This window comes from Megalops cyprinoides, chromosome 19 (genome assembly GCF_013368585.1).
Source record: "Megalops cyprinoides isolate fMegCyp1 chromosome 19, fMegCyp1.pri, whole genome shotgun sequence".
In the NCBI taxonomy this organism is placed as follows: domain Eukaryota; kingdom Metazoa; phylum Chordata; class Actinopteri; order Elopiformes; family Megalopidae; genus Megalops; species Megalops cyprinoides.
The window spans coordinates 9,149,220-9,293,398 of record NC_050601.1 but is presented as its reverse complement, the minus strand read 5'-3'; the positions used below and the strand labels follow the sequence as shown (position 1 = coordinate 9,293,398).

General features: G+C 41.3%; 4 protein-coding genes across 5 annotated transcripts; 2 read left to right on the top strand and 2 right to left on the bottom strand.

Annotated features, from left to right (window-relative positions):
- Positions 1 to 44,224: 44,224 nt before the first annotated feature.
- Positions 44,225 to 45,557, bottom strand: mrm2 (mitochondrial rRNA methyltransferase 2). Its single transcript, XM_036553516.1, has 2 exons — positions 45,129 to 45,557; positions 44,225 to 44,771 (listed from the first exon to the last, which is right to left on the bottom strand). Exons 1-2 carry the CDS (start codon positions 45,430 to 45,432, stop codon positions 44,350 to 44,352), a joined length of 726 nt encoding a protein of 241 aa, XP_036409409.1. The 5' UTR covers positions 45,433 to 45,557; the 3' UTR covers positions 44,225 to 44,349.
- A 75-nt stretch (positions 45,558 to 45,632) lies between these two features.
- On the top strand, positions 45,633 to 48,976 carry nudt1 (nudix (nucleoside diphosphate linked moiety X)-type motif 1). Its single transcript, XM_036553392.1, has 4 exons — positions 45,633 to 45,817; positions 46,417 to 46,576; positions 47,223 to 47,368; positions 47,747 to 48,976. Exons 2-4 carry the CDS (start codon positions 46,425 to 46,427, stop codon positions 47,917 to 47,919), a joined length of 471 nt encoding a protein of 156 aa, XP_036409285.1. The 5' UTR covers positions 45,633 to 45,817; positions 46,417 to 46,424; the 3' UTR covers positions 47,920 to 48,976.
- A 2,284-nt stretch (positions 48,977 to 51,260) lies between these two features.
- Positions 51,261 to 58,027, bottom strand: snx8a (sorting nexin 8a). Of its 2 annotated transcripts, XM_036553393.1 has the most exons (11): positions 57,843 to 58,027; positions 56,670 to 56,790; positions 56,042 to 56,178; positions 54,795 to 54,875; positions 54,596 to 54,631; positions 54,190 to 54,350; positions 53,528 to 53,657; positions 53,356 to 53,424; positions 52,689 to 52,838; positions 52,204 to 52,353; positions 51,261 to 51,458 (listed from the first exon to the last, which is right to left on the bottom strand). In XM_036553393.1, the coding sequence occupies exons 1-11, from the start codon at positions 57,981 to 57,983 to the stop codon at positions 51,366 to 51,368; spliced, it is 1,269 nt and encodes a 422-aa protein (XP_036409286.1). In that variant the 5' UTR covers positions 57,984 to 58,027; the 3' UTR covers positions 51,261 to 51,365. The 2 variants fall into 2 exon arrangements, with proteins under 2 accessions (XP_036409286.1, XP_036409287.1); XM_036553394.1 differs by lacking the exon at positions 54,596 to 54,631.
- An 8,844-nt stretch (positions 58,028 to 66,871) lies between these two features.
- Positions 66,872 to 129,779, top strand: ttyh3a (tweety family member 3a). Its single transcript, XM_036552013.1, has 14 exons — positions 66,872 to 68,150; positions 86,928 to 87,097; positions 100,996 to 101,107; positions 102,030 to 102,250; positions 104,039 to 104,134; positions 107,043 to 107,115; positions 108,934 to 109,009; positions 115,627 to 115,682; positions 117,002 to 117,094; positions 118,567 to 118,659; positions 121,419 to 121,555; positions 123,770 to 123,943; positions 124,753 to 124,828; positions 128,880 to 129,779. The coding sequence occupies exons 1-14, from the start codon at positions 68,025 to 68,027 to the stop codon at positions 128,949 to 128,951; spliced, it is 1,575 nt and encodes a 524-aa protein (XP_036407906.1). The 5' UTR covers positions 66,872 to 68,024; the 3' UTR covers positions 128,952 to 129,779.
- Positions 129,780 to 144,179: the final 14,400 nt, after the last annotated feature.

Sequence of the window (144,179 nt, the reverse complement as noted above, 5' to 3'; positions counted from 1 at the left end):
GGAATTTATGCAAGACTACAGTGAGAATGACAGCACTGCATGAATTATGGCTTTGGTCTTTTCTATTTTGCCCACTGGGATTAGACTCATGAAAAAACTAGCGCATCAGTTGTGTGCTACCCTTAATGGGTGATATGAAAACAAGGAGACACACATAAAAAATGAGGTGTGCCTATATGTATAATAACGATACAAAATCCTAATATTAAGAATTTGCTTTGGCACTACAATAATTGAATGAAGATCATGGCTCACTTATTTACATATAATACTTTAATAACTGCAAATTAATGACTTAATTTGCAATGACTTATCTGTGCAATGCCTATGCGTTGCCTATTTCAACAATGGCATTTTTGTACATTTTTCCAGCATATGGGACAAACTGTGATAAATGTCATCGCTGCTGTCTGGGGCACTTCACGGTGTAAAAATCAACTGAGAATTACTCATATGACATGGTCTTCTTCCCAGCTGAGGGTAAGGGCAGGAAGCATCACACATAACTCCCACTGTCTACTCTCAGGTAAAACTTTTTTATCCATAAAAGTGCTTTTAGCAGAACTCATACTGAGTAATTTTCAGACATGAATACAGGCCCAGAGACCTAGTCCTAACCAGCAAGAAAAAGGGCCAAGCCACATGCAACTTCCTGCTGTGATCAACCAAGGACACTGACAAAGATTAAGTAGTAAACATCAATAAGAAATATGAAAGATTGTTGATGTCTCTAACTCCCACTAAATTCTAAATGCCAACCTGTAGTTTCTGTTTATGCTGTTATTTCCTTCGACAATACATGTTTACCACATTTCCTTTTAGATTATATTTTGTAAATAGTGTGTGATAAGAAGTGCTACATGTGTTTATTAAAATGTGTTATCTGATTATTAAATAAATTGACTACAAATTCAATTCAAATTTATAAGAGGAATACTATACTTAAGTACATTAAATGGTGTCCCCCATGAGCAGATAGCCATATTCACAACACAAGAAATATTGTAGCTAATTTAAAATTAATTATTGGGCAACAGGTTCACTGTAGTAACAGTAACACGAGCAGTAGCAGTAAAATCCAAGTGATAATTTGAAATCATTTATATTCTGTGTTGTAGCAAGACAGTTTGTGTTTAGACAGGAGAGCAGAAATGAGAAGCTACCTATACATTACATTTATTCATTTGGCAGACACTTTTATCCAAAGCGACTGACAAGTGACTCAGACACAACACAAGAAAAAAGCCATATAAGGAGTTCTACTGAGCCCAGGGTTCAGTAATTCAAGCACCAATATATGCATGCAATGGATTGTCCACCATTAGATACCTCTGTTGATCACCTACACCACTTTGTTTTCAGTTCAGTGTTGTTGCCAGTATAAATGAAGTCCAGTTCTCAATTTTCTGCCTATACTTACCCTCACCCACAGGCGTGCATGACTGATAGAGTGTGGTAAGCCAATCATACGCAGCGCAACATTTTCCAGACAGAGGGTGCCTCGACACCGATGCCAGTTGAGCAAACTATATCTGATCCCCCATGCCACCTGGCATCCAGTGAGTTAGCCCGCTGAGCAAATAGCACAGGGTACCCCCACTGACACTGAGGTTGAGAGGCTGAGATAAAGTTGCATCCAGGCAAGTGGTACTTCAGACAGGAGGGGAGCTATGCCAGAGATCCCTAGCTCAGCTAGGGTTGACAGAGGGATCTGATAGTCTTCCATGTTGAAAGCAACTGAAAGGTTCAAGAGCATGACAGCAGAGAGGAATCTGACTGCTATTGCATTTAGATAGTGTTGGCTCCACAGTATGAAGTGAATTGTGTCGAAAGAGAATTTGCACATGGACATATAGGTGTGAATTTTAAAAATGATGAAAAGGGTACAGTAGCACTATAACTGAAGTGATCTGCATGGATATGGATTCTGACTTAATCTATAAAGAAGCCCAGGGAACCAAGTTCCTGAAGTGCCTTTTTATGAGGCTGAACGGAGGCAAATTTCTTGCTGCATGTCTCACTGTATAAAAGAATCATATGCTTGCACACATGGGATTATTTGTAGGTACCTGTTTTGATTGATACCACCTGCCTGAATTCTCAGAGGACGCCTAACAGAAAGACTTCTGGCATATGAAAAATCCACAGAGAGCAGGTAAATTGAAAATTTTAAATGTCCCAGCATCTGCAGTCGGCACGCATGCTGTCACGATCATTGCATACAGACCTAATAAGAGCGGCTGGCAGAGGACACCTTGCTTTCCTGCTTTGTTCGAAAGCCAAAAGCAGCAAGGCTTTTTTTTATAGATTTCTGCCTGTTTCTCCTTATGCATATGGATTCATTGATCGAGGCTATAAAGAAAATCTAGACGTGGTACCAGATATATATTTTTAAAAATCACCTTCAATGAGAAAATATAATTGATTAGCTTTTCTGTATTAATAAACAGCGATTTTATTAATATTTATTACTGTTGATGGGGATGAGCACCTTTTGTTGTTGTGAGGTCTTACTTCCTCCAGTTTGTTCTTCATTCAAAGAGAAAGAATTTGACTTCAAGGTTATTAGGACCCAAAATGGGCCCTTCTGGGTTCTTTGAGGGATTTTAGGACATTCACAGTTGATAAAGATATGTTAATGGTATTAAGGAGGGCTGATATGGAGCCGGATTAAGTCCTTTCCCAAGCTTTGATGGAAGAATTGGATTTAACAGGCATAGAGCACCAGATTTTAAGGCTATTATCAATTCAGTACATTTGGGCCGCTTCATGAGAGGAAAAAAATCCAACTGTGGAACCCAGTGAAAAATGTCCTTTAAATAAGTCAGATATCCTCCAAAAAGAAATTGTGAATGAAATGGTCAAATTGACAATAAAGCCCACATGTTTACATGCATACCAGTTTGAGAGACTGAGATCAGCAGCTGGTTGGAGCATTCAAAGTAAAAAGAAAAAATAGCCCTGTTTTATCAAACAGCAGTGTCAATACCAAGAATAATAACCTTGCAAAATGACAATTTTAAGAGTGTACTGAGATCCTGGATCCTGTATGTGTAGTTTGTTTCCTCTGCCAGTGCTGAATTTTGCAAATTGTCCTACATAAAAACTGAACAAAACCCATTTCCATTCAGACTTGATATGATAAAATAAGATGAAAAGCCATCCACACTGTTTTGATGTCGTAAAGGCTCCTATCCTAGGTATCATAATGTTCCCTCACTGGATTCTTTCATCTGTGTCACAATTTTCTTGCCTAGTTTTTTGTCTACCAGAAAAAGCATCTGATCATTTATGTCCCTCACCGATAAAAGTCCATCTAGTCCACCTTTACAGAAGTTTTGATGGGCTAAAGCAGACAAAACACATTCTGTACATGAAGACAGCTCCCTTAAAATTCTAACTATTATGCAGTCAGTTACGGAGCTCCTGGTACGACTGGTTGACATAAAAATGTATTACTGTCTATCTTGAGTTTTGTTAAGCTAAAATCTATCATTAATATAACAATCATGTCTGACACAGTATATAGCCAAATTTTAAACGTTCTCTGACTCAGTCAAGTGCAGACCTTTGAATTTGACAGGGCTGGCATTGTACCAGTGTGAAGACAGGTTCTTGTCAGAACCCTTGTTTCAAGTTTATTCTCTTCTGCTTTATATTTTGTTGATTAGTGATTTGTTGATTTGGTTGATTAGGTGATTATCATTTTAGAGTTCCACTGGGTCGACACCTGTGGTGAGACAATGTCACATTCATAATGGAGGCTGCACATTGCGCCTTGGGTGGAGTCCGTTACTCATGACCCGACATCATAAAGTGAACAGCTACAAGCTGCAAGCCAAAGCAGGGTTTCCCGAACTTTACAAGCTCACAGCCCACCACATGAGCACGTACAGTTTTGTGACCCTCCCTCATTAAAATGTAGCCCAACAGACATCATACATTTTGTATGCATGCCAAAATAAAGTGATGTACGCTAGACAGTGCATTCAGTTTAATTAGCGTTCTGACCCACAGTTTGGGAACACTGCCCTAGAATGGTGCGCATTGTTACGCTCATGTTTGCAAGCTGCCAGGATAGATTAAGATAGCACTTATCTCTTCCATAAAAACACCACCCACATACCCATGTGGCCTCGCCCTTGTTCCTGTGTGCCAAGATCCCCTGCACACTACACCCTTTTTGATAAAAGAACTTTCCCAGAATCCTCTGCGCTCCATGGAAGATAGGCACAGCTTGCTGTCACCCTGATTTTAACAAAGTCCCTCTCTTATATGCAGCCTGCAGCCAATCACTGAACTTGAAAGAAACTACTTGGGGGGAAAATGTCTTCTGATTCAATGTGGATCAGAAGGAATAAGACACATTAATCTATTCTCTCTTTCTACTGCGTTTTTTTTTCTTGAAGGCAGAAAGCTATGAAGAATATTACCAGTCCAAGAAAAGGCGAATTTCACAGGGTGTCAGATTTTGTAATGATGATATTAGGGATATGTCTGCAGGGCAGTAAGACAAAAAGATGCAAGAGGAATTCAGGTTGACAGCGTTAAACCATTTCCCACCATACTAAGATATAATATGGGTTGACACCAACTGAGAATTACCACATTGATGAATATTGCACTGATGCGTTCAATTCAGATATGCAAATACAGGACTGATTAAAGCAACTCACAAAGAAGAGTGGAGAAAGAGGTAAAAAGGATTAAATTGTTATGGACATCTTGGGAAATATGTGTAAAAAATGGTTGGTAACATCAACTTTGTTATTGTATCCAGGGCAGAATGCTGTATTGTGACAGTCAGTGGATATGGCTACTGTACATCAATGTACAGTCAGTGTACATCAATGTACATCAATGTACAATGTCTTTTTTTGTCAAAAGTGTTAACACCTTTGGGTTTTTACTTATTGTTAAGGACTTTGGACAAAAGAAAGCAACCCTTTCTACAGTTGAATAGAATGTTGTTTCAAACTGTTTGTTTCATTGAAAATTCCACAGAAGGAAGATGTTCAGGACATCTCATTCCAGTATGCACACTTTTCTCCAGTGCTGAATTCAAGAAGTGAGAAGGTAGTGTAAAACACTGATTCTCAATCCTGCTCCTGGGGCCCCCCTGCTCCGCACGTTTTCCATCTTTCCCTGCCCTACCTACCTGACTGAACTCATCAGTGGCACTTTTGATTAGCTGAGCACACCTGATTTAATCAAGAGCATGTTAGTCATTTCAATCAGGTGTGTTTGGAGCAAAGATAGATAGAAGATATGCAGGACAGGGGAGCTCCAGGAGTAGGATTGAGAAACACTGGTGTAAAAGGATGAGAGGAGTGGTGGAGAAAGGGTGCTGTATTCCCTTGAAGTGGCTCCATTCCCTGAGGATCCAAACCACATCTTCCAGTCAGCCTGGCAAAGCTAACCTGAAGGCAATTAATTCATCCATGGCTTATTTAAGCCTCCTTTGTGCTACATTGAGGGTGATATCTGTTCACTATACAACAATCAGTGGGTGTGAGTGGCACCTCATATGGAGTAGACAGACAGTCTGAGGTCTTAATTTCTAGATTTACGTTGGGGCTTTGCTGGTTGGGGGTTGTTCTGTGTTTAGTGGGCAAGTATGCTGATGGTTTATGTAGACAGGGCAGAGAAAGTTTTACCTGTACTGTTCTAGCGTGTGCTGTATAACAGGGAAAAGAGATGACTGTTCTGCTGTGTAGTTGATATTGGTGTTACCACTTACTCCTTATAGACCTTACTGGGGCTTAGATCTGACAGTCATTTAGTGTCCAGGGCAGTACTGCTACTCCTCTACACCAATTCAATTCACCAGCATTCAATATAGTGTGGTGAGACAGGAGGACTTGTGGGCAGCAGCAAAATAACAAGTGTTCTAGCCTGTTAAATCTAAAAAGAAAGCGAACAGTGAGGGGGAAGTACCAATTGGGGGAAAGCATGGAGGGTGAGCTTTGGTGAGTTGCCAGTGTTTTGGACTGTGTACCAAAACTTTTTTTTTTTGTTTTGAGGTGTTTTGGTCCTGAACTGCTATTTGACTATCCTTTTGCCTGCTGTTGCAGATTTGCTTGCTTCACTGGTAACCAGCTTAGCTAGCCAGTCACAAAGGGATCACACCCATCCAACTACTCTCCAAAACAGAGCTTTTTTTTGGTTTTTATTTTTGTTTTCCTGCTTATTTTGACAGGCAGAGCACTGCCAAGATAAAAGTATGTTTCCCCATATTTCCTTGTCATGTCTGTCATTTTATTGCACATCTGTGTGTCATCTCTGGTCCTGTCACAGTAGAAATATGGCTGTGTGTCTATCAAAATGGCAGGGCGAAGGGGTTCAGATACATGTTTCTCTGGCATGTATAGCCTTTGTGTAAGTGCTGGCGATTTACTGTGCAAAAATTTCAGTTTGACTTCATAGTAAGAAAGCCAGAGGTGGACCCCCTGGCTTCAGAAAGTAAAAGTCCTGCCACGTATTTGCTCTAGCCATTCCCTAAACAAGGTGACTTCACTAATTTAATTGCTAATTAAATTCAGTTGGTGTAATGACTGGCTAAAACAAATATGTGGCAGGAACTTTACTTTCTGAAGCTGGGGTGTCCACTTCTGAAGAAAGCAAACCAGCAATGGTTCCATACCCAAAATGGCACACTCGTGTGTGTGTGTGTGTGTGTGTGTGGGTTTTTTTTTTTTTTTTTTTTTATGTGCAAAGAAGAAAAAAACAAGCCTGGCAAAAAGCATTTCCTTAATGCCATGCCGTCAGACCCTTGCCATCCTCTTCAGTCCAATCTAACAGACACAGCTCTTTGTTGCTGTGCATATGGTTTAATGGCCCTGCCTTTTGCAACACATCACAAAAGTCAGTGCTTTTAAAAGAAATCCATATTCACATCCAGCACTCAGCCTTTTGACTCTTTTCTTTCTATATAGAGAGTGAATGGTCACATGTCTCAGATTCAGTGCTACATACTTGTTGATGCATTAGTGTCCCAATAGCAATGATATGTAAAAATATAAGTGCTACACCATGTTGAATTGTATTGTTAATGCTCTCCTCCCCTGATGCCAAAGAAAAGTGAAGTGTAAAATCTGAAGTTGTTTCCAGGTCCTCCCCCATCCATTAATTTTATCCAGGCATCATAACAAGCATACAGAGTGTATTTATTCATTTCTCATGAAGGCATCATACCACCTCCATTAGTCTACAAGGAGCAGAGATCTTCAGTAGATAGTCATAACCACTGGTACCCTCCGGAGTAAGGGTGCCAAATTCTGGTACAGGGGGATCAATTAAAGTTCAATCAAGGCAGTAATTAGCTGAATCAAACAGTTAAGTGCTCGAGTGCAAAAGAAGCCCTGCTCAAAGGAGACTGGTTAATTTGAGCAATTGGGATTAAATTGATATGGAGCTGGAGATCAAGAGCTAATGCTTTGTCATTTGCTCATTTGGAAAAAAAAGTTTGTGGGGATCAGTATTAAACAGCAGCAAACTTTGGTGTAATCACATAAGTTTCCAAAAATTGTGGCTAGGAAGCAAGATATGTTACCAAGGCATTGGTATCAGATTCAGCACTATTTACTGTCTATAGTTTGTCATCAAACAAAGCTATCTTTCTAATATCATAGTTACCTAGGCATGACCTGTAAACAAATTATGTGGTGTACTATTTCAAGATATTCTGTTTCAAATTTAAAAAACAAATTTAAAAAAAGTTATCCAGGGAAGATGTTTTCAGGGAGAATGGTGTTATGTTTTGATATTGCTGTATTGTTTTTTTTTTAGTATTGAGGCTGTATTGTAGAACATAGGTTATATTCATAGGATTTTGACAGGGATTTTCTTTTGTGTGATTCCACACTGCATGCCTTTGATGAGTTTAATGTAAATTTTGTGTGTTTCCCCAAATACATGCTGGATGCACTTTTTTTAGCAAACAGGCATGTACAAATTATTATGAAAATCCCATTATGGTTGTCTATTCAGAAGCTTGATTTTGGCTTGGCACTGCGAGTGTTTTACATTTCAAACTTTGTGTTGTTCATTTTTCTCCAAACATTTGGCATTTCTTCTCTTCGGATGATCATACTCCTATTAGCCCAAGAGCCTCCTATAAACCAAAGGCCAAAAACTGCAGCCATGTTAGCACACCTTATTCTCCACTGAATACCTTGCTCATTTTTTCTATGTAGAAACTTCCCATATATCCTGCTGCATACAGGAGGGTCAATCAGGGCATTAATTGGTGTTCAATCAGATGTCAGAAAACAACAAGACTGTATGCAATGACGTTTCACCATCTGCCTATAGGTAGCTGTAGTGTATTCAGATGCATGTCTCACTCAGCTCAGCTGATCACATAACCTAAATGGCAACAGAAATTCTGATTATTATTGAAAGCAGTTTTCCTTTTTATCAGAAGTATAATGAACTGCCTTATTATGCTTATTTGATTGTAATTACTTAAATGCATGTAGTTATTTATGTGGCTTTGTCCTGATTTTACAGCATTATTCATGTAGCCATTTATTGTTGTGATTTGTAGTTGTTTTGCATTCGTTTTATATAAGTATTTATGTAAATAGTTATTTACTGTCTGCTGTACTGTTTGGACTTGTACGTTTGAGCTGAGGAGGTCATGTGGCTTCATATAAACACTTGGTCATCTGACTGCTATGAATGGACGATCCACATGACGAGGTTTTCTCACAAACCTGCTGGAAATGAACCTCAAGCAAGGCATCTTCTTCTGCCTACCAACACTATCTGTTTGTTCAAAGGCATGAGATTAAAGCTTATAATGCATAGATCAATCAATGGCAAAACTGTACAGATGTGCCACTCCATACAGCTGATATAAGTATCAGTGGATCTCTACTGACTGCCAGTGAACCTGCAGAGCAATCACCACAGTTAGCCACAAATACATGCCTGTCACTTAGGCAGTGGTAAGAATATGCAAACCTGAATTTTTCAGACACATTATCCAGGATAGGTATACCATTATAGTGACCTGCATAAGATACGGTATAGTATTTGGTGGCTACATAGTAGCATCAGCACTGTGAAAAACCTTTTTTAGATATTTATTAACTTGATATTTAAACAAGATGAAATCATCATGGATACATATGGCCCAGGTTAACAATTAATGTTATCCACTAACAATGACCAGAAGGCAATAGTGGTGGAACAAGTTGGCTTTGCTATGCCAGGGATAGGGGTGGGTAGGTCAGCCAGGGTTTCCTCGTCTCGCTGATCTCAGGCTGCCTGTGATGTTTCAGGCACCTGTAAGTTGCTTGGATAACATCCGAGTAGCGCCTATTCGCTAATTGACACCTGCTTCACTGTGGTGCAGTGTGTGTGAAAAATAATGTGTAGTGTGAAAAATAGCCATTGACCTAGTGCAAGAGTAACAGAGGAAAGCATTCATCTTGCTCCAGCACTCCTGCACAAGTGAAGAGGGTTGCTGCAGTGAGACGAACCTGACTTACAATTGATGAGTCGAAACAAGGTTGCATGAAAGGGAAAAACAACATAAAAAGGTGCCACCTTCCTGTAGCAAATTAATCTCTATGTACTGCATGAAAGCTGGGTTGTGAAATGAAAGATCTCTGATGAGCAGCATATCGGTCTAAACAGGCCGGAGGCTCTCAGCAGTGGGATGGATGCTTTCGCAGCCGTCATGATTTCTCACATATCGCTGCATTACAAATAAGATTGCTATGTTTGCCAGAAGAAAATAAATGTTGAGGTGACCCTGAAAAAGCTAAAGGTAGAGGGAGCAGTGGTGAGGGAGTCATTTGCGTACATACTTTGAGCAACTTAATGGGAGCAACAGATGCCCAAATGCATTTTACATGAATAATACAAATTTCAAGGCATACTGGCACATTACCTTGAACCCAAATGGGCTCTAATGACAGTCACAGACTCCATAAATCTCCGTAATTAGTCAGACAGAGCTGTAGTTCTTAAAGCTCTGTTTCAAAAATACCTGTGGGTCATTCTGACAGGCCATCTAATGTGACACATTTAGGTTTTCTTGAGATTTTCACTTTACACGGGCAAAGGTCAAAGTAAAAGAACATCGTGAGGCAAACAATGAGCATTAATATGACACTCAGGTTGAGTCAGGATCGTATGCAAAACAAAAACATTACAGTATCCTCAATTAAGTCAGGTGAATAGTCCATGAAAAGATTTTGCCTTTGAGGGGACAAATGTTTCAACACTGAAAACCCATGTGTTGTAGACAAGAATATTCTTATGACTAAATTTTGAAAACACATGGCTCTACTGTTGGGAATTTTGGAACAGACGTGTGCTTGGCAGAAGTTTCTAGTCTCTACTCAAGGGAAACCCATCGTTCAGCATGAGTCAGCAGAGGTTTTGATTTAATCCTGGCCCCATTCAAAAATGAGGGACGCACAGACCAGGAGAACCCAGGAAACTTTAGTATCAAATGCAAACAAAGCTGGAGTACAGCATGTATTAAACTCTGGTGTAATCTGAGATGATGTGCCGCAGCCACTGAAACTGAAAGATATTTCAGAACAAAAGGTTTTCGAGGTTAAAACAGCCAATGTCATTTTCCATTATTCTTCAAGACAGTCTTGTGAAAAGTAAGCTGTCTGTGTTACGCTTCTCAGAAATCATTCAGTGTGCTTCATTCGCTCAGTGTCAGGAATGAACAGGAATGATGAGAGAGGGAAGTTTTATATTGCCTCAGAAATATGACCAGTCTAACTGATAGGCCATTCGGTGTCATCACACTGACATGTTTACAATAAATGATTTAATGTTCTGTTAAAAAGCTTTTGATAAGTTAAAACAGTGTAAACAAACATGTTTATACAGGAAGCGGAGGCAACAAATAATTATAAGAAGAGTGAGAAAAAGAAGTACATAGACACAGTAAATGCAAGCAAAAAATGAAGTTGCTATCCATTCAGAATAATTTTATCTTTGATAAAATGAATAGCATTTGACTAATTCAAGGTGGTCATACTGGCACGGAACACCTTCATTATTTACCTTTCCAAGTCCAAAAAGTCAAAAACATAATATAGCAACACTTATTTCCAGGCTCATTCCAACCATACAGAACTGACTTCTTGCACAAGGTTAAGTCAGCCATACATAAAGCCATTTTTGCAGCTTTAAATTAATTTAAGATTCATCCCCCTGCTCAGAGAAAATGGGCACAATAATAAAAAATAACTATGAATTTGCTCATACATGATGTCTCTCAGACAATAAATGTCATTTAACACAACAGATGGTGAATTATTTTGCTGTCCGTGCTGGATGCCAAGATGTGTGTGAAAGTTTACATTAGAGTAAACCCTTGGGTGCTCAGATTTCAGAAATAGCTGTCATGTTATTTCTCTAAATCACACCATTCAAGATACAGAACAAAGTGTTCTTGGATTGTGTTTGTCTAGGATAATACAGTATTTTGCCTCCATTATATGAATATTCTGAATGAGCTATTGTATGCTATTATAAGCTTTTCACACAAGATGCACAGTAACCTGAAAAGTTGTAACTTGAAAAAAATGTTTTTGTGCTTATGTTTTAGTGCTCAGAATGTTCCCTTTATTCGCCCTGTCTTTACAAAATCATAATTGATACTTAAATCACTATTATTATACATGATTTCAAATTCAAGAGCTGCATGATGTAACAGCATGTTTTGTTGATGCAAATATCCTGACCAGATTTAGGTAGACAGTTTGTATAATTTCACATAGATCATTATGTGAATGTATATGAATGTGCATAAACTAGGGACAACTTTAAGAAATCAATGGTCTCACCATCTGGCAAACTTGTATTTAAAAGAAATTTCAACAGTCCAGCCAATCCAATGTGGCTTTCCGAGGTTGCTGTACATCATTGTCAAATACTAAAAACTGATTCTGCACACATAACAGCAGTACTTTACTTCTTAATAACTGATTTACCCTTCTTTTCTGAAAAGGTGTATAACAGTCATTGTACGTGCATTCCTGCATGGAAAAATTTGATTCTTTTCCTGTCTGTTTCTTGTTAAGAATGACTGCATCCAAAAAAAACAAATAAACTGTAATGGTTTATGGCGTGATCCCATAATTTTAAGATCATTACTGCCCATTAAGCAAACTACAAAATGACTTGTACTTCTCTCCAGTAATTGCTAAACTATCTGCTCATTTTCTTAGGTGATGGACTAATGGTGTATAAAAAGGCATGATTACAGATTAACCCCTTGATCTGTCCTCTGGCATTATGGCATCAGTGGCAGTGGCATTCGAATTCAGTGCTTATTTTCTCCATTACTTCAAAGCCAGGAATAACCATTCATTTTTCTGTGGAGGCAGAGGAGGATTCATCGTTAAATGATACGATTCTGGGTGCAATTTTGGTAATTATTATCAGTTGTTCCCATTAAAAAAACACCATCCAGAAAGATGCTGTGCAGTGGAAAATGAGAGGTCAGAGACCAAGGATTTGCCAAAGAGAAGCTGAATATACAAAGGAAGCAGATGCCCTTTTTGCCCCTGCTTGTAACAAGTACATGTTTTCTACAAGGAAAAATATGCGTAAGCTTAATTGAACTGAAATATTTCTATCAAAATATAATATAAATATAAATATTGTGCTTTCATGCTGACATACACAAATTAGTTGACTATGAAGTGACTGATTGATGTGTCATTTTCCTTAAGCTTCCAGCCAGCTCTATAAATGGTTAGCATGTAACAAATGTAAGTCAACCTGCTAAGCAACAAGAACATCTGCTTAGCTAATATGTAAAGTAATATCACTGAGTTAATGAGCAGTTGAATTAAGAACTTGAGAGAAAATGAACCCTCTAGATTCAGAGTTTACAGGATCAGGAGTAAGAACACCTGATGTGTAACCCCTAATAGAGAAACTACCGACATTGTGGACAATGGCACCCTTTAATGTATATCATGCAAAATTTGTTTGCATTGCCTGCTGCCTCCTGTTCTCTGTACTTATTTCATCTGCTTTTTATCATTAAAGAATGCATCAAGAATGTCTGAAAAAACTATTGAAGTTCCCAGCTAAAATTCAGGAGGAGAATGAATCATTCCACTCCTTTCCGCTTCCTTTCGACATCAGCTGTTGACAGCATCCCTCCTCTACCCCATCTCCCCTCATTCTTTCCCCTGCTTATGAAGTGCATGTGGGGGTCAAAAACCTCTGCCCAGGGTCAGATGAGATCCTTTTGTCAGACTCCAAACCAAATAAAGTACCACTGTACCTACATCACACACAAACCTTCACACTTTGCATGGAAATTCATATCTACTGAATGAACCATTATTTATATTGATTATATAGATAAATGCCATATCAAATGCTGAATGGAGAGAATTTTTTTTGACATATTAGCCAACAGTGGGACACTTGAATGAAATACGATAGGCCTGTTAACAGAAATATTCAACAATGGATAATGCAGTTACAGCACAATACAATGTTCCCCTGATTTATGAGCTGTGTAAAGGAAGATACTGCAGATCGATTGGTTGCATACAGCTCATTAATTAAATGACAATGCAGTTAATATGTCTAACCTGTAAGGCTGAAATTTTCCCTATTGATGTGCGCATCTTATGTTCTGAAATCCATGAGTCGCTCAAGAATATGCCAAGGCAGCACTTACGCTTTAGCTCCATGACTTTAAACATTGTGATGAAGAAAATCTGCTTTGTGTATGAGGTCAGTGAATGTGGCTATGGAGCAGATAATGGAATGCATGTGATACTCATTATCGTATCTAAATTATTTTGTGGAATGTTACATGTTTAGTGTGATTACCATGTTGCAATGTAATCATTAAGCCACTAATTGCTGATGTGTGTATAATCATAATTTTACTTCCAAATGCACATCTAATCGGTTATTTCCCCTCAACAAAAACAGTTCTTTCCAAATAAGGAATGCTTTTACAATCCTGAACTTTGATAAACCATGTCCCATTTGTTCCCTATAATTTGGTTGTATTCCAAAAATTTGGTAATGTTGTTTTATTCTGCTGCTAAACCTACATATGCAGCATGATATGCAAGGACATGTTGTAGATACTATAATTAATATTTCTGCCAATCAACCGATAAAGGTGCAAAAGATAATGTGCAAACAGGTGTGTTACACTGAAAATTTAGTGGTAGAAAAAAATGTACATGCTAAATTGTTAACTCTTCTCCTGGCAAAAATGATCAATCTCTGACATCCCATCGATATATCAAGGTTTCATAACTATACAGAGATGCAAACAGGTAGGGTTCAGTCAGTATCAGGTTAAAACTGTATTAATTTAATGATTTAAAGTTCATTCTGCCCAACCAGTGTCATAAGTTTGGTGAAGAGACAGAAAACAGGTGTTGAATAGGTCATGTAACCTGGGATGTTGTTAACTAACACCTGTGATATCAGCCATTGGATCCGAATTGAGTTAGTGACCCTGAGACCCTAACTGTAAGAATAAGAGTAACATAGTCAGTGTGGTCCATGATATCCGGACCTCTGACATTACTATTAAAGCAACAGGGTCAAAGGGGCCACAAAAGAAGTTTCCTTTTGGGTACGTTTACTTAATTACTCCTTACTTGGTACTCTTGCCTGCTGTGGAGACCATTAAATGTTGCTGAGTATTTAATCTATGTCTTTTAAGGAATGAACTCAATGCTAGGATCATCTTCTCTATGTGTGAAAACCTCCATAAATATAGTGTGGTGTTTTCCTGATTCTAACCCTGTCAGATGTAGCTTTGTGGTCACTTAGCTTTGCTTTTTGCTATCAAACTGTGTTGCTCACACCTTTTGGTGTTGCTTGTCCCTTTTCCCCCTGCAACAGAGTAACACACCTTTTCTGTCAAGATTCTGTTCACACAGATTCCTGTCCTAGAGCTGTGCATCTGTATGTCATACCAAAGTCACACCATGCCAATCTGTTACCACTGTCATCTGTTCACACATCTCAGATGAGTCGCAATAATGCATTATTTTTCAGATGGTGTTATCGTTCTGACAGTCCCTCAGAGGAAGAGAGCACGGTTTGGAAGAGCTGCAGGGTTCCGTTCCAGTCTTCCTTATGAAGCAGAAATGAAAGACGAAGTTGGCGTTATGACAATGAGCATGTAATTATTACCAGATATTAAACAATCAACTTATTACAACAACATGGCTGGAAAATATGTAACTGTACATTTTGTGTCTCCTCTCCAGCTGGTTTTGTTATGGTCAGGTGAGGGTCAGCTGCTACAGTTATAATGTGAGCCCATGAAATGACCAGCAGGAACATGTTGACAAAACCGGAGTGTTTGGAAAAGGAAATATATGTGACGAAGGCATAGAAATTCATGAATGGATCCTATATTAGCAAGCTAGTCTTCAAATAACCAAAGATGCAGAACAGATGCAGAATCAGTACTGTTTAACTGCAGTAGAGAAGGCTTTTGTTATTGAGCCATGTAACTAAATTACAATGGTTTAGCATAACCATGGTAAAATGTTTTTGCCTTGGTTTATTTAACTGGTGTTATGATTTTATTTCATTTATGCTATATCAACTACTAAAATATTTTATAACTAAAATGACTGCTAGTTAGCTTGCTGAAATGATGTAATGAACTGTTGAATATGCAATAATTTTTTTACTGTATGAAATCTGTGTTTGTAAAGTAAATGGTATTATTTAGAGTGAAGTCCAAACCACACTAGATTGAATGTGGGTGTCAGTCCAGCCACACCTCACCTGGGCCATCTGTGTCACATTTGCTTCCACTCGTCTCAGCTACACCTGAGAATAGAAGGTATGCTTAGCTACAAAGAACTCCTTGTCTCAAAGTGTTGAGGCCATAAATAGGCCCAATACAGGGAGGTGTAAGACAATAAATATATTGTAAAACTCATTTCATTGCATTATTTATTTGCTTAGAAGGCCCCCTTATGCAGGGAGGGCTTACACAGCTCATGTTTAATGCATCATACATACACAAATTTGGTACTTGCTGAGGTGAAGTACTTTGCTCAAGGTTACAAGAGCAGCATTCTACCTGGGATTTCATCCTACAGCCTTTGGGTGACAAACTAATACTGTATAACCAAAGTTTAGCTATGCAACTAAAAATATGCTGAACAGAATTCATTCTCAGTCTCTGTATGTGTAAGCTACATCTGCTGCAATATAAAAGAGTATTTTTTTAATAATCAATTGTCAGGGGAAACTCTGTTTGGCATATCATATTGATGATGAAATAAGGATTAAAATCTATTGGTATAATGCTTAGGCACTATAAGCTTATCCACCTTCATTTTCACAGCCTTTACCTCATCACATAAATGGTGTGGATCCCAGGATCCAACAGTAGAAAACATCCTTTTTATTTTCACTAATTTACTGGAGGACTGCAATTGAATTTGTCACCACACTGCACTATATGCAGTTTCAGATCTTTCATTATAATAACTGTAGCCATTGTAACCTTTAAAATTTGCATTACAGTCATGAACTAGAAACATTTCTCAGGGAAAGTGATATGCTGACTGTACCAAGCTTTTGTGAATCGGCCTCAGAAGGGCTATTGACTTTTGCTTCATAATGTAACACAAAACAATTTCCTTGAGGAGCATTTTCAAATATGTATTGACTTTTTCCAGAAAACTTCAAATTACTTTTAGTCCCCTACAAGACATGTGTTAAATAGCAAATGTGAAGCTACTCATTTTCACCAAAGATGAAAAAGTGCCTTTTAAGAGTTTTAGAGCTTCAGTTTCAGCTTTTTGCTTTTATTTGGCTTGACAACCTGTGAATTGAACTCCTATTAGATGATATGGTGTTGTGTATACAGTGTATTGTAGTGGAACAAAAACACATTACTGTAAATGACAGTGTACATTTTTAAGTTTTTCTTTGAAAAATCTAAACTGATGCATATATTTATGCATTAAGTCGGTAATTCTCAAATACACATTCTTTTACTATAATCATTCTTATTGAATATGATCTACTCCCTTTAAAGTTTGATCTATAAAACACGTAGTGTTATTTATTTAGAACAGTTCATAAGCAGCCAGAAAAAAATCTGTTTGAAAGTGTTTTGTGTCTGTCAGTCAAAATATATAGATTTTTCCTCCAGAGTTGCAGAGCTACTTCTTGATCTCAAATCCACCAAGTGTCATTGTTTTTGCTTGTAATGCAATTCCATTCAAGGGTCAAGCAGGTCAAAACATTTTTTGTATTTCATTCCCAGAAATAGCTGGCATGAGCTATTTTGGGACATTGTGAAGATGCAATCCTCATCTTCACCAAAACAGACATGAACCTTTTTTTCTTATTTTTAACCCATCTGAGTAATGCAACAAAATGCAAAGAAAAGAACTGTGCATATTAACATGACCATTAAAATATTAAAGAGGAAAATAAATGTGTTCAATTGCATCCATTTTAACAGGGGATTTGTAGTTGTTTAATTGGTCTACACCTGATCTCCCTCTGGTTGGCCATTGCGTAAAATCAGGTGGGAAGTCCAGTGCAACAGAAAGGTAGTTCTATGTTGTCTTTTTTACCTGATGCATCTCTTTATTTGAGGACTTTTTTTACGGAGCACCATTCATTTTCAACTGAAGACCCCATTTTGGTACATGTCTCTGAAGCTTTTCAACCCTGTTTAACATTATCCACATTTGTCATAAGCATTTCTTGTCAAAGGCATTCCACTTTGAATGGTATTGGCTGGGATTTTATCCACAGACAAAAAAACATCATGGGTGTTGGGTAAGTACACAAGTGTGATTTAGCATGTACTTACTATGCATACATCCATGCTCTGTCAGAAGATATGCATCTATTGGGCCATGGTCCATTTACTGTAAGCTACAAAAAAGCACAGCTCATTTTATGAAAGAGTGCAGGATATGACTGTCTGAAACAGACATGTTATGTCTGTTATGCATTATGACAGCTAAGATGGTGCAGGGTCATAACATAAACATAAACATGTTCTGCAAAATGAGCAAAGGCAAAACAATATGTTTCGAAGGCATAATGTACAGATTTTTTTTTTTTAAGTTATTAGGATCTTACAAGTTTTTTTGTAACCTGCCTGTTCTTAAAATCTATACTGAATGTGTGTTAATGGCTAGGGGCAATCAATGACGAATGAAGAGAATTGTGTTAAACATTACACCAGACTATGTGCAAGATGCAATCAATATCATGAAGAGAAAACGGATGAGGTATAATAGTGTATCTCAGAAAAAAGAAGGATCAATTAAAATGTGTTTATTTTTCCCATTGATTCTTTATCATACCAAGCCTAACCTTGTAAATGTTGCATGGCTGCCAAAAGATATACAGTAGTCCCCCCCCATCCACAGGGGATATGTTCCAAGACCCCCAGCGGATGCCTGAAACTGCAGATAGTACCAAACTCTATATATACAGCACTACGTGTCTAATGGGCAGGTAGCGTATACAGCGTGGATATGCTGGACAAAGGGATGATACACATCCTGACCGGGACAGTGCGAGATTTCATCATGCTATTCAGAACAGCATGCAATTTAAAACTTATGAATTGTTTATTTCTGGAATTTTCCATTAAATATTTTTGGACCACGGTTGACCGCGGGTAACAGAAACCGCGGAAAGTGAAACCGCGGATAAGGGGGGGGGGGGGGGGGGGGGGCACTGTACCCTGTTATACCAGGGAAAATACAATGAGACACTTCATGTGCTACAGCTGAATCCTGCCTTCGGTTGGTTTCTTACCACAAAATAAACTCTCTTGCCTCAAAGTCTCACCTTCACCTCCTTGTGCTCAGTGAGAGACATACCATCTCTTTACCCATAAAGTGTAAACCTGTATAATTAGTCAAAAGATTTTATTCTATGGAATGTGAGACCTCTTCTCAACCAAGCTTTCCTGTCAGATTTCATTTATATGATGTTTAATTAAAGAGGGGAGGCTATAAGCCAGGAGATGAGGGCCTATATAATTGTTTCTTAATTACATCCTTTGATAACTCACCTTTGATTGCTCTTCACTGACACCAGGGTCTAAAAAGGAACATAGTAATTACAACATAGCTTTTGCAATCAGGGAAGGGATCTGCTAAGCATCATTGAGTAAGAGTTTGTACAAACGAATTGACTATATCAAATGTTCATCCAAAGAATCAATGTTTGTAAAGGTTTAAACAAAACAGAAATGATATCCATCATGTTTTTGACAGCCTGATGAGACATAATTTTAATGAAAATGGGAAGTTGTAGTATAACAATGCTCTGCGGGGTTTGGTCTCAGAACACCTTAACGGTTACAGTTGAGTGCGCTCTAATGTGTGAAATTTTCATTGTATGAAACACAATGAATAGCATTCAAAGCTCAATCCAAGATCGAGAGCACATGCATATTTAACAAGTCACTGAGTATTCCTGGTAATTATTGTAAGATGGTTATTACGAAGAAATTATCGGTAACAATTCAGTTCTTGCGTGACCTTGAGGGGGGACCCCTGTAATTATTCTCTCATTAGTGTGTACCAGTCATTGCAGCAACACATGGGCAGTCTTCTAATTGACCTAAGACCTGAGATTATAATATAATAAAATAGCATGGTATTTTTTGATTTCACCAAATGTTATGAAACGAGGGCTTGATGGAAATGAAGAGGATAACCAGCTCAGGATGTGTTTGCTCTTTCACCGCTTGCTCTTTTAATTCAAAGAGAACAGGGTGTACCTTCCCAGAGTGACAGCTAGCACAGTGCTTCCTTGCTGATTTCACACCCCTGGAAAAAACTCTGCTCAGGAAAAAAAAAAGAGCTTGCTTGATAAAACAGGGCCATTCACTCCCAGGTTTGATATTTTCACCTGGGCAATTTAAGGCCCTAGATTCAATGGTAGGGATCCCAAAATGACAGGAAATGAACATTTTGGAGAGGTAGGTGGGTGTTTTAACTGGACAGGAACACAGGAAAGGAAATAAATGATTTCCTTTTTCCTCGCTTGCAGCGCATCCTGTTTTGTAAGACAGAGTTCCTTTCAGTTCTGCTGAATGTGCTTCATTTAGCTGCAACAGGAATCCAAACAATAACTCCAGCAGGTTAAGTGAGCTCCCATGGTAATACTGCACCAGACTGAGCATTTTTAAAGACTCCTCCATGGAGAGCGTGTGGGCAACACTAGGCACACAATTCACACAAGTGTGTGTATGGTAGCTTGCAGAAATTACTTTGGTGAGAGATTTACAACCCCATCGATAAGACAAAGGTAGGCAGACCGCTATTACTCACAACTGTATGCTTATATCAAAAGACAATAATGAAGCTGACTGCAGTTTTGGAATGAAATTATTGAAGAATTATAGAGAGCTCTTGATAGGACCACAAGAGGGTTTGGGGTGAGACTGGATCAAACTGAGTGGTCTGAGGAATTGGCTTGGCTAATTTGCAATGCATCAGAGCATTTTCACCAAAATGTATCCTAATGAAATTGGACCATATGTCAAGCATTGCATCTTAGAATCAAAACCTTTTTGTTTTTGGTAGGTGCAGGATATGAAGTCCTATGTATCTTTACATGGAAAAAATAATCAGTTTAACAGAGAAAATTCACTGCTCCTGTGAAAAAGTTTAAGACAACTCATATTTAGAATAAACTGCATCAAACAATTATATTTTTATATCCACCAGTTTCACAGGCAAGGATTAAGCAAAGTCATAGATGAAGACATTTCTTTTAATGGAGATTTCAACAAAGAGAACTTTCTTAGTCTAAGACTTGGCTTAATCTCTGCCTCTGAAACCAGCCCTGTAACTCTTCAACAGTTAGCAACCATTTGTATGCATTTTTAAACAGAAACATGATTACCTTAAAGAGGAAATTAACTGTCCCTGTAAAGGAGTACTACTGTGTAATGTGAAAGTGGTAGATGTATGAGCTCCATTTAATTATACTGTGCACCTTTAAAGAGTACTGCGCTTTTAAAAAGGGGAGTAGAACCCTGGAAAGCCTTTAGCTGAGTAAAACCCTTGCAGGTGTCTCCTTTTCCCATTGCCCACATAACCTTTTCAGCCTGTCAGTGAGGTTTTTTTTCTTCCACCCAAGTTAATGAGGGCTAATGAAAAGAATTATGAGGGATCATGATCCAGTTCCTCCCAAAAATCAAGCTCCACCCTGTTCTGCAGGGTGTAGCAAGAAGTACTTGCCTTGTGTTGTACCCCTTGATCCTCAAGATGTTAGTAGAAACTTTCTAAATCCCACAAACCTGCCAAAGCTCAGAAGATGCCAGTAGTCATCATTGTAACACGTTAATTATGGGATTCTGTACAATCCTCCCATTCACTTCATTTTCATGACTCTATGCATTACTCCTTATGTGTACCAGCTATAACTATTCTGAACATGGTGAAATAACACTTTCTTAGCTATTGGTTGTAGTAATATGCAGTAGGCTTTTAATTTATTGCATGATAAAAAAGCACTAATGATGCATCATTAATGAAACTTAATACAAAATGACAAAAATGGTAATGACATTCTGTATGATTTTTATTTATTTATATTTTTTACAGAATGATGATGGCCTGAAATACAGAATTTTTTGTGTTTAAAAAGAGAAGTCTTTGTTTGGCAGAAAATCACAACTCACTTAGCCTAAACCTTTTTTTCACCAAGCAATATTGGACAGTGTCCTATTTATCTTTGCTTTTCAGTATTGCCTTTTTCCAGGACATCAAAAAAATCATTATTTGGATAATGCATTACTTTTCTAAACCTCTTTTTGATTGAGTTGTTACACATGCATCCACCTGCTTTTGATGCCTTTTGCTCTCAGTTTTTGGAAATATAATCGGTTCCTGGAAGCACAGCAGACCACAAGGCATTTTCGTTTTCCACAATATAAAGTAGGCTGACATCTTGAAAATGAAGAACAACATTTTATGAGAGAGAGAGAAGACAAAGTACGGGGTGGATGAAAGCAGAATCAGATCCAAGACTGGATATTTCATGCTAGTTTTCTCATTTGCTCAGCTTCGTTTGGGGCTGTGTTGCATTCAGTGAAGGGCTGCATAAATTGATGCAGTGTACCTTTTTTTGTATATGTAAATGCTTGTTGGAGGACCACATGAAAATTGTTCTCGATTAAATGAAGTACAATAACCAGTGAACCTCTGGAGGCTTTGCCCACAATCCATTTGGTTACAATGAGTGAAATAAATGAATGCATCATTTCATATGTGGTACATGTCTCCATTTGTCATATAATCAGCAACAGTGCAAAGTGAGGGGTTTCTGTTAAAAGCTCATGTTCAATTGATTTGTCATGTTTATAAAGAGCAGTTGCATCATATTTGTTTACTTGCATTTTCCTGTCTCATTGATTACTACTCCTACTACAATTGTCTGCAATCTGTAAATTCAGTGAAATTGGGTCATGGAAAAAAATGCAGATGAAAACAACAGTACATTATATTGTAATACTCTCTCAAATTGTATTTTTTTATACATTTAATTAATGTGAATGATGAAAATACCAATCATGGCACAGCTACCAATCGATACATTAGTTATTATGCACAGCTACACCATAAACACATTCAGTGTAGTTAAACATGCTAGAGCAGGTGTTAAAAGTGATAAGCTATAGCCAATATTTATTAAAAAATGGCTTGACGGCAGTTATTTTTCTCATCCAGCGTGAGTTTTAAGTTGTATTTGTTGCATGGAATAAAAATACATATTGAGACCAAACTTGTAATCTAGAGTGACATGGATTAGCAGTGACTTTCTGGATGTGATAACAGGCTTGGTGGTTATCATCCTAAGGAAGCTGCTCACCATTCTGTTGTGCATTTGTTTTCTTGGCTGATCTGACAGAAAATTGCCAAAACTACATGCATTGTCTCTAATTTAATCTGTATTGCAATAAATACATTGCACCAAGAAGGTTAATAACTGCCAAAACAAAAAAAAAGGAAAATGGAAAAACAATGATAATGTCACTTGTTGCATGGATGCTGCCAGAGCAGATAAGACTCCCCTCATTTCCTCCACAAACATTTCAAGTTGAATCCAATATTATGCATCATGAAATTTATGAAGAAATGTGAACTGTGGCGATATTTCATAACACGTATGGGAAGGTTTTTTTTCTTTGTCCTTGCAGTCAAAACAATACATCAAGCTGAATTCTTGAAGATCTCAGTAAAGGTTACTGCAGGCAATCAAAACAGCGGCTGGCTACTTGTTTATGCTTTCTTTGGGATGACCCTCATGTTACTCCCAAGTTGAATGTGTTACTTTCAGCCCTAAATACAGCAGAGTTCATTTTAAAACAGCTGTATGGTTCAGCCATGGGTGCAGATTCAGTACCATGCATGTAATGGACAGAGAAGAAGCTGAGATACAAAAACAGGTTGATCCTGTGTGTTTATTAGAGAGAGAAAAAAAAAAAACTTAAGAGAATTTAACACTATGATTCTAAATATTACTATCCATGTGTACCATTATGAGTGACACTGTTAAAATCGATAAATAAATTCTACTTAAAATACAATCACCTGGGAGACTACCAAACACCAGACAAAATATCAGACAACATCGGGAAACTGCCACCACAAGGAAATGTAAAATACTCTGTAAAAAGGGCAAAGAATGGTAAAATTACAATATGGTCTTTCTGCTTATGGCTCATACACAGCACCCATGCCCTTCAATATGATGAATCAATCTGGAGGTTTAAATGAGCAATTTGTATTCAGTCATGTCTGATAAAAGCATTACAATATTACTTCCAGGTGTGGATTTAAATGAGTAGACTGCTACTTACGTATAGTTTGTTATTATTATGTGTATCTTATTTTACTTGTAAAACTATAAGCAAAACAAATGAATGTCACGTGAGAATAAAAAGTTTTCATCAATGGATCAACAAAAGACCAACAGAATTATGCATTGAAGTCATCTCCATTGAATGATGCAAGGAATTTATGTGCTGGCACAAAATAATTCTACCAGTATCAAAAATCTACAACCACAGGACACATACTGAATTATACATTATGTCACGAGGCTTGTATTTATGGTGTAGCACAGTAAATGATGGTCATAATTATGGGTCCAATGTGGTGTTTTTACCATGCAAAAAAAACCTGATGCAGAGGGCTTCCAAGTGGTTAAGTCAGCTAAAGCTGTCATTCTGAGCACAGGCTGGCCCTTATGGCCTAGATTCAAGCCCAACAGTGTCATTGGCCAACACTGACAAGGAGCCCACAGCACTGGAACTAAATGGCTTCATGCCACCAGGGTAGAGGTGAATTCTTTGGCAGTGTTTCCTCTTCTCACAACTCTCAAGACATACCTGCCCTCCATGCAGGGGTGTGCATTTATTTTCAGACCGGTGATGTAGTCACTAGTCACTAGGCAAAGCTGAGTGCCAATAGTCACAATAATGTACTCCCTCTCTTGTAATATTGCTTTCATAAAACGGATCCACAAACTAATTTTAAGTGGCCAAAAATGACTTTTTTTTTATCTAGACTTTATGTTTTAATTCTGCCATTTTGTCACAATTTAATGGTCAACGTCAAGAGAGTCTGCTTGTTTCTAACCACCCACTGGGCACAGGTCCTAGTACCACCGTCTGGTGCTATCCCACCTGATCTAATGCAACTCTAATGCTGTTAAAATACACCAAAATATCCAAAACTTTGTAGCTTGACTGGTCTTTTCTGTCTCCTATTCTTTACTTTCCTCCTGTTTTTCTCACCTCCATTCACTGGCTACTAATTACAGCCTCTTCAGAACAATGGAACTGGAATACCAGGCCCGTAACCTTATCATTCAGTTTACAGTCTTTAGCCATGTTTTCACCCTGGTGACTGACTGGGAGAGCCATGCATTGGTGCATCATTTAACTATATCATGAACTTTACAAACTATCACAATTTCTGCAAAATGGCCAGCAGTCCTACTACCCCGTATGTCTATTAGAGACTCAGCCTGTGATTAATTATCCACCCTGGGTCTGTTTCTCTGTGACATGCCTCCAAGTCTGGTCTCAACCTGTGATACTTTCTGTTAAGCATTAGGCTGACCCTGAGTCATTTCTATCATGACCTTACTTTCTACCTCTCACCGAGCCATTTAATTATCCCTCATTGTGATCTGATCTGAGTACAGAGGTCTGTGTCTCTGTGTCTTCAGCTCTGCTGGGAACAGTCTGTGCCATGAAAGCACACAGCACTCTTTATTTTGCAAAGATCTCAATTTTTATTTCTATTCTCCTTAGGGACAAAAAGCCTTGTGCTTTTCAGTTAGCACAACAAAACCTATGACAATCTTAAAAACATAGACAGCTGCCTGAGAACTCCCTAATGATGACAAGTTAACAGTAATGGATAGAGTCACAATTAAATCACAGACACATTTAACTTTCTGCCACAAAACTGTAAAAAAGGCACAATAAAGTTTAAATGAATCAATCAATTGCACCCATGAACGTGCTTTACCACTTTAATGGACTCTCTCTTATTTGGTTTTATTTAGTATTTTATTTAGTATTTTGTGATGTTTTCTGAAATCCTGCAGTAACTGAGCTCAGCTGAGCCCTGTGGAATATAGGACATTGGTTTTAGAAAAAAATGTCTTTGAGCAAAAATGTCTGTTTTATGTATGTTGAGAACAGTATAAGGAAATTCTGAGCAGCTGGGAAACTGTAAAATTGAGCCTCATTGGAACTTACTTTGAAGAATTCCAATGCCTGGCTTATTCAGCAACCTAAGTGAAATCTACCACAATAACTTCATAACATATCGACTATCTTTTAAGTTGCTGTTGCTAGTCAGATGGCTTGTTGAGGAAAAAATATGAATTTTTGAAATGCAAGTTGTACAATTACTTAAGGCGAAACTTTGAGAATTCTAAAAATCTAATGAAAAAGAATAATTTATACATAGAATTTGAAGAAGAGAACCCAGTCATTCATTTTTCAGAAATTAGGATAGCACCCTATTAAAGGATGTGGCTTTAACTAAACCTTATGAAGTAATGTGATATTACATTCTCTAGCCAACAACAATCATCACAATCACCAACGGTATTCAATATACAATTTGGTTGGATAATGAAAAAGGAAAGCTTTGAATTGCCAAAATAATTTGCAATAATTTTATGCGGAGTGTTTAAAAATTCATGCAGAGGATTGCATTCTCCTAGTGTGCACCTCAAGATTTCAGCTACAATAGTTGATGCCAAAGTACAGCAAGCCGAGATCATAAAATGATCAAAAGTTAGAAGCTGCCCTCTAGTTTTAAAGAAGCATGAATCCCTGATGATGCAAGTGAGAGTCAGCAAAGACAGAACAGACACCTTCAAAATGATCTCCTTTTTACCCACATTTCCTGAAGAAAATTAAAACCTATTGATTTACTGCAGGCTGCTACGTGCTTCAAAGAATGAGCTGAGCAGAGACCAATATATGTCAATACTTTTGCAGATGTTTTGTTTTCAATAGCTCCCTCAAAGTGAGCTCCCTTCTTATTTAACTCTCAGTTCTTTTGCAACAGTGGCACTAAATATGATTTACTTTGATGCATCAATAGGGAGAAAGCCTTTGAATTACTTCCTCAACCCGTGTGCTGCAAGGCCTATCAAGACCCAACAGCGTCCGTTTTTCATTTCAACAGAACCCCCTCCCTCTGTCATGGAAACTATAGCCACTCCATAAACACCCCTGATTAGTTTTGTGATATCTAGATGCATTGCAGTGGCCAGTGCTTACAGCATATATGTCTAAAATGTCACACTTAAATCCATCTGTCCAGTTTATTTGTATCTATATGGCTTCTGGTCAGCATTATCGCCTATACTGGTGCACCTGAATGAGCAAAGAAGATTGATATGAATTAATAACACAAGTCTTTTGTAAAATTTTCATATTATATGCATCATTTGCATCTTACTTTTAAGATTTTCCACTTCTGAATATTAGAAAGCAAGGATCTTCAACCATTATTTTTTTCAACCATCCCATTTTTTAGATGACATCTCCCTAAAGAGGCATTATTTGTATATGATATATAATGGATGTGAAATGCAGCGAAGAATGTTTATGATACTTTCACACAATATTTTCAAAAAGTCTCTTTGTGAGATTTTAGTCAGTGCTCTAAACATGCCACGCTGCATGCCTCAGCTGAATTTAAGAATAAGAGTTACTGTTTGTCATTGGTTCCCATTGCCTGCTAATTAAATTTTTACAAAGTGACACATTCACTGTGAGTTCAAAGGTATGCATTCCATTTGCTGAACAGAACATTCAGCTCTCTGACTTTAACATGAAAAGCTCTTGAGTCTACCACTGTTGAAGCTGAAAGTGGTTTTCGTCCTAATTATGAATATTCATGGAGAGGCATGGCCAAAATGAAGACAAACACAAAACAGGAGTGTGGACAGTGCTGGAACTTACAGTTACAAACGAGAACCAACCCCCTAGACACTGAAGCACCAAGTGCGGAAGGCATGCAAAGCTGACAGTTTCCTCTTTAACAGGCTTTGTCATATTCATAAAAGGCATTTTCACATTGTGTCTTCTGTTCTTGTACGTACTCATAGAGACACCTACTCTTACCTATACAAAAATGAAATATATTGTAATATATTGACAATGTTGTTCAGCCCAAGAATATATTTATAAATGTATGTATAAGATGCATCTTGCAAAGCAGAAATACATTGCAATATACCAACATGCCAATAATTTACATATTTTCAAAACTGATATATATTCTCTAAAATATATTCTCATTAATTTTTTTTATTCTCATTTTTTTCATGTCAGTAGGCATCTAATCCAGCAGGGTATGAACTATGAATTAATTTCTCTCCCTGTAGAGAATATTTCAATTCTGTCATTCTTCATTTTTAGCCCTCTGAATTCCCATATTCTGGGTTTGTAGTGCAACTAGTTCTTGTTTGTTTTATCAGCTTAGTCATAGATAATTATTATGCATGGCTGGCATATTGTTTTTAAATGATGAACTGTAAATACTGCATAGCTCATGAATTATGTAATTTAAACATGATCAATATGATTATTCGAGCAGTAATGCTAATCCATCACTTCATCTAATTTAGAAAATAACTTGCATGACCCCTAAGGCCACTGCAATCAAATTGTGCTGACTTTTCTGAATGAAAATAAGAATGGTCACTAACATAAGCTTAGTTTATCATAGCTTAGCTCAGGTTTATCAGACAAATTAACTAATAATCTATTTTTTATTAATTAAGAATTAATTATTATGTAATGAACAACATATATTCCTCTCATCAGGATAAGTTGCATAGAGTGTGTATTCTGCCAGAAAATGAATTCTGCCAACAGCTTTACCCTTTAAGGTAGACAAAACTATAATCATAACACAATGAGACAGCTCAATAGCATTTTTCATCATTAGTATAATGGGAAATATTTGCGTGTGCAAATAAATAATGCAGAAGTACAAGTCAAAAAGGGCATCACCCAAGGGCAGCATGATCAGTTTTGGGGTATGAAAATTACTGTTCAACTTCAACTTCGAAAGTCTTGCTGTCAATCAGCGAGCTTTTTTACATTTCAGCATCCCAGAATAGAAGCTTTTGGAACCTAATTGCTGTTCTTCAATGGATCTCTTCTGATCATCTGCTCCTCTGAGAAATTAAATGAGGTACAGACACACTGAAAACACAAACGTGGCTTCTGAATGTTTTCAGAGAAATGGCAGCCACTGGAGCTGAGGACCATGTTTCGACAGAGGGAATCTCCCGACAGGCAACCCTCACAATGAAAAATTTACAGCAAAATCTCTTTGGCTGGAGAACACAGTCAGTAATTGTGTCCCCTGAGCTCAAGCAACTATGGAGGCTAAAAATAAATAGAAATACCCAAATGCTCACATATCAATTTTTCACATATTGTTTTGTCAGCATACTTCAAAATATATGGCACATTTAATATAGGTGAATCTTTAAATCCTTAAATAGACTTTACATTATATACAATCACTAAATCAGAAAAAACTGGAACATATGAGTTGCAACTCAAAACCCTCACACTCCTCTAAACAAATTGAACGGCCCATAGATTTAACTGGTAATGTGCTTGCATACATTGACTTTTAGATTGCATAGACTTTTGATTAGTAAGGCATGGTAAATTCACTACACTGTAATTATAAATGCATAGTAAAGTTACATTTTACATCTAGATAGCCTATGTTGTTCAATATATGGTAACATATGTTTGCCAGGAGATGAAACTTATTCAGTCCTCTTGTCAACACTGGGCTGTCCACAGCCTGTCTCATCCACATCGGACAGATGTCTTTGGTCACACCCAGTTGGACACCGTCTCCTCTGAAAACTGAAGTTCACCTGAAATCCATCTCAACCTGCTGATGATAATTTTTTAATAATCCTGATTAAAATCAGTCAGCCATGTATCCTATTCTCTTCAACCAATGTATAATAAAAACCAATTCCATATAATATATTTCTAACTGTCATAGCACTCTGTTGCATGAGGCTTATAAGTGTGGTATAAACCCATTATACAAAATGCAACATCACTCTTTTGTAATGCAAAGAATTGGTTCTTGTTACATACACACATTGATGAAATCATTATGAAATAGCACAGAATATATTGCATCACTAACGCATGAAAGGTAAATAAAGGATACAAAACCATATTATTTTCTGCAGGTCATATCATTTGGTTTGAAAAGTTATGTGGTGGCAATTTTCAACACATAACTATTAAACCAGAGTGAGCATGGCTCAAACTTTTCCACTTCAGTAGCTGTCTCAGAAGACTGTTAAATACAGCAGGCTTAATATTTCAGCATTTGATCTTGATCGAGATTGCAGTGGCAGTGTTCACTGGCACAGTCGTTCATTTATTTCAGCTATTCAGAAATAGGTCTTTCATATCCCTAGGCTTCCCAAGTATGAAAATATGAAAATTCATGGAACCAAAATAACAGCTCTGCATAACGCATCTATTGATCAAGCCTGTAACAATTCATTTTCTCGTGTTACAACACAAAATAATTAGTCGGACACACCAATTAAACACGCTGCAAATGACTGAAATTGATTTGGAACAAATACATGAATGCATTGCAAAAGAGGCCACATGTTTTATTCAAAGTTCTTGTATTCACAGACCAAGGCATTGTCTTTTGTCATTTGTTTGTTGCCTGCTGATTAATGTTCAGTGAAAAGCATCAGATGCCTATCACCAAAGTAAAATGGGGAATGACACTGAGTGTGAGTCTGTCTGTGTTCTTATAATGAGATTTGGTGCCCTATAACTGTTATCTAAAAAAAAAAAGTAATCAGTAATTTGCCACCATCACTAGTAATGAGCAGCATTTGATTAGTAGAAACAATATACATCAATAACGAACAGTGGTGTACAAATATTTAAAATGTATAGTCATCTAAGAAGAGAGAGGGAGAAGGTGGGAAAATAGGGGATAGACAGTACACTGATTAAGGCTCCCAGCTCCTTCTTCTCATTAGACTGCTCTGTATCTATAAGCAGTTATCGAATCATACACACCAGCCAGACCACTAGCCTCTGCAGTCCTAGGATGGCTGGCTGTCCACATCGTAGTCACTTGCCCTGTCTGTCCTGGCCCCAGTGTGGTGCAATATGCTTTACACAGTGGTGAGGACAGCAGACTCTCTCTGCCATTTGCCCATTGTCCACCACAGACTGAAAACCCATTTCCTCATACTGTCTTGGCTCCTCTATCCGACTGTTGTAGCACTTAAATCTTGCTTTTTGTTATAGCACTCTAGTATTTATATCACAGCACAGATTTAAATATTGACATTAGTTATATTGTGATTGTATTGATTAGCTTTATTTACTCTGTATTTTCTGTATGAAAGTAGATGTTGTAACTATACTAACTCTATACTATATTGATACCTGTTCAGGTGTAGTGTCAAGCTTTTCTTACAAAAGAGATTGTTCACTTGGCCTATATATATATATATATATATATATATATATATATATATATATATATATATATATATATTTTAATGTTCTTCGCTTCTGTCAAATGAATTCATGTAAAATTTATCATAAAACTGGTTAAACGAGTTTCTGGTAATTGGTCTTCGCTTAAAACTCTGGTTACAAATGCTCAGTACATCCAACCACATGCTTTTCCTGGGTTTCAGCTGCTCAGTTCCACCCTAGGCATGTTCAAATGAAACAATGAAGACATTGTATACTAAACCACCCACCAGCTCTTTAAATCTGATATGACAACAACCACTAGAAACAGTGGCCTACGTGACAGCCACTTCTGCTTACAAGATCCCCTGTGGAATCAGCTATGGCGATGTGTCAGATTTCGAATCCAGCACGGCAGCATCAGCATATATGGAGAGATTAATGACTGCGTGTATCCCCGAAAGACTCACCAGCTAAGGTTCAGTGTTCTAGTAAGCCGAAGGGGCATCCAATCATGTCTGCAATTCTAACTTGTTCTGTTTGTTCCCCTAAATTACATTACTCATTTGTTTGCTAGGCGACATACATAGCCGCCATTTTGGGGGCCATTTTATTCCCTTTATATATAGCCAAACATTTACAGGGACAATTTATGTTAATTACCTTGCTTGAGGTTACAAGAGCAGCAACCCACCATGGACCTGAAGCTAAATCACTGATTATAGACTCATTTTCTTAACCACAACAACACATCGTCCAATGGGAATGCATTTGAACTATAGTAATAATATACCCTGGGTGATAAACTTCAATATGCTTCAGACAAACATTGATGAAATCTTGAGCATAATGCTACCTCACCAGAACTTCTAGATACAATTATTAGAAAACAATTATGTAGCAGGGCTGAGAATACAATGATTATAAATAAATAGGCCAAGACAAGGAGAGCATTTCGTATGTGAATGTATTTGATTTTTTATGTTTTAGCCATCTTTACACAAAACATTCATTTGTAAACTGAACACTAGATCCATCATAATTTCCCTCAGGATTAATAAAGTATTTCTTATTCTTATTCTTCTTCTTATTCATGAAGGTTTTTAAAACCCAGATTTTTCTTTGTGGTTCTTTACCAGTTGAATACCTTGATTGTTATTATGACAAATGCTGTAAAACACCAACAGCATGTTACTCTTAGACCTGTCTTCCCGATTTAAACCCAGAGCCTTAATCAAACTTCATATTACATCATCTCTGCCTGTAACACAACAACTGAGAAAATGTACTTCACAGAGTGAATTCTTTTTTTCATTTTTACCTAATTTTCTTCATGGAGAGTGAACTTATACTTTACCAAAAAGTTTCATTAAAATTACAGAAAAACAATGATTCATAATTAAGGAGGAACAGAGATATTCCATGCTACATTTAGTATCGCTTTACTTGCTTTTGATGTGCATACTGCTGTACCTGATTAACTTCTGAAAGGTTTGATCTCAGACTGGAGTGATTACTATGCATGTACAATTTTTCTGAAATGGTGTGAAAGCTTTAATTGGACTCAGATAAAATGAGGGACCACTCAGTAAACAAATCCCACTCCCCCCCACAAACCCCCCCCCCCCCAACCCTGCCTTCCCGCCCAACCACTCACAAACACATACAGACACCGTTCATATTTTGTTCTGAAAGTAACACATAATTTGCCATGTCTGACAGGTAGTGAGCTTAATAAAGTGGGAAATCTTGCAGATTTCTTGCAGATTGTCTCCAGCACCGTCTGTTACGTTTTTTCCGTTCAATCGCAGCTGCGGCGTCTCTGCAATGTCTCATTCATCTGTCCAGGCTTCACTGGCCTGGCCTTATAACCTCTGCAAACCAATTACACACCTGTCCCTCCAAATGGGAATTAAAAGAGGGGAGGCAAAGTTCTGTGAAATCATCCTGAGTTCTTTTTTTTTCTCATTTTCTCTGCTCTGAAAGGATTAAGGGGATTCCAAAGGGATTTGGGCTCCAATTAAGAAATAATAATTAAAGGACATGAAAAAAACAAATATTAATAGGACAGATATAGATATAGCCACCTGAGTTTGAAAATAAATGATTTGTCAACAGCTGAAAGGGCAGTGCTGGTAGGATATCTAACCTGATTGATTTTTAACCCACAGTTGTCCCATTGCAGTCGGACATGTTTGGATGATTCAAAGTGCTGTGCCTGATCATTTCAGATAGCACTGGTACCTGAACAGCATCCCTGTCACTACTCAATTGCTTTGTTAATTTGGGGTCATTATTGGGATTATTATTATTATTATTATTATTGTGGAAAACCCTTAGTCAGCTGTACCATCAGGTTTGCCTGCTGCCCAAGGCCTGCCACTGCAGCAATGGTGTCCCCACCAAACCTGCCAGGCAGATTTCATACATGTCCCAAAAGGCCCATTACATCCATCCCTTTCAGGCTATTGGTTATTCGTTACATTATCCAGTACTGTCCCAACCACCAAGAAGGCTGCATCCAGGACTGTTTAATAGCTTGAACTGCCCCCTAAAGGTCAATATTGCTCCATGTTGCTGATGAAGACAGTTCTAAACCACTGACTCATCTCTCAACTCTGTTTGGCCTTATTGCCTCTTTATATATTGTGTGCATCAAAACTAAACTTATGTCCACATTGATCATGTCTGAAGTTGCTGCTGTTCTTTGGCCTTGTACTATTGTACATTTCTTTACAGAACTGTTGCTGTAGGTATTTCGTTTTTTTCTTTTCCACCAAATCTAAAAGGTTGGATGTCCTGTTACTAATTTTCCATCAGATATCTCATCTGGATTAATGTCAACAGCAGTAGCTATTAGTAATTTGCTGTTTGCAAATGGACAAGACTTTCAGAACGAGTCTTTTCAGTGTACTGTATGTACTGTTTCACAATTCTGAAAGATTTGTTCATATGTCTCACCAGTCAGGCAACCCCCAAATGCTTTGAGTAACAACTATCAGCCTGTAGAAAACCAGAAATCCAAAAATGGCTGTGATTGGAGAAAAAGTATTTGGGCAGGCTGCTATGCAGACAGCATATCAGAACTACAGAGAGACTAAATGTGAAGTTAAACTGAATGTAGATTAATCACTACATGACCTCTCCTTCACCATTGTAAACACGACTGTGTCATAATTCCAAAGCACCAAGAACTTGTGGGTAGTGCTGGATACTAACCTGTTCTTCACAAACAATGTGACATTGAGATGCAGAATCCTGCTCTATAGCATCTGAAACATCCACCCATTTCCAACTGACAGCTCAACACAACTCTTAGTCCAAGTCACTATGCTCCCCAGACCAGACTACTGCAATTCTTTTCTGGCAGGTCTCCTGCCAAGTGTCATCAGACCTCTCCATTTGATTCAGACATATATATACACCAAACCAAATACTCACTTGTCACATGCCAGCTCCTCTGGTTACATGTTATGGCTCATATAAAATTAAACTCTGGTTCTAGACTTCTCAGCAGTGACAAAAAACTGCAACCTCATACTAACAATCTGTCATCACACCTGACACTCCTGTCAGACCACTCTGCTCCACTTCCTCTGGGCGACTAGTAGTCCCTCCCTGGAAGGGTCCATAATCTTGTTCACGTCCCTTCACTTCCCTTTTCCCCAAGTGGTGGAATGAGCTCCCAACACCTGTCAGAACAGTGGGATTACTGTGCATTCTCTGCTATAGACTCAAAGCTTAGCTATTCAAACTACATCTTCACTCTCTGACCTTCTCTGTTTCCTTAAACTGTGATAAAGATTCTCATTGTAAAACGGTAAATGATTGTGATATAATCATAGATACAAGCCTGGTAGTATTTATCTGATAGTAGTTTTGGCAAGGGCAAATGCTCAGTGGTAAATGAACAAACTTTACCTTACAAATCTTCTGGATGTTTATTGATAGTAACAGTTTAAGGTTATGTGCCCTATGACAGAACTTACTCTCTTTGTGCCATTTATTATCATATTAATCATTACTATTGTATAACAATATCATAATATAGGATTATTAATATTGTGATAAAGATCATAGCTGAATGTATAAAGTATAACTAAACAATTGTTTTTGATTCTGATAGAGATGTACCCAATCCTCCACCTTCCCTTTGCCAATGGTACTTAGACTCAGTCAGTATGCATCTCACCATATTGTTCTTAGCAGCGCATATGCTAACAGGGAGCTGTGGGCTGGATGATGTTTATGCCGATCTGAATGAAAGTGGACAGTGAGAGTCAAGAGTGGATGGTGTGTGGACATGGGTGTGCATAATTTATGAACATCACACTGGATGATGAATAGACATGGAAGGTATGTAGCAGACTTCACACACAAATGGGAGAAGGCATTGATGGAGCTGAGGGAAGACACCACCATGGAGGAAAAAGTGGAAGAAGGCATTTTATGATGATTACGATGGAGAGTGACAGTTGATGTGGACACAGAGGGGTGCTGATCACATGGCAGAGGAAGAGAGAAGGGGACAAAATTGCGATTCAAGAGTTGATAGCCAGTGACAAAGAGATGTGAGGAGCAGCTGTTCCTTGTTGGATGGGAAATACAGAAATGAAAATACATGAAAGCATACAAAATATATAAAGAGGAAAGTGAACAGATGTTGCCAGTGATGGTTCTGTGGGCCTTGTGGGAAATGAGACTCTGCGTGTTTCCTGCACAGATCACTTCTCACTCTCTCGAGAAGGTAAATTAACAGCCTGTAAAGCAACAGGATTTGTCAGGATTTACATATCTCAGCGCGAGTAAGTGCACAGTACATTGCTTTGCCGTCAATTATCTGCTTCAAATATAGAAATGAGCACGGGGCAACTGCAACAGAAAGCAGCCTGAGGAAAGAGCCTGAGAGAGGATCTTTGGGAGCTTCGTTTTGTCAGAGCAAGGATGGACTACTAGAACTTTTGCACCAATCAATATGAACGTCAGAATTGTAATGGGACTTCATTAGTCCAGGTGTTGATGTCAGAATTCAATAATGTAGTAATTAATTGATTAATTACTTAATGTATTCACACTAGAGTGAACCCCATTACTTCTGTTTTTTTAAGAGAACTGCACAACAATTACTGGCTACTTTTAATTTCCACACTAAATCTCCCTTGATTGGGTTCACCAGAAACGTGCAACTTGTAGGTTTATCCTATTTTTCCTGGATGAGAACATATTAGTCACATCTTAGTCATTTGGCAGTATTCGGTAAGAGGTAGTATTCGGAATTATATTCAAATGCACCTTGTTGACCAGTTAACAAAACCAGCCTAGGTGTCCTGTGAAATGTACTCATCCACAAGTAAACAGATGGTAAAAGAGCAACCAAGTCCATGCCACATATAACAAGTTTAAATTTATCAACATGAAAATAGTGCCATTGGCTAAATATAACATCACTGATCTGACAACGGAGAGAAGCATACTGCTTTAGATGATTTTTATCAAATGCATCAGATAGGTTAAACTAAGAAAATCCTTCCAAAATATGTCATAGGATAACATATTATTATTGATAATATATTTGATCAAGTAATCAGTAAGGAAGGATCCACATACTTCCATACAGCAAACAACAGAATCCATCTGTTTTCACTTATTTTATCATTTCTAAAACTATACTGTTATTCATGTTAATACCTTAACCTTCTCAAGGGAGGGCACCATGCTCTTTCTGTCAGGCTGCTGAATGAAATGCATTGCCATGTAGAGAACATATTTGAACCAGGAGATTTTTTTTCTGTACTCCATATCTACCTGCCATTATGCAAAGGCCCATACAACATGGAACCCTGACCCAGCATGAGCACTGCTTATTATTTTTAAGTTATTCAGGATTGAGCATTAGTACTGCTACGATTCACTGTTCGTTAAAGAACTCCCAGCTTGCCTCTGGACAATTTCAGAGAGCTTTGCGGTGCACACACCCCTCGCACATACCCTGTTGCACCCCAGCAACTGGGTATCTCCAGAAATATGAATATTCCATGACATGCCTCGCCTATCTTTCCTGCCTCTTCAGTGGAGCACTTCAGACAAATATTTATAGTTCAGTGCCTGTGTCTCCACAGTAAACGGAATTGTTGACCATGTTAAAACAACATTCATATCTAAAAAGAATGAAAATGAAGGAAACTTAGAACTTGTGCATCAATCAAATTTATGGCAAATGCATCCATGCACTATACCCACACACACCTGTGTACACACACAGGCACGTACACAGAATAGAAGTATGCAGAGAGATGATCAGTGTGTTCTGTGTCAGTTCCCCAGTACTGCAGAGAAAAAGAAACTTATCTTGAAACAGCTCCACAGAGGCAGTTCAGGGGCACCTAGCAATAGAAACGAGATTAAAGAATTGATTTCACAGTATTTCAATCATGAAATTGAAAGCGCATTTCCCACTCCCTCCAAATGAGTCGTTTGTAAAAATTGGCAGATATGTACATACAAGCCACTGGCTGTCCCAACAAAAGAACATTAACCTGAAACAAACTCATCCCAGTGGACTCAACATGAAACATATTCATTCGATCCTCATTTCATGTATAATTTTACAGTGGCCCTTGAGCAATATAAGAGCGAACTGCAAGCGAATTTGAAGATTGAATCTAAATATTTATCAGCACGCAGCACTTTGGGAATCATATTAAAAAAAGTGATTTGAATATCAAAGAAGAGGATAATCAACAAGAATTAACTGGGTCAACTGAGCTCAACAATTTTTCGCAATTAATAAAAGGATGAGAATGGCATAAAAGGCACAGTATTTTGTGGAGCAGGGTCTTGTACTAGACAGAGATATCATTTGCTTTTTTAAAAACCTGGTTTCATCAATGAGTGGTACAGTACACACAAAGAGTATCATCTTCATTCTTAAAGTAGACCACCACCCAAAGGACACCAAAATAAGCAGATTTCATTAATACATTTTTGTGAACTTGTCAATGGTGCCATAAATATATGCAAATCTTGACATAATTAGGTTTGAAAAATCCATTTCATGAGATAATCAGACTTCAGAAAACTCAATTTTGTGTTTTAATCAGATCCTACCCAGGATATTAATGTAGTAGTAGTCTGAAGCATGTTCATTCATGTAAAGTATTTCAAGCTAAGCCAAAGCAGATAATTAATTACTGGTCTTGAAGCCAGAAAATTGCTGGTTTAAATGGCAGGTGGGGTTTGATAATCTTTGAGACCCCTTATATGCTGCACTATATAGATTGTTCATAATTAGGATATCAGAAATATTTCATCCAATCGACATACATACACATCCAACTAAAACTAAAGAATTGATGGCACAGAAATTATTTTGTTATCTTTAAGATTCAATATTAAATTACATTATTGTCATTTAGCAGATACAGTAGTCTGTAAGTCCAGGATGACTTACATACATGTAGGTTGCTGGATACATTGGGCACCAAAAACATGAGGTATGCAGCCAGGTAGTTTAACACTTTGTTGTATTATTTCAGAAATGTCACCCCTCCAAGGATCACATACTCAAAGAGGCACTGACTCACGCACACCAGGCCTTTTCCTTTTGATTACGTTAGCTAGTACTCTCAAGGCCTCCAAAGTGAATGCATACAAAGATGTCACTCCAGATGCATTTCCCTGGGTAAATGTAGGCGCTTTTGTTATTGCTTTCCATATTTAATGGAGTGTAAGCTACATGGAGTCAATTAAACAGTTTAATGATTAAAAAACCTTGTTATTTTTGAGTTGTTGTAATGACTGGCATTGTATCTGTACAGGGATATACCTGAATCTGAATGCTGTTCAGACATGCACAAATTTTACATTTTTTTTCCATTATAATTATGTTTACCAAGTATTCTTTCAATATTAATATTTATTGTATGTAGATGTATTAATATATATTTTATGCATGTATATGTATTGATATTTATTATATGTATATGTATTGTGTGATTTCAGTCTGAAGTAGCCACACCAAGCTCCAATGAATGTGACTGCTCTTATGGTCTGCCTGTCTCATATGCCAATAGCCAGTTGCAGAGGAGAGGAGAAGGCTTAGTTAACAGAGTACCACCTGTCAAGTTCAACAGGCAAGCAGCCAGTCGTCCAATAGCTAAGGCACAGGCTGTCAATAATTCCCTTCAAACCAAGATAAAGATAGGAAATAACAGCCCAAAATTTCTTGACGTTAGAAAAAACTGTATTGTCAAAACATACCAAGTGGACCAAGCGGTCCTTCTGATCGCCTTTCCTAGATCAGGGTGAGGAAAGCTATTGATGCATTCCACGCTACACTTAAGATGCCAACAGCATCTACCAACATTCCTTTTGTAAGAAGAAATGTGAGCTGCCAAGTGCTTCTGCAACAGCAAGGTACAGGAGTAAAATAAATATTACCAGATTTAATATATAGTAAGTGCAGTCTGCATGGCATATATATGACATTTTACCTCTGTTTCTATCATAGTATACATACACATGCCTGTTTTACGACGTTTACATGCAGGGATCATAGATACCTGTAGCATTTGATGAAAGGAGATAAAGAGGAATATCTGTGCTATACCGTAATGCACAGAATCTTGTTTCTCATAAAAATCTGCTAACGCTTCCAGCAGCAGCAACAGCAGTTTTTGAGCTCTCAGCTTTAATAAACACACAATATTATGGTGTAGTACACTATTACACTATACGGACAAAAGTACTCGGACACCTGATCATTACATTGTAATGACATTGTATTCAAATACATATACTTTAATATGGAGTTGGTCCCCCTTTTGCAGCTATAACAGCTTCCACTCCTCTTGGAAGGCTTTAAGCAAGATTTTGGAGTGTTTCTGTGGGAATTTGTGCCCATTCATTCTGTAGAGCATTTATGAGGTCAGGCACTGATGTTGGACGAGAAGGCCTAGCTCGCAATCTCCGTTCCAGTTCATCCCAAAGGTGCTCGATTGGGTTAAGGTCAGGGCTCTGTGCAGGCCAGTCAAGTTCTTCCACACCGAACTCATCAAACCATGTCTTCATAGTCCTTGCTTTGTGCACTGGGGCACAGTCATGTTGGAACAGAAAAGGGACTTCCCCAAACTGTTGCCACAAAGTTGGAAGCATAGCATTGTCCAAAATGTCTTGGTATGCTGAAGCATTAAGATTGCCCTTCACTGAAGATAAGGGGCCTAGCCCAAACCCTGAAAAGCAGGTGTGGCCAAATACTTTTGTCCATATAGTGTATTACCGAAGATGCACTATTATTATTTTGCACGTATTGGTCTCCAGTTTTTATTATTATTATTGAGAGACTTAGTCTACAACTACACTCATATGATGGCATGTCAATATGTAGGCAGCTATACCATTACTGTACATTGTGGCTACATCCGATAAGCGTGTTAGGTGTCAGCAGCTGGCCAGCTATCCAGATAGTTAGTTGGTTACTTGTGAATCAACGGTAGATAAGATACGTAACGGTACTAATGGTAGTGTACAACAGCGCTTATGTTAGCGAAATACCACTTCCAAAACCCACACAGATACAGTACATTTATTTTCATTATGTTTGTAGCGAGGAACATTGTGCCAGCCAGCAGCTACACGTTAGCTAGTTAACCATGTAGGTATCCTGCTTAATAAGTTAGCAAATGTTATACGTAATCAAAGAGAAAGTATATTAGCTAGGTCGCTACATTGTTAAAACACAACTGACCAGCCTGACAATGCCGAAGCAGCTTGCTTGATGATATTTGCACCCTGATGTAGTTGGGACCAGGTGAAGCCAACGCCATACGAGAACTCCTTCAGGCACTAAAGCCACGACGACCAAAGGCCTAACATTATGTTAAACATGGAAGAGTGACCGCACCGGCTGTTTCAGCGTTACGAGTCGCACTAAAGCTCAGCGAAAGCAAGGCCAATTATTTTAGTCCCTGAAGAGGTATGTGGAGGCAAAACTTAAAACGTGCTAAAACCTCTACTTGTGCTCAATAAAGCATGAAAGAAAGAAAAACAGCAGCAGAACCTCAATCCCAAAAGTAACTAAACAGTTTGCCACATTACAGATGAATTACAGCATGTACAATTGCTTATTGAACTTATTTTTACCTACAAAAAATTGACGTTATTAGCTACATAGTATTTTGCCTTAGCCTAACGTGCCTAATGCATAGAGACACCGATGGTAACTTCTAGTAGACATCGCCCAAATAATACCCCGCGTTGACAGTGATTTGCAATGAAACCCCTGATGAATCGCACAGTCCTTGGAAGGATGAGATACTCATTTTGTGTTTTAGGAGACCTTACTCGCATCGTAATCATACATTTCATCAAGACGTGAAACACATGAAAACAATTCATGAAAAGCGCATTTTCAGCAGCAAAACAAGGGAACAAACGAACTAACAATCCTGCAATTTATTATAAAGCAAAAGACTACAAATACATACGTACAAATCACAAAATGATGAACAAATACCTGCGCCTGCTTAGTACATAATGGTATGGAAATGAACAGACGACTGCTGTGGAAGTCATGCAGCTCTACCACAGGCATACTTAAATATCAAGAGCGCCATCTAGTGTCTAGCATTGACAGGACAGGAGCAACTGTAAAGGCCACACCTTGCAAGAGTTCCGAGTGTCGTCTTCTGAAACAGCTTTAACGGGATAGCTTTGGGGGATGCATGTTAAATGAAATCATGCAAAGGTAACTCATTAAAGTTTGGTTTCTTCTTTGTTATAGCGCATTTTGAGATATGGAAATTAAATGTGTGGCATCGCATTTAAGTAGGATTTGTAAACAGGCAATGCTGTGAGTAAGCTTCTGAAGCCATTTATTATTCAGTAATTGTAAAACGATAGTATGGTCATACTTTATTATAGTATAATTAGGTAATTTATCAGACACCCTTATCCATAATAACCAAAAGTATATGACGTTAATATATACATGAATACAAGTACAGACAGGTAAAGGTCGATATGAAAAATGGTAATAATTACCCTGAGAGTAAAGCAATTCCTACAGAATTTAGAAGTGCATAATGCAATTATAAACAAAACTATGCATATATCAAAATAATGAAAAATGTTATATATCTCCCCCACCCACAGAACAACAACAACAAAACCTCAAATGACAAGTGGTTTTGGAGCACTGGATGCTTAAAATGAGCAGTATAAAAGTATACTGTAATAAAGTGAATACAAAACTGGACTTGTAACCAGATGTTTGCAGGTTCTAACCCCAGCTGGGACACATTTACAGAGTATCCTACCTTAATTGGTTCAGTAAGTCACCAAGTGTACGAATGACCTTAATAACAGCATCTGAATAAAATATCATTTTAAGGAATTTGAGCCACATGTAGGTCTACAAATGGCTCATTAGTTTTCTTAATATTAAACTTTTTCATCAAAAAAGAAAGTGCTGTGATCTGATGGAGATCAGATCATTCTTTATGAAGGAGGGGTTTTATTGTTGAAACTTCTCAAATTTAACAAAGCCAACCTGTTTATTAACATTGAGATTGTAACAGACAAACAGTCCTCAATTATTAACTATTTTTGATGTTCATTTTATAGACATTTTATAGGCTACACATGTGGAAACTGCAGTGGCAATTATCAGACCAGAGTGCAGCAAAACCTCAGCTATACCACAGCTGTGTAGGTGTTACACTGGTGTTTGTGTTTGGTGTTTCACCTTCCATGTTATGAGGCTCAAACCTGTTTATCATTCAGACCCCCATAAATAAATCTAATTATCTCATAATAAAACACTATGCTGCCAGCAGGCGCAGAGGTTAATTTGTCCCAAAGACAATCTGCCGTACAGAGTGGACAACATGACACAAATGGGTATGAGCAGTTGCTTTAATAAACCGGCAGACAATCCTCAGACCTCAGCCGTCAGTGAGGGAGACAGCCGATAATGTCTCAGAGGAGTCACCTAAGAACTGCGAGTCTAAAATGAACTCATTTTCAGACCCAATATCCAATTGAGGACGTTGCGCCTCAGGTCTGAAGGCCCTGGTTTTCAGTCACCTGGGTAGTGAGCTGCATCTCTTAGCTTTTATGTGATTTAGCTCCTCAATCTATTCTCACACAGCAGATTGTCTGCACTGAATGAAAATGACAGCACAGGTTGCAGTTACTGTCAATGGAGATCAGTGAGCGCAGTTAACCCAGAAAGGCTGCCTGTAAACTTATTTGGATGAAATCCAGTACCAGTAGGGTCTTTGGGATAAATGGCTTTTTCACAGCTCGCTTCACTCTTTTTACTAATCCAAAGTACTTACAGTAACAATTAATAGGGTTTGCCCATGGTCATATATTGCATACTCATTGCCTCTAATTTCCTCTAATTTAAACAAGTCTTTGTACAAATGATGTGGGAAGCGAGGGCAGGAACATAAATGGCAGTAAATGACAGTTTAAGCAACATCATTATACCCATTTGCATGCGGCTATAGTCATTACAAAACATTACAAAGCTGGTGGATATCTGCATTTAGCACATCATTGGCCTGATAAAAAGTGGCATCTGTCTCTTCTAGTGTCTTGTTGTACATTTTGCATTGATTCCAGCAGTGAAAACATCAGATTTCACTTGTGACTCAGGTACCAGTGGGATAAATGCAGTAAGTGAATGTCTGGACTGACTTGTATCATGTGCAACTTCATTATGCTTAGGTTGATTTATAATACTACGCTGCTCCTACATTCAGTTTTAATGGAAGCAAGGCCAAGAGAAATCCCAAATCACTACCCACACCATACCATGGGTCCCTAATTAAGCTGTATGGAGTTTTCTGAGGTAATTTCTCATCTGAAAAAGCAGACTTCACGGTCCTTCAATATTAAGCAATATGTCTTATTGTCAAGTACCAACACAGTCGTCCCAAAAAGGTAATTGAATCACCTAAACACACATTTTGGAATCTGCAATGCAAATAAGACTTCTCATTCTGATCATCCACTGCTATGAATGAGTGGAATTCCAATTCTTCTATTACCCTTCATATTTAACACAATGCTTTTTATTTAATGTGGGGACAGTGCTGGTACACATATAAGATTTACCAATTAGGTTATACGTTTATTGTAAACTACATCCTTCAACATACTATCAATTTCACAAGATGTTAAGTAAAAGGAGCCATTTAATCAGGGAAATGTTCTTATTACATAAAAATAAATACTTGGCTTTTAGATTAAAATGCGTAGTGGCCGCTTAGGAATTGATTACTGTCTTAAATACATCTTTACTTTTTGAACAACCTTGCCAAGTAAAACAGTTCAGCGGATTCCTTCCGGCTGGCTTTGGGTTTCACAATCTTCACTTCACGGAAAGCGCAAGCCAGCCTGCTTTGAACCTGGTGGGCCTGACCTCCATCCCAGTATTTACAGATTAGTGAGCCACCCGGCCGCAGAACCCTCTCGGCCAAGTCCGCCACAGACAGACACATGGCAATGAGTCGTTCATGGTCCATTTCTCTGAAGCCGCTGGCGTTGGGGGCCATGTCACTCAGAATGACATCTGCCTGTGATCCAGGGAGAAGATTCTGCAGCTTTTCTTGTGTGGCTGGGTCTGTGACGTCACAATTGGACAGGAAGAGGGCTCCATCCAGAGGGGCAATACGGAGAAGGTCCACCCCAACAACAAAGCCTTTTGGGAATTCAGTATCTTGCAAAAGAGAGAGCATAATATGATTATTTTTTGATAGACACTTTTTGCACATCTGTCTACATAGAATATGCATTGTACAGTCTTCAGGTATATTGCTGTTTACTACTGAAACCGTTAAGGTTCACTACATTGCTCACATTGCTCAATGAGACAACAATACTGTTTCACCCGGGGCTAGAAACTGCAATTTTTTTCCAAGCCTAACTACTCTGCCCAAATACGACATGGTATAAGAAGCACAAAAGTAAACTTGCATGCTGTAAGATACAATAAAATCATACATGGTGAAAAGATTAATTTACATTATTTAACAGACAGGGTTCAAAATAGATATTGGTCGACCTATTCACTCACTTGATCCGGCTGAATTTACTCTTTCAACCGCAACTTGGCTCCATGCGCCTGGAGCAGCGCCGCAGTCGATGACGCTGCAGCCAGGCTTCAGAATTTTGTGCTTGTCGTCTATCTCCAGTAGTTTAAAGGCGCTCCTGCAGCGATAGTTTTGCTTATGAGCGGCTTTCACAAAAGGGTCATTGAGCTGCCGGACAATCCACCGCTGTTCCGATGCACTTTTCCCTTTCAGGTTTTGTGGTGCTTTTTTCCAAGTCCTGGCAGAGGTGTGCACACACGATCTTTGCAACAATGATAAACAGTACATATCTAGACTATACACTTTCACTCAGCAAATCCTTCTCAACACAGATCTTTCAAAGTCAGTAAAATAAACACGAAACATTGTTAGACTGGAAATACGTCTATAGCCACATTTACAGAAAATACACAACCACGTTGTTCCTGTTTCCAGCCGAACAATTTAGACTGTCGTACAGTGTCACGTGGTCCATGATGCATGCACGTCGCGCGAAAGAGAGTACATTGTAGCTGTCCTGCGGCGTGCACTGTACATAGATTGCAATATATGCAACATCACTTTATATGCAAACATCTATTTCTTCGCATATTAGCGATTCCCAACAATAGAGGAGTGACCTCACAATAGTATTTTTATAAACCCTGTAAACTACAACCTGTTTAAGTGCAAGGTACGTGCTTTTCCTTACAAGCCAGCTACAGATATTGTATAAGCAGAGTATTTATAAACCTCGTTGGTATTGGCTAACTAGCTACGGATCGACGTAACTAGCTATCAATTTGTTCCTGGCTACCTGTTTACATCATGGCTTTGGCGTCTCAGAACGTTATATGCGTCATCATGTGTCCACTGTCAGTTCTAAGTGTATGGTTCCCTGCAGACCTCCAGCAGATTCACAGAGCCTGGACTGAAATTATGCCGCAAATATTTTTCTTTAATAGTTTTTTTTTCTTTGTGGATAAATTAAACCATCTGTTTTGATTTAAAATAATCAAAATGCTTCCTTATCTTTTTAAAACCTAAGCAGAAATTTTAACTGAAATTTTGAAATTAAATAAATTTTTTTGGGATGCGTTCAGGACCCAGGTCTCCCATGTCTTACAGATGTTTAAGTCTTTTGAATCTCTTGCACCTCCATGATAATATCAAATGTAAATTGGATAATAGAGATTGTTATTTGGGGTACATGGAAAGCAGATGCTCTGATTCAGTCTACGCAGCACTGAACAACGTCTCTGGTGTACTGTGTTGACTTATTTTGTGTTTCAGCGAGCCCGATGTTGACCTCCAAGCTATTGACTCTGGTGTTAGTGGTGCAGCCGGGGCGTGTGCTGCTGGGAATGAAGAAAAGAGGATTTGGCGCAGGGAAGTGGAACGGCTTTGGAGGGAAAGTACAACCCGGGGAGACCATTGAACAAGCAGCCAGGCGGTAAGTCATGGCTTCAAGACTAAAAATAATAATAGTCACCATAGTTCTTTATCTACAATGTTTAAAAAAAAGATGGGACAACGCTTTGGTTAAGTTTGTGCAAAAACACTTGCCTACCCACAAAACAGTACCATCTCTACAGGATGTCAATCTGCTTAGAAGACAGTTGTGACAGCTCAGTCAGGAGGATTTACAAGAACCTATTGCAAATATATGCTTTAAACATTTCTTTCTGTTTGTTAAAATATAAATATCAATAACAAACACTGTCAACACACTTGGCTTGAAAGTGTTTGACTTGGCTTGAAAGTGTTTGTACAGTCATTTGTTATACATGCCATACACCCAAAAACAGATCTTTGCAGCACATGACTATAAATTCATGAAATATTAGTTTCAAATTAATATCAAATTGTTTAATATCACACACTCTGTCACATGCTACACAGTCTATGTGCAATTTTCTTCAGTGCAGATAACATTCAGCTTGAACTGACAAAGTTCCGACATGTAGGATGAGTCTACTGAGGGCCATCTACTGAAGGATTCTGAGCACCAAGCAACACATTCTGGTGAAGTCTGTAGCATTAAAGACTTTAAAGAGTTATTTCTTCCTACCAGGGCATAACAAACTGTCTTTTTTCAGGGAGCTGTTGGAGGAAAGTAGTCTTACAGTGGATTCATTGGACAAGATAGGAAACATAAAATTTGAGTTTGTGGGAGAAACGGAGCTGCTGGATGTTCATATTTTCAGGGCCGACTCTTTCAATGGAGACCCAGCTGAGTCTGATGGTAATCTTTCCCTCTCGTTTTTTTTATATTTTTCCATCTATGTTCAAGTAATTGTGTTTAACATTAAACACAAGACGTACAGAGGTAAAGTAGCTGTTCAGAATGTAACTGTTTCAACTGATAAAAAGGAAAGTGAATTACATGACGTTCAAGTAAAGTCTAAATGAAACCAAATTGCCAAAGTTCTTTTTTTTTAAGAACAAAAGTTTCCTTCAGTTAGATTCTCAACATAGAGAACAGCAACTAAATAACTAAACAAATAACTAAACTGTAGCCTGAAGTGTGTCTTAGCAGTGTGTAGCCTGAAATCACTGAGTATCTGAGAATCTCTGAGTAGGCTACTCTTTGAGTATCTAACTGTTTTCCCATCTCTGACAGAGATGCGGCCCCAGTGGTTTGAGTGGGAGAAAATCCCCTTTGATCACATGTGGGCAGACGACAGGCTATGGTTTCCGCTCATGCTGCAAAAGAAGAAATTCCTGGGCTATTTCAAGTTTCAGGGACACGAGTTGATCCTCGAACACAAGCTTGAGGAGGTGGAAAAGCTTTGAGTGAGCATATGCAATGGCATTCGGAAGAGCCTTGCTCCCACTGATACTGAAACCAGTGGTGTTATTTGTTCTGGACAAAGTAATGATTACACATCACTTTGTTACAGATTGTTCTGTCGGGTTTCAAATGTAGGTATCAAAACTGGCACGATTCCTGCATATGAAGTTTTCTTAATATTCGGTTGGAACTCCAACCGAAGTGAAGGGGTTGACCAACATCTTGTTCATGAAAAGCTGCTTTGGCACAACAAGGCCGAATTTCACAAATCGGAATAAAGATTGGCAATCAAGTGAACGTGGTCAAGAAGACCTTGACCACTCACTGAAGATGTTAATAGATTCATAAATATATCTCACACGACATGCCTCCCAGATCCTCCTATTGGCAGCTTTTTGTTTAGCAGCCTTGAGAAAAGCATTCCTTTTGAGCACATGTGTGCGGAACATGTCTGGGGCAAGGCTGAGTGTGAGAGTGCCAGTTTTGCGGAAATCTGTTTGTCCCAGCTGATGGGCTTTGTGCCTGTGCTTTGCTACAGGCAACCCAGGTAGTTCAATAACGCTCTGAGGCCTTTATGAACTATGAACTATGAATATGTGATAAATGTTTGAGCTGTGTGCCTTTTTTGTGGATTTTTCTTTCAAAAAAAACATAATCGGTTTAGCCCAGTGGCCATCCATTTAACCCATTCAAAATGTCATTCCCTGCTGTAGATGGAAATGGACACCTATGGTGGCTTCTGGCCCTTTCTATGTCTTGCGATATTTCATTCTAGTTTCTTAAATCTCTGTTTCTGCTTCTACTGTAGTTTTGAAAATGGTTTTTGTGGAAGCTGTTTTTCATGTCGTTCTGAATCCAAATGGCAGGACCACTGTATTTTCTGTATAGCAGCTGGTGTTTGACCAAGTGCCAATAGCAGGTTAGTACTGAATGTATATTGGAGGCATATGAGGAAGGAGAACACCACTGGTTACAGTTAGCATGAATGCTCATGTGGAATCAGTCACTGTCACGTGACCTTCAGAGTGAACTTTTTGTTCAATAAAAAAAACAGTTACTCCTCGGGGTGTGGAGTGGTCATTTTGGTGAGTGCTGAGTATGGATATGTTTGCATTGACCTAGATCAATGATCGACTATGAAGACTACAAGTCCTTGCATGGTATCTTACAATAAATCGTACAAACACACAGCTATGTAAATAAACCAATGAGTCAAAGTTCTGTTTGTTAAGAGTGTGACATCACCAGTTGTACAGTCAAGAGGAACAATAAATGCGGACATGATTTTGGTGGTTCTGGCAAGCATAGCTCTGCTTTAACTGCAGATGCACGTGTGTTTAAAAGCATGTCAATGCAGCTTGCTTGCTTAATGTCCTCTATTTTTTATAATCAGCTATTTTGACTGATAGTTATTGCAAATGTGTCCAGTACTGTCTATATCTTCTAAAATTATTTGCTTGGTGTTTAAGATGGCAGTCAGTGATCAATTATACAACGGTTTGTCCCATTTATAACATACACATTCATATTTTCTGTGTGTATGGACCTGAAGATCATATGATTTCATTTGCATGTCTGAGAAAACTTGATGACTCATTTTTGATTATTTTTACCATTAGATTATGCTTTGTGAATAAAGTATACATTAGCATTTTCCCATTTCACCAGAAGAGGGCGGTCTAAAGCTCTTACCTATTCATTAAACATTTAAGAGATGTGAAATCTACTTTTTTTTTCAGATGGGATATTAAGTTACATTACATGCATTTTTATTGTAGATATTGAGCTACGCTGTTTAGCAACCCAGGTTTTCCACATTTACTCTTAATTAACTCTGTTCACTTCATACTGCTACAATATTGACCTGTCATACAACTGTTAGAGAACAGGTTTTGACTTCTGATGAAGTTGCCTGATTATTTCGTTTGTGCAGAGGTGGCCTTCAGTCCAGGAGAAGCAGATTTAAAATAACTTAGTCATAACACAGACCCACACAAAGTGTCCAGGCCTGGCCTTGTATGCAATTATCTATTCACTGTAGAGTTCCTTGACTCGAAGATATGACTTCAAAAGATATTCAGTTAAACATAATAATAATTGCTATCAGATAATTATGTATTTAATATTCAAAATGATAAAAATAACATCATCATAAGAAGTAACTATCAAAATAAGGAAGAATCTCTTCTATACCAAATATAATTTATTAAATATTGATACAAAGTTTCACACTTACAAGTTTAAGTCAGTGACGTGTTTAAAACACAATGGAGAACCACCAAATTATAGTTATTGATTACATTTCCCAATGAACCACGACACCATTCAATTGCTAAAACTTCACCTTGGAAGCATGTCTAAACATACATATTCTAAATATGTATCTTCATGTATGTATCTTATCTTGACTCTTGCAAAGTGTGACTTGATTAGTATTAGTATTAGGAGGAAGACCAAAGCCATTGTATGGCCAACAAAAAAAGGCCTGTATTATTTTTCACTCCTATTGAAAGCATTCCATTGTGCGGGCATCCCCAGAAGATTTTTTTGTGTTAGTGGAGTTACCATACATTATTTCAGAAAAGCAACATAAATCTATATTTAAATTTGTTCCATGTAATTGGAATAAAACAGAATTAATACCTGATTACTCTAAGCAAACGCATACATGAATCAGCAAAACAGGTATCTCAGTGGAGCTTGAAATTGAAGGTAAATTTTCTGGAAAAAGACAGCAGTTTGAAAAATAAACCCGACGTACTTAATTTAATTTATCAAACAAACATTATGCCAATGAGCCTTACAAACTGATAAATCCTTGATAGATCCAGCTATGGTGCCATTTAAGATTTAACACTATCTGATTTTTTCCTGCAGCGTGCTGGAGTGAATCAGTGTTCCTGATGTATCAATGTGCTACATTTTGTGATCGTATCAATATTGAAGTGACATGCACAACAAGAAAATCATACATAATTATTCATGCCTTGCTTTTCTGTGGTTGTTTATGAAAAACAACCACAGAAATGGTTCAAAGGATCGCAAGACATATTCTATCCCAGTTTTACCAGCCAGTTCTGTGGGGCAAGTTCATGGTTGTGCTTGCCAAAAGGAGCTAGACATGCAATCATGGCTACATCCTGAGCATTCACTCCCTCTAGTGGCCCTCCTTGAACATTGCAGCGCAGTCACTGCATGAGGATGACCCTTTTCTCCAAATATACATTTTTATAACAAACCACTTCTGTGCTTTCATGCATTTTTTACATTTTTCTAATGCACAGCAGGTAGTGTTTTTTTTTTTTTTCCCCAGAGGTTAGCATCTGAGAATTCCATCGTTGTCTGTTCCTGAAGTGGTTTTCCCAGAGATATAAGCAGTGCCTAAAGAAGGAGTGCATCACCTTTTCCTTCCAGTTAAAGTAAAATAGAAGAGTGTCTTTGAGTTCTCCTACTGGGGTGTGAGAGGAGGAGTGGGGACGCCATTTCCGCCCCCAAAAAGACTGCTCAGCTTCGGCGGGAGATCATTCCACACTTCACCCATCTGGTGAGACAACAGACTTGTTATGCCAAACTTTTTCTTCAAATTCAAGTAGTCCCTGCTATACAGAGCTGTGATATAAATTACTATCGAGGCTTCAAGATCAGCCTCGTCGGTAATTTTGTGGGCTGTATGTCATGACATTGGAAACTGATTACACCTACATTAAATTACTGTATACTGTGTACAATGTACCCTTATTGGGGCATTTCACAAAATAAGGACAAAAGAGAAAACTATGACAGTTGCAGTGTGGTTTTCGAGCTCAACTGTCCAATTATTTCTAATAATATCTGAAATATAAACTACTTCCAAAGTCAAACTCTAACGGCAGTCTTATATATTTTGGTGATGAACAAAAATCCATTTGATGGCAAAATTTATTTAATGGCATTCCTCTTTCCAATGCCATTTTGTGCCCAGAAGCATTGTAACAGCCATGTTAGACTTAATTTCTGGAGGGATGGGTGTGTGCTGGTTTTGACTTCAAACAATTCATGGCTTAACTGGCCAATCAGAAACGTGATTTTTTTTTTTAAATACACACTAGAAAAAAAAAATGACTTAGCGCAGGGCACAGCTACATTCTACAGCGGCAATGTACCATTTTCAAAAATGTTAAGACAAACTGATTACATGACCAGGCTAGGAAAGAGCAGATATGGAGAGGAAACCAGCAAACACATGACCATCCCAGAGTTAGACAGGAGTTTGCAGTCAATCAAAGGGAGGGGAGAAATCCACACACCTCTCTGTGGCCCTGAACCTGGGAGTTGACCAGGGCTCCCAGGATGTGAGAGGCGACGTGGAGATAGGTGAAGACCAGCTGGGTCTCCTGGTGGAGGCAGAACAGCGAGAAGTAGTTCCGCAGCTCCATGATCTGTATGGCGTTCTCCTGCTGCTCAGAACAGACACATGGAAGTCGAACGTGAGTGCACCGTTTCAAAACTCGCCATGTAGACGTGTGACAGCTGGAGCCGACAAAAGGGAAGAATTAGTGACGCCGTGTTGTCGGTGTCGACATGTCAGTGTTGGATTTGACAAATAGGACAAAATTGCGCAAACCTTGGGGTTTCTGTGTCAGTGATAGAGGTTGAAAGGGAGGAAGTAATGATGTAATATTACCAGTGTTGATGCAATAGTCTCAACAGGAGTCTGAGTTGAAAGGGCGGAATGAATGTTAGGGTCTTCAGTATTGGTCTCTCAGCGTTGGTGTTGCTGTGTCAGTGTTACCTGCACAATGCGGGACTCCAGCTGCTCCACAGACACCTGCTCTTTGGGCTGCACGGTGGCGCTCATCATCTGCCTCTTCATCATGCCGTACTTCTGCAGTGCGCGCTGGTGTTCATGCAGCACGCCCTTCTCGTGCCGCTCACACAGGTCCTGCTCGCACGGGTACACACACACACGCACACACACACGGGCATACACACACACACAGGAGCACACACAAACACACAGACACACACAGCCACACACACACGCACGCACACACACACGGGCATACACACACACAGGCAAGCACACACAGGCGCACACACACACACAGGAGCACACACAAGCACACAGCCACACACACACACAGGCAAACACAGAAACAGAATCAACCACAAACACTTTCAGACGCATGCTATAGACATCTTTCCCCCTCTTTTTGTGACTAACAGATTTTTAATCTTCATATTCTTTTTTCAATAATCTCCTAGGGTATTAATATATTCATTTTTATACCAACCGTATTAGTAAAATTGTAAAATCACTTCAGGTTTTAGGGTTAGATTCAATTTAACTGCAGTTCTCCTTGGCATAACAAATAACACATTTACACCAATTGTTCATTTTTCACATGTAGTACATTACCCATATGCATGCGTTGCATATAAGCCCTCAATAAACTCACCTTGTATGACTGCATCACATCCAAGAAGAAATGAAGTTTTTCCACTACGTCATCTTCCTCTCTTTTCCCCTTGGAAATAAAATAAAGTGAAAACAGTGAGCACAGCTTCAGAAGAGGCTGCTGTGATGATAGGAATGAAAAAGGTGACAGCTGACAGCACCCTGCTCCTTACCTGCTGGGCCGATTTTTCGGACAGCAGGGCAAACTCCACGGACAGCCCCTTCAGTGACTGTCGCAGTGTCCCCCATGTGCTGTTTGCTGAGGCCAGTGGGGGGACAGGCGATGTGTCAGAGCCCAGTGTGCTGCAACATCACAAGAACATTACCTGTTACTGTAATACAGACTTGCACACAGTTGTGCATTTGTGACAAAATGTGAACATAGTGATAACAGCGCCAGTACAGAAAAGCTTGTCTGCAGAATCCATCAGTGATTGTGATGTATGGTATTGCATGTACTTGCCTTCCCTTAGTTTCTAGATTGTCTAGTTGTGGTGGGGCTTGAATACTGCTATGCTCACACTCGCCAGTCTGGGAGTGTTGGTACCCTGGTATGACACTGTTGCTCATTCAACTTGAATGGGTACACTTCTGTTCTTTTGTGCTGGAAGTCACTCTGGATAAAAGCATCCTCTAATGAATGTAATGTAATGTATCCTCTGCTCCAATTAGCCCCAAGCTGCCCAAGGTTATTCTCCACTTCACATTAAAATGTTAATGTACATTAGGACGACTAAATTTAAGAAAGCTGACTACACATCCTAAGCTGAGTTCCGCAGAGAGAAAGAGAAGAAATAAAGAGAGGGAAAGAGGTGTTGTCATATTCCGCTGGTACCTGAGTTCCCTTCCAAGCACGAGCAGGTCCGTGGCGTTGTCCTTGGAACGTTCGGCCATCCTTTCCACCCTCTCCCTCAGTTTGAGGAAGCTGCTGAAGATGTTTCGGATCAGCTCCCTGCTGGAGGAGAACTGAGCCTGCACATCTGTAGGAAGGTAGTCCTGTGACACAGCAACAGGCATCAATAAATCACACCCAACGCTAGAAACAGAAAATTCTGAACTTTATTTTACATACATTATTAATGAAAGGGAAGGATGCACCTGCTGTGCTGCATTACTTGAAAAATACAGTTATCAAACTACTTGCTTTATGCACCTCAGCACAAGAATGGGTACACAGGTAAGGAGATGGGTACACGGGTAAGGTAATTAAATATGCCGAAGCGCTCAATAAACTTTCTAACCTGAAGTGAGTTTGAGGGGTTGTCTCCGGTTGTTGCCTTAGAGAGACACCACCAAACAAATTTTAAGAGATACAATTAAATCAGCAGCTAATTAACACCTGTAATAGTGAGGAGCATCTTAATAAGGCTAAGAACACCCTTAAAGCAGGCCAAAACAGAGAAAGGGAAGTTCATATCATTCAGGGGAATTCAGACCCACCTTAGCCTGTGTGGCGATTTTACTTGTCATAAACTCGTCACCAGTCTTCTTAAATGCCTCTCGCAATTTGTTCTGAACATCCTATGGTGGGGAAAAAGATAAGAATTACACATAGCCTGAGCATGTGTATGCTATATAAAAATAAATGTTCTGACTGTGACAAGGAAATGTTTTCCTCCAAATCACCTTTGATTTGGAGATAAAAGGCTACAGAACATTCTGGTGGGTCAATGTCCACTCAGCCTCAGGCAGTGGTATGTAATATTTTTCTTGTGTAGCAAAATCAACTGAATATTGAGGAGGGCAGTAGCAGCAGCGGCTAATACGCAGGGAGAGATAGCCCACTGCTGGTGGCCTTCTCCGCCAGCAGAGCTTCTTAGGCCTCAGGCCCAATTCTGCTGAGGTGGGTGAGATCGGAGGGGTTGGTGACAGTTCCGGGCCGCACGGACATGACCTCATTAACCCTCCGGTTCGGCTCATTAGACCCACTCTCAACACTCCAGTCTGCATATCTCCCTCTCGCCATTAGTCTCCTTCTCCCAGTCATCTCTTTATTCGCGGATTGTCTGTGAAGCAGCACCATTACCGAGGCCACACTTTCACATTTAATTAACTTCACATGCACTTAGCTAGCACAGTTAAGTTTTTTTTCCTTTTCCAATTTTTGCCTGTTCTGGGGATGTGAGTTTAGCTTTTAAGTTTTCCTTTCACTCTTGAGTGGCACCATTGTACAAATGTCGAATAATACAGAAGGTCTCGCCTCAAGAAAAATAGTGGAATGAAGATTATTTTTTTTTCCAGTAAACACAGACAGCTAAATAAACAAGTGACATTTCAGGAACAAAAACACTGTCTTTCAGGTGGAATGTGAAACTGAGATTGTGATTCACTGTGGTTATTGAAAATCCCAAGGCATTTATCACAAAGAATAAAGGGTTCTCCAGTGTCCTGGCAAAATTTCCCATCTCTATCTTCTCATTTAACTGACTGTGTCAATCCCTTTCCACCTCTAGAGACTTGTGTGGTGTACTTACGGTTTCAAAAATGGCCCTTGCCCCAAACAATTAAGTTTAAAGGGCTTTTAAATGAAAGATACTATATAAATACAATGTGGTAGTATTACTAGAAGTAGTAACAGTAGAAGTAGTAGTAGTAGTACTATTAGAAGAAGTATTAATAACACACTTTTCCCTATTAGCACAGCAAGTAAGCTGAAGTCAGTCAGCCTGATTGGCCTGTTAACATACTGAGCCATTGAAGGTCAGGAACGTCTTCACCAGCTCATCCTCTGAGAAGAAAGGGTGCCGTGCCACAAGATTTAGGAACCTGCACAGGGCTCTCCGACGCCCCTCAATGAACTCTCGATCTGATGATGAGGTCAACACTAGGCACAGAGAGAAAGGATGAGATCAGACTGAAGAAATATATGAAATACTTCAGAAAGACGTAAACAACTGTAAATACAGAAATACTAGGAATAATGTTTGCAAACGCTTTTGTGGCGGTAAATGAGGAACGGTGAAATTTCATTTCTGCTTCTAAGACAAAACATCGATTGTCTGAAGAGGAATCCCCCTTAAAAATTACAGTACAACTCTACTGCAGCAGACACTGCCAAGCTCTTTGGTGACCACTGGCTCTGGTAGACAGGCTTCACTCTGAAGCCTTGCTTTCCTTTATATAGTCTTTAATTCAGGGTTACATAGCTCTTTTCAAATAAATGCCACTTTTAGAACTGGCAATGAAAGCTAAAACGGACAATAATTGGTTGAATCAGGTAGAGCAGTGACTGACTAGAATGGAAGCCTGCAGACACAGTGGTAGGCCTGGTTGCAGGCTTTGGCAGTGTTTTGGCAGCTGTGCTTTCCCTTTTACCTCCTTTTAGCATCCTTTTAGGAGGAAGCGCCGGTACCATTCTGTAGGCAAACCTCTGCAGCAGAAGTTCATGGAAGACATCAAAGTCGCTGTACCTCCGGTAGACGGAGATTTTAAAACGCTGTAAACGGGCAGACACAATATCAAATTATACGACTGCAAATTAACAAGGCAAATTAACTTTCTCATTACATTTGTGTGTAGGCGTCCCTTTTCCAGGATAAGCTATGCTATATTCATATTACAGTACAGTACACATTATGTGTACTGTAATGACTCTGTTGGTGCAAATGATGAGGTCCACTTTGTGACTTCTGTATTTTATAAATGCTAACTAAAGAAAGGACTGTGTGGCTGGCATACAAAAGCATGATAACGTTCTTTCTAAATGTAAGACCTGACAAAATCAATTAGCCTAATGTCAGCTGTTTCGTTGTCTGGTTATGTATTCACCTTCTTATTAACATCATTAACATTACGTATTGCACACAACCAATTCTTATACAATGGATGGCTTTTTACCAAGGGAGTTCATGTAAAGTGATTTGCTCAAGTGGAAAGAGGTAGTATCACGCATGAGATGCCTCATTTTGGCAGTTCCTTTATTCTCAGGGTTTGTGTTATTTAAAAAAAAAAACATTACCAGGGTTGAATTTCACCCAGGAGTTAAATAAAACATAAGATAACTGAAGTAAAAATGAACAGCAAATGACCTCTTGCGAGAGAAAATGCCCCAGGAATGTGAACCCTGTATGCTTTCTCAGGGGCTTGGCTCTGCTCCTGTCATCACCTTTACTGCAGTGAAACGTCTCAGCTCTGAAGCATGGGGCACACATTTCCTCTTAACATTTCCCCCATTCTCTGAACACATGTAACACGCGAGAAATCTTTTCCTCTGAGTGTCCGGTACAAAACACAGAAGGGGAAAAACTGCACTTGGTAAAGAAAGTACTCCAGTAAATTTTCTCCAGCCAACTGCTTAGTGATTATTTGATGCTTCACAGTGATCTTGTCAGTATTAAGTATGTGCTATAATAAAGAATGTCAGATAAATGGTTACAAATTATTACAAGCAAGCCATAATATTAGTTTCCAACGTGCCTGTAATGGCATTCATATGATAAAACATGACTGTTTTATCTAATGTAATTTAGATCAGTAGCTGTCACTCACCTGACTGGTGATCTGGTACTCCACATGCTTGAGAAAAAGGCCTTTCTTTTCAGGAATGAGCTCCACTTTCACTGTGTCTCGCTCCAACAGCTGCGCCAGACTCCGTGTCACCATGAGGGGGCTCTCCCGAGCAGACTCCATCTTCAGGGCCCCACAGGTCTTTCAGGTATCCTAGCCGGGGCTTAGCAAACTCTGCCGGAACACCAACCAACTGTCACACAGCAGGCAGCACCGACAGCACCCGGCAGAGTGCGCGAACCAAATCACGCAGTGAGGGAGTCAGCGCACCCACCAGCTAGCCACGCACCAGCTGATAGGGAGTGATGTCATTTTTGAGCCGTGATTCAAAAGTAGGTATGTGACATGCACAGAAACGGTACTATTCACAGAGCATCATCGGAAGATTATTCAGATGTGGGAAAGTTAAGCCTGCAGAGCGAGTCACTTGAAAAGAGGAAGAATATAAAGAGCAGTGGAATTCCCCATCTGAAATGACTTTCAGCTTAACCTTTCAGCACGTGGCAGGGTGAAATTATACCATTCAATACAAGAGCCAGTGTGAGTAGCAGCTACAGTGGTTACAAATCATGTTTTAAGCGGATCAAAATTCAGAGGTCCCCTCAAATTCTCAAAAAAGCTGCAGTCATTGTGAAATGCATTGTGACTAAACACGTCCACAGTCTGAGGAGTTTCAGATCAACTATAAGTGGGAAAACTCCTGTTCTTGAAGGACCTGAAGAACCAGGAGGATTGCATATTGACAGCACTTGTCATAACACTGAAGCCCTTGATTAATTACAGAAATTGTTATGTTCAAGTTTTCTTCTTGATATTTTTACAAAATGATTCATTTTAGTTCTCCCAATAGCATAAACCTTTGATTCACTCAGTCTTCAGCTGGGCCTCTGTCAGTCAGTCATGGAGGAAATATACTGCATCAAATCAACATTCACTGCTGACCATTCACGTGTGTTACAGTAATGCACACATTTATATACTCTCTGAGAGGTGCTTAGCTGGTTGTTTAACAGCTAACCTGACAAAACACAAAGTGAAACATGTTGTTCAAAGTTTCACTTTTCAAATAAAATGAAGATTTGCTGATCCAATAAAGTCTGCCCATTTTTGTTTGGAGAGTGTGTGACAGTTAGCCTTTAATTCAGTGGCTTTTTAATTCCTTTCCCCTTTTTACTATTTACGAACATTTGGTAAATCCAAGCAAACACTTTTCCTGGGTTTTATTTCCTCAAATGGTAACCCTATCTTCCTATTACCTTTTATTGTAACTGTAGTAAGGAACATATGGCCACATAACAAGATAATACATACAGAGAATACGCTGACCAGCCTCTTTTTTAGTAAAAGACTGTATGGAAAGTACTGAGGTTTGTGGAACTTGGCCAATCAATACAAGGAACTAATGCCGTCCCTGGCCTTACAACTACAGCACTTTTTACACATGCATAGACTTGCTTTCTAACCAGATTCCACCTCTCTAATGAACCATGTCTGTGGTAACAAGGTTCTCTCTCCTCACTTGATTTGAGGCCACTATTCAGTCTCCATCCTGAAATTTGACTACTAAATTAAGAAACTGTCCATATGGTCAAACTAAAGGGTCCATACAGGACATTGTTTGCTGTTTTCAGCACACTAAGCACATATTGTGTAAGACTTAATTAGGATAAACTTGCTTAAATCTGTTACTGAAAGTAGAAGACAAATGACTCTACTTATATACTGAATAAATGCCTATGGTGGCTAGCCTGTTTGGGCTAAAGCTGTCACTCATCCACACATTGTACCACAATGTTTTCATTTGCCCTCTTCATTTTGTCTATTGTCTAATAGACTTACCTTGTATGAAGTTCTTCAAAAGTTTTAGACTAGGATTGCTAGTGGATTAGACTCCCTTGTGAGCAGGTGCAGCTGAGAGCCTGGGATTTACATCAGGAAAGTTTGGATAACAACCCATTGCCAAATTCCACATGTTCTGCAGTCTGCTAAGAGAAGCAAACAACTCTACACCACCATCGCTCTCCCTCCTTTTCTTATTTTGATATGTTTACACAGGACTAATATCCACACACTCATTCCACATAGTCACCCTGAACATAGCATCTCACTAGTGCTTTACTTGAGGTTACCAAAGCTCAAGTCCCTGTTAATGTACCTGTTTATATGTAGACATTAGACAGTCATCTACAGTACAGTAGATGATGTATACTTAAAAGTTATCATGAGGCCCTTCACATTGCAGTTGAGCAATCCTTTACAACAATAGCTCCAACAGAACAACAATCAGCGAGTACAACACCATAAGCAACATGGCAGCTAAACCCTGCTAGCTTACAGCTTCCATGAGACTGTTTTTGACATGCACTTTTCAGGTAACTTTTGTCCTGATGCAATGGGCTTTTGAAGTGTTACACCAGCATCTATAAACAAAACTGGCTACATTACATGACTGAGCAGTTTCCTGTCAACTTTCCCCAGAAAAAGTGAGCATTAATATGACACCTATTGCAGGGCAAACATTTTCAGCAATACCAATGTTTCTATCACATTTTTACTGTTACCAACAGTTGATGCACATTGATATTCAGTTCAGGATGATTGTGGATTCCTTTGATTAATTGGTGTTGGCGTTTAAAATTCATTTTACCTTTTAGAGAAGACAGGTGATAAGTGTTTGGCAGATTTTCAAAATCCCTTAAAACACTGATTAATTAAATAACTCACATCAAGCCAAATACTTTTGGTTTAGTCAGCAGCACTAATTTGCATTTATATTCCTAGCAACGCTCAGTTGCAGTAGATCAGTTGGTTACCAGCTGCGGGGCTTATCTGATGTGGCATTACATTAGGAGGATCTATGCTCGAGTGCATCTTTCTCAGTACATAAGTGTGTCATAGATCTTCCCAAAGCAGGGAAAAATGAATCTGACTTCAAAATAAAAAGATGAAACGACAAAATGCAAACAGCACAGTAACGTGGCAGACTACATACTACTTGAAACTTCTGGTGGGTTACAATGTGAGTGTTACGAGTTATGTGACAGCTATGACAATGAGTATGGAATCTGATTAATTTCAATGAGTGAACTTTAAATGTACCTGCCTTCCAAGACGACAGTAATTACATACGCTATGAAAAGAGGCGGTTCTCTTAAGGGGCATATAATTCAGCGTTATAAAAAAGACAATTTAGTGGGCGCACTGGTAAATCATTAAAAACTATAAAAGAACAAAATCTGTACAGAATGTGACAGTCCGCTTTCAATGGGGAAACGCTATGCACATAGCTAATCAAATACAAACAGAATCTCGGTTTGCCACTATTTGTAGTGCACCAAACGTGCACCTTCACAAAAAAAGCATAAAATCGGCAGCACGCTTTAAATCGTATTTAATATGCTCAGTTACTTTGGTTTAAATATGCCAGTCAACACAATTTGTAAATAGTTTCATAAGGTTTAATTGTTTTAAAACGATTACCTCCTTATTTGTTTATTTAAAATTCATTGTTTAATGTACGTCGTAACACACTGCAAATTAGGCTATCTGACAACACAAGAATTTCTTTCCTAGTAACACACACACATACGCATACAAAAACGCATTAGCTTTCTTAAGATGATCAATACAGCGCTTTAAACCATATACGTCATCAGTAAAGCGAGCGAAACATTCTTAGAGGCATGCGCACCCATCGTGGTTGGAGTGGTCCACTTGTTCCACGTATTCAGCTTAGTAAGCACAGAGCTGCTGTATGAAATGTCATGTGGGTATGAACGGAATCATCTTTATTGCATGAACTACCACCGCATTAAGAGCAGCTATATTGACGTGGAACATTCTGCAAAATAACAATTGTATTGGATATCCCGTATAATTAACTCAATTTTGCCCACATGGCGGCTATAACTTAATTTCACTGTATGGGCTAGCAACCAGAAAAAAAAGTTCGGAGTATAAACATTTAAGCCATCATAACTCATTTTGAATGTCATGGTTGTTATTAAATTATTTGTAAACTAGGATACACTGGTACTGTGTTAGTTTAAAAAAAAAATCTCGCGGTTATAACGTTTTATAACAGCAATCAACTGGAACCCCAGTCTGAAAACATAGCTAAAACAAATGGGTCGAGGGTAAGGAGGTCACGTGAAACGAATTATAATTATAAAGGTTCATTCATTTCATTTTGAGCAAACACTGCGAAAAACGAATAGATCGCTAATTACTGTAGATAAATCGGGCTTTTGCGAGCTCGTTACCTTCAGTGATCTCAGCTTCCACGGCGCATATTGTCATGTGAGCGCGGCAGCACCTCCATGTGATTTCCTGAAGGGAAAATACAACAACAACGGATTTTCTTTTTCTTAAAGTTATAGACTAGCGCTGTTGTGGACTACAACAGAATGGCATGGGTTAGACAAACAGCTCTTATAATTGTTAATACTGTCCACGTGGACGTACATGTAAGGCGATTAAAAATGTTAAAAATGTTGTCCGGTATGATCCACATATCAGCAGAAATTCGCACAATCTGCGCGACACTGACCCAATTAAGATCGCTGTCAGTTTGTGCCTGATTTGTCATTGCCTGATTGTAGATTGCTTTGGGATTGAATTCAGAGTCTTTTTATTTGGTTTGAAGTAGATGCTGTATAGGCTACCTAGAAAAGTGATAAGTGATATCTACTAAAATGTAGGCTAAAGCTAACTGGAATTTGAAAATTGAAATCCCGGTGAGGAGTTTGTTGATGCAATGTACCAGACAAATGCCAAATCATTCAACCTCACAGGATAAATGCATAAATATTTGGTATGTCCAATCAATTATTTTCTCTGAGCTTTATTTTCTCTTGGACCAACCCTAGGTGCAATTTACAAACGTTAACAAAAGTTTACTCAAAGGTTACTCTTTTCTTATTTGACTCTGGAGTATCTACTGCCAAGTAAATAAATGAGAAAATATAAACATATCTTAAAAAAATGTTTTCGCAAGTAGAAACAGCAGAAGTAAACGTTAAGACAATAGGCTCCCAGCACATAAAGCCAGATGAAGGAAGAGACTTTCAGTTTAAACATTTGGAAGCACAGGGGTTTTCCAGGTGATTTTGCTGTATGCACAGGGGAATCTGTGACACCACTCTGTAATTTATCAACATTGAATAACATTAATAACTGGAGTGAAGTAAAATTGACTCAGTTAACCCTGTTATTAGCTGAATCAGGGGGTAATTGCCTGTCTGAAAAGAAAGGCAGCTAAATGTATAGAATGTTAGCAACACAGCTGTTCAGGGTGGTGTGGCTGTTGCATGGATTTGGAAAAGTATGCAGTTGCCAGCCCCCACACCCATAGTGTTTTCATCACCAAAGACACTTTTTGGTCTTTCAGACAGGAAGCCATTACAATTTTTAAATGAATTTGGGCCTTTGGTGAACATTCTAGCAAAAATGTTTTAATACAATGTCTCTAATGGGACAGCCTTACACTCAAACGTATTTGCAAATCAAAAAAGGCTTGTGTTTGAAGACAAAAAGTGCATTCTACAGCATCTGTTTATCCCCTCACCCACACCCAAAACAAGATGAGACACAAAATCTCACCAGGTGTAGGTGTGGCAAATGGACCATGGCCCATGTGCAGTCATAAGAACTGGTTCAAACGAGTCACATATGGGGGATCCAGGTGTAATGCAAGCCAGCCTGAAAGCAAGCACCAGGCACAGCCTGAAATAAAGTGTTAATGACTGAGAAAACACAGAGTGAAAGATCAGAGGCAATGGCTTGGAGAAAGATATGTAGATCCTGAGGGCAGGTGGTAGATTTGTGTTTGACGTGAGAGTCAGTGAAAGGGTCAGAGGCAGTAAGAGTATGGGGAAACAAGCATGAGTCAGCAGGAGTTTCCAGAGACATATCTGAAAAACAGTGAAATTGCTCACACAATGAGAATATTATTCATTTCGCTGGTAAAAGAGGGAGGCAGTTTGTGTTTTGTTTATACTGATAATATGTGTACTTAGTTGAGGTCTGTGATAAAGGGATGAATTGCTAATGTTACAGGAAACCCATATGAGTAACTTATTGACCTAAAAAGGAAAACTGTTAAACTTAGTCATTATCTTACTGGTGAATATAAGGAAACATCTGCTAATTGACCTCTGTGATGATCTCTGTTCTAAAGGGAGTGGTGGTTATGTTGGACAGTCATTCAGGTTTTTACTTTAGAGAAATTTTCTCTCCATTTAACAGGTTCCAGGAATATTCCTGTCTATGTCCTGTCAATTCCCTATCTAATTTAACATATATCTGTTACAACTCTAACTTTTATGTAGATTCTAGAGAGCAAGTTAAAACCCAAAGTACACACTTTCAGTTATGTTCATATGTACAATATGTAATAAGCAGGACTGTGATTTGGAGGTGTCTATTGTAGAAAAGATTAAGAGATAAAATCTATGTGAGGTAAAATTAAAAAAAAAATGAATGTGGTATTTAACTTGAAACCTGAAAACGAAAAACTGAAAACCCTGAGAACACTAGCAGGCAAACCTTGCAGTGACTGTAGGTTTATGACTGCTTATCCTGTACACACAGAGCAATCAACCTTATTTTTTTAACACTTCTAAATATATCAAATATTTACTTCAGTCATAGAGATTTTAAAGATTTCCTTCAAGGGAGAAACCACATAAATGCGCCATGGCCCTGGGGGCGTCTTTTGTATCTCAGTGGAAAAGTCTTTTCCTGGGGTATCAGAGTATTCTGTTGTACAGGTGCTATATTTGTATCATCATCATGTTATAAGTATTCCCCAAATATATAAAAAGACTGTGGACTGCATTAACAGCCTTAATCAGTAAACCTTATGCATTAAGTAAAAAAACACATATTAACACCAAGAGGGTAAATATTTTACAAAAAGCCCAATTTATACCAAGTCAGACAACTTTAGGGTTGAAATGGGGGAAAAAAAGCCTATAATCGGTTTGAGCTAGGGCTATGACCAAGCAATTGTTGTGCTACATACACATTTGTACAGTTATTACAAATTTTCCCATGTATTGATTGTGCAGCCTTAATTGCTTCCATAAATAGAACGTTCACATGACCACATGATCAGAAAAAATAGTGCACAGTTTTAGAAGCCACTAAATGCACGCCAACTTGTATGAAATATCTGAATGACTACCCATGTGGGTTAATATACTATACATTTACATAACCACCAGAGAACTACGTCGTGTCCTCAGGAGAACCAGTGTAAGAAAATTAGCTTTTGCACTGTACTATTGAGTGTCTGAGTGAAGCTTTTCTGTTAAGCTTATAACTGTTTTAATACAAAGCCAAACCTTGTCTGCATGTATAGTCAAGGCACAAAGAACATGACAATAGTGCAACTATTATAGTTATGTAACTGTGCATCTCTTTATTAGATTTTCAGGAGGTTAATGGCCTGGCAATGGATGTAATTTTCTAGCTGAAATTATAATAGAAAGGCTGATTATGATGTAATTTCAATATTTTCTTTTCTACACTGCAGCAGTTCTGTATCATTGCACTTGTTTGTATATTGAAACAAATGTGTTGTCGATTTTCACATTTGTGCCTGCCGGCCTTTTTTTTTTTTTTTTTTTTGCAGTGTTTTCCAGCATTGTACCAGAGCTATGACAACGCATATTATGTTGCTGATGTAGTGCTGCGTGGTCCTTTAAAATCCACAAAAGTGACAAATACTACAAAAGTACAGATAGGCACTGCCAATTATTCATTACCAGATAGAATGGGAATTAACCTGTTGCAGTAATTTGTTAGGTACCTGCCTCAAGGGTACCTAATATGATTTTCCAAGATTCATGACTTTTAACATTTTAAAACATTTAAGTAGCATTTTGTCTCACTCAGAAGCATGAAGGTTCCACAAAATAATAATAGTGATCGTCGAACAAGGCTTTCATCTGACCAGTTTCACGCAGAGAAAAAAACACAAGTGAAATACATTGTGAGCTGATGGCCCTTTTGTTGTGGTTCTGCTTGTAGAGGCCTAAGTTGGAATCCTTTGTTCTTGTGTGATCTTTTTGACAACCCCCTCAGGCACCCCCTTCAATTGTAAACCTCCTTGCACCCACACACTCTACAGAACGAGTCCAAAACCTTCAGTTTGTTGTCAAACGCCCATTGTACTGTGCAATTATGCACAAATTGAAAATGCTAACGCCTGAAGGTGGCTTTGTCCTGAATGTGGTCTGCGTGTGCCTGTGGGATGAAGTGGCTGTAGCCTTAACAGTCAACCTAGGATAGAAGAATTCACACCTGACTGGAAGACAGAGTCTTAAGGCTGCTGTGGACACTGCTGGGGGGAGGAAGGAGACTTGTAAAATGAGGCTTGAAAGGGGAAAATGGAAGCCTTGCCTGTAATATTTACATACACTTTGGCATTCTTACTAGTCCATGGTGACAACTGAAAGATACCAGTAAAATAATCTGCAGGAATATAATTCACTTTACGTATATTATTTCTTAAACACACTGTCCGTTTACACAGCGGGATAATCACTCAGTCAGTGTCAGGTACAATGGCAATGCAGTGCTGCTCCACACAGGTTAGGAGTTTGTCCATTTTAAAGTCTTGCAAATCTGAGGACAGACTGTAAATTATTTAACTCAAAAACATCCTTCGTCTATATTACTTGGAATGTTTTTCCTCTTCGTCGTAGTTTCTATGCGCAGTTTTCGGCGTTGTATCCTGTCACATGGAAGGGAAAGTTCGTCAGATATTTTTAGTGCTCCAAAGAGGTCAAACTGGTGAAATGAAAAAGGAAAATTGGGGTCTTGAGCTCAGTGGAGGTGCTTAGATAAGGTACTGTATGTTTTGTGCATTGTGTAGAACCATATCGGTGTAACCTACTTTCGGCCAACAGAGGTCAGTCTATGCAACAACTTCGCTCTGGACGCATGTACTATCGGTGTCCTCTGAGAGGCTCAGTGGGGAAGACTATGACTTCATCCAGCTCCGGCTTGAAAGCAATGCCAATGGTGTCCCTCTCGCTCCTTTCATTCTCGCTCTGCAACCATGGCTAACCGTGAAAGCCCACTTCTGGCGAAATGAACAGATAGACCAAGAAGAGAGCGTGATCTGTGAGATATTCTGGCATCGCTGGAAAATCGAAGTGTCGTGGCTAAACAAAGGAAAATCGTGCCACACTCACAGCGTGAGTGGGGTCTGAGGGATCAGGATGGCTGGATAAACCGGAAAATGGAATCGCCAAGCGCATCCTCCAAATGGTTTGGACATCTTCATGGGTAGCTATATAAAAACCAGAGGAGGAAGGTTGTCAACTAAATGCAGTTGTCTTACTAACGTTAGTTAGGCGGGGTTTACTGCAATTGTTTCGATTTGCAGATAGCTAACTACCTTCATTAAATGGGGCTTTTGAGAGGAAGGCAAGTGGAGTGAATTGATCTGGCTTTTAATCGAAAATATTGCAAGCTAGCTTGCAAACAGAAAGCTGTTAACGCTAGTTAGCTACCAAGGTAGCTACATCCGCCAATGTTGCGAGGTAGCCAGCTAGCTTGCAACAATAGCTAGCTATTTAGCTACCTATGCTAGCTGGGTATGGTTTTATCTTATCTAGCAGACCTGATCGGTCAAGGGGTATTTTGGAATATAGAACATACAGGTTATTGCTGGAATTTGTAGGAACCCGAATAAACGGAATGTGGCTTCTGGGACAGGAATGCCTGAAATTCTGAGGGTTCAGCGTCCAGATCCTTGGGAAACCCTGGAAGAAACCGAGTTGAAAGCGTTCGGAAGGAAAACCTTTAAAACTGGCGAATTTTGTAATTTTCTTATATAATATCAATTAGGTAGCTGGCTACCTAGGCACGCGTTTTCGGCCAGCTGTCTAGTTAGTTAACACTAACTGTCTTACAATTACTAAGAAAGCTGTGCTATCATAACTGGAGCCAATGTTTTGAACGACGTGATTTGGCCGTCTAATTTAGCTGGCTAGCTGCTTTGCAACTGGAGTCCCTCTACATATTTAGCCACCTAATCATCTCAGAAGAGCTACAACTGGAGCGCTCGGACGTGGGATCTTCTTGGATTTGAATTGGATTATTCTATTCAGTGTGTCATTTGGAATTTGAAAATTGCTACCGCCACTGACCATGGCAGCGGTGGTCAACTACTCACCTCCGTGGTGGGTGAACCTGCTACACCGACTCCCCCACTTCACTCTCCAGTTCGAGCAAACAAGCAGTGATTTTCGCCCGGAAGACACGGAGTACCTACAGGTATGGTAAAACTACGATTGACCTGCACAGTATCCATTGAACCGTAGATTAAAATGTACGCTGTAGGGTTTGTGTGTGTGTGTGTGTGTGTGTGTAACAAGCAGTGTATAGTTAGCTAGTTAATTGTTTTGTGTAGACCGCTTTTCTTCTCTTTTTCTATCATGTTAATTATTTTGGCAACAAATCTTCCAACAAATCTCGCACGTGAGTAGAAACTGGCGTGGGACGTTAATGGCAATGTTAGCTTTATAAATTAGCGTAGTACAGCACAACTAGTTGGTTAGGTAGAATCATCTGAAAGATGACAATCTCTTCAAAGTGTACCAAAGAAACACCAGAACTATGGTCACCGGCGTGGCTTGCTTTCCACTATCTGTTTAGCTAGGGAAACGCACTCTATGGCTTAGAGGACGTCCTGCATGTTCACGTGCATCAGTGTGGTGCAGGCGCTGCGCAGAACTACTAATCGTTGTGGAGTATAGATGCGGTAACGTAATTATCTGTATCCTCTCTCAGCCCACCATTTTAATCTAAATACCAGCTGATCTGCGCAGTGCCTGTTCCTGAGGTGATGCTCGTGAACAAGCAGCTTGTTATGGGAGCACCCTGCGCGTACGCACACATCCGCACCTGAATACATTCCAGCTATTTGCATATTTGATTTAAGATGTCATTTTCGTGTATGCGAGACATGTTTCATAAGGGTCGATCGTAATATCACAGTTTTTCGTCTTTGTGAAATACGGTTGCCCAGAAACAGCTTTCCCTTCAAACCAAAATGATAAACCCCTACGTGAATGGGGACATATTCTACGTTCAGTGTGGCAGTTGAGGGAAAGGGAGTGTCTCACTATAAGCATTTTTTTCTTGGAAGGAACCTCACTTTACGCACTTCCTTTGGTCTAGATGCACAAGGAAGCGTCACTTGCTTTACATGACATTTGCCTAACAAATACTTACCGAGAGCGATTTGCTTTACAATTCGTACGTGTTAACCATTTATACCATTGAATGTTTTTGAGGTAATTTGTGTGAAGTACCTACAACAGCACTGTCCAACCTGACATGGGAATGGAACCAGCTACCATTGGGCTATGAGCCTTGCTTCTCACCCCTACTACATGGGTTTACAGAATTAGTTTGTATGAAAGTCCTGAGACTTGCACAATTTGTAATGATAGATGAGACAAGTTTTGGTTAAATTGGTTGTATTTCATGCATGAAAATAAGCTAAGAAGGGTAATGCAGATTTTCAAGTAGGTTGATATTTATGAAGATAATTTTTGAGGTGTTTTAGTTTCAGTATGAATACTGAAAGAAAATTATGGATCAGTTTGCTTTTTTTTGGTTGTAGGAACGGAATTTCTTTAAATTCTGTGGAAACATACAAAATCATGTACAATTCATGAAGTGCCAGTGTCCAGCCACTAATCAGGGTTATGTTCCATGATTTGTGCTTTTCCATGCGTGTGCCACTTTCAGTTTAATAGGTATTATACACTTTTTAATGGCAGTGTGTAAGCATTCATGTGAACAGCACGCCTTGCTTGTGTCTGACTGAATTGATGCAGGTGTGCTTATGTGATGGTGTATTTCAACATTATTAGTTTCAGTAGTAGTTATTGTTATTATTATTAAGTTTGTGGCTTGTCCCACCCAATGCCTCATATCCTAGTGGTTCTTTAACCACTTTGTTTGTTCCTCATTCACAGCCATCAGCTTATTAAAAGCAACAGATGGCCCCCAGACAGTCTGGGAGGGGACTGGGAATTCTTGGAGGTCTGCCTGTGCATCTCATTTGCATGTATTTTTGCTATTTTGGAGAATCCTCTCCATTGGCTTATTTTTGTCGATCCCCCATAGATGTCCTTTAATTTGCATGTAGTTGAACAAGAACAAGTAAGGAGGATTAATGAAAGAGTGGTGATTCAGAAAATAGATGGAAGTCTCCAGAAAATCATGTGCATTTCTAGAACCGGACATTTTTAGGACGTATTTTCTTTAAGCTGAACAGCGAGTGGTCCCCGTCTGGCCCCTATACCAGGCTGCACATGGGTTTATTGAGTTCCACTGAAGCTGTCCCGTTAGAGGCATTGTTTGTGCACGTTATCACTGGGCTTGATTTAAGAAAAGTCTGTGGTAAGCCATTCGGAGGTTGGGCAATTTTTAAATTCTAGATCCATATGGAAAATATATTCACTGTTGCGTCATTGGCACAATATCAGAACCAGCAGTTTGGATACTCTCACTTTTTAGCCTACATTTTCCAGTGTAACAATGGAAAATGAATGCAAACAGCAGTGAAAATGTAACTTTCTAGGGTGTTTGGACACTTTTGCCACCAGGCAAGGTTAGGCTGATAGCATTTGCTTGCAGTTACGTTTTTGTTTCCGTGTTCAGTGTCTGTTGTGTTTAGCTGTCTGTCTTCCACATGGTACAGTTAAACAGTGTTTTATGTGTACTGTATTTGCACTTGGTTATATATTGACCAGAAAGACATGATTGGATTCCTTAATGGGAACAATAATACCAGTGTTGTGGCAAGCCCCTCTGTTCTGTTGGTGAAAAAGGGTTGTTTGGCCCAAGGCAGAGGTGCAATACTTCAATTTAATGACTGCTGTTCCAAACAGTGTGTGTCTGTTGATTTTAAGGATAGATACTGCGTGGTATGTCCACTGTAAACCAACCAAATCAGATAGTTCAAGCTAGAGTCCTCTCTCCTGGCCATTTATCGCACCATCCCTTCTCTGCTTTTGTGATCATTGCAACATTATATCTGAACTAGACAGCAGATAAACATCAATATTCCTGCCTTCCCCCATTGACTTTAAGCCTTCCCAGCTTCTCACTGAATTTCTTATTTTGATCTGATGTCAGACTGATCATAGCAGAACTCTGTAGGAGCTTGTGTGTTTTTTTCGGAAGAATGATGACTCCTGCTGATAAGTGAGTTCTTATCAACAATTGCGCCTGTGAAGTTGGGTTGCCTTTGACTGAGAGTGAAATTTGACAGAAGCATTACCAGTCCTGTCAGGACACGATGTGTTTACAACCAGCAGTGATGCCTTCCAGAAGCTACTGACACAATACGAGAAATGTAGTCGCCCTCTTGGGGGACGGTTGTAGTAAAGTCAGAAATTGTTTTTATGAGACATTGACGCCACACTGAAGGATCTGGTCCACCTGCTCCACTTCTCTGTTTTAATTAGAATGTCTTTGTTGACTCAGCTGCCTATGAAACCAAGTTGTCTTCAAGAGGAATCCTTTCCTTCTCCACACATGTCGACCGTAGCTCAGCACCTTCTGGACATCTGTAAAGTTGAATTAAATTAAAGAGACTGCGAAAGGCAAAAAATGAAAATGAACCATTATATCACACTAAAGTACAGCAGAGGACAATGAGGATTGCACATCAGTCTGCGTGTGATGTGCATTAGGCCTTGACTGATATTTGTTGGGATTCATTTATCCAGTTAGGGTTCACATGTCCTTTTTGAAATATTGGTAGGTGGGCTGCTGTTTTTTTTTCTTCCTGCAAACGTTTTTAGGAATCAAAAATCTCGAAAGTTAGTATTACCACTGTATGCCCATTTGTTCTTAGCGGATTATTATCCGCGACAATCATGGTGATTAAGTTGGGGCAACAGTTGTTTTAATGTCTTAGTCCATCGGCTAGTTCTTAATTGGGAATGGTTTGTGCTCTGCTCCTCTGCGGCCTTTTATTAAATCACCATGGAGGCAGTGCTCAAAGCCATCTGAATGCATAGGACAGAGCACAGCTGGTTGAAATTGCGTCTAATTACAAGGTGGCAAGCCAGGAGTCCAAGCCATTTCTCTGGTAAATGCGGTCATGAATTTCGCCTACTGCGTCATCTGTATTTGTTGCTGTGTTGGCTAGGACCTGAAAAGAAGTCTTTTCAGCCCTTTATGGTGCTGTCTCAGTGTTTTGGAGCTGTGGTCAACACCTATGACCTTTTTAGCCCGGGTCAGTGGGGAGAGGTCATGCTGAAGATCTGGGTTTTTCGGAGAGAGGGTATGAGGGTTGTGGTGGACTGTTTGTCATTGAACTGATGGAATGCTTTTAGTTTGGATTTACCTTCACATTTGACCGTAACAGAAAGGGTCAAATGGGACAGAGACTCAGCTCAGATTGGTTAGGCATTTTTCCTGGCTTGGTCCAATTGTGTGAGAGCACAATCCACACGCCTTAGGAGGTCAAAGCCCGGCGGCGAATGTCTCTCCAGGCTGGAGCCTGCGGTTTGAGCTGGAGCTGATGTCGTATGTGCAGGGCGCGCAAGCATGGGAGGTCCGGGCCATAGAAGAGAACCGACTCCGTTCTTGCCTGTGACAGACTGATGGGTGATCAGAACACCCTTGAGCTGAGCTTACTGTTTGAAGAGGTGCGCAGGAGGTTTGCCGACCTTGAGGCAGAGCTTAGGAGGGGTTACTGCAGTGCAGGTTCTGTTTGTTCTCATGGCTCATGTTCAAGGCTGCAGCTGATGGTACTCCCCTCCAACACTGCAAAGGCCTGAGGTAGGATCCTTGCCCCAGCTACAAAGCAGTGAAGTCTGGTTCTCACACCTTATACTGGGTGTGCCCTGACAGCCTGCTACTTCCCCTCTCTTTGCTGTTTGCTAGGCTTATAGGGACTAGGAGCGAAACTAAATAGTTAAATATACAACCATGAGACCAGTGTTTTTTTCCACTCGGATTGGTGTTCAGATGTCTTCCGTTCACCCAAAGAATGAAGAAAAAAAAACAGTTTTATTAATATGTCATAACTGTTCATCTAGGGCAGCCAAAGAGCCTTGCATAAGATGTTGAAGAGAAGAGAATTTGGTGATGGTATTTACTTTCCTGCATGAAAGTGTGTGCATATCATATTTTTCAAAATACACACCCTGAGTGCTGTCCCCACCTGCAGCATATGTTTTTACCTGTTGCCATTTCAGACTCTTGGACTGGTTAAGACAAGCATCCTTCCTCTTGCTGTTAAACGCACAGTCCGGACTACAACAAGAAATACAACATACCCTAATGCACACTGGTACACTTACCTGTAAGCTTTTACACACACACACACACACACACACACACACACACACACACACACACATGCATAGGTATTGCCCTAATGTCATGGTAAAGTTCTTTGCATGTTTCCAAACATGCATTAAATATAATGTGCAAGCTTGAGGCTGAGGTTTGCCCTCAATGATGAGGCATTTTGAATATCAGCTTTTATAGCATCATGCATTCTGAACAATGGATGGTTGTGCATCGGTCAGTCACACTTTGAAAGAGAGTCAAGTTCTTCCCATTTGTCAGGTTGCATAAGCTTCATTAAAGGTTTGTGGTTACGTAGAGGGATACCATCACACAAACTGTAAATGTCTTTGTGATTGCTTCTTATTTCTTAATGAAGGCAGAATGGCTGCTCTGGTACCAAGCAAACTTTGACAGCTTGCAGAGCTGCATTCATAGTGCTATAATTTGTTTTTAGTCGTCAACATAACGGGCAGATTTTGTCCTGGACAACCCATCAAAAAAAAAAAAAACTATTAGAAACACATCAGGAAAAAGTGTCTAGCTGGAAAGCTGTTGCATTTTCTGTTGTCATCTACTGCTTTTTTTTCTGTCCAGTCTTATGATTTTGAATTTCACTCATCATTTACGTCCCAAAGTAAGGGGTGGACCAGGCTTCTTAAACACACTTCATTCAATGCAGGTTTAATTTATTACTCTTCTAAAAGTAGGCAAAATGCCATTCTAGTACTGATAGGTATCTTGGTTGTTAGTGTTTTTCTCAGTGGGCTCAAAGGCTGAACCTACATGATGCAGGGCACAAAGCCAATGTGAGCATTAGACATGAGAATTCAGTCTCAACTGGAGAAGTGGTTGTGGCTGGTGGCTCAGTTACGATGGAGTCAAGGGTTAGACTGCTTCATACTCCCCTGATGTCCCAAATGCGTTCCTTCTCTCCATATTATTTACTTTTCTTCTTATTATAATTAGTAGTGGTGCTAATTGTGGTAGTTGCAATAGCTGTATTGCTGCTGTTATTAGCTGTATCCATTGATGCTGGGTACTGTCAGTTTTGGTAAAGCACCATACTGTACAGTTCCCCTGCCAGCCTTTGGTTGTGAGTCCAGTCCTTTTACTCATTATACCAATGTAGTTCTGATGTCCCTTTCTTCCCAGGAGCCTCTGCCCCCGCCCCCCGCCCCCCCGTTTGTGGCTCAGTGATGCCCGGAGGGTTGTTGTGTCACAGCCCATTACTCCCGCCTGGCTGGGGTCCTCTACTCTTTCCATTCCACTCCACTCTTTGTCACGAGTGCCATCACGTTTTAACCTCTCCCCTGCCATTAAAATGTTATTGTTACTGTTGGACTGCCCACTGCTTGCCTTCTTGGTACTGTTTCTTTATTATTATTCACTTCACAATCACACACACTGATAATTTGATCATTTGTTCAGCTGTTTTTCAAAAATGTGTGACATTAAATTACATTCACCTGGCAGATGCTCTCATCCAGAGCGACTTCCAGCACAAAAGAACAGAAGTGTATCTCTTTAAGCTGAATGAGCAATAGTGTCAGACCAGGCTAACAACACTCTCAAAATCTGAAAGTTAAAAAATGACATTTGACCCATTGTAAAAATAATAATAATAATTTGACTGAATGACGACTGGAACTGCATGAGAGACATCTTAGTAGCATTTCCTTCTTGTTTATCTTGCCTTTTTAGTCTTCGCCTGTCTGGCAGTGACAGAAGTGTACTCTCATGGTGAAGAGGTTAATCGGGGAGAGCATTGATGATGGCAGTCTGGCCCGCAGACAGAGGGGGAGGGGGAGGGGATAGCGTCCAGCACTCTACACAGGGGCTGGCACGCAGTCACGGAGCCAAGCCCATGGCCGGAATTAATTGGTAATGTCAGCACGCTAAGTCGAGGGTTTATGCTCATTCTCAGTGCAGAATTCCTCATCTCCTCAATGTCCTTATGGGTGAAATATTTGCTGCCCCTTTTTTCCACAAACAGTAAAAATGCATTGACATGATTTAACAACTGGGAGCTTCAAGTAAGGGCAATTTATTTTGCAATTATAGTTACATTCAGTTGTGTTCACTCTTTTCAGTGTAGCACTGTGCAAAGCAGTCTGTGGTAATCACACTGCTTAGGACAGCCTGTAAATAAAATTGGATGAATTGACAGATAGCATTATCCTTTGCTGAAGGGGATGATCTGTAGCCTCCCTGCCAGCACAGTACATGCTGTTGGAATTCAGCATCAGTAAGAAAGTGGGGAAAAACTATGGATGAGCTCCACTGGTGGAGGTCAGGACAAAGAGGTGGACACCTTAGGAAACACTCTCATCCACAGTGTGGGGAAAGGGCAGTTCACAGGGTAAGCAAAGGGGAGCGTTGCTGTGACGGACCCAGGAGAAAAAGCAGGGTTTGTTCGGGTGCTGTTGGGCGAGAGCTGGGAGCCAGCAGGGTTTGGGCGGCTTGGCGGGTCAGGATGTCACAGGAGAAGGCCAGATCACAGAGTGGGCTGGGGGTAAAGGGGGGAGGGGGTGACGGGATCTGTTCACTAATCAGTGCACGCACTGTCTGGTAGCAGGTCGGGGGGGAGGGGTATGAGGGAGGGGCTCAGATGCCGTATACCCAAGTTATAGCAGGCTGTTTCAGTTCCCACGACCAATCAAATCATGGCATTACACACAGTTATGGATCTTACACCTGAAACAAATAAGAATGACATAACAGCTCACTTTAAAGGTCAGATAATTATTAAATATAAATTTAACAATTTTATGAACAGTTGCAGTTTTATGATCAGCTGCAGTGCTTTACTTTTGTTTGGTTGGGAGGAGGGGGTGTGGACTTCAAGAACCGCCAGTGTGTAGTACCCATGTGTGACTGATTTTGTTTCCTTGTTTTTGACATCATGTTTTTACGGTATTTTCTTTTTGATGTCAAACACATTAATGTGCAAATACCAAATCCTATATGTGCTATCACTGAGTGGGAAATTTTGTCTTATATCTTGATTATAGAATGCTCCACCTTGAACCCAGCTCATTTTGCAAGGTAAATTCATTCTATTGTTGTAAATAATGTGTAATAAATGTGTAGATTTAACGTGAATTGCTTTATGTTTGGAGATGGGTCAATATGGAAATATCTTATTAAGTAAATTTGCTGACTGATTAGATCGTTACAGAGAACAGCCCCTTCAGCCGTCCCTTTCCAGGTCTTTGAAATAATTGGCATACCTTTGTCACACAATTTGGATAAGGATTTTGTTGCTATGTAATTTTGTTGCAGTTAATTTGGAAAGCTGTCACAATCACATTAAGAGAAGATGACAGGCAGAGAACAGCTGGCGATTGCGGTTCCAATAGGTTTTTTTTTCTGGTTTAGCCTTCATGAAATTGTAACTGCCATCTATTTCTACCAAGACCCAACGCATACTTACTGTCAAAGCAACTGTATGAGCTAGAGAAATTGTACTGAAGTATTCTGTCAAAATACCCTGAGCGTGGATTAATTTTGAAGTTGATGCATGTCCTTGGATTAGAAGGTCTTACTCTGTCTCAATAGTAGAGCTGACCCTCACAGCCTTTGCAGAGGTGTTTGTGAGCTTTGTTCTCATTGTGGAGTCTTGTTGACTAAAATCAGAGAGGGACTGAATCAGTGAGTAGATGAGAAGGTTGTAAATCAGCAAAGCTTGAGAGAGGCTTGAGGCAGTGGCCCCAGGAGGGCCCTAACATGTGCCAATTCTGCTAAAGGACCAACAGACCTGTAAATCCCCAGGCTGTAATGCTCTCCTTGGAATAAACACAGTGGTTTTCAGGCCTGTGGAACCCACCACAGGAATGCCATAGCTGTTTGCTGGGGCCAGATATCAGGCCTTCACTATTTCTTGTTTCCATCTCCATTAAGTTACATTTAATCAATTTCTTCAGTGGTTGGTTCTGGGTCCCCACTGAACTGAGATCCCAGATCATAATTTCAAATATTTCAAATATAAATAACATGCCTTTGGTTCAGTGCTTTGTGATTGATGACAGACATATTTAGGCTCACGGCTCCACAGGGCAGCGGTCTGCCATCATATGCCGCCATAATAGATCCGCCTTCTCTTTTTGACAGAGGCAGCAGCCACATCTCTTTTGATTAATACCTCATAGGCTAAATCACCTTTAGCCTCATGGGTCACGTATTCCAGTTCCTCTCCTGTCACTTCTTCTCAGATTGAGAAACAGCAGAGCTGGATGTGCTGAGGTGCTCTCAAGCATGGCACCAGTGGCGTAAAACTGGTCACAGAGCATGTGGTCCTAAGGCTTACTTCAGATTCTTAGAAAATGTGCACAGTAATCAAATCACTGAGCATCAGTGGACTGACAAACCACAGTTCTGACTGGACATAAAATACCCAGTTACCTAAGTTGCAGGTAATTAGTTAACATTAAATAAAATGAAACTGTTGTCCCATTTAGGTGATAAACCGACATTGTGAACAGTGTTTGACCATAACCTCAATAATTTGTACTAAAATCTTTGTCAGTTGCACAGCTCCTGGGTTTAGCTTGTGGACCCCCCCGCCTGTCCTCAGTATAAGGCAACAGTCATATAATGGAGACATATTAGACAAACAGGTGGTCTGGTGTGGGGGGGGGGGGGGGGGCACAGGCATTACACTAATACCAAATGAGGAAGGAGCTTCTGGGAGAAGACTGACTCCTACGTCCTGTGATCGCGTACAGGGATAGAGTGCAGAAGTGACCTGGTGAAATACGATTTGCTGTTTACTGTCCTCACCCATCCATCCACCCAAACAAACAAAAAATTGCTTTGTGGCCAATACCAGTCAGGTGATTTCGTGTAACAGCTTTTCCCGTAAATCCTCTTGACGCGGGACTTCAGCCAAATAATTTATCTGTGTTCATTACACAGTTTACAACATCATACATCATCTTACATTGTACATCCATTTCCTGAAGAATGGATCTTGATAATGTCTACGGTAGCAGTTCCCCACCTGGGAGTCACACCTGCAGCAGTATGGTCCAAATCCATGAACACATTAACCACACCATAAGAGTATAAGCGCTTTACATAACCTGAGGTTAGTAATATGGAGCCATTGTATGAAAAGAAAATCTCTTAGACTTATTAGACCAAGACTTTCTGGTTTGGTGGGGGGCAGAGTAGCTAATTATCTAGGTTCTCTGCACACTGGGTAGGGAGAAATCTCAAACTTGGCCTACAAGATCACCACCATGTGATGCTGGCTCTTGAAGACAAGGTATTTCTGCTTTTTTTTTCTTAAACTTTCACAAAACATTTTCACAGGGAGAACAAAATGGTCAATGCTGCTAATATATTTTGTCAGCTTGTTTACCTAGCAAGACACTGACCAACAGGGAACCATAGTCATTACACACTTCAGAAAATACAAGCTGTTTCTCTCCAAGGTGTAGGGCAAGTACATTTATGGCTGGATAACTTGGTCTGTTGGACCATTTGTGTGTGAGCTCCTGAATAAAGTTTGTAGAGTGTTTTGAGGGGGGCAGTAAAAAGGATGGAAAGAAATCACATCCATCATGGAAAAGTAATGGGTTTTTAGAGCACTGATATTAGGAGAGAGCAAACAGTAAATACAGTGATTTCTGGGACTGGCCCCATTACAGTTATGGATTGAAACCAGTGACCCGTGGAAAGTAGGGGACTGCTTTCAGTTTGTCGCTTTCAGTTTCGACTTTTCTGGAGCGATGGCTACACTGTGCATATCGCGTCTGCGGTCGTCTTGTTTGCTCTTTGTGCGTGTGTAGCCCGCCTCTCTCACAGGTGGCGATTCTTGCATTTGTTCCGCTGAGGTTGTCTGAGGTCAGCCCAGCATTAATGAGATGCATAAATAAACTAAGGAAGTGATAATTTGTCAGCTCTCACCGCCTTCCCCCCCCCAGTCGTTTCCACTCAGGAATCAATGACCCAGATGTAGTCTGTCATCCTCATGTAGCTTCCTTCAGGATCACTCAGGATGCACAGCTGACCTCCTGTGAAAATGAAAAAAGCTTCTTCCCTGTGGGAAGCCGAGACTGCACTGCATTTCTGTGGAACAAATCCTACTATACTGAGGAAATATAAGGCCAGAATCACAAATGTAAATATGAAAAGCTCCACTGAAAAATTAAACTAGGGCTAATTACTCAGACTTGAGAGTCTAGTACTTCTAACAGTTTCTTTGATTGAACAAACACTTGTACAGGACTTTTGTGTCGGTGTTTGGAAGTGAAAAGTGTTTGATTCTGGAGCTTCTGCCCTCTTGCTATCGTACATTTTAAATAATCTGAATTGATTTTTGTTTATTCATAGATGAATCATCAGCCTGTCTGTTAAAGTGCAACATTTGTTCAAATATGTCTCAGTGGCTCCAACAGGCCCTACATGGGAATATCTGTCATGGCTTCTCAAAGGATGTGGGCAGACAGAGGCCTCTGTTGTATTCCACCAACCTCTCTGATGATGAGAAAGCAATTCCAAAAAATGTTAGATATTTCATCTGCCCTTCTCTGCCTCTCCGGCTTTTGTAGGGTGGTTGTGTGATGCTCAGCCATTGGCAGTATTGAACCTATTGTTTCAGTGTTCTGTGGTGTATTTTAATCTTAAGGTTTAAGGCCTACATGTTTCTGTAAATGCATTTATAACACACAGTGTGGAATGGGGCCAAGCAGCCTTTATAACCTGATTGTTGCAGGTTCAAACCCCATATGCTGCACTGCCACTGTAACCCTGAGCCATGCACTTAGCCAAGATTACACCAGGAAACGCACATAACATAACTGTATAAGTGAATAATATACACTTTGGAACACCCCAGATCAGAACATCAGATAAGCAGGTAAAATATGATAATAGGAGCCTAATAAACAACAGGAGAATGCACTGATAGGAGAACCAGCCATCAGAAGAAAACCTAACTCACCGTTACTGTCTGCTGTAGGGAAATGCAAACAAACCTGAATACAGAATTTACAAGAGGCTTGTGACACAAGAGGATTTTTTTTATTGTACTGAAGACTTCCAAGGCCTGGGCCCACAGACAAATTGCTGTTTGAAAAATTGGAACGAGGTCTTGCTATTTGACTTCTCATATACTTGTGGCCATGGGAACCACAAAGTCGTGATTACAGCTAAGCTACAAAAAACAGTGCTATTGCAAAATTTACCATGCATGTAGAAGAGGAGAGGGACTCCAGAGAACAAAGGCCTCTCTTGGAACAAAGCATATGGATCCTGTTAGTATTTCACTCTGGACACTTTCCAGACAGTAAGCTGGAAAGAACCTGGTGTTTCTGCACTACCGTTGGATCCCCATCCATTTCCAACATTTCTTCTCTTTCTTGGGAAGAAGTAGAACTCACTCCCTCAAGACGGAAGACGTCTTTTCTTTCTCACTGTCTGACTAGCAACTCGTTAATCAAAGTGGTTTTCAGTAGGTGTTGGGGCATTTCAGAGCGTGTGTGTTTCCATGAATGATAGATGGCTGAAAATGCTTGCGCAGGACGGCTGCTTTCATTCCAGGCTGTGGCCGACTCACAGCAGGAACGTTATATATGGGCTCCAGAAAAAAACCAAAGCATTTCTTTTGCACCGTGTATGCATTTCTCTTGCATACTCACTGTGTATTTATTTTACACAGTCAAAATAATTGGTTACTGCTACAAATTTATCTTAAAACAAAAGTATGTCTAATTCCCTTGCATAGCACATGATGTTTCATGTCATTTCAAAGTTTTCAAATTGTTACTCTCAGGTGGGGAAAAAAAAATTAGAATCAGACTTAGAAAATGTTTAAATGGTACATTACATTATTGGCAGATGCTCTTATCCACCCTTACAGTGTTATCCATGTACACAGCTGAATATTTACCAAGGCAGTTGTGGGTTAAGCACCTTGCCCAAGGATACAGCTGCAGTGCCCTGATGGGGAATCGAACCCGCAACCTTTTCGTTACAAGTCCTGCTCCTTAACTGCTATGTTACACTGCAGCCCCAAATGTGTTGAAACCTGCTGTAGTTGGGGGTCACTTTTCCTTGCTGGAAGGCAATACTGTAGAGTGCCTGAGTTCTGAAGTGGCCTGCTTTCCCCCGCAGCAGAAGGAGGGGGCCCATTAGGATAATCCCCTGCCGATTACATTTATGTTTACGCAATCAGCGCCCAAGCCTTTTCCTGCCCAAACGACTCCGGGCCCAAGACCACCCCCTCCCTCGATATCTCTGGGAAAATGGGAACGGAAATGCAGTGTTAGTGTCTGGATTGAAATCTGTTTAATGACTGCGTGCTGCCCCCCACCACCCTGATTTTTCCCAAGTATAAAAGCATGCGGGAGAGGAACTTCATCATGTGTGACCTACATTTGAAATGGCCTCTATACTGCAATGGGAAATACCAGGTGGACATGGCCAGTGCTCTAGTTACCATTCCAGTGTATATAAAGCAAGTCTACAATGGCAGTTAGTGCGCCTGTATTTGCTCCTCTTGAAAATCAGGTTTTTGAAGCATAGAGGGGGTGGTATGTACTGGTTAGAATGTAGTAACTTGTGCAGTTCCCTGCAGAGACTGAATATATTTTGCAGTGGAGATGTACATAATGAATGATGGCAGTGCTACACTCTGGATATCTCCACAGCCCTGTTCTCACCCCTATGACCTAAATACACTTACACTTGTACCCTGAGGCTTGCATAGTTCAGCAGCTGTTTGCTTGGTCTTAGTGTGGAACCAGCAATTCTGATCTCCGTAGTCGGAAAATGGCCTGTACTGCATACGCCATCACTCACAGCCTGGCAATAATAACATTGCATTGAGACTGTGTCTAATGGCAGTGCACTGAGCATACCTCTTATATTGTCACAAAACCCCTGCTCCTCATGACATCAGACTAAGTCTGCCCCTTGATGTCATCACCTTGAGCATACATTTGATGAAATCCCATACATCGTGCCCTTTATGATGTCACACTGAGTATGCCTTTGATGTCATCACTCTGATGTCCTGACATGACCTGCCTAACTCTGTAGCCCTCTGTTGCATGTGTGTAGCAACTTCAAGCTGTTGGACATTCCTTAGTCCAGCCAGCAATGTAAAGGCAGCAGAAATAACCTCTTTTGTGTCTAGTGCTTCCATTTTTGCCTTGACATGTTGACACTGCAGCAATTCCCAGTGTAGACTAGGAAGATCACTTTCGCTGGCGCTCTCTTAACTGTGTCTTTGACTTTGACACTAATTTATGTGGAGGAGTTTTTGTTTTGTTTTGCAGATGGATTTAAGGTGCACTTTGAGTCAGGAGTCTGTGAGGGTCTGGAGGGAGCTGCTTTGCTATGGAAATAAGCTCATTAAAACAGAGGAGCATAAATGGATGCTGGCAGCTTTCCTGACTGTATATCCAACTTTAGCTTTCTCATTGCATGCTGTCTTTTTTTTTTTTTTTTTTTTTTTTGTTTTCTCAGTAACACTTCTCTATGAGCTCGGGATACCAGACACATCAAAGCCCGCGCCTCTTGTGGGCTGCATGTTGGGTCCCGGCTCTGCTTCCCGCCTTGATGGGTACATGATAAACATGACATTTTGAGATCAGTCACAATGGCGTGCCTCACTGCGCTAAATCAGTGTGACAAGGAGAAGACTCCTAAGCCTGAGTCACCAGGTCTTCTGTCTGAGCGCTCCCAGGTTACCCCTGTCTCTTACTTCTCATGCACCAGCAGTGCCTCGGACCTGCCTCGTCCTGCCGGGCCTTTGACTGAGGGCTGGGAGCGGCCTGAGAGCTGAGACAGCGGGATCACTGGTGCCTGTAATGTTGCTCACAAAGACTGAGGGTTTTGGCAGTAGCTCACAATGTTCTTGCACGGTCAAGAGATCGCACAAAAACCCCATCGGAGGCATTTAGAGGGCTCGCAGTATGTGTGCGCAAAGAATTCCACGTGTTTGGAATTGTAAATATTATGGGTGTGCTTTCTGCGTCTGTTTTTGTAAAATCATCGCCTTGTCCTGTCAGGTCACAAAGCAAACTGTGTAGAAGAATTCTTGCTTAAAATATTAAGAACACACCATTTGAAATCAAAGTAAATGCATCCAAATTGTAAACTAGGTCATATAGTTCATGAGCCATATACAGCCTTCCCCTGCAGATTCAGAGTAGTTCAACCTGTGAAGTACTTATGCTTTGAGAGCACTCTTGCATGATCCTACTGAAATGGACTGCAGCCCTGAAATAGTGTGCTCACGTTTCAATGGATCTGCTGTATTTTGCATCTGAATAATAAGGAAATGGAAGACACCTGAGCATGATGTGCTCTTGATGGTCTGGAGTGGGGGGAAATTACCAGTGAAAGCGCAAACATTGAGCCGCGCTGATCAGGGCTCCATCAAGCCATCGCCCATACTGGAATGGGCCTCTGTTATCTCTGTCCTAGTTTAATTTTGGTTCCATTTTCCGCTGACTTTCCAAAAATAGTCACCGTGCACTAGCTTCACACTCTGCTGTGAAAAGAGAGCTATGATAAACGGTGAATTTTTGCCACAAAGTTGTGTATTTCTGCCATGATTCAGAGGAAAAGCTCCAGCTGGCAGTAAGGCCAGCTTGTGTCATCAGCTGGATAAGCTCTAGGTGTACCACACATGGTTTGGAATGCTCAACCATGCATATAATTTTTGAATATGATATGTCCAGTGTTTGTGTTGGACTGATTGTCCCCTATAAAATGTTGAGTCTGGAGCATTGAGGATTCTCAGCATTGTGGTTTCAGACTTTATAAGGGCCCCCAACACTCAGTTTTTAAGCAGAGGACATTGTTATTCATAATTGCAGAACCACCAAGGCATCAGAAAAGGTCAAAGATTGGTGTCATATTTAAGTCAAATGTCAAAATTTTGATTCTTCTTGCATCGCAGGGGCTGACTTAGCGCTCTAGGTCACATTAAGCTGAAATCCTGTTTTGAAGTTTGCTATTGTTTCGTTTCAGGCTGCTTTGGTATGATATTGCGCAAGTCTGCATCCACAAAAGAAAGGAGTCCTCTTTGCTTCCCCTCATTAATTAGCTATCTGAAGTATTTAGTCTCTTGCCAGAATTAAATGTGGAGGCAAAGTGGATTACAAGACTGTGATGTTGAATATTTGATTACTTCCCAGTCCGCCAGGCTTGATTCAACAGCAGTTCCAGGGCTCAGCTTTTCCAGCACATGTATAAGATGAAATGAGACAGGAAGCCCTGGAGTCCTCTTTTTTTAATTTATTTGTTTAGTTTCACTCTGGAATATCAGTTGCACTTGCATTCCAGAAGCCATAAATCAAGCGAAGGTTCTCTCACTCAAGGTCACTGTTGATTTCCCAGATAGCTCTTCCATCTGCTGTCATGTGCCATCTCTGTTTGAAGGGCCTTTGTGCTTCTTTAGCCTGCTAGCAAAGACTCAGGCCTGGAGTCAGAGCTCTGAAATAGCTCTTTGTTTAGCTTGCAGTATCTGTCCTTGGAAATCATTGCAATTTTTTTTTCTGCTTATCAGATTAGAATGTAGCACAGTTCCTCGCTGCTGTCAAGAAGAGATCTAATAACGGATGCATCGGCATGAAATTGTTTCCACAACAGGAAAAGGTGGAGGACGTAAATATACCATTCTGTTCTGCCCTTTTCCAAAGAAACAGGGCATTGTACATAGTCAGTGTAGAGCAAGTCAAAAGTATTGTAGATTCCGTATAGGTCTTGGCCTTCAGGGGACAGAGCCAACTTGCTAAGAATCAAGAATCCCCTCTCTCAGTGTCGGTGTGAGTTTTTTTGTTAACTGGATTTAAAGGAGGAATCTTTGTGCTTGAGGGAGACTCTACTGTGTGCTGAGTAATGGAGGTACATATTTATACTGTTGGTGTTTACACTATGCGCTGGACCTGTGATTTTGGGATATGGAGATAACTGTATAGAGATTAGTTTCTTTGATTCAAGGAGGAATATTTTTTTCTCAAAGGATTGTTCATTTTTAAAAACCTGCTGAATGTGGAGTCAGGCCATTTTACACCTCTGTTAAATGGTACCCGTAAGGTAAAGCACTGATCATTTTTCTGAGCCTAGCCCAAAGTGCCCTTGAAAGCTTCTTTGTCAGAGACCTGTTTTGCAGGAAACCTGGCCCTAGAGAAGCTGTGAAATGGTGCATTCAGAGATGATCCTGGAACAGTGTGTTGCTTTCAGTTGGGTCAGAGCAGCAGAGGCCCGACTCTAGCCTCTAGGGTCTGACAGGTTAAATGTGTGTGTGGCTTCAGCCAGTCCCTTTTCCCTCCTCCAGGCTAAGGCAAGCGACCCTCTGCGGATTCATACCCCTGCTTTTCAGCTTGACATTCAGACCTTCCTTGAAGACTCCCAGGGCCCTTTGTCTGTTCCTTTCAGCTGACAGGTCCTTTATGATCACACAGAGACAGGGAGAGAGAGCTTTGGCACATGTTGAAGGAGGAGACAGCGATAGAGAGCCATTTGAGACCAGCAGTTTTGAAATGCTTGCATGGAAAAGAGGAATTTGCAATGTCCACGGAGATTAGTGTGTCTGACATCAAGCCAGTGCTCTTAACCATCCACGTATCATACAGAACCCATCTGCTGAGTGACTACCTCAGTATATGGGGAATATATATATGGGAGACAAGGACAGTGGATGAGGGCTTTGGTTTTTGCAAATGTTTGCTACAGCACCGTATCTGTATTCTTGGAAAAGACAATGATTCTGTAAAATACCCAGCTGGATGAATGGATTACATGTCAAATGTAGCTGATACTGCCACATTCAGGATGTGTTCTATGCAATTTCATGATGGTATTGTGGCTGACTATCAGTGAAGTTCTGCTCTTTTAAGTGATTGCAGTGGAAGTTAATGTGTGGTTTTACTTGCTCTGATTGTTGGACTGATTCAGCATTGATTGCAAGAAGAGATTATTCAGTACCAACACAAGGAAGAGTTTGTGCCCAGTTACCAGATCATAGCAGTCTGAATGCACTGATTGGTAGCAACTAAGAACTGGCTGTGAACTTAGTGAACTTCCAGAGAGCCAATTTCACAAAGGGAAAGCAGTACTGGCTGGAGGCTGATGGTGGCTTGATTGATGGTATTTTGCTTTAGATTAGTGGGTTGTCTTGTCTGAGGATATAGGAGATGAGTATAGCCTCTCAGACATAATAATTACACACCTAATGGTGTTGCCTTCTGTAATTAAGGTTATGGCTTTATTTTCTCCAATGTTGGTGTCAGTCATGGAACTTTTTAAATGGTGTTGTAGCCCTTAATTAACTTTGGCTCTCCTGGCTTCATCCACACAAGGTCAAACAGCTTGACAGGTCAGAACTCTAAAAGCAGCAGATTATGAGTCATTATCACATTGCTCTGCTACTTCTAGTGGTTATGGGACATCTGTTTTCTTTAATGACTGGCTGTGTTTCCTGCTTGCTGCCCAGGTAGAGTTGTGGCAAATATTCTCGTTAATTAGTGTACATAACTCGGTCATAGATTTAGCAGACTTTGTTGCCTGACTTCTCTTGGTCTTTGTTTGTTTTCACCCACAAACAAAAAGGTCAGATTGGAGAGACGGAATCGGCTCAGAAACCGTTCCTCATAACCCCCTTCATACAGCCCATGCACATATTCCGATGTGCCTGTGCCTGAGCATATATGTTAATCATTGACAGTAGTGGTGTGTGATGTCATCTCCTGTCCTACGTCTCTCTTCCAGTCTATCCTGCTGCTGGGAGGCGTGGCCCTGGCCTGCTTGGCCCTGGACCTCCTCTTCCTGCTCTTCTACTCCTTCTGGCTGTGCTGCCGCCGCAAGAAGAGCGACGAGCAGCCCAACGCGGACTGCTGCTGCACGGCCTGGTGCGTCATCATCGCCACGCTGGTCTGCAGGTGAGTCCGGAGCTCCAAGACCCCTTTACCTTGACAAGCTGCCGTCATGCATATGGATCATGGCACATCCATCGGTTTGGCATAAAATCAGCAGGATAATCAATTGGCTCCTTCCCGTTTTATGACCGTGGATGTTCTGCTGTGAAAGTAGCTCTGGCCATGTTATGTGGGTTAAGAAACACAGCAACACTGCTCGGAAGTTTCTTTTTGGGTCCCCACAGGCGGTGATTCACAGTGACATCAATCAAAGCTTTTACTCGGGAAGCCAAGCTGATGAATGGGAACTGTGTTGAAGAGAACAGAAACGAGAGCTGCCCACACAATCCCGGGTGGCTGGCTTACAGACCTTGTGCGCAGCTGACCGACGGTCACCATTCTTGCAGGCCGTAGAGGATGCACTGCCCAGCCACACTGATGGCCGGCTTACTCAGCTCAAATCTGAGATCTGTGAAAAGCTGACTTACGGCCATCAGTCAGGTGAGCTAGGAATAAAGGACCCGTCCTTGTCACAGGCTGTCTGACACAGCCGTTGATGAGCAGGCATTTTCTCCCTGCTGGTGGATCTGAGGGTAGGATCTCAGACCATTAGTGCATGCAGCTGGGTTTTATTAACCAAAAAGTGAGCATTTATTAGAGGCTGTTAGTAGAGGTTGCAGTGGCCTCCGCATCACTGCACATCAGAAGCTGCCATTTACAGGAATGGCTCCAGAGTGCCACGTTGTTTTTGGATTTGCTCAAATAGCCGCAGACTTAGCATGAAAGGCTAGTGGACATTTTGTCGTTCTGTTTCTCAGGGGAGATTTTTGAGAAACAACAGTAAGTGTCCTCGTCCTTTGTTCCTGCAGGCTGTGCCTTGTTTTTTGTTTTTTTTTTCTCCATTAGCTAGGGTTTATCTTCCTTCCCCAGGCTCACAAATCCTGTGTTCTTGGTTTAGTGTAAATGAAAATGGAAATCTACTGTGGGAAGGATTGCGCTGTGTAATTCGTGGAGGTAGGAGGTTACATCACCATAAATATGCTGCTGCAGCCTTAGTGTGAAGCCACCGTTGCAAGATGGAGGTATTTTTAGAAATAATCCCCTCTGTCCTTAAGTGGAGGTGTCAAACGGGTTGCACATTGATAAACTGTATTAACTTCCTCTTGGACATGATGAGGTTTAGCAAAGAATATGAAATAATATTAAAAATACTACCTCGGCAGAAGATGGTGGTTGGAGGGGGTTAAAATTGGAAGCTGTCATCAGCTGGGCATCAGGCAACACTGTTCTGGCATTCTTTTGGCAACCTGTTGAGAGTTAAGTTTAAGTTACCTTCGCTGTTTTTTTTTTCTTTACTCAAGTCCTTTTTTCAGCTGTAGAATAATAGAAGCAGTAACAGATTCCCATGGTCACAAAAACGTGCTTTTGACTCAGACAAAAATTCATGTGAAAAACACCCAACAGCTGGCTTTCTTCTGCATCCCCCAATTCAGATGGGAGTTTGAAGCCTTGGAAGGGCTTGCTGTGTTAAAATCTTGTGGGCTCTATTTTAATGTCTTAAATTGCTTTTTGAGCAGCATTATGGTGTCAAATAAATCGGCATGTGCATATTGGTTATATTACAGTTGACACTGATGAAATAGCATTACATGCAACTGCTCATAGACAGAGGAAAATTAAAATCTGGCCACAGCTATTTCTGTTTGATTTACACATGGGAACACCGGTCCGTTCATGATGGCGTAACTTGTGGTGCTTTGGTGGACTTAGCAACGTGGGGCTGCTCAGTTCTCTGGTCGAACCATAGCCTTCCATTTTCTCTCTAAACATTCTGAAACATTTCCCTGCAGTAATGATAAGCTGCACATTTACTTTTCAAATCCTCACTGAACCCTCTGTTCGGTTTAACCGAAATGCATTTTGTCTGGCCAGATTTACATAATTTTGTTTGTTGACGCAGCAGCATTGTTGCTGAAATGAACAACAAAAAGTTTAGGCGTATTGAATTTACAAAATGCTCTCTTGCATTAGTCTTCGAAGGTAATGGGAAAAAGTGCATTAGTATTGGATGTTACGGAGTCCTGTGCTGCAACACCCAGCCACTTTGAATATTGCAGTTGTTTATCGTAGATGTAGCCTACATTCTAAACCCTGCAAAAATCTGAATCACTGCATGTTAGTAACAGCCCAGGATCCTTTTGCTATAGCTCTCAGTTGCATCTGTTGGTTAGCTGTTGTTTTATTTTCATCAGATCAGACAGCCTCCTGAAATAGCTTAGTCACATCTTGAAACTTTCAGTGCAGTCCTAGTTTCTATAGGTGGGATGTATTTTTATAGTTTATCCAGTATCTGTCTTTTAGATGATTTGTACGTATCTGGGCTAAATCTTTGGCAGGAAAGATAACATGCTACTTTGCCTCTAAAAATAGGCTTACAGATTATGTCTGCCGGGCCTTTTCCTCATGACAAAGTAATATTCTACATCCTGAGTGATAAGCTGTTATCAGCACTGACACTTTGAACACTTACGTTTTATATTCTGTTTGAGAAGAGGGCAAAGGGCCACTGAACACATAAAAAATATTGATACCAGTTGGGTCCTGGTTGTACACCACTGCAGTGATGCAGAACTGAAAGTCCATTCTTTTTAATTCTTTTTTGTTTCTTGTTTTTCATCCAATTCATTCAGATTTATTTGAAAATAAAAATGGAAAATTATCTGATTTGATACTGATACTGTTGGCTCTTGGGATGTTATGATAATGCATCAATACGGGCTGTGGAGGATGAAGCATAATTCTGAGAGTAATAAAAGATCTGAGATCATGATCTCATAGTACACCATGTCTGTGCCATGAGGGTTATTCATAGTAGTATGTGTGCATTACATCAGTGAAAATGTGTCTTGTGTCATATCTTTGTCGCATCTTGCTTGCTAGTTTGTTTTATCTTGCTGGTAAGAGTTCACTGAGGTGTTTCTACCCCGCATGGGGATGCTTATGGCTGGATTTTGGAAATTAGCATGGATGGACATCCCAAGTGGCTCAGTCAGTTAAGGAGCTTGCTCTGAGTGCAGACTGAGCCCCATGGCCTGGGAAACCACAGCGCCAGAACAATTTGGCCTGCCAGAGATTGGAGTGGATTGGTCGACCAGGGCCCCCTCGTCGCACCGGGCGTGTGCGTGCGTGTGCGTGTGTGCGTGTGTGTGTGTGTGCGCGCGTGTGTGTGTGCGTGTGTGTGTCTGTGTGTGCGTGTGCGTGTGCGGGTGTGGGTGTGTCAGAGGGTTTCACTCACAATTCTCTGCGCTTTTTCATGGAGGTTTGCGTGTACAACTAGGGAAAAAGGCAAAAAGAAGAAAGTATCAGCAACATGGTATTAATGATCTTGGGGTGGCACAGGTTGGTTTTCATAAGGTCAACAGAAATGAAATACCGTATAGTTTATGCCTAGTAAACGAACATTGTATAATTTAGTTCTCATTTCTTAAAAAAACAAATTTTGGATAGATCCTTGGCTAGAGCCATCTGTATTTGTTTAAGATTTCATAATACATCTCAGATCTCACTCAATGCATTATTTTTGGGGTAGGAGCGATGCATATTTTTATGCCCTGATATCCGGCTACAATTGCAGTATGGGCAGCCTATTTATAGATGCGGGATCAGGCTTACGTAGCAGACAAACACCTGGGGAGTGTCAAAGTCAGTTCAGGTGTATGAAACGTTTTATCATTTGCTGTCAGGCAAATAATGTAGAGCAGAATTAGCCAGTGTAACTAATGGCGAGGCTTGCAGACATTTTGTGGAATTAAGTTTATTTCTCACCCGTTTAGTCATTACATGCTGCACTGTTTCTCACCTTTATTCCACGCGTGATTGTAGAACGGAAAAGAAGGGAGGAATGAGGATTGTTTAACTGCAAATGTACTTGCTGAATGCTTTTTTTTGCGTGCGCTGTATGGACAGCGAATGCGTTAGCCCTGTGTCTGTGGCTGTGATTAGCCGACAGCTCTCTCTCGGGAAGCAGTGGGGGTCTCTCCCGCTCTGTCACCCACTGTGGATTAAGGAGGCTGTTAGAGAGTTGCCCAGCAGGTAAATCCTTGTGAAATCATGAATCACTCTGATTTACTTGTCAACAGGGGATTTTTCCACTTGAGACAGAGGGGAACTAGAACCACCAGCCATGAACGGCAGGCCAGAAGCTGTCTGAGTTCTTCTTCGTGTTCCTGTACATTGCCTTACACAGGACGTTGAGGGGTAGCAAGATGGCAGACTGTCTACCAATACAGAAGGCAGAAAGGCACATAGTCACTCTTGAGGAAGTATCTGCTCTGATTTGGATAACTGTACAAATTTATTTATCTTTGATCTGGTATGAGATAAGCAAGCTTAGAAGCAAGTTCATAGCTTACTAGAAATGTAAAAAATCTTCACTAGAGAGTTCCCATTGCCAGTATTTCAACACTTTGCTCGTTCAAGTGGTGACTCAATATTTATATGAGCTCTGGCAATTCTTTACTGAACTGAACATCAGCTAAGTGGCTATAGGAAGCAGTACTGAGCTGTCAATGAGTAGCTATTTTAAGATTGTAGTAGGTTTTGAGCATATAATTGTGCTCATAACATGCTACAGATTGAAGGATTGAGTACTTATAAATGTTCTGCTACCGAGGGGAGAAATGTCTCTTAAAACCAGCTGTTTGCTTGTCGACATTTATTGGTAGGCTGTCCACCATTTCTTCAGATAAACTTTACCTGGTTGGCTGGTGGTGGAACCACTGTTCCCAAGTTGTGTCAGCTAACATTACATTTATTATTATTATGGAACTGAAGAAGCACATTTCCACATTACATTGTTCCACATTATTTCAGTTCTGTTTCAGTAGGGAAAGCATACAGAACCAAAATGTTGCAGTTCTGACTGGTTCCAGTTTCCACAGTGGGAAAAGTCCCTACTGAATTAGTGAGTGGGAGTATGTAACAAGAGACCTGTTGAAGAATTAAATTCAGAGGGGCAGGAAGAAATGAAATGCATCTTTTTTTTTCTCTCTCATACATAATGCAGCTGGTCTCTCACAAATCCCGAAAACACATTGCAGTAATTACAGCTTTTTACAGGAAGTTGTTGTGGTGTGGCTGCTTATAAGCTTTTTTAGGTGTGGTAATAACACTTCAGAGCGAGATGTTTAATTGTACAATTATTTCCATTTTGGTGTCCTTAAGTCACCTTCATTCACTGGTTTCAGTCCTGATTGATGTCCTTTCTACTACCACACCACCTGCTATTTCCGATTTAGGTAGTGGTTTTATAAATTGTGGTTCTGTCTTCTCCACAATGCCAGCTGTCTGCATCGTCTTCTATACACAGCGGGAACAGTCCTTCCTAGTATCCATTTTTAAGGAGCAGTTAATCATATAGGCAATCAAAGCTTGCTGCTCCATGAACCGCAGTTGAACTTTGCCAGCATCTGAATGATTGAGGTCCGGCCTCTTAGCATTCCCAAGGGAGCAATGAGACAGTTGGCACCTGCTGTCTCCATGTTAAGGTTCGTTAATTCCATCCCTTTACTTCTTCCTGTGAGAAACGTATCAGCGCAGATCAGTGCTTATAGTGTCAGAAGATTTATGGAAATTTCAGTTCATGTTGCCCTTCCTTTGGTGGGTGAGAAATGGATTATTCCCCAGAGGGTGTCAACATAGTTCATGCAATGCAGCGGCTACAATTAGACCAATGAACACAATTGCTCATACAAGAGAAAATAGCTGTTGAGCTGCTTTGTTCACGTTTAATGACCTGCGGGCGATTGTTTGGCGTCTGTAAGGCCCCGCTGTTGAGCTCTGGGAGTGGTTGATGGTTGTGCCTGCAACAATGTATCAGCTGTAGGATTGCACATTTTTGTAGGAGCAGGTCACAGCATAGCTATGTTGTGCTGATGGAATCATGACAGTCTTTGGTGGGCACTGACACTGGGAAGATCAGACTAGGTAGAAAAAAAAAACCTCACATAAGCCACTCTAGTTTCAGTTCCATAAATTTCCATTACTATATGATGGCAATTTTTTGTTTGTATATGTACTCTTTATGCAGCTATGATTTAGGCTACATATCAACTTCGGAATGGGCTCTGTGTGCTTTTATGACTAAAACAATAAGTTAGAGTGATACAACAGTGACAGCCTAACGGTAAAATATCACAGTTGGAAAAAAAGGATTATTCTCACTATACGTTGTTGCAGAAGCAGCTTTTTTCCACCGCTGAGATAATTTTGTCTCTAATCTCCTCACGCCCCGTTTTTTTGAAGTATCTGTCAGACTGCCTGACGGCTAGTTCTGTTTTGATTTCAGCTCCAGCCTGCCCGAGCCCCCCCTAAGCAAGCATTTAATCTTTTCATGTTCCGTCTTCCATTTCTCTGTGCTGCTGATATTGTGCCGTTTCACAGAGCCAGCAGATAGTATACTGCTTCTCTGGAGACAGATGGACAGACAGACAGAAAGCCGGCACTGAACTGGTGTCAAACAGATTCGCTCAGGACCAGAGAACTATGGACAGGAAGTCCTTTGAACCAGCGCTACAATCAAACTTATCTTAGTTTTGTTTTCCCTATGTTATTAGTCCCTCCTTGGCAACACAGAAAGCTCAAAAGCCATTGGTTGATGGCCACTGCACAGCATTTGCTATTTGTTACTGCGCTGGAATACGCAAGCTGTTCTGAGAAACACTGCAGGGTGTTTTCTTGCCAGTGCAGGAATTCTTAAATAGGACATCAATTTTCTTCATGTACAGTTGCCTGGAACCACATATAATTTAATATCTGGAACCACACAAAGTCTAATTCCTGTCATTTAAAATCTGTATCCAAGAGTTTGCCATGAAACAAGTCGTTTGTCATACAGAATCGTGGAATATTGGCGGTCTCAATGCAGGCGTGAGATGAGGGGAGTGTAGCGTGCAAAAGCAAGCACACACTGCACAAAATCTTGTGCCTAACAGAGGAAAGAGCACAAATCTAGCCCTGTATTTTCCATCTCTGATTCTGGCAGTGCACGTGCAATCCACTGTGCAGCCACTGAGGGCTTGGTTTGTTGAATCCCCCTTTTTATTTGGCAGGTTCATTTATGGTCTGAGCCGCACCTGCACCTCGCTTTTTCTCGAAAGATGAGCGAGGAGATGGCTGTCCGGTCGCGTCTGGTCGAGGGGGCCACTCCAGCGCGGCACACAAAAGGCACGGAGGCCTCGCGAACACACGGACTGCATTACAAGCAGTGGTAAAGAAAGCTGTGGGGGAGGACAGCCACAGGGAGGGGGGGGGGGGGGGGGGGGGGGGTGGCAGGGGCTGCTCCGAGGAGAGATGCGACTCACAGGAAATTTGGGAGACGAGGCTTACACGACTTGTTGTGGCGGCCTGGTAGACGGAGTCACCTGGCTGTCTCCTTCTAGCAGATCATCCATTATTGAACACAAAGCCACAGTGTCTGACATTTGTTTACAGTGCCTTTTGCAAGGGTGGGTCACGCATACCAGATCCCCACGGCCCGGCAAATAGGGAGGGGTGCGCACTGCACACCCCAAACCCCCCCCTACCCCTCCTTCCCAAATGGCAGGGGGCAGCATTCAGGCTGAACAAGAGTACTGCAGACTCATTCCCTCATTTTCAGAGAGAAAGAAATGAAGTGAATCTTGTGCTGTCATAAATATTGCAGCGAATGTTCTCTCTACTGTAATATGTGGGGGCTGGAGTGGGTTGGCTTTTTGCTCTTTATTTTTTTTTTACTTCCTCTTTAGTATCTGTCCATATCTCACATCTGACCACCTTCTGTATTAATTATCCTTTCAAGGCCAGACGTATAAGCTGGTCGATTGGGAAAGCATACAGTGAGATGGATGAGGGGAAAGTGTTTGCTTTATTATTACACTGTAGTGGAACAGCAAAGATCCATCAGAATGGCGCAGCTGCAGTCGTTATGAAAACCAAACATCATTCACCAAGCAGAATGGCCACGGTGCATGGCTGCCATTGTCTGTTGTCATTATGAGTGCAGCCTCAGTGAACCCTCTGACCTGTGTACATTGAAGGCAGGTAAGAGAGGGCAGTCATTTCTATGGGTATCAAGTATGTTGTATGAAGCTCAGTCTCTTGCCACATTTTCAGATTCAGCATTAGAAAAGTTTCAGAAAGGCCACGGCAGACCCGAATTCATGAAAATCATGTCCTCTTCCTGTGTGATGGATTGAGACTGAGTGGTACTAGAACTTGGACAGAGGGGCGACTTCCTGGGGAAATCAGATGGCTGCTGGAACAATGTGAATATGTGAAAACAGTGTCCGCCTTAGCATCCTATCACACTTGCAGAAGGGGGTTCCTCACTGTCCAGAATCCCAGTCTGACTTTCTGAGTCTAGCCATCTAATCCTCCTGCAGTAGGAGTGGATAAATGCATCCCTCCCTTTCTGTCCCCTCTGAGCTGTGGCAGGCGTCCTAAAGCAAAATGTCTGCCTTGCATCACCCCGGTTTGTTTTAGTGGTAAGGAGCAAGTGGGGCACTGCTCCTTGTACCTTCTTAACCCAAACTGCCTCAGTTAAAAGGCACCTGCATAAATGGACAACATGTAACCATAGTAAGCTATAAGGTGCATTGGATAACAGTATGTGCTAAGCAAACAAATATTACATTACTGGCATTTAGCAGATGCTCTTAGCCAGAGTGACTTGCTCTGTAGGGTACAATTTTTTACATGTTACTCATTTATACAGCAGGATTTTTACTGAGGCAATTGTGGGTTTAGCACCTTGACCAAGGGTACAACAGTAGTGCTCCAGTGGGGAATCGAACCGGCAACCTCTCCGCTGTGAGGCTGGCTCCTTACCACTGTGCTACACTGCCACCCATTTAAAAATGCAGCGTAAAGCAATGTAATTTCATGCAATGTAACAACAAATCACGGCTGTATGTGTAATTTATTTTCATTATTATTACTCGCCATCTGCTTTCGGCCAGAAATTGAGTCCTCTCTCAGGGGGTGTCACAGCATCCCTGGTCTTAATACACATCTATGGAAAGTGGAAGTGATTAATGCAGACCCTGGTAACTGGATCTAGGACAGCTCAGTACTCTGCAGGCTTATCCTTGCTGCTGACTGTGAACGTAGCAGCCAGCGAGCTTGTATCCCTCCTGTCACTCTTCCTCTGACCTTGGACTGCTGATCTGGACAGAGCCGCAGCGTTTTTGCATTTAAACAGATCAATCATTTTTGACGGCATACTAACTTTCCGGGAAATAAAACTGCACCAGAACATGCCGGCTGTTTCTGTCCTGCTTAACCTTCCTCAGTTCTCCAGTAACGCGGAACCCACGTCGGCAACATGCCGGATGACAAACGAGTCTGGCAACGCGACCAAACGAACACACACGCGGATCAGGCCGTATGCTTAACCTCAGGCGGCGCTTCCTGTCCCGGACGGGAGGCGGGGTGTTGTTTTGACAGATCGCCGGCGTGCATCCGCCGCACCTCCTCACCCCTTGATCACACGGAGGGGGGGGGGAGAGAGCCTGACATCCTCCCGAGGAAATGGGAGGTCCTGTGTGCCAGCGAGGGGAAAGAGGAGAGAGGTGAACTCCAAAGAGGCGTGACGCAGGACTGCGTCAGTCAAGCAGAAAACGTAGCCTTTGACTCAAGCTGTCGCTGCGTGGAGGTGGGGTGTGGAGGAAACGAGAGTTGGCTTCTGAGTCTGTCAGGAGAAAAGACAGACAAACGGCTGGTTCGAATTTATAATTACATTTACTTAATAGGTGTTCTCTTCCAGAGTGATTTGCATAGCATGCAGATGATTGAGACAGCTGAGATATTTGAGTGCTTTGGATTAAGTACCTTACCTGAGAGTGCAACAATAGATTCAACAAACACCTGGGACTCAAACAAGCATCCTTTGGGCTACACTACACACTGATAACTTGTAATGCGTATCATGAGAGTTATTGGTTCTGAGGGAGAAGTGATTGATACCTCTCATTTTAGAAAGAAATTTGAGGCCTGTCAGGTTACCACTGTTGCATGGCAGCAAAGTATTGTCAACAGTAAATTTCATGTTGTTAATGGACAATGTGTGTTATTTTTATTGTGTTACCATTTGTCATGTTGTCAATGTGACAAAACCAGTTTCTTCTTTGTGAATTTCTCCTTTCTGCTAGTTTTCAAAGAAAACAAGCTGTAATTCCACTGCTGGAAGATGTTGGAGAAATGCTAAAAAAAAAGTAGGGACACATCTTAGCGAACATTCGTATTTGTTGTTTTGTGCATTTTGCAATTGAGACCACCTAAAAGAGTGCCGTGGAGCAGGATATACTCAGTGTCACCTCTGCCACCACAAATTCAAGGTTTGAGCGCGGGAAGACTTGAAGTGTTTGACCCAGATCATCAAAAGGCGCCACGCCCCGCTCGACTCCCGGGATTAGGGAAACGAGGAGCGGAGCGCCCGCCTGCTGGCCTTCGCACTCTGTCTAGACCACAGAAGGTCAGCTTAGCACGCCCGCGCCGGCTTTGGCTAATGCGGGGGAGCATCGATGGTGCAAAACAAGGCTGCAGCGGGCGGCTCCTGCGGATGATCAGTCCCCAGCATGGAGAGGAAGTGCTCAGGAGTAAACGGCAGCGGGTGTCTGTCCCCTTTCACGTTCCTACCCCCTCACTCCTATCAGTCCCACTTTCCCCTGCCACTGTGAGACCGATCCATTTAGCAGACTCTCTTATCCAGAGCGACTTGCATAGGTTACAATTTCACGTGTTATCCATTTATACAGCTGGATATTAACTGAGGCAATTCTGGGTTGAGTAACTTGCCCAAGGGTACAGCAGCAGTGCCCCAGCGAGGAATCGGAACTGGCAACCTTGCGGCTACAAGGCCTGCTCCTTACCACTGTGCTACACTGCCGACCCCACTGTCTACACCAGAGACCATTCCCCCCCTGAACAGCTCAGCAAACCGTGATGGAGTACTTCAATTTGCTACATTACGAGCTGAGTTTTGCTGCTGCTGTTAAAATGAAATACCTTGCGTCGTTTGATTTTTTTGCGTTAAAATGAGCAATTGCCTGGCACGCTTATTGCTTTTCTGAACAGCAGCAGTGTTATGTGCCTGTTTGTTCTGAGTTCTTTTTTGTACAGCCTCAACTTTGGTCTAGACAAAGGTTGCCATGGAGATGAAGTCAAACTTAATGGAGAATAGAAGATGTATATTATTAGACAGTGAGGCTGTGTGAAGAGTTGAGCAGCAGTTGTGCCAAAAATGCCAAGGCAATTGAGAATTCACTCAGATGTGCTGCATGTATTCACTTGAATCCAGTTCCGGTTGTATTGTAGTCTGTTTTATAGCCCCTCTGTTCTAATCCAGGTTGGGGTGTATTACAGTTCCCTTTATTGCACCTCCGTTGTGACAACAATGTTTCAGTGGAGGCGGGGGGGGGGGGTAAAGCAGAGTTGCTGGCTCTGTCTACGGTTGCATCAGCCATTTACCGAAATTCCTCCTGCAGGGAGACATCTCACCTAGTTGTTTTCTCTGCAGATATTGCAGGCCTCCGAGTTAACACCCAGAGTCTGGCTCACATGCTCAGGCGTCAGGCTGAGAAAACATGTAAGACAGAAACAGAAAGTAGATTAAGCAGGACTGATGGAAACTCCTCTGTAGCTTCCTGATTGGCGCTCATGTGATCATAGCTTAAGGGAGATAGCCCTTAAAACCTGTCTGTTGAAAGGCAGCAAATGTCGTTCTGTGAGATAACCCAGGATGAAGGATAACCCAGAGTATATGGGCTTTTATGAACTTAATCTTTTCAGGGCCACTTACTAGTTGTGTACTTGGTAGGTCCAACTGACCAATTGACTCCAATTCCAGTTGACTTTCTATGCAAAATTCTTGTGCATTCTTGTGCATATCATACTGAAATTAGATAAGCCTATAGATTGTTAAGTTAGACTGCTGCCACTTTCCAAAAACAGGCCTTGGTGCCTTATCACCTCGACTCTGAGGGAACGCACAGAGATTGGATTACGCAAAGCGCCGGATTACGGAAATCCTTTTCTCGCAGTAAGAAAACAATGAAAGCTCACTCGCTCTGAAAGGATGGGGTAGAAAAATGCATTATTCATTCTGAAGCCATGGCTGTCAGAGTTCAACGGGATAGAAACAACTGTCTTTGATGCGTGCGATTGCCTGGGGAATTAGTAATCGCGGCTCAGTCCGACTGTCTGCGGAGAGCGGACCTGTTCCAAATCGCAGCTCAGACGGGACAGTGACTAAACCGAGTCCTGTCGCCCTCAGCACCGTCAAGCACCCCCTATTCAACAAGCCACGGCTTTCCGAAGCGTCACAGATACGGAATAAGATGTGGAAGGACATTCATTTCATACGTTCTGTGAGTCCCGCTGTCTAAGTGTATGCGGCAGTCACTGTGCAGTCAGAGTCAAAAATGGGGAAATTAGCTGTTCTGCACATTGGCTGGGACAATAGGTGCTCCCTTGAGCGGAGAGTTCCTGATAATTTGGGCCCCGAGTTGTAGAAGTCAGTTGTCTGTGCTTGGGTGAATAGCCCATTGTTGGGCCTGGCCCAGTCTGCTGGGCCCCCAGAATTCAGAGAGGCAGTGATTGCTGGCTGTCGAGTCGTCCTCACTCACGGATGTGCCACAGCGACACCTGCTGGCAAGGCAGTAGAATCGACCTGGATGCTACGGGTCAGGGGTTATTGCCCTGTTCCTTTTCTGAAAGTTTTACGTTGAATGCATGGAGTAGAGCTTTGGTTTCTGCACTCAAACAGACATGCCTGTGCGCGTGACTAGCCGCGCCGCTACTCGCTGCTGGCATGTCGTCAGGATAGTGTGCCATCTGTGCAAACACACAGACTGTGAGAGAGAGAGAGCACTCCGTCAGACAGATGCATTTGTGAAATGGGACACCGCGTTGGGAATTCCCGCCCGCGCGACCTGATTTCATTACTGTCTGGAGGAGAGGGTTTATGCAGTCGATTTTTGAGCGTGTGGAAATGTATGCTTAGCAAGCCATTTGGTGGGACGTCTTCAGATGGAGTGTCCATAGCGAGTTGTTATGGTTTCATCACTGAGCAGGGGTAGCATTGACCTCACAGGACTCACAGTTAACCCATGAGTCATCACTAAATGCAACAGGCTAGAAAAAACATTGATTGTATCTGGGCAGGAGAGAATTTACTGTACTATAGAGTAAAGGTAAATTTGCTGTAGCCAAGACTAGTGTTGAAACATCACAGTATTTGGGTGCTGGTGCAAGCCATGCCATGCTTGTTCAAGGGAGTTTTGAGTGCATTGTATCAGCCTTCTGGCTCACTGCTCATTATGCAGTGAAATATATTGTGTGTTATACAATGTACATTTCTGTAAGATGAAGGCTGCTCTGCTTTCGTGTCATTTGTGTGGTGCACAGCTCTTGCCATGTGTGTCTCTTAATGAAACAGTGGTAGTGGTTAATGCGGCAAGATTTCTGCAGTAATGTGAAGATTAGCTAGGATCAGCAATTCACTGACGGCTGCAAATGGCTCCTTTACGCAGGAATCCTGTGATGTGGTTTTCTTCTGGGGCCGAGCATGTCTCAGGCCTCCACAGTCTGTCGGCTGAGCGTGTCTCGGCTTGTTTAGATCTATTTCCCATAATCCCACTGGCGGCTGGTCTTCCATCTCGGGGCTTTCGTTATTGTCGAGATCGGTGTTGGGGGGTCAGAACATTGCTGACCCCCTCCTGTGGTTTCCCAACGGAGCTCAATAACAGCATAACCTGCCTGGGTGAGCTTTCTGAAATGCGGGATTCACGAGGCTCGCTGAGGAGAAACACTCACTGCGTCCATTCCAGACTCCGCCTCATTCCTCTCTCCCTCCCTCCCTCTCTCCCTCTTTGTTTCTTCCTCAGTGCTGGCATTGCTGTCGGTTTCTATGGGAACGGTGAGACCTGTGATGGAGTCAACCGGCTCACATACTCTCTCCGTCACGCCAACCGCACAGTGGCAGGAGTGCAGAAACTGGTAAGCCCCCCAGTGTAACCTCTGAAGCTGTTTTCCAAGCTTGGTTTCACCACTGTTAGTCATTTAGAATAAGCGTGCCCAACTAAAGAAAACTCCCTTCCCTCTCGCCACCACCACCACTATCAAGACAAACAAACACACAAACACACACACACACACACACACACACACACACACACACACACACACACACACACACACACACACACATATTAAAAGCTCAGTTTTGAAATGTATTCAATGTATTCAATGGTCCTGGTGTTCACAGTGCAGAGGATGTGAGAGGCTGCTTTAAGCTCGACTTACAGGACCATACGCCCTTTTTAATTAAGGATTCAGTGACACACACGTGTGCTTCATCTTCTGTACTTCGAGCTCTGTGTTTGTATGGGGGTAGTGCTGTAGAGTAGTTTAACCTGGATGTGGCAAGTTTGATTCCCAGGTGGTGCACTGCTGTTGCACCCTTAAGCATCAGAATTTCTTCAGCACATGTCCAGTGGATACCGTTTTAAATCTAAGGCATGAGAATCACATAAACGTGCTGAGCAGGTAAATGCTTTGTGTCTCCACGTGTGGGCTTTCTGACTCACAGTTTGCATTCACTCCCGTCTGAATCAGAGCTCCGCCTTGTCTCTTCTGCGTGCGTGTGTGTGTGTGTGTGTGTGTGTGTGTGTGTGTGTGTGTGTGTGTGTGTGTGTGTGTGTGTGTGCGTGCGTGTGTGCGTGCGTGTGTGTGTGCGTGCATGTGTGCGTGCGTGTGCGTGTGTGCGTGCGCGTGCGCATGTGTGTGTGCGCATGTGTGTGTGCGCATGTGTGTGTGCGTGCGTGTGTGCGTGCGTGTGTGCGTGCGTGTGTGCGCGTGTGCGCATGCGCGTGTGTGCATGTGTGTGTGCGTGCGTGCGTGTGCGTGCGGGTGGCTGTAGGTGTCGGACAGTAACACCTCGCTGAACCAGACGGTGGACGAGGGCCTGCGCCAGCTGGAGGGCCAGTACTCCAGGCACACGGACTACGTGTCCATCGTGCAGAAGCTGCAGGGTCAGCTGGACGAGCTGGTGCGGCAGATGGGGGACATTCCTTTCTGGGACAACCGCGACATCTCCCTGGAGGAGCTCGCCGTGAAGATCGAGCTCTACGACTGGTACAGGTGAGCTTAAGATGGCGCAGGCGGACAGTCGACAGACAGAGATCAGCCAATCGGAGCTCATCGACCGTCGTCTGCCGTTGTCTTAAACAGGGCATTCAGGGCTGTTCTAATTGTGACCGTTATTTGTTTGCCTTTGGCAAATGTTCACTGGACAATGAATTGAACTGGAAATTGAAAAGGTCCTATCATAAAATATGTTTTACTCAAGGGATAGAGCTAAACCTTGAAGTTTCAGCTTTCTAAAAGTTTGTGACCATGAGGCTGATGGTAAGCTGCCACGTGCCTGTTTTTTTTATTTATTTATTATTTATTTATTTTTTTTTACCATTGCTGTGTTGAAAGGATTTTACAACCGCTGCAATCTGAAGGTTGAGTGTTTGAGTTATTTTCGCCCGTTCATTTGCATTCTGGCAGTCGTCAAGAATGATCCTGGGTTTTATCCTGTCATGTTATGCTTTCTAAGAAACATTCTGCCTTTGAGATATTTTTTTCATAAATACCCCCAACACACACAAACACACACACACACACACACACACACATGCAGGCGTGTTTCTGGGAAGGCTTTGTCAGATAGCTGCGCTTGTCAAGGAAATGGTTATTTTTATGTTGCTTTTTCTAAAATATGCTTTTCAATCTTAGAGAAAAGCTTATGTTTCTTCTTAGTCTCGTTAAACTTCAGAGGAGAACCATGGCAGTATATCCCATATTAAGTTTAAGCATATTGATGAAGAATTGCCCTATGCAACTCCAGAAAGCTCTCATGTTTTACTCATTTTAACCACATTTTAAACATTGTTAACAGTTCTGATTCATGGTGATTTTATTTGCTGCTGGGCTCTGATGAAGGTCACACAAAAGCCACAGTCTTTTAATCTGAGGTTTAAGTGCTGGAAATGGAGTATTGTATCATCTGTTTTCTTTTTATTAACACAATGGCTCTGAATGATGATCTGACTGTCTAAAGCAAAAGCCTCACATTTATACCGATATGAGACCCATTACACTTTCTTTGAGCTCTTATATGTGGCGGTTTATTCAAAATTCAGAATATTAGGAAATCAATTTAGTTAATGTCAAAATATATAACACACATTCCCACTTTCGTACATGCTGTTTATGCTTTTGAGAAGCGTCACATATATTCTTGTATATATCCACGAAAGTACATACAGGTCATTCTACTCCAAGTCAGTGTGGTTGAAGGAAGAACTTGGGACTTCATCACAATCATAGCCATTATTACTTTTTTGAAACTTCCCCTTTGAATTATGGCCAGGCATTGGACTCTCTGTTTTAAGCTTGAGCCATTCCATTTCCTTATATTGAGGCAGCTGCAGGAAGTACTGTTCTGTTAGGGTCATGCAGGCCTTGACAAAGGGAGAGAGAGGAGATGTCCTAACCTAAGAGGATGGAAGATATCGGGGCAATTAAATTAGACTGACTCGAAAAGTCGGCCCGTTCCGCTGTCTTCCCCTCCGAGCTGTCAAACGCGTCACATTCACAAAGCTAAGGGAAGGAGGAATTCTCTGCTTCGGTGATGCCGACCTGCTCATCTCTTCGGGCAGCTGGCAAAGTCCCCAGGGTCCACTGCTGAAGCAACCGCTGTTGCGGCTAGCCTCTCGCAGCAGACCGTGGATGTTTTAATCAATATCAATTTGCCACAGCATTAAATCAACACTCATTACGCTTTGAGGAACAAGCACTTTGAGGATGTGGTATAGTGTGGGGGGGGGGGGGGGGGGGGCATGTGCAGTGAGGCAAACGCTGTGTTGTTTTTCTCATCAGGTGGCTGGGATACTTGGGCCTGCTGCTGTTCGATGTCCTCATCTGCCTGCTGGTGCTCTTTGGGCTCATTCGTAACTCAAAAGGAACTCTCATCGGGTAAGTCGGGTCATGTGACTGTGTGCAAGGTGGGAGGACTCTTTAATTCTCCTCTCAGTCCAAACCCAAACCATCTTACGAGGGTTTTAGTGATTGGTAGAAGATTGAACTTTTAATAGGTAAATACTATAATAACTGCATTTGCTTCCTCACAGTATAAATGCCTATAGCCTCTACAATTGATTTTTAAGAAACAAATTTACTTGGTTTGAATGCCGTTTTAAGACAGTCTCAGCTGTAATGGTGGTATGTGTGTTATCATCCAGTTTCTTGCCCTGGCTATTTTGCACTATTTTGCTAATTGCCTGGTATGTCTGACAAGAGGGCTCTCAGTTCAAAACAAAATGTTGCTTGTCTTCATCACTGTTGCCAGTTAAAGAGATCTCCAGGTGTCCTTTCTGTAAATAGGGCTGCTTTGTAGCATTTGGTTAGTCACCGACTCTGAATGCGACAGGCAACATACTTCATTTGCATTGGCGCTAGCTTCCCGTTTTAAAATCTGTCAAGTGGGTAGCCTCGAGTAGGATTTCGGAGGCGGGCTGACGGGAGTTCAGCGCCGCGGCGCCGGCGCTCCTCTCCCACGCTCCGAGGTGTGGGCAAACGGCGGACGAGCGCCCGCGGGGGCTTTCGTGATGGGTCACACGCGGGTCGTTCGAGGAGGGACGCAGCTGCCCGGGCTTTCTGACTCACAGTTTGCATTCACTCCCGTCTGAATCAGAGCCCCGCCTTGTCCCCTCTGCGAGGCGCACATTCGATGCGCGGGCGTAGGTGGTAACGGCGAGGGTTTCTGTCACGAATTACCCGGCGCGCACGGCTACGAGCAGAAGTTTGGGATCCCCGACACTCTGCGTCGTGACCGTGAGCGCGAATTAGCAATGAGAGGCAGCCTGTTGCTGTTGCATCATTGCTTTTAATCTGCCTGTGTACAGTCAGCAGGAAGTGATTTAGCTCCATAGGAGAATATTTGCTGAAGCAGAGGAGAGATCATTTTGTGTCATATATCTTTGAGTAGAGGCCTAAATTCAGACAGCTGTTCAACCACAATGCACTTTGTCCTGAACTCTGAATACCAAATTTAAGAAAACGTTATGCTTCATTGTGGGTTTTTTTCTCTTAATTTCTTTCTTAACTTATCTTGAGAGGGACACGAAAACTTAAATTTTCCACATAAAGTTAAGGACAAAGCACTTTGTGTTTATATTGCATCTGTACCTTCGTGTCTTGTTCAGGTGATTCAGCCTGTCCTTCATCGAGAGTCCCTACGCAGAATTTCTCTGCTCTCCTATCACACATTAGACTCAGTGTACTTCAGCACCATGTCAAGCCAATTATGCAAGAAAACATACTTCATGTAGTGCTAATTTATCACACCTTTGTTCAGCAGATTTTGTAAAAACTGTAATCTGTGAAAAGTCAGTCTGGGGTTTGAAAGTCCAGCTTTGCTGAAAAACACGTAATCTAATGTACATGATGGTTAAATAAGTTTGGGGGACTGATCAACAGTGGTTGGCATATTCATCCACCCTCCTCAATCCTGCAGCTTCCATGAAGGTTCAGTCTGTGTTTGGGGTTATGTGGGGTCAGTCATTTACATATGAGGCAGGTACAGAACAGTCAGCCACAGGGGGCCTTGTATAACACAATAATGTACTTATATTGCAATATCGTCCCCAGTGGATTGGATGCAAATTGTCATTTAGCCTTGCCTACAGCCAGATGGGGGTATGGAGCCATTGCATGTTTGTGACATCATTATCCTAATTCTGATTATAATTCGCCTCGGCAGAGAGAGTGGGTGGCAGTTTTAGGTTTAGATATTTTTATTTTTACTTTTTTTTTTTTATTTGTGTATTTGTTTATTTTTGAGTTGATAATTGTCACAGATTTCAAGCTGTGCGGAATGCAGTACATTTGCATTCTAAAAATTAAATCTGAGTAATTGGCTCAAGGTGAAGACTGGAGAGCTTTGAAATGAACATACAGTATCATTCCAGTGATTTCAGGACTAGGGAGAGCTCCTTTGTTCTCAAAGCAAGGAGCGGTGCGGATAGACCCTGCCTGCCATCATCTGTCCTTCATATTCATCTGTCTGTGTAACTAGGCCCAATTCACAAAGCTCCTGTCTATGAGAATATGCACTGTTTTTGCATCAGTGCTGTATCAGAATGTCCGTTTTAGGCCCTGGAGATCCTCAGTGTTGAGGGCTCTGACACATGGAATAATGGGGGATTCTTGTCCCCAATCAATGGCTCCAAGTAACTAATCAGTTCCTAGCTGGAACAAAGACCAGAAACGTAGGGAATACCAGAGGGCACTAGGGGTGAATGTGACATTGTTCGTCCCCAGGTCTTTGCCAAATTAAACTCAGTGCAGTTGTTGTGCAATACTGCATAATGTGGTTGTATCTAAATTTGAACAGAAGACTTGACTTGATAATTTAAGGTTTTTACATTGAAACTCTCACTTTAGACTGTAGTTTGAGGTGAGGGGGAAAGTAGAGTTCTTCCTGTTTCGTTCTGCCGAAAGATGTGTTGTCTCTTTGCTGAGGCATTGGCTTGATCCCATTCACATGTGCAATCAGGGTCGTCTTTTCCCATCAGAGAGAAGGTTACAAAAGCTTACTGCTCTTTTCAAAGGGTATCGGATGGTTTTGGGATGACTGCATAATCTGGGGCTCAATCAGCAGCTGTAATGAAAGCGTTTTGTTTTGCCAGGCCCCCTGTAGATTAAGCAGAGATTCTAGTCACCCCTCAGCAGGTTACATGTTCCCAGAATGCAGTTAGCGCTACTGTAATAAGGGATAGTACTTCTTTCACCTCTCGTCTCTAACCTCTCTGTCCCTTTCTGTTGGCCTCTTTGTTAACCCCAACTTTTTTTTTGTTTTATTTTTCTCTCTCTGTCCCTGCAGTGTCTGTTTGCTGGGTGTGTTCGCTCTCGTCATCAGCTGGGGATCCCTGGGACTAGAGCTGGCTGTTTCCGCGGTAAGTGTCTCCATGGGAACATGTCTTTGAGCTAAGGCCGGGCTGGTTCCTCCAAAGTACAATTCAGCTTGCACATAATGTTCTGTTTTTCACAGATTTGTGCAATTTTGTGTTTGTGCTTGGAACATTGGCAGAAACCGTCCTTATGGTCATTTAATATTGTCATAACGGTTATAAGGGCTATACAGAACTTGTTAATATCAGTGGAAACAGCAATGAAAATGTTGATCGTAAGAAACGAGATCATACAAACTGGAACGCAACCAGACATGGTTCATCACAGCTGCAGTGTTCGTTATGCAAGCGCCCACATTTTGAAGGGCCTGGACATGTAAGGCGCTGCGTTAATCCTTAGAAACACATGATGCAAGCTGGGAGCAGTGAAAACAACAGTGAGGGGATGCTGTCACATTGGCAAGCACTGGGATATCAGATGGGAGAGTGTCCTCTGGGACCTCTCTGTGCACTAGCTCCACTTTAAAAGAGGTTGGTTGAAAAGAGGCCTCCCGACCATCAAGCACACACAGTAACAAAGAGTCCAATAATACAATATTACTATCCCTGGTATTCTCAGGACTAATATGCATGATACTTCTTACTGAGGGCTGTTCTGAAAAATCAGTGTTTGGCCTTCATCACTGTCGTTTATGTATGTCTGAGTGGAACTGGGACTTAAGACTTGGAGTTTCTTCAAAAGTCAATAAAATATGAAGAAATGAAAGAAATAAAGAAAGAAAGAAAAAAATCTGACCCACAAAGTAATGACACCAGGTCTTTGGCCACTATCAGGCTGGTGTATTTGACCAAACCCAAACCCAAACGATACCCTCGTTTCCCTTTCTCCGTGGAGGTACATCGTCAACACCCATGGAAGGTGCTGGCACTGTTAGTTGGTTTCAGGGAAACTGCAAGGCTGTGTGCGTAAAATGCTTCTCGGCCCAGTTTGCAGTATCTACCTTTCCCATCTCCTATGCTGTCTTTGTAGTCAATGTAAATCCAACACCTACTCTCTTTTGAAGTTGATAATTCATTCCCTACGTTTGAATTGCAAATTCTTGCCCTTTCACCAACTCCATTCTATTGACTGCTTTGCATAAATCCTTGCAAGCTGTCTGGCCTGGGGGTAGGAGGACCTGCATTAGCTACAGTGCTGTTTTATAGTTCTCGTGCTCTCAAAATCAGGAGTTTACATGTTCGTTATTAGTAAGATTGAATCATTTTCTTTATTGATTTCTTGGGTTTACAAAGGTTAGGCATAAGAAAAAATTGGGTTCGTATTTAGGCCAGGCCAAAAGGCATTATTTATCTGGCTAAAAATGCAAATAAACCACACCTCTCAGGTTAAATTTCTCTGGCATAAATCCTACCCTTTGAATGCTGTGGCAGTGTGGTTGTTTTCTTTTTTTCCTCCTTGTCAGCTCTTGTATTTTGACCTACATGCAATAAACTATGTACTTTACAAGCCGTTAATCAAAATCTGTATTATGAATATTAATAGTGAAACTAATGATTAATCGGGACATCCCCCAGGAACAGTCTTCCTCTGAAAGTGGTTATTACTAGTTTTATTAGTTTAAACAATGTTTTATGAGTTCTTATGCCTTTCATTTGAAATTAGTGGGACAGAAGGGTCATATTCTTTCACCTCATGCTAAAAAGCCAAAGAAATAAGTACACATTAAATGTGCTGGGTCTCTGAAGAGATCAAATTGTCTCCTCGCTGTTGGCATTTGTTGTTCTGCAGCACATCATTTTACATGGATGCTGAGTCATTTGGGAGTTTAACCAATGTAGTATTCTCTGTGTGTGACATCCTAGAGTTCCAGTGACTTCTGTGTTGCCCCGGACATGTACATCACCAGAGTGACCGACGAGAACGCCGTGGTAAAGAAAGGTGAGATGGCTGTTCACCGCCAGTGCCAGTGCCAACTGGTCTGTTTTCAGCCCAGCGCTCTGTCCACAGGAATCACATCTTTCTCCTGCGTGCAAAGCATTAGAAGTTTGACGGTCGCTGAGGTGAAATATGCCATATGTAGAGGAAGAATGTAGTGCTTCCTTACGTTTAGCTAACTGACCTGACAACCGCAATATGCCCGCCTCATTGTGCTTTCAAAAGAAATGTCTGTTAGGGGATTCTGAGGGTCATCTGTCAGCATTGTTTGGTCCCTCTGTTTTAGCCAGTTATCAGTCAGGGGTGGCGCATGGCGGGTTGCAGTTCCTGTTGTCATTCTGACTCTCGAGTGAAACATATGCAACCCTGCTTTGGAGGAAGTGGTATTCAAAGACCAGCGCTTTCATATCCTGTCGGCCGAAGAGAAGCACATCAGCTGACTTTTTTTGTTTACTTTCTACTTCATAAACTGGATGGTATAATGCAGTGATTCAATACCCCTGTTGAAATTCAAATAAGGCTTACTGTCCTTATGTCAGTGTCTTCATACAGCTGTACAACCACATTTTTGTGATGAAGTCTCAGGGACTTTATTGTCAAAGGTTATTTTCAGAGTCTGTAAATATTCCTTTCATAACGCTCAGCAAATGAATTTCGGTCTCCATGGTGCTGTGAAAATAATTGAAAAGAAGAGTGACAGTTAGGACTTCCATACCCGCACCTTCTCTCTAATGCGCAGTCGGTCCTCTGTCCCACCCAGAGGAGAGATTTAAACCTGCCACTTGTCTCCTCCCGGTGCGTTAAAATGATTTGTCATTATTGTGCACAGCCGGCCTTGTTTTGAGCACATATTGTGAGGATAAATTACCCACTGCAGTCCACGGTCAGGCAGGAGCAGGGCAATGTTGTGTGTCGTAACTGACACCCCGGCCTCCCCATCGGCTCTAATTGGACGATCTGCCTCCGTTATGAGCTGTGAAATTGGAAGAGGCCAAACCTAACGGGCACCAAACTCATTATGGAAATGAAGCTGACGGACAGGTAGTCAGGGTGGAGCGAACAGGAGCAGTCTTGTGGCTAGGCAGGATGTGCCAGTGGGCTAATTCTGTGCCTATCACACTCAGAGCAAGTGATCTGACCAAGTGATTTGAACATGGCCTAACATGTCATGACCTTAACTGTAGTTAACTTATGTACTATAATTATATGTCAACCACTTGTAGTACTGCCCCTACCCACCAGCAGAGGTTTGTCCAGAAATCAACCAAAGCTTTTTTTTTTTTTTTACATAGCATCATTTGAATTCTGTTGATATATGGTGTTACACAACACAAAGAATTGTAAATTGTGAAGGTATGATACATTTTTTAAAAGGTACTGTCAGAGTCTACAATCAAAAGGAAAATTGCAAAACACTATGAATTGTACAAAATGCAATTATAGTAAGATGATGGCTCGGCAGAATAATTTCATCATAATTTGATTGTCTGTGTGTGTAATCCTGTTCTCTCAGAGGAAAAAAATAGGCCACCATTTCATGGCTAGACAGGAGCTATTATTAGCCACGAAGGTGCAAGGCAAAAACTGCTACAAAATCCACATGGTTTGTCAAAAACTAAACAATGTTTCTCAGGCAAGTAGAAGCTTATGCTTACATCCTATCCCAGACATATAGGATGGGCACCAAGTGGCCATCACAGTCATATGGCATGGGCACCAGGTGGCGCTGTAACAGTCGATTGATTTTCAGAAGTACATTAAAAATTACTGGTATGCCATAGACTTAAACTAATATACTGATATATATCCACAGTGGTTAAATATATATCATTCATGCAACTGGCAGTTTTTTTGTAATTCACTTTTTTATTGTATTTTCTTACGCAACTGGCAGTTTTTGAAGTCTCAACCCATAAAGAGAGACTAGAAAACATCTTCCTTTGTGTCAGACAGAGACCGGAAAGATGCTGCAGTGAATCTTTTTTTATGGCAGGAAGTGTAAGGGCAGAGTTCAGTGGGGTCACAGCCTTTGACCTTTAACCTCTCCTCAACTGCTGTTTGTCTCCTGTGCCTCCTGTGGCTGACACAAGTCCCTGACACATAACATGCAAGTTTACTCACAGCTGGAAGGCCTCAGCTGAGACTCAAAACATCTTAATGTTCATCTCATGCGCTGAGGTAATGTGCTTTTGCCTCTTCCCACTCATCTAACATGTCATTTCCTCAGTGACTGACTGTTCTCTGCAGACTGGCTTCGTGTTCTGAGTGGTCACACCCAAGGCATAAATCACCAGCAACATTTGTGTCACAAACGGAGGCTCAGTGGAGTATGAGGAGCTCTGTAAATAAAGTCATCCTCGAACCCTTGTCCCTTCAAGCCTTCAGCCCAAAACAGCTCAAGATCAGATATAGTAGCATGAGTCATTTGACCTGACAAATGTTTATTGACAAGGAAAGCAAAACAGCACATACACTTTATTCTGGGTGAGTGCTCTGTCTCCGAAGACTGCTTGACTGCTTGTTCACCTCAGAGGGGGTTCTGCGTAGATCTTTATATGGTCGGCATGGAGTGCTCTTGGACTGACCGCTTCATGTTACTACATCTGTATGATCTAAAGTGGATCTGCTCAGCATCTTTATGCTGAACTTTCATATTTCTATGTATATTTAAATATCTGGTAATTTTACTAGTGCTAATGTCTCATATTTGACCAGCCTAGCTGAATATGGGAGCTAATTCTGGTTTATGTCAAGGTCTCAAGGAGCACATTGTGGCATAAAAAGGGGGGAGCACTGTACATGTAATTCCTGCTGTGAAATATTTAGATATCATGCGATGACTGGGAGCAGGTTTAAAATTTAGTAGCTGTTTAATAGCTGCATACTGTTCTGTGGCTGCAGTCTGTTCCACACTGCATTACACAAATTCCTCTTATTCCTTTTATTCCTATCATTGCCAGATGAATCAGGCCAACAGCGGCATTATAAATATTGATGTCTATTGGAAACAATGAAAATACCACTACGAAGGTTGTGGCTGAAGTCTAAGAATAGAAACCAGTGCTTGATGGACTTAATGGGTTCAGTTGTACCTGCAGCGGTACAGTCTTAATTAAGGGCACTGGGCCAAATGTTTTGCTCTGAGAGAGACTCAAGTATAAGGGAAGTTAATGAGATTGGCTCTCAGGCTTTTCTGATGGAGGACATTGCTCTCATAACAAAGCTCTGCTCATAGCCGGCAGCATAGAGAAGCAGAAAGATATAATGTAGCACTCCATTTTTGGGAAGACGCTTTTGATGACACCACCTCCATTTTGAATAGATGACTAACTGTGGAGAGGCCCCGAGGACAGTGTAGCTGACAAGCATTGCTTTCACAGTGCATCTTCAGTTGGCTGGGCCGACTACGCTCGAGAAAGGAAATTAAATTTATCTCACCATCTTGATCTATGAGGCAACCGCAAATTTAATGCGTGTTCAGAATTCAGATTCATTACACGTGTTTAGTTTTCAGTCATAGGCAGAAAGCACTAATGAAATTCAGGGGAACCACAGAGCGGGGGAAAAAAGGCAAACGTGTAATTGATCATGATGAATTAAGGCATATACTTAAAAAGCTTGAGCCGTAATTAGTGATGGAAGAGTGAGGTTTCACAAACCCGAGAACGAGTGAAGCTATCCTGTCTGACTCGCTGACTGGAATGGACAGTAGTTTCCTTATGTTCTTTGAATGGTTCATTCAAGTCAGTGATTGGCAGCACATTGTAGCTCCACCCCTTATGCCATTCGTGTAGTCTGTCTCCTATCATTATATGTAGTGCCATCTGCAGTATCATACAGTGAGGGTCCTCCAAACCAGTGTGAATATGCCCCTGTGACCACCAAGAGTAATCCATACTCTTGTTTCCGCCTTTGTTTTCCTATTTGGAGACAGCCACAGGTTTTCACCTGCCGGTCAGTGTCAAAAGCGGAGACTCCTCACAATACACACAGGGCAAGCTAGGCCTCTCTTTATTTTTATTAGTGCTTCACAGCGGCTCATGATTTTGATATTATCCCCTCCAGCAGGTGAAGCCGAAGCTCCATATTTCACTCTGTGCCTGCCTTACAGTGGCTGCCGTCACACGTCCCGTAAATCGTTTCAAACTTCCCGGTTTCCATCTCGTTTCATTCCTCATTTCATGCCCTTTCATTCTCCACCCCTCATAAGTCAGCGCTCCTTATTGCCCTGTCACCGTCCGAAGAGATCCAGGGTATTTTCAGCCTCTGCTACGGTTTATGTCCGGTCCTTTGTTTTTTTTTTTTTTTGTTTTTTTTCCCCCAATACAGATGTTTCAACCCACAAAAATGCTGCCGCTGATTAGCCGCAACAAAGACAAATTATGAGTCTGTCATCTCAGGCGTTATTCAGTCAGCGCTTAGACAAGCCATGAATGAAGAGCCTTCAGCCCTGCTGTTGTATATGGTCGTCTGAGGATGTAATTGAATGGCCTCTTTATGGCCTGTTGTCGGTGGCATAATTGCGCTGTTTATTAAGAACACTGAGAAGGCAGCTCTGCCCGAGATATTGGAAATGGCTCATCAGTAATGTGGATGGAGTCTGCTGCTGGTGTCCACGTTTCCAGACAGAGGAGGGTGTTCCCAGGAATCAGTGACTTACCCAGAGTCCTACACTACCTGGAAGTGGGACATCCTAGGGAAGTATGTACAGGTGCATATTGAGCGTATCTTTATATGTGTTGGGCGCACAAGGTCTCTGCAAGGGAAATATTGACCAATAACTACAGGCTTGGCTGCAGCATGTTCTTTGCTTACTGCCAAAAAAAAAAAAAAAAAAAAGTTATTGTTAAACAATCACAATCATTTACCTACCTGTTGAGCTCTGCAATCACACTATCATGAACACATGGGCTGTCTGCTGTTCTCTTTACTGTTAGCAAGCTAATTGCCTCTATTCGATTACCCCATGGTCAATATGACTGTTAATTATTCAGCCTCTCTAGACAAATAGTCAATTTTGCGTTAATAAAGGGTCAGTCCAGCTTTGCTGACCGAGGTTGACCGAAGATGACATCACGGTCCTGCTGACCCAGTAAAGTGGCTCCAGTTAAGCTCTGTGGCTCTGAGCCATGGCAGATATGGGAGAACCCGGGGTTGATGAATGTTTAATATCTCCTGTAAGGTCAGCACAGCATCTGTGTTAGAGGCAGCTCAGCCTCAAACAGAGATCTCGGTTTTGTAAAAAAAAAAAAAAAAAGCTGTGACTTCAAAGCGGATTGAACCAAGCTGTAAATAAACAGGCATCTTCGTGCCTTCAGTGACCCTCCCTCTCCCAGGCTGCAGTGTGATACTTTGGGGTTTTAATTAGGATATTTTTGTTTTTGGAAGTTTGCGGGTGGGGTGTCTGTCATTGCTGGAGAGCATTCAGAGGACACAGAACCGTATGGTGCTTTTCATCTTTAGGATTCAGTTGCTCTGTAGTTTCAGTCTTCCTGTTTGTATGACTGTCTGGTTTCCTCCACTGGTAAAAACGTGGTCACACCTAAAGCGTTTACATTCAGATGTGAAAGTTAGAAATGAATGAAAAAAGTATTGCTGAGCACTCATTCCAAATGCAAGCTAAGCCCTACAGCCTGCAATATCAGAAGTTAGTCTGGGTCCCATCATTAGCCAACAATAACCAGAGGTCCGCAGCCCAGTTGATATGTTGCATTATATTACATTACATTACATTACATTGCTGTCATTTAGCTGACACTCTTGTCCAGAGCAACTTATACAGGGTACGATTTCACATTGTCCATTTATACAGCTGGATATTCACTGAGGCAATTGTGGGTTAAGCACCTTGCCCAAGGGTACAGCAATAGTGTCCCAGCGGGGATTTCAACCGGCAGCGTTTCAGTTACGAGTCCTGCTCCTTTCCACTATGCTACACTGACCCCATATGTGTGTAATAGAAGACAGTTGTGGTGGTACGACTTGTGGTGAAGTAGTTTGTAGCTGTGAAAAAATGCACGTTGTAGGGTAAAGGGTCAAGTAGAGGAGAGGGTAAAGGTCATGAGCACTCTTTCCTGCAGTGCAACATCGGCATCCATTTGTGAGCCCCTAGACAATTTCTCACCATTTTTTCTTTTCCCAAAGGAGGGTGTTTGATCAGACCGTTTGTGCTGAATAAGGCAAACCTCTCTTTCTGAGCAGCACAGAGCTTTTCAGCTTGGCACAGTGCCAGGTCTCACGCACACAAGCCCTTTCTGGCAGCCCACTCCACTTCAGTGCTAGCTGACCATGAGAGAGCCGAGTAAACTGGAAAAAACCACCGGTGAGCAATCACAGTGTCGTCAAATGCACGGCCTTATGTTCCCACAGCGCTGTGGAAAACCTGCTTTCAAGCTGGTAGAAAACTGTGTGCTTGTGTCCGGGCCAAGGAGCCACAAAAACAGATAGGAGAGTGGAAAAAGAAACACATTTGAACAATGGATTCTTCTCCTGTCAGTCAGAGGGGGCTTTTAAAGGAAGGACAAAAGTTGGCTCTGAGCGTGCCCTGGCTTTACGGAGCCTCCTCTATCATTGACAGAAGGTCACACATTCACTTATCGTGTGTTTTTGTGTTTCTGTAGATATCCTGCAGTACTACCTGAGATGCAGCATGGGCCAGGCCAACCCTTTTCAGCAGGTAAGGTTGTCTGACTGCAGGTACCCATCTGAGGCATGTCTCATCCATAGCCTCAGCTTTGTCTAAATCAGACCCCTGAGTAAACTGCTGTCTACTGTTTCTGACCCGCTAAAGTGCTTTGTGTTTTTCAGCGGTTATGTAACATTCATTATTCGCTTAGCAGAACGCCTTTGTCCTGGGAGACTTACCTGACTCACAGTTTGCGTTCACTCTGTTCATGCAGCTGGATAATTTCCAAAGCCGGACCTTGATCAAGGGCACAATAGCAACATTGCAGCTGGGAGTAACACTACTACACCACTATTTTAGATTTTAGCAAAAATGTTTTTGTCAGTGAATTCATGTAGTATACAGGTAAAGCAAGGTACCTGCCACAGACTGAGGTCTCATTCAGCGTCAGCTGTGAAAGACAGTGGATCCTGTCTGAAGTGCTATCACAACATCACATATTGCATCTTGCCATCTATGTCACAGGTGACGTTATTCTTTATGGGTTCTGACAGTCGAGGCTGAACTGATTTATTAAAGCCTCGGGGGTTAAAAATGACATTTGTAATGGAAATGTCATGGAATTTGAGTCTTCCACAGTGACAGTTTGTGCTCAGTGTACTCTACAATTGGGATTGTGCCAGTGTATTGGACGTACTGTGAAAAGGAGCTTTGTATTGAACGCATTCCAAAATCAGGCTTCTAACTGGGGAAACCAAGAAAATGGCCTGCTATAGTTTCAGCTGTCCATTTAATAAAGGCTAAAATATAAGAAAATCCCTGTTTTCCAGAGAGATGCACATTTAGCAATGTTTCTCACTCCAGGCACACACACTGGAGTTTCTGTTTTAACTTGTGACCCTTTCTCCAAGTGGTAACCTGTTTTAAAAGGCCAAATGACCCAGTGTGTATGTGACATTTGATGGGCTGCAGGCTTCTTCCCCATTCTTACTGAAGTATGACTGAAAAAACACCACTTTCACTTCCTCAGCTTCATTTTTAATGAAGTGAAATAACCAGCCAATGAATAATGCACGCTACCTCACAGCCACCGTGTTAACACTTGTGTAGTGCAAAATGAGAGTTCTCTGACTACCAGGAAGAGAATTAGAAACCCAGTATTAGAGCATAGCAGAAGGTATTACAGTACAGCTAGGCTGGAAACTGACCTCATGAATGCTGTGCCTTCACTGGTTTCTGAGATAATATGCTCGTGTGGAAGAGTTAAACTCTCAGGGTGTCCTTCACTGCTAAGTGGAACTGACACTAAGATCTAATGAATAGTTCAGTATCTAAATGACGGATAGCATTGCAAATGGTCTGTGTTGCAGAAACTGTCAGGAAGTCACAAGGCCTTGGTGGAGATGCAAGATGACATAGCGGAACTTCTGCGGTCCGCGGTCCGAGAGTATCCAAAGACCAAGGTGTGGGATTCTGTCTGTCTGCGTCTGTCTGCGTCTGCATCTGTCTGTGCATATGTGTGCAGGCATGAATGCGCACTTGCATGCATCTATGTGTTTGAATTGGCAAGTGTTCAATGTTGTTATAACAGGTTGTTGTAATGACCAAATATGCACAACAGTAAAGGTTATTGCAGTATTTGTGGGAATGCATTTGAGCATTTCTGTCTCTGTTCCTGTCCCTGTATTCTTTACCTGTTCTTCTCTAGTGGCACAACTGATAAACCACAGCTGTTACCCCTGAATGTGTCTGTGCCATAGAGTGCACTCAAGTAGCTTTTTTTTCCCATTTCTTCTTTAAACCTTGTGACAGGAGAGAAGTCAATGAAAGCCAGTCCCCACAACGCATTCCCACACATTTCAGTGAAACTGCTGGGTTTAAAAAATGCTTTTAAAATTGTGTTGTCAAGTTTATGTATGTACAACTATGCCACCTGTAGAAAACTCTGTGTCACTGAGTGGTAGTCAGTTAAGTCTATTGTGCTAAGGACAGTCAAGTGAATGGCTCCAAAACACCAACGGAGGCATGCCCATTTGAACACAAAAGCGTGTTAGTAACCATTTTGTGCACATACAGCTGTTGGGCTGCTTTTAGGAGGCCTTTCTATAGGCCCATGCGTGCCTGCTTCAGGGTTTTTGTCTCCCGCTGATCTCCTCTACAGTCCATATTGGAGAACAAAACGCCAGCTGACCGTGTAGGCGAAAAAAAAGGAGATGGGCGCATACTTCAGTGCTGTTGGACCCATTCAGGCAAAGTGCTGAGTCCACCAGTGCATTTATTACACAGCAAAAAAAAAGAAATGTGTTCAGTCCTCGGGATGTGGCCTTTTTTTAAGCTGGTCTTTGCACATTTCTGTTATTCCGAAACCACTTGTATGAACTGAAAAACAGAGTGCCTAATGTCATCTTTACTGTATGTGTGCCTCTCAGTGCTACATGCAGTTTGTTCCGGGTTGGACCCTCCCCTAGTCTTATGTCTGAATGCACTGCTTAGAAATGGCTAGGGTGTATGGCTGAGCACAACCTGAATGGGTATATTACATAACTGGCTTCAGTGAGCAGATCAGGCCTCTCCAGTCAAACTGAATTGTAGTTTAACTTGGTGCAGCTGAAGAAAGTGTTGGTGGTTTTTTTTTGCTGTGGGTTTTGTTTCTCGCACAGGTTTGAATTTGCTAGGCTATGAAAAAGCAATAATACCACTTACTTAAAGTTTTTACCCAAAAGTTAGGGACAAAGTTCGGCATAAAATGTGGTAGAAACAAGCAAAATGGACACTTTTGTTTTTTCTTTACTTATCTGAGCACCTAACACCTAATCAAGTTGAGCCAGCTCACACGGTCATCTCATTAGCTGACTGTCCCAGCAGGAAGGCTCTGTAGATGAAGCTGTGTCAACAGAGCGCTGACCCTGTTGGAAACGGTGTCGCTCTCTTACAGGGGAAACTGGAGCAGATCCAGGGGGTGCTGAACACCACGGAGATCAGCCTGCACCAGCTGACGGCCCTGGTGGACTGCCGCAGTCTGCACATGGTGAGCCCCGCCTCGTCCCCACCTCACCTGGGTGCAGGCTTTAGTGGGGTTTAAGGTGTGAGTTTAGGGCTAGTCCTCAATGACGTGCTTGAAATTGGTTGGCATGTGCAGTTTGAATTTGCTCTGCTGTAAGAGTACATGTGAGAGGGTGAATGTGAGTGTCTGGGTGAGTGTGTGTGTCTGTGTATATATATATGTATACGTATGTATGTGTAGGTGAGTGTGTGTATTTGTGTGTGTGTATATGTCATCAAATGACAATAAAATAATGTGCGTGCATGTGCGCGCGTGCGTGTGCGCGCGTGTGTGTGTGCGCGTGTGTGTGTGCGTGTCTCTATCTGACGTGAAGGCTTCATGGCTCGATGACTCAGTGTTGATAGGAGCTTGTGGGTGACTGGTGGAAGAGGAGGAGGTGTAGAAGACGCTGCCGCGTTGCCTTCACGCTCCGCCAGGCAGCGTGTTTGGCGTGGAGAGATCTCCGTTCACACTCCCCCGCACGTGCAGCTCTCCGCTATCCACTCTTCCAGCGCGTCAGCCACCAGCGCTCTCCTCAGCCTTTAACCCCCAAACAACCACCCTCTCCCATCTCTCCTACGGCATCCCACCCGTCATATACTGTCACATCCTCACTGCGCTATGTGTTGTCATCGGAGGTCAGGCCACAGATATCCTCTCCTGGAGTGGAAAAACAGCTTCCGTTTGTATTCTGTATGCGTTTGAACTACTCGACTGCAGCATCAGCAGGCATTTTTTTCCAGCCGGGTCACTTTAATACCTTACTCAAATAAGCACAATCTTCATTGGACCAGTGAAGCTTCCCTAACCAGTTTTGTGAGCAGTAGAGGTTTAAGGAGAGCTGAAGAATATGCTGGATTGTGGCCTCCCAGAGTGAGAATGCATCAGCCCTATAACAGAGTATCACAACTATTTTTATGGATTTATGTCAGTACCCTTGTCTTACATTTAGTCTGTGTAATTATGCCGCGCACTTAAACTCTGTGTAATTGTCCATCACAGTTTATATTCAGCCTGTCAGCTGCTGGGAGAGTCTGGCAGGCAGCTGTGATGTGAGAGGGTTTTCCTGACCCCCATACATTACCAGAAAACCTTTCTACAGCTTCCTAAATTAGAGTAGCTAACAGCAAGGTTCTTTCTGCCAAGAAGGTCTGAGGTGGACATATTTAGAGCTTTCTCTGTAAAGACATCACCATCCATCTTTTGGGGTGTGAAGTGTCTCTGTGGCTTGTGTTGAAAGCGTTAGGCCATAAATAACTTAAAATGGCTAACATCAACTCTTTGCTGTATTGGTCCTTATGGTTGTTTTGAAAGTAAGCAACAAAAAGGTATTGATTAATGGCATCCACCAGATATTCTCAGTCAATTAATAAAACAGCATAGTAAACAAATGTCAAGATAAAGCCATTCTGATTTGGTTTAGAGATCTTTTTCCTCCTTTTTCTTATTTCATTGATTTTTATTAACAAATGAAATTGAATAAGCTCTCTCCATTGTACTCTGTCTTTCTTTAAACATATATACATTTAAATATGTGAATGCAGTGTATTTAGTCTTTGGGACAAAAATTGGAGAAATTATAGTACATTACAATGAAAAATTACCAGGGGATTTGTGTTTATATATTCTTTTGACAGAATAGCCTGTCACTTTGGGTTCACAATAATGGAACGCCATTTGAGCTTTTCTGCACATTAATAAGTGTGTGGGCCAGAAGCACACCCAAGTCCATGCAGGTTAAACTGAGTAACTGCATAACATAACTGTTTAATGTTCATGACTAAACATAAGGAGTTTTTTCTTTTTTTTTTTTTTTTTTAATAATTACTGAAATTGTTGTCCTCACTCTTAAGCCAAAGAAAAGCTTTCTCCGCTTCCGCCAACTAGACACATTAGGACACATTAAGTTCACCTTAAGGGTAAACGTGTAATTAAATAGTTTGGTTATTCCAGTGCAGCACATGTGAAATCGCATTGTCCGGTCATTGGTGTCAGTCGCACAAAGTCGCTTTGAGTTCAAGCACTTACTTTAATGCCCTTGTAATTTGTAAAGCAAATTTGTGTAACCACAACCAGACCTGAGGTCACTCACAGTAAGACATTCTGTTGGAAGCTGAGCAGTGTAACACAGCACCGACCAGGTGTGGATTTTTCCCCCAGTGTGTGTTGGGGTAAGGAGGCCTTTCATAGCACACTGCTGGGAGAGGACTCGCTGTGCTTGTCAAATGTAGAAGCACTACAAGAGTCTGAGGGGTAGGCCACAGGTTTCATGTGTCAGGCTTCTGAATGAAGTTACTGCAACACATATCATATATGTACATATGTATCAAGACGCTGAGTGAAATGCAGCTGGGATACAGTAAAGGGGGATACAGTGGGAAGAAGTGTAGCATAGTGGTAAGTGGTAAGTTGTAAGGTAGCGGTGTAGCGTAGTGGTAAGGAGCAGGACTTGCAACCGAAAGGTTGCTGGTTAAATTCCCTGCTGGGGCACTGCTGTTGTAACCTTGGTCAAGGCATTTAACCCAGAAATGCCTCAGTAAATATCCAGCTACATAAATGGGTAACCTAAAAATTTCAACCTATGCAAGTCGCTCTGGATAAGAGCATCTGCTAAATGCCAGTAATGTAATGATACAGGTTAGAGTAGAGGTGTTCTATTCAGAATGAGTGTGTTTACTGTGAGTGTCTCAGCTGGTGGTGCGCAGTGGTGACAAAGCTCACGTGTGTCTCGTCCCCACCCTCAGGACTACGTCCAGGCAGTGACGGGTCTGTGCTACGACGGACTGGAAGGCCTCATCTACCTGGTCCTCTTCTCCTTCGTCACAGCGCTGATGTTCAGCTCCATCGTCTGCAGCGTGCCCCACACCTGGCACACTAAGAGGTAGGCGGCTGCCGAGCCACAGGGCCTCCGGGGGAGAACCGTACGACTCTTTGTGTTTTCTCTTTTACACGGTCACCTCTTTTGGTCTCAGGCCCTCTGCTTATACTGCGCTTCACCTCATTGTTTACAACACAAGTTTATATTACTTTACATTCATTTACCAGCGCAACTTCCAGCACGAGAGAACAATTGAGTTGCACGCAAACACACAATTCAGCATCAGACTGCTTTACAAAAACACCATACCACTCTCACAAACACACCATTCTGCTCTTAAAAATACACTACACTGCTCTTACTAATACAAACACACTGCCATTACCAATACACCTCACCACTTAGAAATACAACACACTGCTTCTCAGACACACCATACTGCTTCACAGATAGACCATACAGCTTAAAAAATGCACCACATTGTTTTACACATATAAATATACTTTATTGCTTTACAAATAGACCATATGGCTTTGCAAATACACCACACTTTGACATGGAGGATTTAAGGACCGGTCATGTGACTAAAAAAGTGACCCTGCTTAAGGGAAAAGTTTCCAGAGGATAGCATTGTTAATGTGGACCTATGACAGGGCCTAAAGGTACTTGCACCCCTGAGTCACATGCTAGTTTCTGTTACTGAAACTCTTCAGAAGCAATAAACAACCATGCTACCATTCCAACCTCATACAGCCAGGGTCCACAGTTGGGGTCACTTTGGGGTCTCTCCACAGACCCTGCTTTGTCAGACCTGAACTTGTTGACCCTAAAGAGCATTAAGCTTGCCAAGTTTTGGCTGACTAAATTTGGCTTAAATTAAACTGTAGTTAAATTGTTATATTAACTGAGGTGTGGAGGGGGACTGCTGTCACTGCTGCCGGCCATCTTATGGGGGCCTGTGCAGAATGGAGCAGGACGCCATGCCGCACAGCCATGTCCTACCGACGTACCGTTGTGCGGAGAAACACACGGGTCCCTCAGAAAGAGGGCGATGGGTACTGTGTCACAGTAACCACCCATGGGAAAGGCCTAATGATGGCACTGTTCCTTCCTGATTTTCCTGCCTTTTGTCCTCTCACGGTGTTAAGTGAGCTGAAATACACAGGAGCTGTTCTACAGACAGCTATAATTTGTAGCTCGATATCTAAAATTCCTCACACCCCCGGACGCTCCTCCTCTCTTGGAGACAGTTCGCATTGAGGTAGTTCCCTGAAAGGAAGGCAGAGGCAGATGAATTCCTAACACCTTCAGTTTCGCCGCTGCACTGTGTAATTAGCAGTGCGGGTAATGGCTGCATATTTATTACTCAAATTGATCTGTCTCTAGTTCCACTCAGCTGTTCCTCTGGTGACACTGGTATGCTTTCATTAGGGTCCAAGGTGTCAGCGATCATTTAGCCATGGTTAAGGTTGTTTTGTTTTCATTGGCAGAAATATTGCAAGTTGTATCCCCATAGCAGTGTTTAGCATCAAGAGCATAACTGTCGGAAGACAGTGGTGCTATGACTCAGTTGAAGAGGCTAAATTAAGATTTAGCTGGAGCTTAATCCGGGGATCAAGTCAGTACAGAGACAAGACATCAGTGACAGCCAGACGGAAGGGTAGTGATGAGCATCATTTGCGTCCCCTATCCTGCAGAAACGCCAATTAGGAACAGAGATCTCATGTGTGAATATCACAATCCAGGAAGGAAACTCAGCTCCATTCCATCATTGACCACTGGGTGGAGACAAACTCCACTGTGTTTACTAGCTCTTATCTGAAACTGTTCTTATTCATAGCACTACTGTTTCTTTTTGTGAGTTGAAAAATTGCTGAGTCCTGGTTTTATCCAACAGGTTCTGTACATATGGAGCATCTTACGTGTTTGTTTTTCACAGTGCCCTTTTCTGGGACCAGTAAGAGCCTAAGGCACGAACAGCAACATTAACTCAACACCAATACACCTTAGAAAGTAAATGATTGCCTTAATTTGTCTGTTTGAAAGCAAATCAATGATAATCTTTTTGGAGCTGCGCTGCACTGGGCTCCCTGCCTTTAGGGGCACATTGAGCCAGAACTCGCTCCATCGATAGGTGTTAAATGGAAGCATGAATTCTAGCCGTTGCCTTGACGCTTACAGCGTGCCCCACGGGGTGAGCCGGAGCGCACGATGTCGGGGTTCCCCGCAACCTGTATCTCACCCCCCACCCCCCTTCTGTTTTCTCACCCCACAAAGGAACGAGGACGAGGGGGAGGAGGAGTCCATGGCCCACGGCAACCGGCAGCCGCACGACAACCTGTACCGCGTGCACATGCCCAGCCTGTACAGCTGCGGCAGCAGCTACGGCAGCGAGACCAGCATCCCCGCGGCGGCGCACACCGTCAGCAACGCCCCCGTCACCGAGTACATGTGAGTCAGCCGCTCTCCCTCTCCCTCCCCCTCCGCTTCCTCTCAGTCCGTCGCCAGCCCACGCTGTTTACGCGCCAGTCACGCACTACAGCGCGCCGACACATCACACCTCCAGCATGAGGAGGCGGACTTCGCCTTTTTTTGAGCTTTTAAAAATGACTCGCAACGTCGGCGGACGTTTAAAGTATCACATTCTGTAATCAGCGGAGGTAGAGGTTTGACGTACCAACACTCTCTCAGAGCATTTTATGCCAATACTGATTAGCTCATAGGTTTCTGAGATGTTTTACTCCTTCGGAAAGAAGGAAAGTTAAGTAGAATACATTCCATGACATATTTCTATCGGGTCAGCATAAGTCTTAATTGGTTGTGTAAACGTTATTTTCCTTTTGGACGCTGCTGTTTAGAACTTAATGAAGTGATGCATTATACTCGCACGGGACCTCCATGTGTTATTACACAGGTGCAAGGTCACCGCAGTGTAAAGCGTGACCTGTGAGTACAGTAATGCCTGTTAGGAGGCCTGTTTCAGATGAGGTGCGGGGCAGGGAATGTTCCGGGGTTTTCCCTCACGCGAGGGAGCACAGAGGCGGATCATTGTCCGGCAGGTCCCGCTGGGCTCGTGCAGCTGTGCCCAATCCCGACAGCTGCAGCTCGGTGGGAACAGGGTGACCTCAGATGCAGGCCTCTCGGCCTACAGCGGGGGGTGGGGGGGGGGCTCTATGCTGGGGACCTGAGGAAGCCGCACGCTGTGGTGGCTCCTCCTGCTGCGGTGTGTAACAGATTCTCTCGTCTGTGTTGTGACGCAGGACCCAGAACGCCAACTTCCAGAACCCCCGGTGTGAGAACACGCCGCTGATTGGCAGGGAGTCGCCCCCGCCCTCTGTAAGTCTGCACACTTTGTCCATGTGTCATTTTGGCAGCCTTGGTTTAAAGAAACAAGCCAATAAAAAAAACCAAGAAACTTCTAATTTAAACTACATTTTACCTCACTTTTCCAGGTCTCTGTAAACCTGAAGCCATTGGTGAATTGGGGTTTAGAAAAGGGGTAAAGAGTATTTTAACCAAGATGTATGTGCAAAGTATTAGAATTTGAATTCTGTCAAAGCATTTTGTTGTCAGGGAGAATATTCTCTGTTAGCACAGACACACTTTTTAGAACACTTATCACTGATTTGGTCTTTTAGTATTGCCTTAATCTGTTAAAAATCTGTAAGGAAACAGGATATTCCATATTACATACACAGTGAATGTGTATGTATTTATTTGTAGGAGCTCATAAATGTAATGCAGTATTTTGTCAGTGTAGACAAATCCCTCCCTGTGTAGCGGCTGCTTTTGGTAATACATTATTGAACTACTTCTGTTTCAAAAGAGCCTGTGTAAAATTTCACATTTTATTGAAGTAACTGAAAAGGTTTAGGAAAAGACAGAGCGGGCAATCTGAGAGATTAAAAATGTTTCCTCGTGGAAAGCAAGCTTCCCTGTACCTGCTTGTGCAAAGCCTTATGCTTCTCCTACGTCTACCCCAACCGCACCCCCCCCTGCCTGGTCCCACCTTGCCCTGTGACCACGCCACCCCCCCCTCCCCCCAGACTTTGCGTAGCCCCCCCCCAACCCCTCCCCACGCAGTGACTTAGTTTTCACTGTGTCTGTGGCTCATGTTGAGGCTGCACTGTGTCTCTTCTCTGTATTTTCTGTCCTTCTTGTTTCCGCAAACCCGCACAGTTGTATTTGACTGCCATGGACAATAACAGCCGCCACAGCTGGCAGTTAAAGACCTCGGAAAGTGCCAGATCGTTCTGGTAACAGCGTCTGCTATCCTGACAGGTACTGGAAATGCCCCCATTCCCCTATCCTGCCCCCCCCCCCCCCCCCCTCAAAGATCCCACTCTGTCAGATAACCAGTGTAGCCTGTTGCCCCCTGTCTCTTGCGAGTGTCACCCCTCTCTCACCCAGCATTCGTCCCCTGTCACCTTTGGGCAGCATGCGTGTTCCCTATCTTTCGCGCTTAAGTTGCAGGTCTTGTGGTCGTGTTCCTCTCATAGCTATCTATTTCTCAGTTCCTCAATCTTTCTGACATGGCTCCAGCATGATAGGGTGTAGCAGTGAGCGAGGGACTCCCCCTTCCGAGGGTTGCAGGTTCAAACCCATCAGTGCACCTCACTGGAGTTTAAGTACTTCAAAAACTACCCCTGCAACTGGATGACAGAAAGATGTAGAAGTTTCACTGCAGTTAATTAAAAACTTCATAAAAAATATGTAACAGTAAAGTAGTTGATAAACAAATTATTAAAATGACACCACTTATCTAAAATGTATGTTTAAAATAGTTCTGGTGGATGATATATGTGATTATTTCTGAAAAGGTCATGCTGTTTAATTGCTTTTGATGGTGAATCTGTCTAGGTGAGGGACACTGGTGAAGTACAATAAAATCACAAAAATAATCACATTTTCAAATGCAGCCATTCCATAGCTGTACCTTGCGAAACGTTATTGTGCTAGGATAGGTATAATTTTTGCTCAGTCCATTAGCTGAAGGTAGACTGTGGTTACTTAATGTTGTGATAGTCTTGCAGCTGGTCGCAGTGAGGTTTGCTAAATTCATTACTCTGAAGCACAGGGATCAGGTAAACCACTTTAAGTTGTGGTTGCTGTTAGCCGATTTTAACCCTTCCACTACTTATAACTTTTTCTTTCTGAAGCCATTGCTTGGATGGCTATAAACAGTCTCTCCCAAATCCCGCTGGATTCTGGTCCTATAGGACTAGAAATGACCTTCCCCCCGCTGTGAAGCAGTGGCACAGTCCACCACCCCCGTGTCTGATTTCGGTAGATGTGCCCCTATCTGTATCCAAATGTCCAGGACGCTGCACAGGCCGTTTTAATCCTGCCACTCCCCCCAGGCTGACTCCATCACATCAGCAAAGCCTCCTGTCATTGATCCAGGCTAAGTGTGTGCAGCTGTTGCAGATGATAAGTCCAGGGGAGATCATGGGCTTGACTGCACAGCTCTCCCTCTTAATCCCTTGGTTTGACGAAATCAAAACCCCAACACATAAGCAGAGCTACTTATTCCCTTCACATTAATGGGGTACTGTTTTATAAGGTCCCCTCAGAACGCCTTTTCAGGTTCCCGTCATGGAGGTTTTGATCCAATCTGTTACGGTTATGCTATATGTATGATAATATACTTTGCTTCTCTAGTCTTGTGAAGTTGCACAAGTTAACTTGGGGTAGGATAGTGTTGAATAGTGTTATGCTCACACTTACTGGTCTGGGAGTGTTAGCCTGGTCTGACACTATAGCTCATTCAACTCGATTAGATTCGTTTTTGTTCTATGGTGCTGGAAGTCAAGAGCATTTGCAATAAGAGCATCTGCTAAATGAATGTAATATAATGTGACTTCTGTGACTGTATCCCCCCCGAGAATATGCACATTACTCATATACCAAAGACACAAACCTATATATACATTTCTCCATTTATGTTCCTTTGGTTGAGATACAATGACCACATATCAGGAAGTTAAAGTTTTTCTTTGGTAGAGAAAGGAGAGAAGATATAAGCAGGATGTTTTCCAAAGTGGGCATGTAAATCAGGAGATTTGTCTGTCACATGAGAACTTTTGGTCACTGGTACAATGAAGTCTGCTGTCCCTCCTATTCTGTGTCTACATGTACATTGGCAGAAACATAAGGCAGAACCAGGTAGTGATGGTAAGGTTCTGCGAACATGCTTGGGTTAACTGTAGGGATTGATGGAATCTCTTCTTGCATTCAGTACTGAAAGTCAAGAGCAAAGAACATTGTGTTGAGGCTGAATAAAAGCCATGGCTCAAACCCATTTAGCTGTAACAACCTCTGAGACCTTTATAATGACATTGCAGTCAATTTGATCCTTTTTTTCACCACTGGCTGTCCAAATGACTCGGAGTGTTTTATTAGTGTTGTTGTTGCCATCTGTGACCTGTGGAGTTTGCTCATCTTTATCCAGACCCAACAACCAATCCTGTTCTTCTTAATGTCTTTGTGAACCGTTTCTTACTGCTGGTCACTTTGAAATATTATCCTGTGCTTTAACAGATCAGAATGCAGTGGTAATTGTATTGCTTTTGTCTTTCAAGCACAAAGCCCTGCATGATGGTAAATGCCTGCAATACTGAAGAATACATATCAACTTTAAGGTTATACTATCACAGGAATTAAAACCAAAATTCAGCACTGTAAACAACTGTTTTGTGTTTACAGAGCTTAGTAATGGCAGTTTATTTTTTATGGTGTTTGATTTGTCATACATAGTCTGTCAATGTAATATTCTATTACTATATTCTATAGAATTCAGCTCATGGAATGTTGACTTGCTCTGTTTAAAGAATCCTAGATCAAGTTCTGCATACTTTTTATATCCATATTAAAAGTATTTAAGGGTCCAGAACATTTAATTATTAATACCATATCTTTCTTTGTTTAACAAAGCAATTGTGGAAGTGACAAAGGCAGATGAAAGCACCCTTCCCAATACTGAGCAAAAAGAAGATATGCACTTTGGATCTTTTCAAGTACATTTGGAGTAAATGTTCCAGTGGAATTAAAGAACAGACATTCAACAAACATTTCTGTACCAAATAATCCAAATTCAAAAAGTAATGGAAGTACTTGTGATTCTAACACATGCAAAAACAAATACACATGCTTCTTCAGGGTAAAATGCTCAAGAATCATTATGAAAGTATGTAATGAAGAGGCAACATGTATTTAGTTTGGAAACTAAATAACAAATCATTAAAAACACTTGCAGATATAGGTGAGTGTCCAAGCCGACTTGGAGAATAAAATGTACTTTGTGGGGATGCTTGTCTGATTTGGGAGGGTTTTGACAGTGTGTGCCCATTTCTACTCTGTGTTTTGTTTCCTCTCCCTCTCTCTACAGTACACCTCCAGCATGAGGGCGAAATACCTGGCAACCAACCGCCCTGAATCCAACAATTTAGCTTCACACTAAGGACAGCTCGCCCTCCCCTCTACAGAGACCGGATTAGAACCCTCTTTCTTCTGGAATATTCTTCCCAACCTCTGGCCACAATAATACCACTGTCTCCATCTGGCAAAAAAGGAGTACAGTTCTGATCTCCACTTCTCACCAACACATCCGACAACCTTAACAAATGAGTGAATTCCTTGGATATGCGCTTTTGAAAAAGGAACATCCTTGTGTCTTGTAAATAACACTGTATATGATCTTCTCAAAACCTGTACGGTGTCTCAAGAAAGCCAGTCCTGTCACCAGACAGACTAAATGTTATCCAAGATTATTTCAGGCATTGTAAGGCTGGGCCTTTCTGCACTTGCCGGAACCTCAGCTTACAGTACAGTTACCCAGAATTCCCTGGCTCTCATGACAGTTGTCCAGTAGGAAATTGACCTACTGCACTGATTCTTGAATTCCGCACATTTTGTCAGACTCTTTTTCAGATCATTCCACAAAATCACATTGTGAAAAGTGTGAAATCTCTTTTTTTTTTTTAACAAGTGTGTAAAAAAAAAAAAAAACAAACAAAATGGGTGCTTTTGTGTTTACTACTGAGAGCCTCTGCATTGATTTCCCTCAGATGGGTCTGACCTGGAAGGGTGTCATAGCAGAAGCAGCATGTGTCCTGCACAAAGTTTAGTCAACTGCCATTTCCTGTTCAGGATGCACAGTGTAAAGTAACCCAAAGCAGTGGGACTACATTCAGTTTCTCTCACCTGTTCTCTGCTGCCACTTCTCTATATGCAGTTAGCCTGGAACTGTGGGCTTAATGAGCTTTTTTGTTGGAAAGGTTCTTGTATTTCAGCCTGCTTTTTTATTTCTTAATGCTTTACAAAGTGTAATGGCGATTTTTTTTTTTTTTAACTTTTTAATACTTTTCAGTGCTAAAATTATCTGATCTGTGAGAAACATAATGAAATCCAGACAGGTGAAGATGCTGCCGATTTGGTAAAATGGTAAATGGACAGTGTCTTGCTCAAGGACACCTCAACATTCTGCCAGGAGGAGCCAGATTCGAACCAGGGACCGACCTTCCGATCCCCAGTCGACTGCTCTACCTCCTGAACCGGTATCGAGGAATTCTGCAATGCTGAAGACTGAACAGGGAGCAACTTGAATTATGCTGATCAGAATAGTCTCCTGCGAGAGGAAGGAGGATGCTGATTTGATAGAGGTGGGGTTTCTGTCTAACCATGGGCCAGGGTGAGGGCTTTAAGGACACTGCATGACACTGTTAACGCTGGTAATGTTGGAAGGATGGCTCATCCTCGCTTTACTCCCACTGTGAAAAATGCACAGAGACAGAAATGTGAAAAATGTTAGCGACTCTATGCTAAACCACAGGCCTGCCCTGACTGCGAGGTAGGATAGCTAAGGATGGCTTGGATGCACAGGTGGCTCAGCTATGCTGGTAACAGTGCAGTCAAAGTTAAACATGTTTGTAATGTTTTTCAGGAGTGCCACACATTTCTGTAATGTCTCAAATAACAGTGCAAAAGAGATTTGTCATTAACTGAGATGTGCTACCAGACAGGCATAAGTGAACTGTCTTTCGTGATTGAACTGATTGAATTCTGGTCAAAGGCGAGAAAACATTCCTTTGTCTTTAACAGCATTGCAGCTGGACTGGAAGGCATCGGCTTCAATATGTTTTTGTTCATTTGCTTGAAATCACTTCTGACATATCGCTACACTAGCATGGCAACCTGTTCAGATAAATGTACTGTGTCTTATGTGGGCCTCGGAAGAATAACGCTGGCAAAAGAACCGGGACGTGTTGTCTTACATCCCGCCTTGGGCTTATACCACTGAAACTTAGTGCCACCATGTCAGAGAATGACCTGTTATTTCTTTTTTTTTGTTTTTTTTTTTTAATCTTTTGCTTAAATTGCGGGCACTTGTGTGTGAATTAACTGTGAACTGGACACTGAATACCATGGAACCCTGGACTTGATGTAGGATTCCTATCGCCGCTTGGAGCTGGATGTGCGAGACATGGCACTGAGCTCCAGCCACAGGAAGGTTGAAGAGGAAAGTGTCCTCTGGCTCCCTGCTTTTTCTCAAGTTGAAAAGGGAAGCTTTTTTTTTTTGTAAACAGACAGAAAATTGAATAATTTGGTGCTGTTCAAGTGGGGTAACGTGACAAGGCAAACCACAGTGGTTTTGTCTTTCAGTCGTCACTTTATATTTAGCTAGAAGCTGGATGTTTTTGAAGAATTCGTAGAAGAGGAAAAAAAATGCAGCTTTTTATCAGTTCTGCTGCTGTCACAAACTTGATTTTATTTTCTTTTTTTCCTGCAAAGCACAAAAATTGTGTTTGAGGAGCTTTGGACCAGCTCCCACCCTGAACCGAATTAAGGAGACGCAGAAGAAGGGCACACTTTGGACAGAGCACTGTGTAGTGAGTGACCACTCGGCAGCAGTTCTGACCCCTCCTTCACCCTTAAAGTCTTTCTCTCAGACTGTAAGAAGGACACACTTGGACAGATGAGTGTACAGTGAGTGGTCACTCAGCAACAGTACTGACTGCCCCCCTTCACCCTGAAAGTCTTTCTCTCAGACTGTAAGTTATCTTGCTGTGCGTTTCTAGTGTTAGTATCGGTATTCCTGTGCATAATGTGGACAGTGTGTTTGCTTGCCAGTCTCCTATTTCCCCCCCCGCACGCTCACCGGGAGGACCTCCCCCTCCCAGCATACCTTTCTGCTCGGCTCCAGGGTCGCCGTTCAAGCGCAGGTGACATCATACGCAGAGATGGTGCTGTGCGTTTTCCTCATTATGGAAGAATTTCTCTGATGGTTTCAGGTGCATTTTCTGGAGCGATAAATACAGTCACACTCAGCAACAAGGCGGCAAAGAGCAAGCAAAAAGTGATTGCTATGACCTGAATTGAATCTTCAGGAAGAAATGCTTACCTGAATAATATTGCTCCAACTATAGAACCTTGTGGTTTTGAGAGAGCCTTTTATGAATGCCAGATTATGCTCTGATGCTAGATAACCCTTGAAATGTAAATTAAAGTGAAATGCTGGTGTAACTAGGGTTAATTTTTGGGGCTGAAGTGTCTCAGTCCCTCCTAATTAAGCATTGGTTCACAACTAGAGGGACGCTTCTAAAAACTGTGCCAATCACCAAAAAAACAGATCCTCCCATTTTTATCCCTCACCCTTTAATTAAAACAGTAAATATTGTTGCTTATTATTTTTCACTCTGGCCTTTTTCTATATTTACATTTCTGGGAGACATAAACAACCAAAAGAGACGCCTGTGGACATTTAGCCGGTCTTTTCTAAAGTAAATGAATTGCATTTTTATTTCTTGTGTGAGATCCCATTGTCATAGTGAGACAATCTTTATTGTTTTGAAGTAGTGACTTTCTCTTTATTAAGCATTGTCAGAACTATATATCAACAATGTAATGTTTGCACGTAAAAAAAAAAAAAATCTGGTGAAAAGCAAATTGCCTTTGTAAATTCATGTTTTAAACAGTTAAATCTCATACAAGTTATTTTCCTTTATAAATGTCTAGTCCCCTTAATATACTTCATGATTATTAGCAACACAAATTTTTATTTGTTTCTGAATTGTGAATACATAAATTTGGTCTTGCATTGCTCTGTTTTGATAAACTATATTACTGTAGATTTATTTTTTTTATTTTACAATTACTAAAATATTGTAAATGTTAAACCTGTGGTTTTATTGAGCTTGAACTCGGTGTTTTAAACTCAAATTAAAGTTACTTAACAGAACGATTTTGCACTGTTCCTTGTAAGTGAATGTGGCCTCCCTAAATCACTGATGTAGAAAGCACCTGTTACTGTGCAGATTAGTGAATTTACCTTGAGTTACATCTGAATACAGGAGGAATTTGCTGTCTTAGGGTAAGCCTAATAGATGAATCGTCGTGCACTCAATTTGTACTTTGTACTTGCATTGGGACCCCACAAATGTTACCGAAAGCGACAGTAGCCTCATGTGTTTAAAGAGATAGATGGAAGCTGTGTAAGAAATGAAAAGTATTATAGATGTAACGGGAAGAAACTCCACACACACACACTCTCTCTCTGTCTCTCTGCTTGTTCTCACCAAATTTGAAAGTATTCAAACTTATTTGTTATACAAAGTTCAAATTCCTTTGAAGGTGTACATTTTACATTTTGCATCTTGCATCAGCAGCAATGGCATTAGGTTTCTGCAGGGGGTGCTCTTTAATTCGTTCCCACATCACACAAGCTCTCCCACACAGCCACACCTTGTCGTGTTCTATCGAGCTCCTCAACCTTAGCAGTAAGAATAACAGTGCTAAATAAAAATAAACTTATTGAGTTGCTGGATAGTGCAGATCATCAGAATCAATCCTACTGATCTCAGTGAAAACACAAAGTCTGTGTGGTATGTGGTACTGTAGTGTGCATGGCCGTTACAGAGGACATTTTTTGTTGTTTGTAGAATGATATGTAAATTACGTTCTTATTTTTTACCATTTATTTAATTAGAGTTTTACATTTTACATGTTCTGGGAAAAGTCAGTAAATTAAAATGAATCTGGAGAAAAGTGTTAGAGTGGACATACCTTCAACATGCACATGCTATCAAATGAACCTTAGAGTCAATCCCTAAATGCTTGGTATGTCCAATCAAACAGATTCCCTGGATTTTGTTGTCACATAGGATAACCCTCTGGCCTGATGGATTACTCTGCGCATTCCTCAATGAGAACACTAGATGGCAATAGTGCTGTATTGCTCTCAGATTGCTTGTGGGACAGTCTTTCACTGAAACATATAGCAACAAAACAATGTTAAAGCATTTGAAAGCTTAATAGTTCCTGATCATGTATAACAGCTCCATTGGATATACAGAGTTGAATCTGAATCATTGTTGGTGTTCACAGTAAGCCACAATGTTTGTACACCTATATTTTACAATCTCCACTAACTCAAATATATTCCCCCATTTATAGAGTGGGCAAAGTTGTTATTGGTTTGAAATAATACACTGCCTTAAGCTGCCTTGATCCATTATGGCATAAAGAATATGAAAATAGACATAGATAAGAATATGAGGAAGACACAAGAAACAAGAGGAATACAGAGAGCTTATTTAAAGGGAACATGAGAGCAGACTTCAGACAAGACCCTAGGGACCCCAGTGAGGTCAGTGAGCAGAAACAGAGCCTCTCTAAAGGATTTTGTAATCGTGGTCAGTAAGGTGAAAGGGAAGGCAAACGAACTGTGTCAGAAAATCCCAATTCCTCACTGTTATGCCCAGAAACAGTCATCCATGTACCTCTGAATAACCAGAAACCTGATGTAAGATGTACATCATTGGCTTAAATTTAGCATAAAAGCAAAACAAATTTCAACATTCTAATTTAATTCCTGTCAATGTAAGTTTACACTTGGTACAGTGACAGAAGGCTATGGTAAAGTAACCTTAAACTGAAAAAGAAAGCATTTTCGTTACCCCTTTGGTGTCCTTAATACAAGTGTTGACAAAATGGGGAAAAATACACCTGGCACCTGACCAACTGAATAGACCACATGTAAGACATATGAAAGCTACACAATTCCTCAGTATCTTTAAACGTGATACTCCAGGCAACATTTCTTGAGGTTTGGCTAGACATTCATATGGCCATCCCAAATCAAATTTCTCAAGGTTCACTTAGAAACTCTAGTACAATGATCACATTAGTGCATATTTACTTTCACAGAAGCCTCAATAAATAGATAGTCTGTGATTAGAAGGAAGTCCATACTGTTTGGACAGAGTACTCATTTTGCTGGCAAGTTTAGATGGTTAAAGATGTGCGGTCATTTCCTTTACCCAGTGTGCAACAGAGAACCAAAACAGTCATGTCGCTCAGTAGCTTTTTGTTCTCTGAGAGTTTGACGTAAATTGTGTGGCTGTGTGACGCCCTGCCTCTCCACTGGCTGAGGTTCGCAGTGCGTCTGAGTGACAGCCGGCGGGCTGTGTTGTGTTTGTGACCTCACTGGGATCACTGGGGGCAGTCGGGGTCGCAAACGGGACAGCGCTGGCCCATGGTCCGCCTGTAGAGAACTGGGCCAGCTGCTGACCCTGCCTGAGGCCCAATTTCCCGCAGAAGGGAATGTCACCCCAACAAAGAGCCCTGACAGGCAACCCGGGGGTCCAGTCCCTCACCTTCATATGCAGGCCTGTGTTGCTATTTTTGGTCTTTAGTACGACAGCAGTGAGCCTTGGAGTGGTCAGTAATAAATGCGTTTACACTAGGTCATTCATTTTGATCTATGAGGGTGCATATTTGGAATCCCTTTGGAACATTTGTAAATGCTTTTTTTCTCTGGTCTCAGAGAAAGGGGTTGTCATTGGGATTCAAGGCAGCATCCCTGGGTAAGAAATGCCCCCCCCCATGTTTCTATCTGAATTCTTGAGGTTTGGGGAAGATTTTTGCCTTAATGGGGTGGGAGATTGATTTTAGAATGATCTAAGGGGGTGATAATTAGGGCAAATACTTACTAGAATAATAGTTTGACAAAGAAATGAAGGAACAGAGAGTGAGAGAGGTTTTAAGAAACAATATAGCAGCTAGGTAATGCAAATGCAACAGACAGGCTGTCAACTGTCAAGCACTGACAATTTTGAGGCTGTCAATGAGGCTGCTAATGAAATGTCACACAGACTTTATTGTTAGGAAATTGAATTACTCTCAGTTGTCGGACTGATGGAATGCATCATTAATGCACTGAAGTGCATCGCTCAATGCCATGAGGAGATAGTCAAGAAGGAATTTTCCTGAATTGTCCTGGGCACAGTGCCCGGTGCTGGCAGAGGCATGAATGGCCAAGGTTTTCTTCCTTTTCTTTCCTCTATTTTGCGAGTACCGCTGCCCTGATCCTCAGGGGTCAAAGTTCACCTCAGTCTGACTGACCAAAGAAGCCCATTTTAAAACTGTAACACCCTAAGTATATTCTACCATGTCTTTAAAAAGCAGCACTGTATAGCACCTTGAGGTTTCCATTCAACGTGTCTTGGAACTTGCCATTAATTTAAACTTTTGCTGAAAAAAGTTAGAATGTTACTTTCTTATAGTCACTCATGATAAAGTGGTTTAACTTTGTTTTATATGAAACAGCATCATACAAAAGGTCTCACAAGACTTGCTGTGTATCTTTAATGACTATTGTTTTCTTGTTACATGCAGTCTGAACAGCATTTTTAACAAAAAAATTCATTTTAGATTGACTCACTTAACATCCAAAAATGTGCCAAAATGTGATACCTTTTTCAGAATAAGTTAATATAAGAATGCCATTTGAATTGCACTTTTGCAGGTTAACTGAAATCAGCTTACATGGATGCAAAACAAATCAATTTTATGTTGTGGGATTTGCTTGATATCTCATAACTATGTTTTCCACAGAGGTCCCCTTTCCCTGTTTGTCTGAGGAGTGATGGGTGAATTGCTCCCTGTTGCACACTTAACTGTGTTGCAGAAACTATGCAGCCAGCGAGTGCGTGACACAGTGCATGACACTCAGTCTGGCCCTGTGTCTTTCCCCGGGGTTCACTGGGTCAGCACACGAAGAGTAGGACGGCAGGGGATTCAGCCATTGCAACTTAAATGTTCACAAGATGTGAATATGTGTGTTTTTGGCTGCAGGATTTTGAGAATCTCAAGAGAGAGCACATGGATATTTTTCAGGTACAGCTCAGGGACCAACAAAGCTGTGAAATGTAATAGCGGCTACATGTCACAGTCTATCACGTTTAAATTTTGTCCACTTCAGATCCAAACAATATGAATCATGTAAGCACTGAGCTTTTTTCAGCACTTCAGAACAGGTTTCATATGTGGCTTAAAGGCCAAATAACACTCGCGTTTCCACCGATCTGCTTAATATCCGTGTTCTCAACAGATGTTAATTCATCACCGCTCAGATGCAGCGTCCCAGGGGTTTAATGGTAGATTTGGTAATCTTTGTTCCCTGGCGCTGGCGGCAGCAGCTGCCAGACAGGATTGTGCTGGTGAGCCTTCGTGGATGGGGAGTCAAGGAGACGGGTTTTGTTGTTGTCCTCGGCGAGGCAGGATTGAAAAGGGGCGGATGGTGGGGTTTTGCTGTATTCCCAGTGTCCATGTCCGGACCATTCATACCCCGGTGACCCCTTTAACATTCCCGGTCTAAGTGAATGGGGATGCGTGGTCGCTAAAATAAAGAGCTTTATGGCCGGCTGCTTTGGTTCTGTTCCCGCACAACTATCATTAACAAAGTGCCTCCCTCTCCTTTTATTCTGCCGCTACACAGAAAACCAGTCATTTAGGGTGGCCAATAGTGACTTGGTGGTCCAAGGCAGTTCAGTTCTCTACACCGAGCCCTCCCCTTCAACTTAGCTCATGTCCTCACAGTAATAGGGCTGATAAAAAGCACAGCCCGTTTCTTTACGCCCTCTGTAGAAAAGAATACAAAGAAGACATTTGCGGCGCATCAGAATTCGAATAGTGGTCTTCTGGTATTTTGTTTCCGCCCTAAAGAGTCAACAGAGATTTCACGAGGCATAAAACCTCATTATTTTGCCAGAATGGTCATGAATGTCTCCACATTCCCCCCCAAACAAAAACAACAACTGTAAAAACTGTGTTTGCGCCAAAGCCAGAGCCCGTACCTCAGAGACTTAGGAGCAAACATGTGAAATGCCGCGTGTGTGAGGGCATTGACCGGGCTGTCTGGCGACCGCATCCTGACATCTTTTACGCCGTCGCCGGGGCACTGAACCACATTCCACAGCGGACGGGATATTTTCTCGGGCCAAGCGTGGGGACCCTCCTCTGAGCCTCCCTGGAGAGGTCCCTGAATTCGGTCATTTCCAGACAGATGGTGGAGCCACCAGTGCTATATGCATCTATGTATGTTGACCGGATCCAGTGGGAGGAAACCAGAAGTGCAGAGCGCTCTCCCAGCCTCTTGGAGACTCCCAGGGTTGAGCTACGCCTTTTTATTTACATGGCTACATTTATCACCTGCCAGGAGGCTGGCATTGAGCATGTGCCGTCAGGTGATATCTAGGTTCTGCAGTGGCCCTACATGCTACATAACACAGGTGTCTCCACAGTTTGGCCTGACGTACAGTGTGCCGATGCACACTCTGTTAAGTGACATTTTATTGTACTTTGATACTATAATAAAAAATATCTAAAAATGCAAAAGCAAGGAGAGAAAGGAAACCAGAACCTTCAGATGTGAGCTCTGCGGCCACTGAAGACCTCACAGGCTTCACACCTTCACAACTGCAGCCGAAGTGTCATGATACAGGAAATGGACAGTTTTGTGTTCAGCTGAAATTAGTGCCAGTGCTGCCAGCTTCACCTGCACCGTTTGTTCAGCCTTGTTGTGCCTGAGTGTTTTTAAGGCACAAAGAATTGTAACGTGGACATACTGATGTCAATAGCATGTGCTAGTGAGGAACTAACACAGTGAAACTGGTATTTCTGTGGCATTTGAATCTACTCTATATGAGAATAAAATGGAGTGATAGTGGGGGTGCCTGTTCTTCTACCAGGGGTTTTATTTAAAACATGCTGTGTCTTTTCCCTCTAATGCCAATGATTACTTTGCCAGTCTGTTTGTCACTGGTGATGGTCCCTCACATTGCATTTATGTATAGCATCAGTACAAGGCATGTAATGACAATGTCTGGCCAGAAACTGAAATTTTATGTCACTTTACATCTCATTACAAAGCTGAAATTGAGCAGGGTCAAAACAGGTGCTGCAATGTTGTAAGTAAGGAGCACTAGCGTAAATATCGATGGTGCAACTGATGCAGCGCAAGCTGTCAGGGGCACATGTAGGAAGGCAATGTTTTGCTGCTTTACTATTGTAGGTGGGCCCTCTCGCGCATTGACTGTTGCATGCAGTCTTCCAAGTAACCATTCAATGATATTGCTAAAATTACTTGTAATTTTGATAGCCATATGTACCACCTTCCCACCTTGTGTATAACACTTATGGTTTTGAGTCATAGCCTATTTTTATGTATTTTTATTTGTCCTTAAATGTCCTTGGGGCAAGAAAAAATATTTGCACTGGGGCCAATCACAATTATGTTAGACTACAGGTAAGAAGATAGATAAAGTTATTCTTACAAGGCATTGTTTTGGATGAGTTGAACTTGCAATCTTGAGTCAAGTTTAGCAAAGAAGGCCACATTCAGATTTGATTGTGTTTTCAGAGCAAATACAACACAAACAGCTCCCAAACAGCAATTGCCGGAATCAGTATTTGCATGTTGTTGAGCTGTACCACCGAACTAGAAGAATGACAGGAAACCAACTGAGACATTAATATCTGTCAGAATGACAGGAAATCTACTGAGGCAGTTACCGGTAGTCTTTATTTTTCTCTAAAGCCATGCCCTGCCAGCAGTTGCAATTCACGAGGTTTCATAATTCATGCACTATAGTGTTCTTTCAGTTGCCCTTGGAGGGCAAGACTTTTGTTTTGCATTTTCATCTGATTATGCATCCTATGCAAATGCCTGTGTCATTCTTCCACTGGACGCAAATTTAAACATGCAGAAGCTGGGAGAATCCTCCAGGAAATATCCAGGTGTCCAAAACATTAACCATTTGAAAGTGCAAATCAAAAGAATTTGTAGTGTAAGATCACACTCAATACCCAGTCTCACTTGAGGCTGTGTTTTTATGCCTCAAATTGAACTTTCATGTATCATGACATTGATAAATTAAAGGTGCAATCTGTTTCACACAATCTGTTTCTGTATTTCAATTTTTAATAACAAAATAAAATATTTCAAATGTCCACATATTTTTTGTACATTGCACTCAGTTCCAGATCAATGTCCTGTAGCTGCAGTGAAAAAACAATCATTTACCAAGGAACTGGCAAAAGTATATGCTTACACTTATGGATATTTGCATGTCTGAAACCTTTAATTCAAATGAAGCTGCTACTGTTAACTGTTATCATTACACAGCTAACTCGGTGGGTGTGGAGCATAGTTTCCGTTGACAAACTGACAAGTGCTGACATTTCCACCGGGGAAAAACATGGAGGTGTAAGAACAGGCTGGAAACTCATGTCAGCCTGAGAAAAACTCTCCTGTCTCTCACGAAATGCTGGGAGGGAGGAGTTTCCCCCACCTTTCCAAAAACTCACTCATTTCTGCATTTTGCAGGATGCCCTTAGCTTTTCTCAGAAAAAGTAAGCACTTTATGGTATATCCTTTGAGAACCCAGAAGAACACTTTCTCTCAGGTTCTGTTTTCTCATGAAAAGTAATGTATCTTGACGCTTGAGATTGATGGTAAACCGTAATCTTAATATGTAATATTACTCACTCACATGTAATATTTTCAGGTACTTTCAGATTCATTCTGATTTGGGATGAATTTGTGGAATGCTTATCAATTCAGCTGAGGCCCCTTTGCATCTCACTTTCCTTTAATATAAGGTAGTGAACCAATTCCTGCTCTCCTAAAAGGGGACACAAGGGGCATGGATGAACAGTATGTTCATTAAGTTTTCATTCACACCTGTGCTTGTCTATACCTGTCTTGTAGGCTGACTGTTCATTGGTCAGTACATAAATGTAAACTGGGTATTCAATTCCAAAGGTACTAACCAGAAATCTTTTTCTAAACACATTATCAGAACACCACAATTGTCAGGTGTGGTATTTTAGACTTTAGACTTTAGAACAAAACTAATCTATGGACAGATGAGGCAGGGGTAACAATAAGCTCTGGTCACTTACCTCAAGGAATTGTGGGTAACTTTCAGTGACAAATAGTAAAAAGTAAATACCTAGAGATTACCAGATGTGAACCTGAAAAGGGTGTGCAGGTATTTACTTCATTTTCACCATTCATCATTTGTCACCAGAAATCTGTACAGGAGGAATGGATGTGCATGCAGTTCTCTGACACTGTTCCCTTTTGAAGTAAGCCATATCATCCTTACTGATTTACTGCATGTCCAGTTTTTCAAAAACAATTCTCTTGAGGGATAACTCACAACGTTATCCATTCCTGAGAGATCTACTGGGAAACCTCCCTCTTCTTAGATGTCTAACTCCTTTTTATCTTGACGTTACCCAATACCTATCTGCATTAGAGGAAATTCATTCTGTTTGTCCAATATGCCCTATCCTTTTCAGGTCTCCTTATGCATTGGAGCCCCTCCCCTGAATGCACATGGGGCTCACAGAGATAAGGCCACAGATTACAGATCATCCCACTTTATGATCCCAAATGCTCCTGCAGGCAACGCTAGGTGTGTTAATCAAAGATTCGACTGTGTCACTTTGAATGGTCTGATCACAGAGAACAAGTTGTATATGTAATCTCTGTTTACATGGAATATCAGTATTAATATCTGCACCACCATGAGATGTTCAGTTCTGTCATAGTGAAGCATTGTCCAGTAGAATGATAATTACTCTATATAATGGTGTCTGTGTGTAGGAATTGTGCTTTCATTAATCCTTAATCAATTAACAAAAAAAAATCATATAAGATATGCTTGTCTGACAGTTCTTTTTAATCTCTTTTTAACATGTTTTATTTCTAAAAGGTCAAATGAAATGACTGTTGCAAGGTTCAGTGAAAGAAAAACACCTATGAAATCCGTTATTATTACCAAGAACCAGACTATCACCCAGCAATAATCTGTTCATCTTGTGAAGAAGCACTTCCTCCCCTTGAGACTGTCTGTTAACTTAATCTGAAACTTGTGCCTACTTCTACCTATGAAACAAATCTACTGGAAAACTTTGAACATAATGTTATTTGTACTGTGAATCCAAGTTCAAAACACGTTTTAAAGAAGTAATTCAAAACCATTGTTTGGCAGCACTACAATTCTTTTCACACAGGTTGAAAAAAAAAAAAAAAAACACAACGGTACTTTCCAGGTTGCCAGCCATTAGTTTCAGTTGTTATATTCCACTGCAATGAAATGACAGTGTGTAATATTAGAAAAGGCTTTAGCGGCAGTTTTCCACATGTATGGAGAAGTAAACCCTTTCCTGAAACCAGAAGCCTGCCACCATTTCAGTAAGCCCTGCGTCAGAGTGAGAGGTTGGGGAAAGGAAGGTAACAGACCATATTCTGATCTCACCTCAGAGTCATCTAGTGAACACTATCTCACCTTTACCCAAGATACCAAGATTGTTATCTCTGTGGCTAAGTTACAGATGCACCAAAGGCATACATTTGCAACAACCGCATATTGAGAGGCCATACTTGATAACCGTGCACCTCAACCGTGCACTTTCAAGTTATTCTCTATTTCAGAGTATTGCTTTACCAACTGTTGAACTCTACCAAATATTGAGAGTTCTGTTCCAAAACACTGACAGTTGAGACATGAGTCATATGCATTTCCAAAACATGTATAATATGTGTATCTTTCCCTTGTTTCACTGATGCAGATGGATAAGTTGCCTTGACTACACCCCTTTTTAAAAGGGTTATTTGTGTGTGTGTGTGTGTGTGTGTGTGTGTGTGTGTGTGTCAGTGTGTGTGTCAGTGTGTGTATACATGGGTTATGATCTTGAATATACAGTATATATACAATTTGGTTTACTTTTTAAAAACTATTTACAGTTCTAAACTGCACAGTTGTCAAAGCTTGAAAAAAAAAACATTAAATATGGATAATACTGTGTAAAATAATGAGCAGACAAAGAAGCCAATAAAAATTTTAATTATTTATTTCATTATTTCTGTAGAAGGTTCTCAAAGATCCTTTTTTGGTCCTTTTTTGTGAACCATGTTCAGATAAACAGAAACACCAGAAAATGTTGAGATAAAAACAACCCTTGAACAGATGAGAGCACTTGCATTTCCTCTGACTGCCACACCCAAAACATCTTAATGACTGAGAGAATCTGAGAAGGAATGCAGGGGGACTGGATAATTATTATAGGAAGATTCATTCATTGTCTGCCAGTTCCCACGACAGTGCCTGCAGTTTATGTGCATATGTAAACACAGACAAATGTTGAGAATGTAATTTAGCTCTTGAAGGAGGTAACCATTAAGATTTAAGTAGGAAATTCTTTAAAAGCTGCTGACTTGCAAGGGTGTTTTCACCTGAGAAGTTAACCCTGACTTTGTGGACAAGGAAGGGGAATTGGAGTCTACAATCTATTGAGTGTCAAACCTAAAGTTAGAGGAAAATGATACAAAAGTCTGTCCAAAGAACCTGTGCATTCCAGTTAGGTATATTGTGGCATCCAACTGGGCATGTGTATATGGTTCAGCAAATTTGTCAGCTTCATAGATCTGAGTAAAGATTACCCCCAGGACATTTTGCATTTATATCCCCTACTTAGTACAAAAAATACTGGAAAAAATAACACATTTTTCTACATTTTAGCAATATAACTGCATTGTGATTGGACTGAGACATTCAGGCCCAAGAAGAAGACTATTTGTCTGCTTCTAAGACAAACATGTTTGCTTTCATATGATACATTTCATGAAAGGAAAAGCGGATCTCGTTTTCAAGCTGAAACCATAATCACAGCCTTAGCTTGTAGTAATGTAGTGGGAAGGAGCAGCATGCCGAAATTCCTCTGATGTTCTGTTGCAAACGGACACTGTTTATATGCTCTTACTTCACTGTAAGCCACAACTCATGAAATAAAGACAGTCTTTGCCATTTAAAGGGATTTCGAACTGTGATGAAATCCAAAACAGGCATGTTGAAAGGATCCATATGCTAACCTTACTATATTTAGCAGTTTAATGAAATGTGCAGACAATTCTGGTTTGCGTACTTGCGCTGACTGGGAGTTAGTGGAATGTTGAATTGTGTTCATTGGCATCACAGAGACGCAATAGTAACAAAAACGTCGTCTAAACGGATGATTCACAAATGCGTTGTGATACAACATGGTAACATTAAGGCCATGGTCATTTTTATCTATAGCTTTATAAATGATTACAGCACAGGAAAACAAACCATGGCAGGATTTAATACACAGTGTCTCTCTTGAAAGTAATAATGATCTTGAACTGCATCAAATCCATCTACATATGAGTTCAAAAAGATGGGCAAGTTATACCTGTACTCATATCAGTATTTAAATGCAACTACTGTTTTCTCTTGATGTGTTTTTTTTATGTATGGCAACACCCACATTGTTCAAACAAAAAAAACATTGCATTAATGAAATGGGTACTTGAAAAGAA

Coding starts and splice junctions, on each gene's coding strand:
- mrm2 (XM_036553516.1), bottom strand. CDS start 45,432: ATGTACTGTTTATCATTGTTGCAAAGATCGTGTGTGCACACCTCTGCC. Junction 44,772..45,128: donor AGTAAATTCAGCCGGATCAA/GTGAGTGAATAG, acceptor CTCTTTTGCAAG/ATACTGAATTCCCAAAAGGC.
- ttyh3a (XM_036552013.1), top strand. CDS start 68,025: ATGGCAGCGGTGGTCAACTACTCACCTCCGTGGTGGGTGAACCTGCTA. Junction 102,251..104,038: donor GAGCTCTACGACTGGTACAG/GTGAGCTTAAGA, acceptor TTTTCTCATCAG/GTGGCTGGGATACTTGGGCC. Junction 124,829..128,879: donor GGGAGTCGCCCCCGCCCTCT/GTAAGTCTGCAC, acceptor CTCTCTCTACAG/TACACCTCCAGCATGAGGGC.
- nudt1 (XM_036553392.1), top strand. CDS start 46,425: ATGTTGACCTCCAAGCTATTGACTCTGGTGTTAGTGGTGCAGCCGGGG. Junction 46,577..47,222: donor ATTGAACAAGCAGCCAGGCG/GTAAGTCATGGC, acceptor GTCTTTTTTCAG/GGAGCTGTTGGAGGAAAGTA. Junction 47,369..47,746: donor AGACCCAGCTGAGTCTGATG/GTAATCTTTCCC, acceptor CATCTCTGACAG/AGATGCGGCCCCAGTGGTTT.
- snx8a (XM_036553393.1), bottom strand. CDS start 57,983: ATGGAGTCTGCTCGGGAGAGCCCCCTCATGGTGACACGGAGTCTGGCG. Junction 54,632..54,794: donor AAATCGCCACACAGGCTAAG/GTGGGTCTGAAT, acceptor TGTCTCTCTAAG/GCAACAACCGGAGACAACCC. Junction 54,351..54,595: donor ACCCCTCAAACTCACTTCAG/GTTAGAAAGTTT, acceptor GCTGTGTCACAG/GACTACCTTCCTACAGATGT.